Source organism: Ictidomys tridecemlineatus, chromosome 12 (genome assembly GCF_052094955.1).
Source record: "Ictidomys tridecemlineatus isolate mIctTri1 chromosome 12, mIctTri1.hap1, whole genome shotgun sequence".
Lineage (NCBI taxonomy): Eukaryota > Metazoa > Chordata > Mammalia > Rodentia > Sciuridae > Ictidomys > Ictidomys tridecemlineatus.
The window spans coordinates 95,357,409-95,479,304 of record NC_135488.1 but is presented as its reverse complement, the minus strand read 5'-3'; the positions used below and the strand labels follow the sequence as shown (position 1 = coordinate 95,479,304).

Below are 121,896 nucleotides of genomic sequence, written 5' to 3'. Positions count from 1 at the left end.
TTTCCTAGTGTCTCGCCTGTAGTCCCTTTGCACATCAGCCCAACACATGTAAAACCAATAGGCTGGAGAAAGTGCTGCCAAACCTAGACAGCCCAGAGGAGCCACATACCCTCCTTTTGGAATAAGACTAAAGAATTAATTTCTGTAAAGAATTTTCCATCTGTTTTCCTGATAAGACTGATTAGAATCATTCTACCCAGTTTTGCAGATTCTATGAAAGAAGAGATGAACTGCACCATCTGGCCTGGTTAAGTTTAGCTCAGATTTCCTAGAGGATTTCCAGTTCTATTATGCAGGGAAGGACTTCACCTTCAGGTGTCCTAAGGAGAAGAGGAGTTTCGAGGTGCTAGATGTCACCCTACACTGCCCTGAGTGCCTCATTTTAAGTAAGAAATGTGACATCATTTTCAGTGCACACTAGCTGGGCATGTATCAGACATCTCCACATGCACTTCATTTACATTATGCTGAGATTATACCATGGAAACATTTTTCTTACTGCCAATTCTCCATCTCCCAGCCTCTTCTCCTACCCTCTCCTCTCCCCATCAACTCAGTTTCCTTTGTTATTTTTGGTACAAATAACTTTCCTTCAATTAGTTTCAAGGCTTTAGAAAAGCAGTTAAAGGACCAGACTGGGGAGGATCATCTAGTCCTGTTACCTAACACGTACACAGCCCTATACCTGCGGAGCTAACTGGCTGTGGGTTCATCTTTTTATTCATTTAATGATAGGGTTTACATTTCAAAGGTGAATTTAGAAAGTCTCTGCTGTGGTTATGGAGGTATTAATGTTATTTTTGCCTTTGATTATCATTCTTTTTCTTCATTTTATCTCCTTTTCTGCCTTTATTTTTAGAATAATTTTTCAAGTTTTCTTTTTTTCAATTTTTCCTGTTTCATGGTCTGAAAGTTACATAATCTAAACTTCTTTTGTTTTAGTGGTTATGCTTAAAAAACATACTTGGTAAGTCTAATATTAACTTCCTCAGTCTTCTTCCAAATAAGGACCTTAGAAATCTTGAATTCTGGTCTCATTCTCCTACCTTTAATATTTCTACTGTTTAACATTTTAGTTCCATTTGTTTAAAAAGCACCTTATCAAAGTTATAATTGACATAGAAGTTGTACATTTTTAAAGTATACAATTTGATGTCTTAACATATGTATACACCCATGAATCTAGTACCACAATAAAAAATTTAGAAACATTTATTTTTCTTAAAAAATTGATCTAGTTCACTAACAAACATAATTGGTTGCATGTTACAGGGTCTGCTGTTTTCTCCAAACTTGTTTTCCTTAGAGTTCTGTAGCTTCTGCACAGAAATAACTATGATAATTATCATTCATGAAAATCCACTAGGCATTGTGCTAAATGTTTGTGTTTGCTAGTTTTCCTTTGCTATGGCAAATTCTTGAGATAATCAACTTGTGAAGAGAAAAGGTTTATTTAGACTGACAGTTTTAGAGCAGGTCAGCCCATGATCATATGGCCCCATTGCCTTGACACATCATGATGGCAATGCATGGTGGAACAAAACTGCTTAACTCATGGCCAGGGGGTAAAAAAGAGAGAGGAAGCCAGGCGGTGGTAGTGCATGTGTGTAATCTCAGGGAATTGAGAGGCTAGTGCAGGAGAACTGCAAGTTTGAGGCCAGCCTCAGCAAATTAGAAAGGCCCTAAGCAACTTAGGGAGAACTTCTTTTAAAATAAAAATAAAATAAAAAGTAAAAAGCGCTGGGGATGTGGCTTAGTAGTAAAGCACCCCTGGGTTCAATTTTCAGTACCAAAAAACAAAGAGAAAGGGGCTGAGAACTTGAGATCTTGCAATCCACTTGAAAGACACACCCACCAAGACCTAGGCCACCACCTCTTAAAGATTCTATCACCTCCCATTAGTGCCATAGGCTGGAGCTGAGCACTGAACCTTTAACATGTGGACCTTCGAGGGACATTTATTTAAACCATAGCAGTGCTTTTACTTTATTATTCTTAATTTTTAATCATAGAAGCAATACAGGTTTGTTATAAAAGAATGTATTCAAATGTTAAAATGAATCATACAGAAAAGGAAAGACCTGGAATACTCTTTTGTTTCTTAAAAGTGGATATATGTTTATTGGTGCATCCAGACCACCTTTTCCTTTCATCCTTTTCCTGCCTGTCTGGTGTGTACAGCATGGAATACCAGCCTTGTGGTTGTTTTGCTCGATTCATCTTTAGGTTGTTTGTTTCTCCTTTTAGTGTGACACATATCATATTTGATGTGCCTTACATCTATCTTTGTGCACATACTGAATATTTTATAGGATAAAATCCTGAGGTAGAGTGCACAATGTCCTGAATAAGACCTTTGCAGGAAACCTACATCGTTGTACTTTGAGTTGGGTATTATCATTTCCTTTTTACAAATGGGGAATTTTATCCTTAAAGGCTTAAGTCTATGACTTGGAAGTGTCGGAGCAGGGAACGAGAATCCTGGTTTCCTGTTCTGTGGTAGTTAGCCTTCTTACCACTCACCACACTGCCTCTCCTACTAGTTTAGAAAGTGATTAAAAAAAGAAAAAGTTTATTTATGGTGGAATTGTAATGAGGATTTACTGTGAATTTTCAGCTTATAGGACCCTATGGAATTAGAATTCAGGGGACAGATTTCAAGCAATTTATACTTTCACCTGGCCTTTTGACTGAGAGCACTAATGTGAATACTGAGGGTCTATTTATAGCAGATTTCTTTTGAGCACTGGGAGATGTTGTGAAATAGCTGTTAATCACAGGCAGCTAGGGCTTACTTGCCCACTTTTTGTTCTGAAGGAAAGGACACAGACCATCTGGGCCAGTAAGTTGAGTCCAAAATCGGACTTACGTTTATTTTACTTAATGAATGTGCTCTTGAATAGTATGAGTTGAATTTTGGTTGGTTGAGTGCCAATTTTAATGCACCAGGGGTGCACACATTTCTTCTAATCCTTTAACAAGTGAAACTTTATAAAACAGAGAATGCTTTGGTAATGTGAACAAATTTCCCTTAATTTATGTTGAATATAACATAGTTTTTCTTGAAGCTGGGAACCCTGCACTCAGTTGTTTGTGTCTTATAGTGTGTTGGCTGGTGCAACCGTATCAGTTAACAGGAATGTGGAATATATTATTAAAAATACTGGCAAATATGTTCCAACGTCTTCCTCCAACCTCCCGAACCAAACCATATGGTGAAACTTTATCATTCAGAAGAGGTGGCTTTAGATAAAATTCTGTGCCTGGAAGAGTAGAACTGGACAATGGGTGCTCCTCATCCCTGTGTTTATATTGCGGGCCTGTTCCTGCCTCCGATGGCATGTGAGGAGCTGGCCACAGTCAGCAAATAGGACAGAAACTGGTGAGGGAATCACTGCCCCTTTCCCTCAGCAGCACCGCTGCCTGATATGAAAGGGCGGTCATATGTTTTCAGTATGATCTTAATATATTTTTTAAAAATTATTTTTTAGTTGTAGTTGGACACAATATCTTTATTTTATTTATTTTTATGTGGTGCTGAGGATGGAACCCAGAGCCTCGCATGTGCTAGGCAAGTGCTCTACCACTGTTCCACAACTCTAGCCCCCTAATCTTAATATTTTTGTTTTTAGTAGCATATCAGTTCACATTTGCTCCTGAAAACACTTTTTTAAACCAATCGGTAATTGATTCCATGATTTGGAATGATATTTAGAATTCGTAGACATTTTGGCGTACAGAGACAATAGGGGTACAATAGCAGAAGGTAAATAGACTCCAACTTTTAACTTTGTCCATTGAGTTTTAGATGCTCTGAAAAAAATATCATTACTCTTCACGAAGAATAAGCCAACATCTTCAACTTTCAAGGATTCAATAATTGTACATGGTGAGACATAATTCTGAAATGAAGTTTTAGTGATTCTTATATTAATCTTGATCCTCAAAATGAATATTTCTCAGATATGTTTTAAGGCTGTGACCTTTGCATTGCTCAATTTTGGGGAAAGTCACTGAGAATGGTTAGTGTCAAGCCAGACAGACACTTAGTTAAAGTGGTAATGACAGATTTTAATCAGTAATAACTATTGCAAAGGTGAAAAAGGGCAGCATGAACGGAACTCAAATCTGATTTGTACAAAAGTAACCAGGCATTTTAAAGGGAGAAGAGGCAGTAGGGAGAGGGCAAATTGGAGCTCAGCAGTCAGGAAAGTGAAAATTTACAAAGTTTTGGTCAGCATAAAATGAGATTAGGCCAGCTGTGTCTGTGTGCTGGCCTTTATCATTTATTAAAGTTAGCATTCTTTCTCCCACAGAGACTAGAAGACAGAGGCCCTATCCTCAGGTATTGGCTGAGGATAAATTATTTTGGCAATCTTGAATTTTCTCAGGCAGGCTCTTGAAGGAGGATTAGAGTCATCTTATGGATGTGGCCTTGAACTGCCAGAAACTATCTTAGGATTTTTTTTAAGACTTCATAACCCAAGAAGAGAAGAGAACTCAGAGGAACATGGCTAGCTAGCATTTGGTCAAAAAGAGAATCTTGGTCAAGAGCAAATGAATAATTTTTGTGACTTCAATAATCCCAGTTTGGGAAATGTATGCTATGGAAATAAAAGCACCAGGAACTGAAAATATATGTGCAAAGATGTTTAGTATGACACTGTTTATAGAGGCAAAGCCTGGGGACATTTAAATATTCATCCACAGAGTGAATAAATTATAATATAGCTATACGGTAAGTTGGAATACAACTATTAAAAATAGTTAATTAAATCTATATTGCTGATTTTGGAGCCAATATACAGGACCATTATTAAAGAAAAAAATCAATTTAAGAGTAATGGGGGGGGAGAGTAATGGGGCTTTAGAAAATGGAAAAGTAGAAAAAAAATTGTATAATACATTTTTTCTAATCCATAGTGCATTTTGATATAGATAAAATGTGTTTTATCTCAGTAAGATAGAATAGATGGGAAAAACGAGTTATCAAGTTATTAAATTTTTCTTTATGCATATCTCTGTATTGTTCAACTTGCTACAATTGGCATGTATTGCTTTTAAAATTTAAGCATCTTATAAAGTAAGATACACACACACACACACACACACATACACACAACACTCCTGTTTTTCTTGTGAAACAAGGCTGTTGTTCAATGCAATAATGTGTCTGCATTCTGGCCACTGGAAGATATATCTAAAATGAATTTATATGCATTCACATTCCTCTCAAAGCTTCAGGGCTTAGGTTGGTATTTTTCAACTGTAGCCCATGTTCCTCTGTATTTCTTACTAGAATGTGTTTCCACTAGCTGAGACACTTTACCGAGTTTTTTTTTTTTTTTTTTTTTTTTTTTTACTTCCTATGGTCTCTATTAAGGAAAGAACTCCACTCCTTAGTTCTGCTCCCTCATTTTGACAAGTTTTACCCCAGGATAAAAAATCTACTACTTTTTACTAAGAAGAGTGGCAATCACAAAGATGAGCCCAATAACACTCCATTTTTAATTAAAACTTTAGACAAAACTGAACATTTCCAGTTTTCTTTTTTTTAATGTGCTGTTAGATGTGCTTTCTTGGCTTCCCTCCTAGGATCTACAAATAAGAAAATCCTGGTTGCGATAATACCAGATCCTCATTCCTTAGCAGGTTTCTACCCCACTTATGGTTGACTCTGTGTTCTCTCAGGAAGTCCAAAGAAAAGTGTCTTGTCCAAAGATTTTTCTATGCACAAAGGTATAAGGAATACTTGAGATTGTTGCCAAAAGTTCGAGCTTATGCAGTGTAAGTAAGTTGGGACACTGTTAAAGGAAATGTGAGATCAAGGGAGGGATGTTTTAGAAAACAGTATGGAAAGGAGGTCAAAAGCCCAGGCTGCACAGATTTATAACCTAGAGGCTGTGATGGTTGGATTAAAACTTCAGCAAGTGGTTTGGCACTAAGGCTGGAAAATGGGACTTGTAGTTCGCTAGCTGGGTTTGGATAATCTGGTAATTAAAGTGAAGAGCAAAAGCGATTAACTGGAACATTAACATTGCTAAGAATTACGCACAAGTTTGAGCCGAGGGATTTGTTATCAAATTACTATGGCTATTTTGTAATTATGGTTACAGTGTGTAAAACTCCATTCGTTCATTAAGTGGACGCTAAGCATTATCCTCCAGCCAAGGTCAGGGGGCCCTGATGTGAAGCCACAGCAGCTCAGTGGATTCAGAAGGAGGTGTCAGTTGAGAGTGAGGCTGGTGAGGGAAGCAGTGCGGTGGAGGAAGCCTAGAGTTCACCTCTGAAAACAAAGGAATTTCTAATTTCTAGAAAGTTCCCTTGGGTGGGCTTGTTTTTGTTTTTGCAGTGCTGGGGATTGAACCCAGGGTCTTGTGCATGCTAGGCAAGAGCTCTATCACTGAGCCACACCCTCATTCCTTCCTGTGGTTCTTAGGAAGCTGGACCTGCACCCCCATCTCATGCCTTTAGCTACCACACAATTAGAGAAAAATATTTAAATACTTACTTTCCCTCATTTATCCCTGAATAGGTTTTGCCTTTTCTGCTTTGAAGGAGCAACTATGCCGATGCTTGATCAGAAAGGAAATCATCCTTTGTATTATTCTCTGCCTACTAAATGATTCTCAGAAAACTGCAGTCAGCCACTGGATTTTTGCTTGTTTGTTTACTATGAGCAATTCTTTTCAAGAACCAAAAGAATCCCAGAAATAGCAGTGATATTTTAAAATATATAGATTTGGATTAATTTTATCACTAATCTGTGGCTCAAGGGGGAAGGATCTTCAAAGATTAATAAAGAGTTGCTGTCAAATCTGGGTCTTGAAATAAAACTCTTAGGGGAGAAAGTTATTGTGTAAGTAATCAGGCCAGGCAAGTTGCTTTGTGACATGAATGCTAAATTTTCCTTCTTACATTTTATTGAGTCCACTTTCAACCCAGCCTCATTTAAGAAGCTGGTTAGATGAAGGAGGATTTTTAAGAGGAAAAAAAAAAAAAACTACCATAAAGTTAAATTTAAATGAATTTAAATAAGAGTAATCATGCCAAGGGTAATGTTTTTAAAAAGTGAATGTAAGGTACCAAAATGAAGAGAATTAACAGGAAAAAGAAAGAGAACTATAGGAAAAGTCCACAAATTTGGGAGTTTCTCCAGGAATGCTGAAGAAAAGGAAGTACAGAGGCCAGGGTGCAAAATTGCCTTCTGCAGAGTCCTCCTCTGGTGCACACTCCGTTGTTCTTGTTATTTCTATACACCTTATCTCCAATTCACGTATGGATTGTGTTCCAAAGTTTCACATGTAAATTATTGTTTGAAACTCAAAACACATAGAATGCCTTTAACCATAGAAAGAATGCTGCAAATGGCCTTCAAAAAATGAGCCACTCCATAACTGCTTATCTGGTCTCACATTTGCAATGGATAATATTAGCAAGCTACTGTTAAAATGCCAATAAAGAGACCCCAAAATGCAATCCAGTTGATTTTGGCTATTGTACTTGGGGGTAAGCAGGATTAGAAGAGAATGAGCAAGTCCATGGACACTTTTATAGCTACTAAATCACTTGGGGGGGATGGTCAACGCTCAGGGTTTGGAAACAGAGAGGCATGGGTTAGCAACTTTCTGTGTGTGCTGCTTATTAGTTGTGGGCAGGCTGGTTAACCTCACTAAAAGTCATCTGGGGGTAATAATAGCATCTCCCTAGAGCATTGCTATGAGAATTAAAGTACATTTTGCACACATGTTACTTGTTAAACATTATTAATAATATATGAACAATATATTATATATAAGGCCCCATTGCTATTATATGTAATAATCATTAGTACTTATATATGTCTTTCTACACGTTCCTTATTTCTCCCCGAGATATTATTAACTTTGAGAACAGTGGTCTTCCACACACTTTGGAGAATCTTTAAATGCAATGTATACAGAACATAGGCTCTATATTTCTTCATTTATTGACATTGATTTGCTGTGTTCAAAAGCATTATCAATTAAAAACTCTACTCTGATTCTTTTTAAAAGTTTCTTTTTTATTTGTTACAGGCATGTTGCCAGCACAACTCTTATTAACTGAGTGTGACTGGGTATTTTATTTTGACACAACAGAGTTCAAAGAGAAGTAAGAGGGAAGAACAGGAGTGACAGGGAAAATACTGTGATACTTAGACAAATACCGGAACTAAAAAAGAGAAACAGAGAAGGTATCAAATTGCTAAGCCATGCCTCTCTGTTTCCAAATGTATGTGTCTGAGAGACAGAGATTGCACAGGGTAGACTTTACTGAGTTGGAGGAGGAAGGGAGTAATGTTGCCTACTAAGCTGCCTGCTAGGGAAAACTTGGAGGTGCATAAGATGTGTTCGTTAGTGTCTTGAGGTGACCAGCAGGTGGTGTGTCACCAAATTGGAGTGTGGAATTTGGTACCAGGCAGATGGATCTGAGGCTTCAGGAGGCTGCTGCTATTATTGTGTGGGATGGGTACCATTTGGGAATTTCTTCCTAAGGAACAAAAGGCCAAGAGGATGTCTCTGAGAAACTAAATCCAAGGTGCTTAGGCTAGAACACCCTTTCCTCCTCTTCCTGCATCCTTTGAACCTTGTAGTCTGGCCACTTCTAGTAATTTGACTTTTTGCTTTTATGATTGTTATTAAAATATTTTTGATAAAAAGATTTAATCATGAGTAAAATAATTTTAAGATTGTGAAAACAATTACATGAGTTTCTACAAGTTTCTACGTGGTTTTATTTTTACATTTAACTCTTTAGTCTACCAGATATTTACTATGTCTGGCATGAAGTAAAGATTGCATCCTTCTTTTTCCTATTAGCTGAATATTCAGCCTCTATCAAATAATCCATTTCCTTCTCACTGAGCTTAACTAGCATATTTTTCAAATAAATATTTTAACATAATATCTTTATGTGTATTTCTAGGCTTCCAGGGTCCATCTATTGACACCAATACCAAACTTCAAATTTTTAACATTTTTGACCCTTTTAATACCTTGAATCTCCTTCATTCTCTTTTTCACAATTTTTTCTTCATAATTCTCAATTTTTTTATTCTTTTAAATAAGATTCAGAATTTCTTTTTTGAACTATTTGAAAAAATGTTTTTGAGATTTTTTAACCAAAATTCAATCATTCATATATATGTATGTGTATACATACATATATATGAATGATTATAAATGTTATAATTATAAATATGTTATTTATAACCTAATTGTAATTATAGCATATATATATGCATATATATGTATATATACATATATATGCGTATATATATATATATATATATATATATATATATAAATTTGGGGAGACTTGACATCTTTTTTTTTTTTTAAAGAGAGAGTGAGAGAGGAGAGAGAGAGAGAGAGGAGAGAGAATTTTTAATATTTATTTTTTAGTTCTCGGCGGACACAACATCTTTGTTGGTATGTGGTGCTGAGAATCGAACCCTGGCCGCACGCATGCCAGGCGAGCGCGCTACCGCTTGAGTGAGCCACATCCCCAGCCCAACTTGACATCTTTTTAAAAAACATTGTTTTAGATATTAATGAACCTTTATTATTCATTTATATGTGGTGCTGAGAATCGAACCCAGTGACACACACCTGCTAGGCAAGCGCTCTACCACTGAGCCACAACCCCAGGGGAGAATTGACATCTTTATAATATTGCATCTTCTAGTCTAGAAAAGTATATTCTTATTTTTTCAGTAAAATTTTAAAGTTTTGTAAATTTTTTGTTTAGGTTAATCACTTTGTCATTTGTAGAAGTTTTGTTTAACTGTTGCTATTTTATTTCTAATAGTTCTTGGATATTATATGAAATATTTTATGAAATTTGTGTTTTTTTATTTCAATAACTGTTCACTCCTCTATTTAAAACTTCTTAAAAGTTGATTCTATTGAGTAAATTATAATAACATCTTCAAGTTAAGTAATTTTGTCTCCTGTGCTCCCATACTTATTCTTTAATTTCATTTTCTTGCCTGGTTGCCTTGGTTCACTGTCCAGAGCCTGCCAAGTGATGTAGTGATAATGAGCATCCTTCATTTTTGTCTGATTTGAATGCTAATACCCCTTGCACTTCACTATCAGCATAATGCTTATGTTTGTTTGTTTTGAGAGAGAGAATCTTTAATGTGTTAATAATTCTTCTAACTCCATTTTATTAATTAAAAAATTGATATTGAATTCTATCAAATGATTTTTCAAGATCATCTCTTGTGGTAATACAAAAGTTTTATGACTTACTTATTATACTAATGGATACTGTAATATTGACATATTTCTACATTTTGTTCATGCGTGAGGTTAGTTGATGATTTCTTGTATTATGCTTTATCATTTTCTTTTAGGTCAAGGGTATTATGTAGCTTTTTGTTACTTTTATTTATCTGAACATTTTACATTGCCCAAGAGTTATCTGTGGCTTGAAGCTCAGGGAGAACTTAATTGTGTAAGGAACCCTGACTAAAGCTGTTTCTTGGAAACAATTTCTTAACAACTCGTACGTTTTTCTGTGATTGTTGATCTGTTTTTTGAACATCTGAGCTTAGTTTGCCTCTAATCATTACTTTGGCTATGGCTCACAAATTTCATTATTAAAAACTTACAAGCATTCTGTAGTTGTCTTTTGGATTTCTTCTCCAATTAGCTTTTCTTTTCTTTTTTTTTTTAAGCTATCATGTTTTTTGGTAAGTGTTTGGCTCTGGTTTAACTTACAATTTGTAATTTTTTTTTGTGTGTGACCATAGAGCATAATTCCTTTTGCGGGGGAAAATACTCAAGATTTTTTTTTGGTAGCCTAATATAAACATGAGTTTTGCAAACTTTCCTTACGTCTTTTCTTAATAAAATAAGTGGACAGTCCTTCTCTTGAATCATAGTTATACATTGAGCCTTGTTTCAATCAAAACAAACCTTTGCAAAGGTTAGATGGAACTAACCTTATTATAACAGTAAGAAATGCAACGAAGGCAGAATACCTGAAAGAGCGGGCAGCAGAACTTGAGTTCTGCTCAGTTCTGAGAACACAAAGCTTCCTAAGAAATCACCAAGGCCCTTAGAGAGAGGCGTGTTCCATCCCGAAATGTAAGAGATGAGTTGAGGGTAAGATTCAGGGTTTTTTGAGTGAAGACAAGTAATTAAGAAACCAGTATTGTCATCCAGTCATCAATGAGAACACATGAGAGATGTTAGAGAACAGAAAGGGAAGAGGGGACTTTGACATTTAAGGGCCAGATGGAATAAGAGAGGTTTCCATCAGAGGAAGTAGAACTAAAATTTGACAGAAGTCACTGGAGAGCACGTCAAGCAGCCCTTGATCATTTGGGGTCAAATGTGGCCAAAAGGTCAAGTAGAATAAAAAGAGTGTCCATTGCTCTTGGTCTTTGGTAACTTGGGGAGAGCCTTAAGTTGGATGTGGGATGGAGAGACAAATATTTCTCCAAAGACTTAGCTGTGGAGTGAATGACCTAAGGTAGTAACGGAACAAGGGATCAAAAAGAGGGTTGCTAGGATATTGAACAACGTGCACACGTCTGGACGATGACCAGGGTGAGCTGAGAGGGAGAGAAGCCTTGACTGATGTAAAGAGGGTCCAAAGCCCAGGTGGGAGACGGGGTGAGATCCAAAGCCCAGGTAGGAGGAGGCACTGCTTCTTGAGTGAAGGGAAATGACAGGTACATGTGAGTGGCTTCACCAGAAAGGTGGGCTGTCCCTTCTTTGCAAGGCTGGAAGGGTGTCACTGCAGAACCTCAGTCACATTCTTGGACCCTACTAGAAGAGCCCAAGTTCTGGTCTCTTTGTCAATAGTTTGCTTCATTTCTGGATCCATCCTCCCTTGCCGATAGAATTTTCAATCTATTTAATCTGTATGCTGTTTCCTCTGTTGGTCACGAAGAAATTTTCAAAAGACTCTCTTTCTTTAACTATGTGAGATACAATGGGTCGACAGAAAAATTAACCCAGTCAGTTGCAAATAAAAAGATTGATAGATATCATCAGGTAACCATTATTGTAAATACAAAATATAAATAAATCAAAATAATATTTCAAATGATAGTCTTCCTTTTCTGTTTCTGATTGACGATTGTCACATCAACACATGAGCAAAAATGTCTATGAACTTGACTTGTACTTTAGGGCATCATGTTTTGATATCTAAAGTTTTATTCCTATTGCTAACTTTAAACTCTTAGAAAGCAATTTGTTTCAATATTTCCAAAATTTTTCCCTTTACACTTAAGACTCACAAGTTGGTAACAAATTCGTTATGGCAAGACTGAGTTTTTTTTTTTTTTCTCCGATGATTCTAGAAAACACCATTCTCTGTATAAAGGGAAACTTCTAGTTGAATTATAACTGTAAATAATTATGAGATAAAGCGCACTATGAACTATTACCCCCACGTGCTCCTCTATTGAGTAAGATTTCACTTTTTAAAAATCAAAGTTGACAGTTGAACAGGCTAATTCAGAAATCCCCTGGGGGACTTGAACTATCTTTTCTGGATGTTCACTTTGCCAAATAAGCTAACTGTAAGATTCCTATCCTGGAGGGTGAGATCAGATACAGATTTTGGGAAGTGTCCCTTTTATTATACCAAGAAATCAGAAATTGAAATGGGGACACCATCCACAATGGATACTCCAAGAGCTTTTCTTGGAGAGGAGAATGGAGAGGGAAGGGTGGGAAAATCAGCTTGGGCAAGAAGTATGGATCCAATAAGACACCCAGGACAGGTGAGCACCTGTGAGCAGAACTGAAAACTGCAGGTTGGCCAGCCTCCCAGTCAGCCAAGCAGGCAGCAGTACCTCTGTAGAGGGCTTTGTAATCCCCGTAATTCTTTGTTTCCACTCCACCAGGAGGTGGTTCAAACTGCTTGCTGTGCCTGAAAATGTTGGCACAATGCAGCAGATACCTTCATGCAAATGTGATCTCCAGCTACCTGAAATCCTGTTCACAGACTCTGTAGGTAAAGCTGCATTTGATCTTCTTCCTTTGCCCTTCATATTTTTACCCCTCGGTGCCTATGCACACAGCAGCGCTGGCCTCTGAGGTCAAACCTAATCCTTCTGAGATGATGAGTTAGGATCTGCCTCCCTCAGGACCAGTCTGCTTAGGACTGTGGCTCTTCCAACAAACTGGAGCCTGGAATCCTGAGAAAATGAAACCCAGCACACTCACGTGTTTCGGGGCCACCTGACACATAGGACAGCTTCCACCTGCTGCTGTTCCCTGTCCTTGCTTCGTGGTGAGGCCCCAGTGAAAACCTGACTGAGATGGGACTGTCAGGCTCCCCTCCCCCCCTACCACAAACACGATTAACTTTCCACTTGCAGTGACCTGCCCTCCGGTGTGACTTATCAGCTGTTGGGTGTTTGTCACTAAAAAGAAAACAAATTGTGAAATGTACAGCTCTGCTCCGCTCTGCATGCTAATGACAGGGCCCAGCCAACCCAGGGGGTTCTGAGGTTTCCGAAGGAGGAGAATAATGATCTTCAGTTTCTGACCTCCTGGCACCGGGCGGTATTTATCAGGAGGCGCATGTGACTGGTTAAGACACAGAGAGCCCAGGCTTGAAGGAAACAGCTGCTGGCGGCATGCTCCGGCACTTGGCAGCTGGACAGGCAGGGTGCTGAAGTGAGGAATACGGCCACAAAACCACCCAGTAAGTAACTAGAGACTAGAGACTCTGTGTGTGTGTGTGTATGTGTGTGTGTGTGTGTTACAAGCTACCAGCAACTTTTATTTTATTTTGATTTTGGTTTCCCTCTGACGCTATAGGAGGAGGTGATTTTATTTGTACCAGTATCCATGTGTGTTTTTAGTGACTTTTTAAGAACCTGCTATTTTTAGCAACATCGTCTTTTAACTTTGAGGATGAATGGGTGTATTGCTTGATTCCTGTCTGTAAAAGTTGATTTCCAGGTGTCCGGGATTTCTATAGTCTGTCATATTTAGGTTTATAGCCAAAATTCAGGCGACAAGTAGGAGACCTGTGGAAGTGAGTGGATGACTAGTTTTGATTCTATTTTATTGTTGAAAACACAGTGGTTTAAAATAACTTGTGAGCCAGGTGTAGTGGTGTGTGCCCACGGTCCTACTACCTGGGAGGCTGAGGCAGGAGAGTCCCTTGAGTTCAGGACTTGAGACTAGCTTGGGCAACATAGTGAGACCCTATTTAAAAAATTAAAAAGTAAATAGATAAAATAACTTTTGAATTTATTAGATGATTAGCTTGACATTTCTAGTCAATACTGAAGAATATTTATTTAAGAGCCTGAGTATAGAGAAGTGACAAAATGATATGCACAGTTAGATTAGAAATCGTATTCAGATTTCATGCATGCTTTCCAACTCACTAAAGCTATATTTTATAGCTCTTTTCTCCAATAAGCTAATCCATCTCCATTGCTTTAAAGTTGAAGTTTTCAGTTGCCCTGGCCTTCCTTACTTTAGTGTTTTGATATTTTTATGATGCTTAGGCTCTTTCTTCTTATTTTTTTTTTTTAACGTGGATTGTAGAAGTGCTGCCTGAATCTAATTATCACCACAGGAGAGGAGGGGCCTGGCATGCAAAACCCTGCGAGGACCTTTTTTCCCAGGTTAATTCAGCAGTAGTGGAGCTTGCTTTTGAGAGAAGTGGAAAGTGGCACCATCCTGGAACAGAGCTGCTGTTTGGATGTTTGTTCTCTGCTGATCGCCAGACAGAAGGCTTAAGAGAAAAGGAAAAAGGGGAAAAGAGAAAGGGCCAAACCCTGAACAGAGAGATGATGTAACTTCTGGAAATGGCAGGCCTCTGAATCAGAGGCTGCAAGGAGATAACCAAGCTGGTTCCTCTCTTTGGATTGCCTGGATAATATTGAGGGGGAGCAGAGAATGGTTGTTTTCATTTGAAGTCTTGCTAGACAGCGTTTTGCCTGGATGAGCCTAGGACACCGAGTATGTGCAGATTAGCTAGAGCATTGTCGTATGGGCTCAAGTTGGCAGTGTGCTTGCAGCTCTGCCCGGCTCCTAGGGCACACTCCCCTTTTTTCATCCTGGCCACTCCTTGTTGCATGTGGAGATTGGACTGGAAATCATTTCTGCTGCAGAGGTTCCTCCACACAGTTTGTCTCAAGTGCTTTATCTTTGACGTCGGCAGCTTCTGATACCCTGCTGTAGGGGGGAAAAAATGTCTGGCTGGCATTTAGAAGTTCTTCCCCTTCTATTCCCTAAAATTCAGGAGAATCGATAAACTCTAGAATCACCAATGATTTAAAAAAAAAGTTATTCTAACCCCTCTGTTCCTCTTTATGTCATTTGTGTGAGGTCCTTGGGTCGTTGTCCACGTGGCTTGTGACTTCCCTTTCTGGCTGCAGGGGACCTGTGACTTCCCTGTCTAACTGCAGGGGCCCTCTGCCCTGCTGGGCTATTCTTTCTTTCATATATATATATTTTCTACTGCTGAACCATAACCCCAGCCCCCACTGCTGGGCCATTCTTTAGGGAGTTTTGTTTCTGGCGTGACTTCACAGTGGAAAAGAATTCTCCAGTGAAATCATTTCTTTAAAATAGAGCCTCCCACAATAGAATGCAATATCCACTGAGGTCTGAACTCCCTACTTATCCTAAAGAACTTATAACAACTCATAGGACTGGGGGTATAGCTCAGTGGTAGAACATTTGTCTGGTGTACTTGAGGCCCTGGGTTTGATCCCTAGCACAAAAACAAACAAACAAGCAACAACAAAAGTCCTACGAAGTGGAACATCTCAGTGTGGATCAGAGCCTCCTTTGAATCATCCAACTGCTAAATTTTTGAAAACTCACAGATTTGAGAAGGCCAACGGTACTTTGACTTTTCCAAACACCTATTATTCAAAAATAATAAAAATAGCTAGTTTACATGACCTAGCACATCCAAACTGCCAAAGAATTGTGGATTTGGATAGCAATTATAAGATGTTTAGCTGAACACCTCTGTTTTGAAGATGAGGCCATTGTAGTTCATGTGTCTGGGTCACAGTGCTGAGTGAGAAACGAGAGGTACACTGTTCTGCTACAGCTGTAGGATAATATCAATGCTGATAATTAAAAAACATTTATCAGGCAACTTGCCGTGCCAGCTGATGTTCACAAGTGTATCTATTTTCATAGAGTTCTCACAATAACTCCTCTATAACCATCTGCGTAGATGGTCCCTGACTTTTGGTGGTTTAACTTAATGATTTTTCAGCTTCACAATGGTGTGAAAGTGATAGGCATTCGGTGGAAACCGCATTTTTAATTTCGAATTTGGATCTCTTCCTGAGTTAGCAGTACGTTGTATGTTCTTCTGAGATGCCTGACAGCAGCAGTGAACCCCAGCTAGAGGTCAACCACAGTACCACTGCGCCAAACAGCCAATACCCTGCAGCATGCCGTGCTGCTAAGCTGTGATGTTCGGAAGGTTAGGAATATCGAATACGCTCTCACATCATGATATTTTCAACCTTTGGTGAGTTTATTAGGCTATTGCCCCATTTTTAGTTAAGGACCATTTATATTTTATTATTCCAGTTTTATTATATGGGGAAATGAAGGCCCAGAGACCCCTAGGGTGCACGAAAGAGTGACACCTAGGTCTGATTTCAGAATCTGTACACATCAAAAAAAAAAAAAAATCAAAGTGGAATGCACGTGGGAATCCCACACATTTGAACGTAAAACCCCATGAAAATGCAAACAAGAGTATTTCCAGCACAATAAAATTAGATACACAGTGTGTTTTATGGCCCTTCCAAACTTCATGGCAGGAAGGGCTAGGCTTCCCCTGAGACCGTCTAAGCCCGGGCCACACAGCACTGACAGGCAGTGTGCTTTTATCTTTGAAAACAGTTTGCAGTGATGGCCCTTGCATCGGTGAGGGCAGCAACGGAGAACTTTGTTATTAACCTGGAACCTACTGCTGTCTCTGCCCCTCCTGGCCTGTCCCTCCATTTTTCCTGTCAGTTTTTCCTTTTCCTTTGGAGGACAGACACTCCACCCAGGCCCCACCCCAAATAGCTGGCTTAGTGTATGAAACTGTGTGTGATCAGATCTGTTCATTGTGCTCAACCTGGAAGATGGGGTGTCCAAGTAAGTTATTTCTGAATAGAAACAACCCAGTCCTCTGCTCCCAGTTGTGTGTGTGTGTGTGTGTGTGTGTGTGTGTGTGTGTGTGTGTGTCCTGGGCCGGGGGTTCCAGAGCCTGCTGGCTGGGACTGGCTGCAAGTGGAGAGGGAGGAGACATGGGCTTTTCTCAGCTGCCTGCCCCTACCTGAGAAGTGTGCCCTAAGTCACAATTCTCCCCTCGCCTGTTACATATCCCAATGCTGCCCATGAACCTGTGGCTTCTCTGGGTCACCAGATTAAACAGAACCATTATGGAAACCTACTTCTTAAACCTTTTTAAAATTTCCATTTGTTTCTCCACATTCTTCCACTTGGTTAAATGTCAAAATTCTAAAGAGCACAAGAGCCGCAGTAGGGCTGAGGGAGTCCTTGGCTGAAGCTGGGTGGAAATGAAGCCAGTAGGCCGTACATGGATGTCTAGGAGAAAATTGCCAAGGTTTTTTAAGGTCATTGTGATAAGATTACACATTTTGGAGATCAAGTTATTTATAAGAAAAGGAAATTTTTAATCCTAATTTCATCCATCTAATGCCTTTAAAATTAAGCCCAACAATGATGGCCATCAATGGAGTCTAATAAACCAGAGCCACTAGGAATTACTCCAATAGGAATTAGAGTTGTCCCTCAGTATCCTTGGGAGGTCAGTTCCAAGACCCCACAAAGACCACAATCTAAGGATACTCAAGTCCTTTCCATAAAGTGGTGTAAGTTTTGCACATAACCTATGAAACCCTCCCACCTACTTTACATCATCTATAGATTACTTACAACAACGTGTGCCAAATGAGTACTATGTCACTAACTGCTATACTATGTTATTTAAGAATAACGATAAAGAAAAAGGTCTGTGAATGTTCAGTGCAGATGCATGGTTCTTAAAAATGTTTTTGATTCCTAGTTGGTTGAATCCACAGATGTGGAACCCAAGGATCAGAAGGGCCCACTGATAACCTTCCTTGTTGCTGGGAATGGCTTATTTCTAAGGCATAACCCAGTGGGTGTTACAGGGAGATGTGTGCAGTGGACTCGATTTCCACAGAGTCCACAAATTGTACCTCAGAGCTGCTTTGAAGCAAAATAAAATGTTTGATTATTTTCTTGGGACCACTTACAACAAGAAAATTCTGGGCTGCAGAACTTGTTTTTGTTTCTTTGTTTTTGCCAGATGGCGTGTTTCAAAGCCACTCATTCCCAAAGAGTTAACTCCCTCGGAGCCCCCTTTCTCTTTGTACCGATCCCTCATTTACAGTCCTTGGAGTTCACTGTTGGAGTCATGTTCTTATTGCTTTCAGGGATTTGGAGTCTTGGGGGGCTTTTTACTGTTTCAATAGGTCATTATATACTTCCAGAGTCCATGGTGGGTAGAGTCTCTATGCTTTGGTTTTTGATCCCCTCTCTAGTAGCGAGAAGATAAACTCCGGTGTTTATATGGGAATTTGCCAGCATAAGGCACGTTCTTGAACTTTGCCACAATCCCATGAAAGAGGGAGGCCATCATTACTATTGTCTTCAGAGAGGAAACAGAAGGAGAGCCAGTGGTGACTTGTCCTTGATCAGGGAACAAGTAACTGATAGAGCTTAGTCTGCAGTGCACTGACTCCAGGTTCCCAACTTCTCTTCACATCTCCTGTCATCAGAGAAAGACCCATCTCAACTATTTCAAGACCATGCATTTACATGTAAGCTGTGGGATTGCCCTTTGTGAAGAAAAGTGTTGTCACTTGGCTTATCACCTCCCGAATAGGCGAAAGGTATAATGTGTGGTAGTGCATACCTGTAATCCCATTGACTCAGGAGGATGAGTCAGAAGGATCTCAAGTTTGAGGCCAACCTCAGCAACTTACCAAGGCCCTGTCTCAAAAAAAAAAAAAAAAATAATAATAATAATAAAGTAGGCTGGGGATGTAGCTTAGTGGTAAAGTGCCTCTGGGTTCAATCCCTAGTACCAATAATCAAAAACAAAAACAAAAAAGGTATGGTGTGTAGAATGTGAAGTAATGTAAATCTTGATACCTTATTATAAGTGGGGAATTCCACTCACTCTATACATGATTTATGTAGCTGCAGATTTTCCAACATCTTTTAAGCTTCTATTTGATCAAATGGGTAATTTTATTATTTGAAGCCTTCTGTATTTGTCAGATCCTATCCTATATTTTCACTTAATTTAGTATTGGTTTAAGTGGACCTGTCCCTACCTACAAGATGTTTTAAGACTCTTGCATAGATCATTATGCCATTGGTTTGTTTAGTATTATGAATGTATTCAGAGTTTAAACTTTGGACATGTACCTGGAACAATATTTGACAGAGTACTAGTAATGGGGTGAAAGTAACATGTGAGAAAATTAAATCCATATAGAATCTCTGAAATTCATTTTGGTTATTGCTTTTCTGTTGCTTAATTGCTTCAAAGGTCACAGAAGAGTAAGTGCATTTGAGTGTGTAAGTGCTTTGAAGGGCTTCTCCTTTTTCTGTCTGTGGTGCTGAGATGGTCTAGAGCAGAGCTCAGGCAGAGGTCACAAATCTATGATAGAATCAGACTCTAGGTTTTTTAAAAGTGGCTTTTCGGTCCTTTGTTTTGTTTTGGGAAGCCAAACAATCAAAACCCCAACAATTTAAAATGAGCCAAATCAATTTTTCTCGGAGTCTTCTACATACATTAACTTTGGGCAGACACCATGAGGGAGTCCTTCCTAGGAATTTCCACATGCAGGTCAGTTTTACAGAACACTTTACACTTGACATCAAGGAGTCAGGAAGAACAAAGTCCTTTCCTGGTCCTATCATTGATTGAAGTTCTCTGAGGCAAAGGTTTTCCCTCACGGTGACAACTTGTCCTGTGACTCTCAGTTGAATCTTCTTAAGTCTCAAGTTAATATAGATTTCTGAAGTTCATGAATTACTTGAGAATTTTGAACAGCTTTAAATTGAAGAACTGAGTGTCATCTCCATATTTGGTTCTGGAAAACCCACACTATGAGTTCAGTTTGACTGAATATTGGAATCTGTTCCACTTTCAGTTCTGTTTTTTTCAAAATAGAAAGTATTTCATTTATGCTTGGAATGCCTGCTGTTCAAAATCATGTGAGTTGACAGGATGTTTCAGAGATCATTACTTTTTCATGGCAAGGACAGAGCCGAATCAGAAGGGCGATGCTAGAGATTTCTCTGCAGCCTCTTTCTGGCCCCGTCACTCTTGACTCTGAGAGTTATCTGCCTCTTTCTGTTTTCATTCTGTAGTAGGCATTTAAACTGTTGTGCTATTGGGGGAGGGAATGAAATAACATTTATTTTGACTTCCCACAGACGTTGACATTATTGCGGGCGCTCTTATGGGAGAGAAAAATTTCAAAGAGGTCAAGAACATTGCACCATGAAAGGTCATAAGCCAATGAATGGGATTCCAGTCCTGGTCTTCCTGGAAACAAAGAACATGCATTTTCTATTTAACCATGCTGTCTTTCACTATCTCTATGTTAAAAACTAATGCTTTCTATGAAAAGTACAGCCATTCCGTGGAGTCGGGAATAGGCTGGGATTGTCATGTAACTGACATTGTGTCATTCCCAGTACATGCCTCTTTCCATTAGTAGGAGGCTGTAAGACAAAGAAAATTCCTGAGACTGTGGACTGTATGTACTCTGGAGTCTCTTTTTAGCTCCTACCCAGAACACACTCATTCTGTTCTCATTATTCAAGTGTTCTCTTGACTGTGGTGCTTTGCACCTTGTGGTCCTGCAAAGCTGAGCCTCTGGCAACACTCAAAAATCATTATACTATTGCAGATGATGACAGGTATAAAAAGGATCATGACTGCCCAGCTAGCTGATTAACAAGCAATGACAGTTTGTTTTAAATTAAATTTGGTTTTTACAAGAAGTGATATAACATTGGTACCAAGAGGGGCAATCATACACACTCTCATAAATGGTTTTGGGGGCCATGATTACTGATAGCTAGAAGGGCCAAGAACAGCTTAAAGCAGGAACAGTATATATCTTATGCTATCTTGATTTTTTTTATGTTTTAGAATAGCTAGAAGGGCCAAGAACAGCTTAAAGCAGGAACAGTATATATCTTATGCTATCTTGATTTTTTTTTTATGTTTTAGAAGAATTACTGTTTTCAGCCTTTCTTTGGAAATTGCAAATACTTTGACCTAGGCTAGTGCTGTGGTATTAAGATGTAAGAATTGAGAAATTATCTTGTTCAGCTATAAGGATTACATATGTGTCATGCATAAAATTCTGCAACTTATCTGGAATATGATTGCACATTAAACTGTGGAATAAGAACTAACATGTTTAGAAAATTGTCTTAATTCCGAGATTTGCAAATCTTACTGAACGAAAAACATTTAAATCCTCAATAAGTATAGTCTGGTTCATGGGCCCCTTCTGCAGAAGCCAGGATTTACATCTAGGTAACAAAAGTAATATTTAAAAATCTAAAATATGTTTTCATACAAGATGGTTCATTTAGAAATTTTAAACACGGTTTTTGCACTATATATTGCACAAATATAAAAAATGAGGCTTTACCCTATATTACCACCTGATTAAGCAGATTTATATTTTTGAGAATATTATAACAATAATCTTACAATATACAAATAAATGTTCTATAAAAATCTATGGTGCTGGGGATATAACTCAGTTGGTAGAGTGCTTGCCTCACATGTACAAGGCCCTGGGGTCAATCCCCAGCACCATCGAAAAACAAAAAAATAAATAAATAAATAAAAAAAACCTATGGTAATCCTGGGAAAGGAGATAGCTATATCAGGATGAGTCAGGAAAAATTCCTGAGTCTTTTGAGTTGGATACAAAATGATAAGCATCATTGTTCAAGAAAGAAAAAAATTGATTTTTCAAAATAGTCCATCCTAGGAATAACATGTAAGGTGCTATATCATAGGGTACATATTAGAATCATAGGGTACACATTAGAAGAAGGAGTGCAGAAAGGGCTCAAAGACAAGGTAGCTCTACTGGCTGGGCATGGTGGTACATGCTTATGATCCCAGTTATTTAGGAGGCTTAGCCAGGAGGGTTGCAAGTTCAAGGCCAGAATATTTAAGAAGTAAAAATGATAGTGAGTAAAACTTAGTGAGGTCTTAAGCAATTTAGCAAGACCCTTTGTTAGAATAAAAAATATAAAAAGGGTTGAGATGTCTCTTAGTGATTAAGGCCCCTGGGTTCAATATCCAGTACCAAAAAAAAAAAAAAAAAAAAAAAAAAAACCAAGATAAAACAATAACAACAACAACAAAAAAACTTTTTTTATCATGGAAAATTTCAAATATATGCAAAATAGAGAAAATCCCCATGTATTCGTTACTCAACTTTAACAATTTTTCAATTCATGGTTGATCTTGGTTCATTTATATCTCTACCAATGTTCTTTCCTTCAGATATTAGTTCTGAAGCAAATCTCAGGTATTTCCTTATTCCATCTGTAAATATTTTAGTATGAATTTCTAGAAGGTAAGTTCTCTTAAAAAGTCCACATTGTCATCAATATATCTAAAAACATTGCTAATTATTTCTAATTTATTACCGTAGTTCAAGGAGAGGGATGATACGAACATATTTACATTCTGAAAAGAAAACTCTGGAGACAATAAGGAAGAGAGGTTAGAGAGAAAAAAAAAATACCACAGACCGAAAGAAGACTCAGAGAGAGGTCTGGACAAAGGCAGTGATATTCAAGAAGATGGAAGAAATTTCAGAATATTTGAAAAGTAAAAATGATAGTATGGGGGGCGGCGTGTGAGAGAGGAGGGAATTGAGGAAGATTTGGAGGTTCTAATTTGGGTAATCAGCCTGCGAATACACCATTAGCTGCAATAGTGTGGAAATTCTTGGAAAAGCAATTTGTCTCTCTACAGAGACTATTAGAAACAAATCCAAAAATAACTTCCTACTTACCCTCAAACAAAACTTTGAGAGAGCATTTGGAGTAATTTTGATGGCTCTACCTTAAGAAAGACATTAACAAAATTTGGAAAACATGCAGAGAATAGCATCTAAAGGGCTCAAGGGAATAGAGGAAACTCTTGGACAGACTGAAAACTGAGATCTCAGTTTACATATGATTAATAGTCATAAAAGTCATAAAGGCTAACGAACGTGACTTTTCACCAAACCCCAAACCACCAGAGACTTGAAAGAGGCGAATTTAAAATAACCAAAGGAATTTCCCCTCCCAATTTATGGTGAATATGTTCAAACAAAGAAAAAGTTGAAAGAACTGGACGGTGAATACCCACACACTGCCAATTCAAATCTACAATTAACAATTTACCTTATTTTTCTTTTTAACGCATCTATCCATTTATCCATTCTTCAGTGAGACCATTGGTCTTTTCTTTTCAAAATAAATTGCAGACAGCAATACACCATACTCCTAAACAACCCAATGTGCATATTGCTAACAAGAATCTGATTTTTGTTTATGAAGAATTTTTATTTTACACAAGAAAGATTAAACTTTTACTACATCTATTTTGTCAAAAGGAAGAATGAACACAATTTATGGCTGCTTCCTACCGGGTTATTATGAAAACAAGAAACCAAGAACCTCTTGAACTTTAAAAACTGCCACACAGAGGAGCCACACTCTACTACAAAATAGCCTTTGAGGCACTGTCAAGTTTTGGCTTGGCAAAGCCATGTTCATCACCATCGATATTAATTGAATTTGAATTTGAAGAAACAGATACTCAGAAATGCAAAAGTTTTGTCTGACAGATGGGTACTAGAAACTATTAGAGTTTCCCATTGAGCATCCTTCCTACTGCTCTGACTGCTCTGCAGAGTAATAATTTAGTATAGTAGATGGTTTATAATAAACAGGCCAAGGAATGGGGATATAGCTCATTTGGTAGAGTGCTTGTCTTGCCTGCTCAAAGCCCTGGGTTTGATCCCCAGCACCAATAAATAAATAAATAAATAAATAAATAAATAAATAGGCCATGATCCCACTCCATACAAAGTCATCAGGAGATTGCTCAATGGGAGTGGTTGAGCAACAGGGAGAGGAGATAAAGTGTTCTCAGAAAAAAGAACTCATTATTCACATATAGAAAAAATGACTCTGCTCATATTTATCCTCTGACTTCCTTCAAAATGGATTAAAACAGCATGTGAAAAACAACAAAAATTAGGTAAAATAAAATTAAAAATAAGAATAAAACAAGCGCCAAACTATGCCAGTTAGTAGAGTGGAGAACACGTCTGGAATTGGAAAGCTTTTTAAATGTTCTCAACTATTTCAAATTTTGACATGTTAAATCCTGCTGATTGGTTCAAGAGTTAAAAAATCAGACTAGGGGTCTAGATGTGTGGTGTAGCTCAGAGGTAGAGTATATGCTTAGTATGCACAGAGCCCCAAGTTCACTTTCTGTGCATGCGCGCGCGCACCCCCCCCCACACACAATATCAGGCTGAGAGGGTCTTCAAAAGATGTGTTCATCCAATGTTTGTTGTTGATGAAGACATCTAGTATTCATTTGAAAACTGAAAAACTCAGTCAAATAGCTAGGTATTTGTCTATACAAAAACCAGACATTCTGATACTAGAAAATATTTTAGGTGTTTTGTGGAGTTTTCGGTTCCTTTTGATGTCATGATGTCAGTCTGTATTAGTGGTCCTCGAGTGGCAGTGATTCTGCCCTGTAAGGGAGAGTTAGTCACTTGGTGGTCTGGTCCCGACTAGGAGTGGTGTGCAGTTCTATTGTCATCTGGTGGGTAGAGGCGAGGGTGCGGCTCCATATCTCACAAGGCACAGGTTTGCTTCTACAACAAAAAATTATCCAGCCCCGAATGTCGATGGTGCTAGGTTGAGAAACCCTAGTCTATACCAGTCAATTAAAAATCTCACTGTAATACGCCTTGAAACACTTCAGAGGGGTGACATCCAGCATTTTATCTTGAAACCACAGTCAGTGGGAACGACCTGTCCCACTTAATGAATCACTGCTGTATCCGCACTGCAAGAAGATGAGATGTAAGATGACCAGTTCATTGGAATAAGGTCCGTGAAAGGCTGAGTTGAGCTGACAGGTTGCCAGGACTCCTTGGTGCCCCAAAGATCCAATGTTGGCAGGCAAGAGATACTGATCCTTAGTTGGCAGAAAAATGTTCAAAGCAATAAGGGCCATACTATTGACCAGAGTAAAGGATCATTAGGTCCCAAGTCATAGAACAGTTAACTCGGGGACCTGGGAAGCTCATTTTTCTGCTTGTCTCTTTCCTCTTCTTCAAAAACTCAGGAAGGAGAAAAGTGGTGTCAGATGGAAGCCATTGTCATCTACTCTTGCTGCCACACTGATAACTATATATCTCTGGTTTATGATATTCTCAAATTCTTATTGCAAATTATATTTCACAATATCCAAATAGGACTATTTGGATATTGAGCCCAAAACAGACACTATTACTGTTTGTAACCTTGCTCTCCTTCACTCATATCACAACTTTACCTGTCCCCTTACCTTTATCACCTCTTCTTTCTGAGTTTCAGCTTTTTCCTCTTTGTTACAGCATCCCCATCAGTGCAGAGGGGTGCTTCATTAAGTCTCATCTTATATAATAACATCTTTTGCTCCCCCTATCCTCTGCCAATTTCTCTTCACTCCAATCCTAGAGCAACCTGTTAGGCTTGATGCACACTGTCTTTATTTCTTTGTCTCTCATTTATTCTTCAAATACTATCAACCTTGCTTCTGCCCAAAACTCCAATCAAAGTCCTCCTGTGAATATCATCAATGACCTTTTGGTAGCAACTTTTTGAAAAATGGATAGTTTCCCATTTTTTCTTATTTGACTTCTCAATAGCATTCAACACAGTTGATTGTTTCAACTTCTATGAGCACATTTCTCTGTGGCATTGAGGCATATTTTTAAGTTTCCCCTTTCTCTGTCTCTCTCTCTCTCTCTGACAGCAACTTCTCAGGATAATTTGCTGCTTCTCCCCCTTTCTCTGACCTCTATGTGTTAGAAAGCCCAAGCCTTATAGGTGGGACTTCTTGTCCTCTCTTTATACTTTTCTTTCTGAGTGATCAGAACCATGCCTGTGTTACTCAGCTTTCTGTCACTGTGACAAAATACTTGAGAAAGTCAACTTAGAGGAGGAAAGATTTATTGGCTCACCATTTCAGAGTTTTCAGTTCATGGTTGCTTTTCCCCTTTTGCTAAAGGACCATAGTGAGGCAGAACATCATGGTGGGGGAGTGGGTGGTAGGGCAGAGATGCTTATAGCTGGGAAGCAAAGACATAAGAGAGTGAGAAAAGGGCTGAGATAAGATCTGTTCTCTGAGGGCATGCCTTTTATGGCTTACTGGCTCCAACTAGTTCATCACCTCCCAATAATGCCATCAGCGATGAGCCCGTCACTGGGAGAAATCACTGAGGGGGCCTGAGCCCTCATGATCCAATCACTTCCCTAAATCCCTATGAACACTGCTATACTGTGTGACAAGCTTTTAACGCAAGAGTTTGTGGGATATTCGAAATACAAATCATAACAGTGCCTATAACTTCAAACATTGTTCATTTGGGGATTACTCTCAGTTTTTAAGTTCTATCCAAGATCTTTCCTTGAGGCTTTAGATTTATGTAAATAATGGCCACTCAGACCCACCCACGGAAGTTTAACAGGCACATCAGTTTTAACACAACTTAGATTTCTTCCCACCTTCCCCTCCATCCTACAGCTGTCTCCAGTTCTCAGTAAATGGAATTATGGTCCAGCTGGGTTTTCAGGCTTTTTGTTCCCTTACATCCTAAACTGAATCAGTCTCCACATTTCAGCTCCTGGCTTCGGTATCACCTGTTCCAAGAGATGTTTCCTGAACTATCAGCTAAAATGCTCAGTTTTACCATTCTCTGTCTTACACCCTCCACGTGGGTTTTCATTCATAGCTCTCATCATAGTTGTAATTATTTACCATTTTGTCTGTCTACGTGTTGCATGTTGGTTTCCCTCATTAAACAGTACATGCCATCGGTAAGGAACCTGGTCCCATCTGTTCACCTCTAGATACCCAGTCCTGGTAGTGTCTGGAAGGCGGGGACATTTGTGTTGAGTCAGTAAAGGACTATTTGGATACTGAGCCCAAAACAGACACTATTTTAATTTTGTCCTGCAAAACTCATACTTTTTTTTTTTGTATCAGGGATTGAACTCTGGGCATTTAGCCACTGAGCCCCATCCCCAGCCCTATTTTGTGTTTTATTTAGAGACAGAGTCTCCTCTAAGTTGCTTAGCACCTCACTTTTGCTGAGACTGGCTTGGAACTCCCAATCCTCTTGCCTCAGCCTCCAGAGCCACTGGGTGTATGCCACCATGCCCAGCAAGTCACACTTTTATTTAGACTAAAAGAAAACATTTAAAACATCACCAGAAGAGAAAACTAAGATAATATTTAACAGTTGGCTGTTGGTTGATTGATTAACCAATTGGAAATTTACTTACTTCTTTATATTCCAATCTATTTGTTCATGATTTAAAAATAATGCCATTAACTATTTGTTTGAATTATTTTATAAGACAAAGTTAGATAATTGCTGTCTTCTTTGGAGAAAGACATTAAACACAGAGCCACACTTGAGATGGCACAAAAGGTACTATTGATTTCTTTAGTCTGAGGACCATACTACACCAATGCCTGAACTCTTGTAGTTTTTAAGTCAATAAAATGCCACTGGTCTTCATTGTTATGTCTTATTTGAAAAGGTGTTAGTGTCAACTTTCTGTTACTGTAACAAATATCTGAGATAATCAACATAAGAAGAGAAAAGGCCCACAATTTTGGAGGTTTCAGACCCATGATCAGGTGGCACCAATGTTTTGGGCTGTGGCAGCACATCATGACTATGGGCAGAGCAAAATCTGCTTACCTCTTGGCCAGAAAGGAAGGAAAAAAGAGCCCAGAGTCCCACAATCCCCTTCAACAGCAGGCCCGCAGTGACTCCAAAACTTTCCACTGGGCTTCGCCACTTAAAGTTGCCACCACCTTCCGGTAGTATCAAGTTGGGGACAAGACTTTTAATACATGGGCCTTTGAATGACATTCCAGATCCAAATACTAGCAAAAAAAAAAAAAAAAAAAAAAGCCATTGGACAGTGCTTTTGTGAAGCAATTGGAACAATGTGATTGTGCAGCCTTGGAGCCACGCCTCAGCTGGCCTGCTCTGTGGGAGGCACCACCTGAGGCTGATGGACCTCACAGCACAGCAGTCCCTGGTTGATGCCCAGGACAGAGCACGTCAGATGGTGGAAACTCAGGCAATATTGATTTCTCTTTGTCTTCTTTTGAGATTTTTGTGGGCCAATCAACCCTTGTGTGTTTGAGTTGTGGTTACTACAATTTATTACAGACCCCTTTAGGACCTTGAGGAAGGCTATGAATCGCCACCCTTGGAAAAAAAAGCCCATGCATGAAAACACAAAAATTCCACATAGGATATCATGGGCCTTAAGAACTTTGCTATGGACTGAAATTTATTCCCCCCAAGTTCATATGTTGAAGCCTTAACCCCAGTTGACTGTGTTTAGGAGACACAACTGAAGATCATTAAGGTTAAAGGAAGTCCTAAGATTGGGCTCTGATCTGCCAGGGCTGTTATCCTTATGAGAAGAGTTTTCTCTCTCCTGCTCTCTCTTTCTCTCTCTCCTGCTCTCTCCTCCCTCCCTCTCTCTCTCTCTCTCTCTCTCATGTGAGAGTGCAGAGAAGGTGGACATTTGCAAGCCAGGAAGAAGACCCTCACCAGGAACCAAACTGGCCAACACCTTGTGCCCTACTTTTTGGTCTCCAGAATCATGAGAAATAAATTTCTGTGTTTAAGCCATCCAGTCTACGACATTCTGTTATAGCAGCCTAAAAAGATAAACCCCTACCCTAAAAACTTCTTTGGCCTCTAAGGTAGTTGCACTCAAGGCTACTGATTCATGGAGCAGTCAGGAAAAGGGGCAGGGAAACTCTATTGAACATGTTCTGGGGGATCCATGAGGCCCAATTCTCTCTGCCTTAGGCTTTATGAATCCACAATGACCAAATAAATATGTTGACCACGCAGAAGGCTGCTGTGCCCTTGTTCTGAGCATCATCTGCAGTATTCATTTCACTAGGCAGGGTGTCTATCTGAACCTAGGAGCCATTCCTATTTTTCTTTCATGTGTTTGGTCGGAAGCAGGTATCCGCCTAGACGAAATAGTTCCATTTTGTAAGATAGGGAAGTATAACTCCACAATTAAGCTTTAAACAAACCACGGGAACATGGGAAATATCTACTCCTGAAAAATCCATTTACCTTACCCTTATTCCTCTTGATGAAGCTGCTGCTTTCTGATACGGTTGGAATTTGGTAACAAGGACAAAAGGAACTTGAATTTTTAGACTAGCCAATCCAAATACTGGTACAGAAGGGGCAGAGTCCTGAAGCCTTCTTAAACATTTCCATCAGCTCACCTCCACTCATTTCACAAATACCCAGAATTGCTTCAGGTGCCCAGCATGCATCTGGCAGAGAGTGTAGCGTTCTTCTAAAATCCCCACTATTATTTTTGATCCCTTAATAGAAAAATGTTATTTTGACAATGTAAGAAAATGAGGTTGGAATAATCTTTATAAAAATCAAAGAGCTAAATTCCCTTGCAATCAGACGGACGTGGAGCAGAAATCTCTGCTCTGATAGCACATAGCTGTGTCATTCCTCCTTATCTAAATGGCAAAAGCATGGCTTCAGGTCTGAAAGCTGATCTTTTCAAGCAGGTGCCTTACTTGAAGACCAGTCTTCCACCACACGTACCTTTTACGTCTCAGAGACCCCACAGGACTCTGGATTCTATGGAAGCTCACTGCAGTAGAACATTTTCTTTCATCCACTAACACACTGTTTAAACTTGGGAAAATCATGTTATAATTTTGGCCTTGAGGCTCTCCTTTTAGAATGAAATAGCTGTTAACAACAACAACAACAACAACAACAAAAATCACCTTGAAAAGTGGAAATGTTCTCTGTATCTCCCAACTACCACAATCTCTTTCTTTAGTAGTGCGGAAGTTTCTTCTGAGCAGACCAAAAACACTATCAAAAGACTTCAATGAGCAAGAGGATGAAACCAGTTCTGCAGCTGTGCTGACCAGTAAATAACCCTTCTGAGGTTTCTGGTTTCTCTTTTTAGAGTAATAAACAACAACAAAAGAGTAATACAGCCTAATGTACATAGCCACCAACTGTGCACATGACTCCTTTTGTCTAAGCTGGGAATTATCCACAGGAAATTATCTTGAAAAGTCCATAGGGATGAGTACCTGTGATTTACATGAGTCTGACTTGGAGAAGTAAGCGCTGTGCTTGTTGTAGTCAACACATTCGGAGCAGTTTGGGGAGGAAGTGAGAGAGAGTGAAACTATATACTCTAGTCTATAGAATCTGAAAATGTTTGCCTCTAAGCATGAGTAGGTCCATATTTTTTTAAGTAGCTCATGCACATTTTATTTTCTCTTAACCTTTCAAATCTACAAAGTAAAGTGTTGAGGGGGCTTTGGGACCAAGTCCCAGGTTCTTTGGGAATCATTAATTAGAGCACCTGTTTTGTGGATGACAAGAACTTTCTATACAAGAAAAACAGAGATCTGAGGAAATTGCAAAATCTAGACATTTAAGGATATTATAAATGGAGAAAAATAACAATTTGTCAGTCCAACCAAGTTTGAGAAGTGCTATAGAAATCCCCAAATTTACCTCCTTATTCAGGCAAAAGATGAATTTGCTTCTTCTTTTTTTTTTTTTGTATTCTGATATTTTTATTGTCTCAATTAAGAAGTTCTCTGGTGGAATTCAGAGGAGATTATAGGATGATCTGATGCTCATGAAAAAAATTAGAATGATATCACATGCATGAAAGATGAGATGGTGCTGATACCTCCGATTATTGGTGACGAGTCCTGCTTCCTCACATGTTGAAGCATAACATTAGAGAAGCATGCTGCCGAGTCAAGCATATAAAGCAGGGTTTATTTTAAAAGGGGTAACATAGACTTCTCCCTGGAGGGAGAAGAGGGCCATGGCAAATGGATCCTTTTCTAAAATAAACCATATACTATGCCACAAAGCAACTCTTGGCAAATATAAAAAAAGTAGAGATACTACCCTGCATTCTATCAGATCATAATGGAATGAAATTAGAAATCAATGATAAAATAAGAAATTAAAAACCACTCCAATAAAATAAAATTCACTGGGAGACTAAATAATATGCTACTGAATGAACAATGGGTTGCGGAAGATATCAAGGAGAAAGTTTTAAAAATTTTAGATGTGAATGAGAACACAGACACAACATATCGAAATCTCTGGAACACTATGAGAGCAGTTCTAAGAGGAAAATTCATTGCATGGAGTTCATTCCATAAAAGAAGAAAAAGTCAACAAATAAATGACTTAATATTACATCTCAAAGTCCTAGAAAAAGAACAAATCAACACCAAAAGCAGCAGAAGATAAAATATAATTAAAATTAGAAATTTGCCATTTGAACCTAACTTTTTCTTTTTTGGTACCAGGATTGAGCCCAGGGGTGCTTATCCACTGAGCCATATCTCCAACATTTTTTATATTTTATTTAGAGAAAGGGTCTCACTGAGTTGTTTAGGGCCTCACTAAGTTGCTGAGGCTGGCTTTTGTACTCTCAATCCTCCTGCCTCAGCTTCCCAAGCTGTTGGAATTACAGGCATGCACCACTGCATCCCTGCTAAACCTAACTTTTGAATGAGCATATGCTAGAAGGCTTAAATAAGCACAATGACTTCCTTTTTATTCTCCTTTATCCAGTGTACAAATAGTAACATTCTGAGGATTGCACATTGAAGGATCCTTCTTAGCTTTTTGCACCTGTGTTGTCAGTGGGCCACCCAGTGAGTCTGTAGTAGGGACTTAGAAACTCAAATGACTACAAGACAAGAAGATACCATAATGGCATAATGACTAAAGTGGATTGGAGACAAGAAAAATTCTGTCTCTGTTGGGACAAGTAATCATTCATTTTCCTCTTAAACTTAGTAATGGAGAAAATATACATAATGAGATGATAAATGGTAACGGCTAAAACTCAAAGATCAGATTTTTCTACAAGGATTTATTTATTTATTTATTTAAAATCTTTAATATTTATTTATTTATTTATTGTTAGTTTTCGGAGGACACAACATCTTTGTATGTGGTGCTGAGGATCGAACCGGGCCGCATGCATGCCAGGCCAGTGCGCTACCGCTTGAGCCACATCCCCAGCCCTCTACAAGGATTTAGACAACTGGATTTTTTAAATGTGAAAGTCTGGATTCGTACATTTTGGCAACTAATGAAAAACTTTAAAACTTTGTTAAAGCAAACCAACAAAATAATGGCTATGGGCTATTTTCTGTCCAATTCTATAATCTGTGGAAGCTGGGGGAGTTTGAATTTATAAGCACCTTCTTCAATTTGAAGAAGAAAGTAAGAATGTGGTTTATTATTTGTAAGTAATTAAATAGGCTTTCTCATACAAGGAGACAAATGTAAAAAAGAAAAAGACCTTTGAGAGCACTGATTATAATGTCTTAACAGGCACAGTGCTTTTATATTTAATCGCAGTTGCATCAGAGCCTGAGTTCTGCGAGAACATGATGTGTTTTAGGGTCCACAATCACAGTGAGATACTGCTCATGGTATTTGTACAATCGTCTTGCTAAGAATATAGTCTTTGATAAAACACTTATTGGAATGATTCAGATAGGAACTATATTATAACAGAGATACAGAGGTTCAGATATATCTAAATGACATAAGGTATTTTCTAGATTAAAAAAATTAAAATGTTTGGTATTCATAGATAGGATATTATTGAAGTAAAGACTGTATTATCCAAAAGTAAATTTAGATTTGGAGAAACTATACCCGAAAGAGACAATATTTGAAAACAACATCATAATGACGACACATTTTACAAAACCTGGACTTCTTACACAGTGATTTATTTAGATGCAGGAAGGTAACACATTTTGGGTTGTGAGAATTTCTGAATTTTTCATATGTAGATACAGCTTTAGATAATTCAGTATTTTTTCCTAGTTATTGACTTTTTTCATGATGGCTTTTTGTCTTTTGCTCTCAAAAAATGTATATACTAACAAGTTACTGAGAGATTTAAACGTTTTTCTTTGCATTTTTATTTTTTGACAACATAGATATAAGGGTTTTGTATTGCATTTAGTCGTGAGGAGGTATCTTTTGACCTAAATGCTTTGTGAATACTCTTCAGTTTTTGTGTGATTAATACTCGACTACTAAGATAATTCAATAAAAAAATATGCTCTGTTTCCTGGGCCTGAAGTTAAAAGCAAATATTGAAAAGAAGCCACTGGAAATGAGATATTGTGGTGAGATGCAGGCTGGCGAGGGTCTAAAATTGTGGAAACCTGCAGACTTGTAAAATCCCCGAAGATTACCACAGAAGCTGGTGTGGTTCTCCTTCTAATTTTAGTGCTCATCTTGGTTTCACTTACTATTTCAGTTCTTCAACGACCTTATTGTGACTAGTAGATCCATTAGAAAAACTTTTATGGAAATGTCTTATGTAATATTCACTTCCCAATGTGGTGTTATTTCCATTCCACAGAAAGACTACCATGTTGAGTCTTGGATCCCATTCAAGACTCATTGGTGCCCATGAGATATTACTGCTATTTCTATCAGTAACTACTGAACTCTTTTGGTCTGTAACCTTTTTAGAATCAGATATGTGTCTTTGCATTCCCTTAATATTTATCTTATGTATTCATGAATACTCTAAACATTAGATTGTAACTCATCAATAACAACATCATTGAATGGGTTGAGTTGCATGTCTACAGAAAGCTAGTTTTAACCTGCCAATGTAATGAATACTACAGAGTAAGATGCAGATTATAGATTTTTATTTCAGAAAATGTGGGACTAAGTTATAGTAAAAATGGAATTTACACTAGTTCATGACTCAAATTTCTAGCCTATGCTACATTTCCCCCGCTTTTTGCCTTCCTTACTTCACTTTCTTTGTAAAATGTATGTATGTGCAGGTAAAATACATGTGGCTTATGAATTTGAAAAAAAACTTATATAAATAGGAAATATTTCATCCCTTGGATAGAGTCCTTTGGTTATTTTCTAGGAAAATATTAACCCATTGAAAAATGTACTGCTGGGCATATTGGCACATGCCTATAATCCCAGCAGCTTGTGAAACTGAGGAAAGAGGATCCATAGTTCAAAGCCAACCTTGTAACTTCATGAGGACCTAAGTAATTTAGTAAGGCTGGGGATGTGGCTCAATGGTTAAGCATCCCTGGGTTCAATCCCTGGTACCAAAAAAAAAAAAAAAAGTACTATGTGACAGTTAATAAGCACTTTATCTGTTATTAACTTATTTAATTGTCATAACACCACTACCACATCGATGCTGTTACTACCCTATTATTTAGATAAAGACACAGAGACAGGACAGATTGAATAACTTGCCCAAGCCCACAAGCCAGAAAGAATGAGCTCTAGAGTCCGTGTTCTAACCATTGAGTTTTACTCAGAAAAGAGCTCATTATCGATGTGGGGGATGTAAAGCCTACACAGACCCACAGAGAAGGGCTCCATTGGGTTCTATCACATGGACTTTCACAGGTTTGTTCTGATGCTCTCTGTAGTCCCTCTCTCTACTCCAAAATGCTTTTGCATGGAAAAGTTAACAAATATATACTTTACTCCTGGTTTTAAGACCTCACCATCCTCTGAGTATTCCTGCTCCTCCATGCCTTTCTCCTTTTCAAGGTCATTTCTCTGTAGGTACTACTTTCCTTCCTATCTGTGCTCAGTGTAACTCATGCTTCAAGTCACAGCTTAGCCTGGTGAGTGTCCTGACTTTTAATGGATCATAACTTCTATTCACGGTGTCCCCCTCTCTAAATCTAAGTGCTCTCGGATCACAGTCCGAACCTGATACATACTTAGATTTCCACTGTGGTGTTAATCACTGTGTCTGGCATAGAAATACATGTGTATTAAATGTGAGAAAATGACTGGAAGAAGAATTCAGTCTATTTTTATTCTATGTAACACTAAAAATTTGGAAGCATGTCTTGAAATTCCATTATGGGTATGTTACTATGAAAAGAATAAATTAACTCAACAAGCAAAAGTAAAAGTTCAAGACAAGAATAAGATTAGAAAAGACAATTAGAGAAGACACCAATTTAAAGTTTAAAGATCATGCTGGAAGAATAAGATGGCAGAGAAAGGTAACCATTGAAAGATACCAGAGACACTTCCGAATTGGGCATGGGCCTTCGAAAAACACAGTTTTGTTCTTAAGATCTACTGTGGAGACACAACCATTCTGTATCAGAAATCATGCAAAGAATGAAGGAAGTCAGTACACTGATATAAAGTCTGTGGAAGAGTTCAGGAGGAAGACTTCTTAAAAGTGAGCTTGTGTGGCCAAGCAGACACGTTGTGGGGGGAACATTAACAAAAAAGTTTTTAAAAAAATTACAAAGCAAGAGGACTATGAACAAGAAGTTATTTTTCACAGCAATATAAAACATAGTGGAGTAAAGAGGATGAGGGTTGGGTAGTCATGAAATGAGCAGCCATTGATGAAAGACTTTGTACGCCATAGAATATTGAGATTCATAGAAGATGATGGGGAACTGTGCAAAAATTTTGAATAGGGAAGTTTGGTGGGCAATCTGACCATGTGGAAAAGATTGATCTGGCTTCAGAGAGGAGAGACAAAGGGGAGGTGAGAGTCCATCTAGAAGCCTGATACATACACCATTGCTGCAGGCAGGGGAAAAGCAAGACCTGCTTCGTTTGTCTTCCTCTGCTCACACTTTAGAAAATTACAACTCAACCAGTTCTTTTGCTTCTTATGTAACCTCCACACAAAATCCTTGTTCTCACTTCTGGGTCACGTCTAACTCTTTGACAGCTAGTTCATGAAAAGCTGTCTTCCTCTCCCTTTCTCCCTTTCTCCTTCTCTGTCTCTCTAAATCAAAAACACCCACCAGATTCTAGCCTATAGGAGTTGCACAATTTCTGAAGGCTAATTTGGAATGCTAAGGAACCAGTGGTTACTGACCTCTAACATTTTTGAGATTCCCAAAGTTCTTTGCAGCATGTTGACAGATCTCTACAGACTTCCTTGTTTCCCCGCATGTAAATATGCTAATAATATGTTTATAATATTGCTCTAATGGGGATATAAAATCTAAATTCCAAATAACTACTTTACAAAGTTAGTTTGGAACATGTCACAATTTTAGGACTTCCTTTTTCTCTTCTCATTATGATTTATGCTCTTTAAGCCTTTTTTCAAATGAATGATTTTGTTCCAATGAGGAAGGCAAGTAACTTGATTTATCTCATGTTAGAGATGATATTAGTGAGCCTGATAGAAGTTAAATGGGATTAGACAAAGGGAAATGAAAGGAAGGGAGGGAGGGAGAGGAAACAGGAAAGACAGTGGAATGAATCTGATTTAACTTTACTACGAACATATATAAATACAACACAGCGAATCTCCACATCTTGTACAACCACAAGACTGGGATCCTAATTAGAATAAGATGTTCTCCATGTTTGTATAAATATGTCAAAATATACTCTATTGCCATGTAAAACTAAAAAGAACAAATTTTTAAAATCCTAAAAAAAAAAAGAAGAAGTAGTTAAATGGGAACTGAGATGCTACAGAATGATCACATCTTCTTTTGTGTAGGTATGTGCTGTGATTTCTTTTTAGGCAATTAGTTAATGTCTTAGATGTGAGGGCGAGAGACATCACTGCCTCCTGGGTAAAGGAAGAAACATTTGCTATATAAGAAACATCTGGAATAAAAAAAGAGAATGACAAAGTCATTAAGTGGAGCCTTCTAATTATGGGCTTCAAGCTGTGTAAATTTAATTGGGAGCACAGAAATAATCTTAAAAACACATTTTTTTTTGGTTCCTATACTTTACTTTTAATTGGTTCCAATAAAAAGTCTAGTTCCAAATCCCTGATTCAGAAGTAATTTTAAACTGAGACTTTACCATTCCATAAAAGAATAGTATAAACACATGGATTTCTAAATAAGAATGAAGTGTTTTCACTTAGATGAAAACAGCGTATGGTGTCAATTGGAAAAGAGAAATTCATATTACATCTTCAGGTGGGTGTGTTTCTATGAATACAAAGTCGGTGTCAAAGTAATGCCAGTTTATCTTTTACTGGGCATGGCGGTACATGCTTGTAATCCCAGCTTCTGGGGAGGTTGAGACAGAAGGATGGCAAGTTTGAGGCAACTGAGTGAGATCCTGTCTTAAAATAAAAAAATAAAAAGGGATAAGGATGTAACTCAGTGGTTAACCCTAGGTTCAATCCTGGTACCCCCCTCCACCATACCCACACACGTAAGAAGAGAAGAAGGGAAGAACTTTACCTTTTAAACTTATCACTGTCAATAGTGAAACAATTGACAATAAAATTAATAATAATAGTAAGGCACTGTGCACCCCTATGTTTTTGTAATGCTTTCACTTATCTGTGCCCTGCTTTAAATTTAAAGAGAGTTCAGAACTCACTGCATCCCTACCTGACACCAGTTCTTTTACTCTGTCATCAGCTTTTGTTTTTAAAAATCTTATGTATGGTTGTCTTATATGTGTTCTTATTCCTTTTTTATATGATGATAATAATTTTGGGGAGGAGGGGTTGAACCCAGGGGTACTTCATGGCTGAGCCACATCCCCAGCCTTTTTTAAAATTATTTTTTAATTTTGAGACAGATCTCGCTAAGTTGCTTAGGGCCTTGCTAAACTGCTGGGGGCTGGCTTTGAACTTGCAATCCTCTTGCCTCGCCTCCAAGCCTCCAGGATTACAGGTGTGTACCACTGCATCTGGCTAATGATAAATTTCTTGACAGCAGGTTGCTCATATCTGTTTTATCTTCAATTTTGAAATCATGCTCAGATATTTCCAACCACCTTGCTGCCTGATACCATTGGACTTAGCCTGTATTTTCTATTGTAGTTTCATGATCCATAAAACTTGATGCCTTGGAAGTCTTCCTAGCTTTGTAGCAACCTATTTGCTCCCATTTCGGTGTTACCATGGCTTCCTGAGTATCTATTTCTGTCACTGGACTGGGCTCATTGGTTTATGAGAGCTGGTTTATAATCTTTCTTTTGCTCAAGGTTGTGGGCTCCTGAGAATGGACTTTTTACATATCCAACCACAGCACAGTGCTTAATGATTAATAAGAAATGTTGGCATTTTTGTTAATTAAACTAATGCCTCTCTCTGAAGAGGGCATTTTATTATGTAAATGCCCCTTGATGCTTACTAGGTAGCAACTTAGAACTCAGGTTTTAAAATTCTTTCCTGGTGTTTTCAGAGACAGGCAGCTATACGCCAACATGGGGTGATGGCAGGTTAGACAGACATTTTGTGCTCTAGGCTGTTCCTTCTGTCCATGTCCTCCAGATTTTTACAGACTTTCTGTGTGATGTCTTTATTCTCTTGGGGCCTCCTTCATGTGACTTCTATCCTCAGAGATTATCATCTGGCCCCAGTGGGAGGATCCAAAAGCACTTTACATAGTCATGAAAGTATGTAAAACATCTTCTTGTTCATGGTGGGTACATTAAGGCAGAGCAAGTGAGTACTAGTGTCAAGTACTGAACAGAAGTCAATAACCAGTGCAAAATTCATCTCAAAAGTCTTTGTTGCATTTTTTGGAAACATTTAAGTACCAAGATTTTGCTCTATTTTGTTTGTTACTGGTTGATGGGGTGGGGTGTGGCCTCCCCCAAATTCTTTGGGTAAAAAACTCAACATAGTGACTGGCACAGAGATCACTCAAAAAGACTCTAGCCTCCTCCTTCTCCTCCTCCTTCTCCTCCTCCGCCTCCTCCTCCTTCATCATCATCATCAAATTCACTCTGTAATAAACAAATCAAGGGAATAAGGGAATGTGACTTTATTTCTGGGGACTTGCGACCAGAGTTTTCCAGAGCATCAGGGCCACAGAGAGTTTTCTTGTGAACACAATATTGGCATCTTCAGAAAAGGAAAATACTGATTTTTTTCAATTTTTAAAAAATTTTTCTAATTAGAGAAAACACTGATTTTTAAGAAGATATTTTTCCAGAGTCTAAAATCTTAATTTCTGAGGGGGAAAAAAAAGCCTAGTTCTTGGTCTTCTTCGAGGATATTATTTGCTGTTTGAACATTGAGTTGTCATAGTGAGTCGTAACCCTTCACTGTGGTTGAATGTGTCCATCTGGAAGCCATCTGACTGCAAGTGTCTCGAATGTGTATATATTGCTTCTCTCCCATGCTCAGTTCCAGCCAAATGCTGGGAAAATACTCCCATGATTGGACTTCAGAATTTGACAGTATTTATTGCTAGAGCTTCTTTAAGATGCTCATTCCTCATTCAACTTATGTCAGGTGGCTGTAAATAAGTTAGTTTGTTTGCCAATGTTAAATGCCAGTGACCAAGAAAAAATAAAGTACCCCCTAAATCTTGCTATTTGATTGCTACCAAAATGCAAAGCAGCCTTGTGGGATGAGCTCTGAGCTGCTTACTGACTTCCAGTCAGTAAGAAGGCCCTGAATTGCTAAGCTTGCTGTGATAATGAAGGTTATTCATTTTCAGACAATAGGGCCAGTAATCGAATGCTTAGGAGCAATGTGCAGGGAATAGCAAACATGTATTCTAGACAATGCCTAGGAACTGATCTAAGAAACAAGCTTTAACAACAACTAAAATTGTTCTGGGTAGCAGAAAAGATATAAAATTTTGGAGTCAGAATTGGCTTTGCAACTTAACTAGAAACATGCTATTAGACAAATAATTCAATCTCTGTAGGTCTCAATTTCCTTATCTGTGAAGTGAGAATAATAATACTTAGCTTTCAGGGTGTTATAGGATTAAACATTGTATGGGCAATTTCCCCAACATTGTGTCTTTCCCTTTACATTGCCAACAATACTTGATATTTTTATATGCTATTAGTATTTTATTTTCTAAAGCCCAGAACTGCATTGATTATTAGTACCCCATTAATTTAGTAAAAGCTCTTTTCAGAGAAAAACAAGTAAACAAATAACAAAAATTTAGGACCCAGGAAAATCTCATTATCACAATAAATAAGCCCATTAGAGGCAAGAATGGGGGGGTACTTTCAGAGTTGAAAAATACAGCATTGTCCATAGTTTCTCTCTACTGTCATTATTAAATAAACTTTGGAGGGCGGGGGATATAGTTCAGTTGGTAGAGTGCTTGCCTCGAATACACAAGGCCCTGGGTTCAATCCCCAGCACCACAAAAAACCAACCAAACAAAAAAAACTTTTGGAGATATTGATCCACTATCCATAAGTGGGTATAGAAATATGTATTCTACTCTTTGTGTCATCAGTCCTGTTCCATTTACAACGATTTAACCTTGCTGTAAGCACTGGCCCATTTTCTGTGTCATACTATTCCAGTAGGTTTGTGACAGAAACCACTTTGACAGCAATGTGAACAAGGCTTTGATGGAGCCCACTGGGAAGAGCAGCTGATCAGAGGAAACAGTAGAAATGGAAATTCAAAGAACCAAGGAGTGAAGTTGAAACAATTGACAATGAAAGTTAAAATAAAGACCAACCAATGCAGAAATAACCTAAAACTACCAAATGTGAAGAGTGAACTGGGAAAAAACCAGTAATGATTTGAGTAACTTACAAACTTTTACACATAACAGTAATGAGGTCATTGGAGAGTTTGAGTGGCAGGTGGTAGGCAATTAAGGTAGCTAAGGTTAGAGTTGCCAGAATGAAATATCCTGCATCAAGTCAAAATGTAGAGAGAAATAATTTCCTTGTTTTTGCATTTCCAGTAGTTTCTTAACTTTCTCTTCACCGTATCAGGCAAAGGTAGGTCAAATATGTTACGTTATGTTAGCTGAGATCTACTGAGACACTACCTTGCAGATGCCAGTCCTGCTTTGATTCTAAGGCTCCCTTATAGAGAGCATGACCAAGACCATAGCCACAGGAACCCAGAAAAGACCTGCCATACAAGTTGTTCCAGAAGATCTATCCAGCATAATTTTAGAACCATGACACAAGTGGGTGATACAATAACCCAAAGAATAAGGAACACTGAACTTCCTCTCAAAATAAACTCCAGAAGAGAAACATCAGCCTTCTGTTCTTGTGGAAATCATCTCAGTACTTCTGTTTTTTTTTTTCTTTCCTTCCGTCCTTCTTCACAATGTCTCTTGAAAATTTTCTCCTGTTGATAAACCTCAGACCTGTATCTATTGTATTTTCCAATAAGATGACCTTATTTATTTTCTAGTATAAATAGAAGTCACCAGACAAGATCTTCCTTGACTTTTTGTCACCAGGATGACAAAGCTACCTATGTTCCATTTTTTTTCCCTTTTCTGCTATTTGCATTCAAAGAGATGGCCTCTCCTTTATTCAATTGCATGAGTCCATCGCTCCTTTCCTCACGGGAACAAATTATATGTATCAGCTTCTCATCGTCATGTCCTTGCAGTGTGCCTTTCTGTTAACTCTTAGCACTTAAACATACTCAAGTCTCAACTGCAAAGTCTCTAATGGGTATCCAGAAGTTAACTCAGTGCTCCCCTGGATGTCTCAGACAGTCTCTAACTCAACAAGGCTCCTCCCAGGAACTTGCTTTCCTCCCCTCTTACAGACATGGAGAAGCAGTAAGCCACGCTTGGAAAAGAGAACTCCAACTTTATTTTACTCCCGCAGGCCCAGAGCAGAACAAAAGCTCCAAATTCTGAGTCCTGATCCACAGTTTCTCACAATATTTATAGGTGATTTGACATCATCTTAGATTCATCCTATTACTGGGGCCTTTTTCTCTTTTTAAAAAAAATTCCTAATCTATAGCTGAAGGCCTTGTGCAAAGTCTCTAACATGAAGTAGCTCGCAGAAACAGGTAAGAAGAAACTCTTTCTCCAGACATCTCTTACATTTCAAAAAGGAGTAGTCAGGTTCTTAGGGCAGTTATTTACAATCCAAAAGGTAGGGACCCATGGATAATTAGGCTTTTTAGAAAAAGGCTGAGAGACGGGAGCAGAACTGACCCCTTCCCCAGGCATTGGTTTCTTACCATACGTTTTTGTAATTTCATTTCACCAGCAGGTCTGGTTTTGCCATCACACCTCAATCTCAAGGGAATGGCACCAGAATCCATCTAGCTAGAAAGTTTGGAATTCTCCTTCATTCTTCCCATTTCCAATAGTCTTTGAATTGGCAAACCTCATTGGATCTATCTTCAAAATACATTCTGTAACAACCCACTTTTCTTCATCTCCATTGCTACGTGGTGATACAATCATCATTTCTGGCTTGGATGGTTGTAACTGACCACTAACTAGTTCCAAGTCTTCAGTGTAGGATTTTTATTTTTATTTCTTGTTTTTGTTTTATACTACAATCTCTTCTCTGTGCCTCAGCTGAAGGAATCCTTAGAAACAAACAAACAAAAAATCCAGAATGGATTCTGCCCCTTTCCTAAGGAACTAACCTCTAAATCAATGGTTTCCCATTGCCCCTCAGATAAAGCCAGGGCTCCTCCATAGCCTATCCTACTGTTCATAACTACTGTCTCTTCCTGGGTCACATCCAACCCTTCAGTCATCTGTCTTTCAATTGGTCTTCATTGCCATCTTTGCCTAGTTAAAACTCCTCTGGCTTCTGGGATAAATGAGTGCCCCTCCAGACTTGCTCTGTGTTTCATAGGATATTTTATTGTAGTTATTTCTCTAATTCTTTGCTATAGTATAAAAGCAACAACTGTGTCTGTCTTGGTCAACTACCTGTCCTCCCCTACACCTGACCCACAACACCTTCTAGCAGCCAATCTAGTACCTCCTTAGCATCTGGTGTCTAATACACCCCCAGTAAATATTTGTCAGATAAATTAATTATCATTTAAAGTTTAATATCCTTCCTATTACTGAATTCAAAACATAAAGGCTTATAATAATTACTTGTTTTCACAAAGGCATTTAGAGTAACTTCTTCGTCTCCATATGAAGGTCACATGAAATGTGACATAAATGTGGTTGTGTATACATAAAGATGATATCTGCTGTGGGGAGAGAAGCATCTTCAAGGGTTTCTGTTTTTGTGTTTTGTTTTGTTTCTGGGAGTAAAGATAAAATACTAGAGACAAAACAATCCTAAATCCTAATATGGTCAGCATCATTCTGAGACTTCTTGATACTTATTAGACATAATATTTTACCCTTTAAACCCTACAGTCCTAGAACCAGTCTGTTGGCCTGGTTTTAGGCACCATCTGAGAGGTTAACCTCCACCCTCTCTGATAGTATTTACTCAACTTTGGCTCGAGAACTTTCAGGAATGGGAGTCCCTTGTTGATGAGGGACTACAAAATGCTCTAGTGCCACAGTTTCTTTCTTCTTCAATTTTCTTTCCTTTCTTTAAATGAACGTCTCTCTTCCTGCCCCTTCTATAATCGGTTCTTTATTTCAACTTAAGTCCTCAACTTGAAGGGCTTTAAATATTTAAAGGGAGGATGGAGACAGGCAAGGGGAGACACCTTCCTGGACCACCTGTATTTTGCAGGCCCCGTGGTGGGTGCCCTTTCTATTACCTTACTAACCCTTTAAACAGTCTCATGAAGCAAGCTCCATTGATGGCAGTTTACTCAGCTTTGAGTAAAACTTTCTCCTTGTGGTTATCTAATGTTGAAACCTCGTTTTGTTTGTTTGTTTGCTTGTTTTTAATTGAAAGGTTCTTGGTCAAGAGCCTGGGTGCCAATTTATAGCTGTTAATGAATTAGGTGCAAGGAATTGGCTGATCCCTTTTATTATTTCCAAATTTGGGAGCATGGTTCTCATTGTCCTGTAACCTTAGGAGAATTTTTTTTTTTTATGATAGAGAGTTCACAAGTCATATTAATGAAAGTCTTTTTGCTACATGAACATATCATGGCCTTTGAATAATAGCCAGCAAAGCCCCATGGCCCCTTTAAAGTGAGAACTTTTCCCTTAGAAATAATTCAAACTATCCACACTAGAGCAAGTCCTAAACCATTGGGAGACTAAACAACCTGAACTAAAATAACATTGACATTTACGTTGAGACGATCAGGAGTGATTTAGGGTCAGAGTTTGATGATTCTCACAACAAACTGCTCTAAGTATTTGCTAACATTCCAAAGTCAATGTTTGGAAATCCTTAATTGAGTAATCCACTGAGATAAGCATATTTCAACTACAATAGCATTTTATACTATATGAACAAAACTTAGTTTTGCCATATTTATGGGTTTTAAAAGACTGAATTAAAAAATTTATTTTTAAAAATCCCATTGCCAAATAACTGTTGAATATTTTTGGTTTTATTGGTTTTATGAGTGAAGTTTAAACAAAATCTTCAATATCACATATATCTTAAGGAGTACTTTGGGTAATGTTTTAACACAATGAAGATACTTTTACGTTTCCTTTATTTATTTATTTATTTATTTTTCTCTTTTTTTCAGGTTTTCCCAAGTACTTAAAATTCAAATTGAACAAACCAGTTGTGCCAACGGCCTCCTTAATGCACTTCCCAACCATGACAGCTCTCCTTAAACATCCTTTTAGACCTGGAAATCTACCTGTGTGAAAACAGCAGGTCAGTATTTTTTAAAAACCTATTTTAAAGTACATAAGAAATACCCCCCCAAAATAAATTCATATGCTTAGAAAAAAATGTGCTGTAATGTTAACAAAGAGTTATTTTTGGATGTTGAGATTATAGGTAAATATCTCCTTTCCTTTTTCCTCATTGTCCTGTTTTAAATAATAAATGTACATTGCTTTGACAATAAAGAAGCTTTATCCCTGAAAGGCAGTTGTAGACACAATAATGTCCACAGGTAAGAAATGTGATCTCAGGTAAATGTGCGACGACAGAATACTGAGCAGAGACACAGATGCACCCCATGCCAGATGCACCTACTGATGCCAGAAGCAGATTGTAACCAGATAGCCAGGTCCACCTGGCTCTCCACGCACATTGGCTTCATTGCGGATCACAAATAGAACTCCAGAGTGACAGGTTTTTGGTACCAGGTTCTCTAACTCCTTGTGGGCAGGTCAACACCTTCCCAAACAGCTCAGAGGAATCATTTTAGTTTTGACCCTAAAAACCAGTGTGGTTAATCCAGGCTATTTGGTTTCAAGTAATGCATTTACTCCTCAGTGCATAAAAGGATAAAAAAAAAATGTCTGTACTTAGGAGCTAATCACACTTGTTAATTGTTTGATCTTGAATTTTAAGCATATGGATGGAGCTTATGTTTGGGAAATCAGGGAACTGCTATCCAAAATGTCCTGGAAGAAGTATTAAGTTCTTATTATGACTATAGACAGATCCTAGTAAACCTAAAAAGTGGGTAGGATTTTCTGTCCTAATGATATTTACTTAAAGCTGATTTAAATAAGTGAATTAAACTAAAATCTATGGCACCTCTAGTATCACACAAATATACCTGTATTAAAAGATGAATTTTGGGGCAATTTTTATTTTATGCATTTCTTTATCCATGAATTCAATCATTCATTAATTTAGCAAATACTTCTTAGAAATCATGTATGTGAGAGACACAGTCTTAGGCATTCAGGAGAGCAACAGAGGACAAATGCACTAATTCCTATGGTCACAGAGCTTATGTTCATAGTACTAGGAGATTGAAAAAATAAACAAGTAAAATATATAGTATGTCAGATAATGATAAGTATTATGTAGAAAAATAAATCCAGGAAGGGAGGTAGGGCATGCCAACTGGGAGGTGGGCATGGGGAGAGGGGTGGTGGTATTTAAATAGGGTAGTCAGGAAAAGCCTTACTGATAAGATAACTTTGTCAAGGGAGGTAAAAAGAATTCATTTACTTTAATAAATTCCTTTTACAAATCATTTGACCAGCAAAAGTAGGAGAGTATTGATTCAGTAGTCTTATTTTTTTGCACCCTTGAAATAATCCCTTCTTTTATCCACTACGAGTGATAACCTTCTGCACAAAAATGTGGTTCTTAACAGACCGAATCGAAGGAAAACATTTTTACTCCAGAGTTCTATGTCTGGTGAACAGGCTCACTCAAATCTCACTGTTCAGTGGTCCAACTGAACCAATACGCTCATGCATATGAACATTAATTGTCTTCTCTTTCTGAGATGGTATGAAAAAGTGGTGGTCTTCACACTAGATTGGGGGCAAAATTATCACAGTTCATGATATCCACATTGAGGGACCTCATAATACAGAAAAAGAGAAACCAGAAGTTTTATTTTATAATGGAATCTGCTTCTAGGCCACAATGATTATGTGGTTTGTATAAATTTCCAAATCTCTGTGAACCTCACGAACTCATCTGCAAATTGGGAATAATAATTACTACCTCAGAGCATTGAAGTTCAAGTTGAATGATATACTTCAAACATTTGTTATAGTGTCTAATGCCAAATATGGTAGTTCAATAGACTATTGTGAATTTTTTTGCTATTACTATTAATAAGTTTACTATTACTAAATTTAGACAAACAGAATTTTTGTTTATAAATGTTGAAAATTTATATAGTCACTGAGATGAACACTTATAAATATATTTCCATATAAAAATGTATTTCCCTATATATGCTTTTAAGCCAAATAACATAATATACCTGATTGTTGTGTTACTTGAGAATATGAAGGGCTGGGATGGTGGCTCAGGGAGAGTGCTTGCCTAGCATGCATGAGGCACTGGGTTTGATCCCCAGCACCACATAAAAAAACTAAATAAACAAAATAAGATTTGTGTCCATCTACAACTAAAAATATCTTTAAAAAAGAATATGAAGAAAGTGTAAGGTATTGTTTCAAAAACATTTCAGCTGTGAAGTGGAATGATCTTTAATAGGGAACATCTATGGTCTCAAAGCACCACACAAGCTAAGGAACAGTTTTGCAGGCATTTTGCCCTCCTGGTGATTGGCATAATCTCAACCATTTTGATACTTTTTGTGTAGAAAAATATACAGTTGATGGAAGTCATATTTTTTTTCATGTGGGAAAAATAGTGCTTTAGTGGGGACTGAACTCTAGTGCAAAATTTTCTCTTCTAAGGGTTTTCTTGAAGTACAACTAAGAACGGAGGCCATCACTAGGCACTGAGATCACTGATGGGCATGATTATGGACATGGTCCACCTGGTGCTGGAAATGTCTCCTAGTTTTTGACAAGAGCTAAATAACCATGGGGTCCAGCGGTCTTGGGAAAGCAGCAACATTAGATGAACTGCTGAGCACCTGCATAGAGATGTTTGGTAAGAGCCTCTTCTCCTTCTATCCTGTTTGTAGTTTGACACTGCCACTTCTCTCGATTCAGGTGCAACTTCTGTACCTTGGTATTTAAGGCCTTATGGATCCACTCCAATCTGTTTCTCCAGTTCCACTACCTTCTGCATTTCTTTCTCTTTTCTGTGCAAAGGTCATACTCTAGCCAAACTGTCCACTTAATGTTTCTGGAACATTCCTTGCACCCCTTTCTATTTATGTGCCTTTATTCTATTCCTTTCCTTGAAATTCTGCTTCAAGGCTCACCTCGTGGTCACTGAGATGTCCATCATGCCATTTCTGACCATTCCTGTAAGAGATGCTACTTGCTTCTTCCACTCTCCCATGCCCAGGGTAGCTTTCTTATGGACATGTGATATACTGCTGGGATCCTTGCTTGGTGTGGGTTGCACAATCTATTGCACTCTATTTCTACTCATCTTACATCTCTTACTAAATTATACACTTTAAAGTTATATGCTTTTTATGCTGTTTTTGTTGCATCCACCCCAGCATTGGATTTTAAATAAATGGACAAATAAAATTACTCAAGAGTTGTTTTTTTTTTAATGGGTTACAATGTAAGAGTTGGAGTTAAGCCAGAGCAGAGTTGCTAAAGTGCAGGATAATCAGTAAATTTTAATTTCAGATAGACAACCTTTTTAACATTTTTAATTTTTAAGTCCTAAAATCATGCCTGGAACATACTTATCTGGAAAAAAATTAATCCTTGTTTACCTTAAATTCAAATTTACCTGGGTGGCCTGTAGTTTTATTTACTAAATCTGTCAACTGTACTCAGACTAAGGATGAGACCCAGCCACCTTAACTTGCAAAGAAACACCAGCAAAAGTAAGTAGGAAAATATAATTTGTTCTGTGGGAAATTTTGACACTATTGTTTCTCTAGTGATATTAGAAAAAAAAAAAAAGAGAAGAGTAGCACCGTTATTTCCTCACGCCTTATTTTGTTTTATTTTTTACAGATGACAATGGAGAGCTGAATAATAGTTATTTGCCAAGAATAGTTCTACTGATGCACCGATGGTATTTATCTTCCACTGAATTGGCAGAAAGACTTCTCTGCATATATCTTTTCAACTACTGTGTAATTTTTACAGTCATAAATCAAGCTCTGTATTTAGATAGAGTGTCTATCCAAAGCCTGTAAATTAAGGTGAATAAACAGTCTTCAGTCAGTTATCCAGCTGTTTGGAGAATATATAGATGTCTAGACAAAACATCTGGAAGATGGACCAAATAGTTGACCATCCATCTGGATGTTTTGGCTCTATTAAATAATCACTAAGATGTAAAATGAAACAGGAGCCACAGGCTGAGTGTTTCTAAATTGTCTTAAACATTTTGACTGTTAGTGCAATGAAAGGATATTCAGCACTGATTCAAGACCTAATTTATTCTTTCTACAATGGGAAAATGGTGGGCATAGAGGACATAGCTGAGACATATAGAGATGCTAGCCGAAATAATGGGCTCTGGTTCAGGCTCAAACATCAACTTGGTTTTCACATCTTCCCTTGAACATTCTAGCAGATTCATTGTAATGTGTCAATTGATTATAATTTTGGATTTTCTTTCACATAAAAATAAAAATAACCAAATAGGGCTGGGATTTTGCTCAATGGTGGAGAGTGCTTGCTTAGCATGCTCAAAGCCCTAGGTTTGATCTGCAGCACTGAAAAACAAAAACAAACAAAAATTCCCATAGTTGGAAGTCCCATTCTGTAATGCAAGCTTTTAGCGGCCCACCACTTTTGTAGGTAATGCAGTCCTGAAACATGATTGAAAAACCAAATGACTGATAATACAGAGTCTCACATTTAGGAGGAGGTTTTGTTCCCTGAGATCTAACGCTTATTATATGGTTTATAATGCTGGTTCCTGCAGTCTCTCCTTCTTCAAGCCCAGGAGACCCTGCAGGTAGAAACCCTACTGGGCATGGGAAGTCTGAGGGGGAGAGGATCCTCTGAGTGTTATTGGGGTTGCCAAGGCTGTAAGGGCCCAGTGGGGTGCCTTCTGCTCAGCTCAAGTCTCTCCGCCTTCTATTCATTCTCTACACCCTCCCACAACCTCAGAGCAGAAGGGGATATTAGAGAGGATAAGGAGATTTACATGAACCATGGTCCTTGGAAGTGAGCAAGATCCTAATCTCCAATGGTCCAAGGGTTCCATGTGGCCCCTTGTTGAAGAGTAAGAAACAGGGAAAGATGAAGGGAATTGACTTCACCCAGGCCCACCCTCCTCATGATGCCAATATTGTCCAAAGAACATGCTCACAAAAAACATTTGTACCCTTAGTATGGCCACTACAATATAAAACTCAAATAAAAAGGGAGTAAGTAACTCAGGGGACTGAGGCAGGAGGATCACAAGTTCAAGGCCAGCCTGGGCAACTGAGACTTTGTCTCAAAATGAGAAATAAAAGGGTTGGGGATGTAGCTCAGTGGAAGAGCACTCCTGAGTTCAATCCCCAGTACCAGGAAAAGAAAAAGGAGAAGAAGAAAAAAAAAGAAAGAAAGATATTTTAGCTTATTAAAAATCTAATATGGGGAAATTCACACTGAATAAAAGTTGAATCACGGGCAGTGTTCAACATTTCTTTAAATTTTCCTTCCATTAAATTCCTTGCTACTCCATATCCATTGTGCCTTTCATACAATAGGAGCTTAATAAATATATTTTTTAAAAGAGTACCAAGTTTGGTGTGGTATACATGCTGTAATCCAGCGACTTGAGAGACCAATGCAGGAGGATTACAAGTTTGAGGCCAGCCTCAGAAACTTAGCAAGAACCTGTCTCAAAATAAAAAATAAAGAAGGGCTTGGGGTAAAGTTCAGTGGTAGAGTGCCCCTTGGTTCAATCCCTAGTAATAAAAAAAAAGAGTATCAATAAATAGACTTAAGAATAAATAACACAATTTGCATACTATCACACCTGAAAACTACGTTTTCAAACATTAAAGAAAGTAGAATGCTTATGTAAGGCACTAAATCAAATAAAAAAATCTTTTTGAAAAGATAAAGCTTCTATGTACTACCAATTTTAATTATGTATACTGGCAGTGCACTTGTAATAATAGTTGGCAGTTATTAATTGGTAAATCCTTAGGCAGGTAAAAGTAATTTTATAAGTGATTTCCCCTCCAGACCAAAAAATTATTCCCCAGAGCATTAACAAATCAAGTTTTAATAATTCAGTGTTGAAGTGGTCACAGCCTGTTTCTTTCCTCATTTGAGCGTCTATATACAAGTTGAGTATCATTTATCCAAAATGCTTATGACAAGAATGCTTCACGTTTTGGATTTTTACAATATTTGCATACACGTAATGAGATGTCTTAAGGATGGGACCCAAGTTAAGACTCAAAATTCATATGTGCTTCTTATACTCCTTATGCACATAACCTGAAAATAATTTTATGTGAAAAATTTAATAAACCTGCATTTTGACTGTGACCCATCACATAAGGTCAAGTGTGGCATTTTATACTTGTAGCATTGTCAGTGCTCAAAGAGTTTCAGAATTTGGACTATTTTAGTTTTCAAACTTTTGGATTAGGGATGCCAAACCTGTAACCCAAGTGTCCCCCTTCTTGTTATGTGCTTTCATGTTTTGTTTCGTTTTGGGTACCAGGGATTGAACCTAGCGATACTTAACCACTGAGTCACATCCTCGACCCTTTTTTATATTTTATTTTGAGACAGGCAAGGTTCACTGAGTTGCTTAGGGCCTTGCTAAGTTGCTGAGGTGGCTTTGAACTTGTGATCCTCCTGCCTCAGCCTCCTGAGCTGCTGGGATTACAGGTATATGCCACAGCCAGCTCTCCTTCTTGTTATGAATTCATATCAACTGATGAAACGACTGTAAGTGTATGCAAAGAAATCAAGGTGCGAGGACTTTTTCTTTAACTAGCTTACGTATCGTCAAGCCAGTGGAGAAAGCTGCGACGAGTTTCGATTAAAGATCTGCTACTTCATGAGGTAAAGATGCTTACAAATTTAATTTCTTGTAATTGTTAACAATTTCCTTTTCTCTAAGCATTAAAGACCCAGGGTGACAATAGAATGTACTCAGGTCTCCCTTGGACTGACATTGTTAGAAGTGGCCTTTCTCTGTTCTGGGGGGTAGAATTGATCTCGTGGACTAGTGCTTAGTAATAGTAAATAGAGTTAGGAAATAAAACCAGTCTTGGAGCGAATGCAATTTTTTCTACTCACTCAGGCACACCTATTTCACCTGCTTGCTGTGAAGCAGGGGAAGGGTTTCCCTTCAGTTGTGGTTTCATAGTCAGAAAAAGGCTCAGGGTTAGCATGGAAGACCTTGGTTCTTGATTGAAGGAGGGTGCAGAAAGACTCAGCATGATGACTGGGGATAGATGGTTAAGTGGGAGTATGGTCCTGGATTCTGTTGGAAGCATAGGAAAATGGTACAATAACTTCCATAGAGGCCCAATTTGAAATCTTCTAGCTAGAAAAATAATTTTTTTTGCCTTTCAGGTACTGGATTCTGAAGTTTCCTGCAGAGTTTAATTTGGATCTTGGTTTGATTCGTATGACTGAAGAGTTCCGAGAAGTAGCCAGTCAACTAGGATATGAAAAACACATCAGCCTCATCGACATATCCAGCATGTAAGAACAGCTGGAGCATCTTTCATCCTTGCTAAATCCACCACTTTGGGCAGGGAGTAGTGATCAAGTCCACTGGATCTGAATCCATATGGTCCCAGAATTAAGGTTTGCTTTTGTGAGGACAGCCTTACTGTGGTGAACACAGATGTACTGGACACAACTCATTTCTCTAAGTTGAAATTTATTTGTAAAATGGGGTAGTATCTTTTTTTGTGGGATTATTATAAGCATCCAAAAAGTAGATGAGATAGTGTGTGAAAGCATTTGGCACAAAATAGATGTTTAGTACTTAGTTACCGAATTTGAATCTAGTAAATGTCTTTGGTGTCTTGGCTATTCAAAAGTGCCTCCTTCAGATCAGCAGTATCAGTATTGCCTGGGAGCTTATGAGAAACACAGAATCTTGGGCCCCGTCCTAAAACTGCTGAATTGGAATCTGCTAAGATCCCCAGTGACTCATACGCACATTCAAATTGGAGAAGCTCTATACCACACTGATTCTGAGGTTGGCCTGAGGTTATATCAATGTCGATCATAGTTGTGCCATGAACTGCTTGGGTCAATTATTAGGAACTTGCTGCTAACTAGGCTTGTTTCATATTGACCAGCTAACTTTGCCCAGGGAAAGCTAGTTGATGATCCCTAAGTATCTTGCAAATGCATGCTACTGTGTCTTAGGCATTCAGACTATATTCTCCATTACCTGGAATACTCCTTAAAGAGAGTGAATGATCCAGGAATCATGAGGGATATTTGTTTAAAATGCATATTATTCAGGCTCATTCCTAGTAAGTTAGACTATCTGGCAGTGAGGTCCAGGCCTCTATCTTTGTAACAAGTTTTTCAGATAATTTATATTATACCAAAATGTGAGAACCATGGCTTCTGGTAGTTTCCATGTGTCTTGAATCACCATCTATCTATATGCTGATAAACTTCCAAATGTATAGACCTCTCGTTTATGACTCAGATTTTGCTTGGTCACAAGGAAAACCGAGTAAGAGATTCTGGATGGATCAGTGCAAACTTAGGCTGTCTGGAAAAACAACTCAAAGTTTATGTTCTATTGGCAAGGGGTCAGTGGTTTTCTCTTTAAATAAGAGGGACAGGGTGTATATTTTGCATAAGCTCCTGGGCGCAGGCCAAGAGTTACAGTCAGTAGGTTAATAACTTCCATTGAGTGAAGCAGGTTTTCAGCACGTTGACCAGGCTTGCTCTTCTTTTATAGTCCTTCCTATGACTGGATGAGAAGAGTCACACAGAGGAAAAAAGTATCCAAGAAGGGAAAAGCCTGTCTGCTGTTTGACCATCTGGAGCCCGTTGAATTGGCCGAGCACCTCACTTTCCTGGAGCATAAATCTTTTAGAAGGATCTCAGTAAGGAACTTGACATTTATTCTTCCAAGGATAATAACCACCATGCCAACTTTCCCAAGAGCTGAATTTTCATATTCTAAAGTGTTGGCAGCTTCTGTCACTGTGCTGTGCTGGAAAAGTGCCCTTAATTCACAGGAACAATCCCTTTTAGCCGAAGATAAATATTATCCTGTCTTTATTTTATGGCTCAGGAGCTGTATTTCTGTCGCTATTTTCAATGTCTCCTTTCACAGGATTAAAGTGTGATTTTTCTAAATACTGTGGCGATTTAACCATTTGAGGTCTATTTAGCGCCCCTGACTTCTCTCAAGGATTTGCATTTTGTTAGGATTGTCATTTTTTTTGGGGGGGGGCGAATATTTAGGTTGGGATTTTTATGAATGCCTAATTAAGGGTATAGAGTAAAAACAGGATTTGTAGGTTTTGAAGAGAATCTCAATATCAACCTGCTCCTTTCCCAGAGTTGGAGATTCTTAATTACACTTTTCTTTCCTATGCATCTTGTTAGGGCTTCCTTTCTCCTCTTTTCTTCCTCCTTTCTTTCTGTGCTCTCTTCTTCTCTGCCTCCTCCATGCTGTCTATGATAATATTTCCACACGGGTTCACAGTCAGCCAGCTGCTTTGCTGATAGAGCATCGGGTTCTGGGGAAGCCACCCCTCCTCCTTTTCCAAGGACCCAGGGAGTGAATGACATTATTTCTTGCAAGAAGACCATCTTGATTGTAAACATCCATTTCCAAAAGACTCATTTTTTTTTTTTCACCAAGTAATCCAGAGAGAAATATGATTCCCCGCAGGCAGGTCATGGGAGGAGATCCTTTGCACTGTTTTTATGGTAGAAGGCTCCTACATATTTGATGACATCCATGCTAACCTTCCGGGTATATGTCTATTTTTGCTAACAAGCTGCCTTATTTCAATTGATATGTTTTCTTTTTCTTGAAACAACTTTACAAAATGATTCTGATATATTTATGACCATTTCCTGTTCTTTTCTGTATATGATTGGATCTTAAACTTGCTTGATCACTGGACTTATTGGTAGTGTGTTAAAAAATGGAGATTCTTCATTTCTTCCTGTAGAGATACTGATCATTTATGTCTTGGGTGTTCCCAGGAACCAGTCTATTGGCAAATGACCCAGGTTAGATCTTATGATTTAGTAAATAGGGACTTTCTGGAATATGATTTTGAATCGTGTGTGTCCCTTTCTTTGCCCTACCCCACAAGCATGTGATATGTAGTAATGTGTTTGTGTGTGTATGGGAATGGAGTTTGAAATGCAGCTAAATAACCTGTTAAAGGTACAGATATATTCAAACTTATAGGATGCCATTCTAAATGTGAAATGAAAGAAACCATTATGTTGTTATGGAAAAAATATCTTAGACCTTCTTTGCAATATTCTAATGTCCAATTTTGCAAAAGCTTCTTTATACTTCAAAATTTTAGTACTTCAAAATCTCCGAATCTTCCTTTATTATAGTTCACTGATTACCAAAGTTATGTCATCCATGGCTGCCTGGAGAATAATCCAACCTTGGAGAGATCTATTGCTTTATTTAATGGAATATCTAAGTGGGTCCAGTTGATGGTTCTTAGCAAACCAACCCCCCAGCAAAGAGCAGAAGTCATCACAAAGTTTATCAATGTTGCAAAGGTATGTCCAATAATCCTGCTGGAGTACTTCGATTCTAGATGATTGTTCACTCTATTGAGAAAGTCATTGAGGAAATTCAGTGTTCATATTATAAGGGCATTGAACAATTAAGCTACTCAGAGATGTCTGATGGAAGAAAGCATACTTCTCTCATGTAAGAACATTTTTTTAAAAAGCAATACTGGGTTGGGGCTGTGTCTCAGAGGTAGAGCACTTGCTTGACACATGCATGAAGTTTGATCCTCAGCACCACATAAAAATAAAATGAAGGTATTGTGTCCACCTACAATTTTTTTTAAAAAAGCAATACTAGTTGGGCACAGTGGCACACACCTGCAATCCCACTCAGAAGACTGAGGCAGGAGGATCAAAAGTTTGAAGTCAGACTGGTCAACTTAGTGAGAATCCACTTCAAAATGGAAATTAAAAAGGGTTGGGTATATAGCTCAGTGGTAGAGCTTCCCAGGGTTCAATCCCCAGTATGAAAGAAACAAAAACAAAAGAAAAAGTAATACTTAGAAGCAATTTATGGAGCTAGGGGTTTTTTTTTTGTGTGTGTGTGTGTGTGTGTGTGTGTGTGTGAAATGATTGACATTTTTCTAAAGGATTCTATTTGTGTTTTGTTTTAAATAGATGTTATTATTTCCTAGGTTTTTATTGTTAAAATTGTGTATGCACTCACCAGTAGTTCAGAAAGTTCAGAATAATTTAAAAATCCTTACAAAAGTATTAATGATTGATTTTTTTTTAATTGCAGAAGCTTCTTCAGCTCAAAAACTTCAACACTTTGATGGCGGTGGTGGGAGGTCTCAGTCATAGTTCCATTTCACGCCTCAAAGAGACCCATTCTCATCTCTCTTCAGAAGTTACAAAGGTATGGTGAATTCTGATCTGAATTCCAAGTGAAACGTGCGAGTTGTTTAGGTACAGTACACTGCTATCAAAGGTCACTCAGAATGGAAAATCTTCCTCTTCAACCAATGGTAGGTTACACATAGGGGACAAGTGAAAAGGCATAGCCACACCTGTGACTCCATGTAGAAAAACAGGTTGGAGGTGGTGGTGTTCCAATAAGAGTTCTTTGAGATGTGATTAATATAGTTGTCAATATTAAACAAATATTTCTTCGGTGCTTTCTCCGTGATAAGCATTGTGATATACATAGTGGGTACTAGATGAAATGAGACAGAAATAGTTGCTATCCCGCCATCCGGAAATAAAATCACTGAACACCTGCTCTATTTATAATCCTGTGTTCAGCACAGTGGAAGAGAAAAAGGAAGGGGAAGACAAATGCCTGGTACAGAAATACTCAGATTTACAACTGAGTTGTCAGGAACAAAATATATCCTTGGAAGAAACACTTCCCAAACTGAATTTTCCTGCCATGTTTATTTCTAGACCATATTAATAGCTTTTTTTTTAATGAGCAAAAAGAATCATTTTATTCTTAAAAGAACAATTTCATCTATAAATGTAAATAGAAAAGGAAAACTATGCATTGATTAAATAATAAGACACGGGCTGGGGATGTGGCTCAGCGGTAGAGCATTCACCTCGCATGTGTAAAAATAAATAAATTAAATAAAGGTATTGTGTCTGTCTACAACTAAAAATATATTTAAAAAATAATAATAGGACAAACAATGGGTAAAGCAGACTTTGGGTATGGTCTGATCAAGACCTGGTTTTGTTCTTCTGCCTGCCTCTGAGTGTCAGGGTTTTGTAAGTTTAAAAAATTTTTTTGTTTGCCTATTGAACTGGCTTTCCTCCTGAATGGGTTGTATGTAGCAACAGGAAAATTATACTCTCTAGTTCATAAAAGTTACAGATAGACAAGATTTCTCCAACTCTGCCCCCAAGAGATTCAAAGACCTCTTTTTTGACAGATTGGTCCATCTCAAATCATATGTGTACATTGGCTCAGTAACTGTTGCCAGAGATTGGCTTAATCCCATGTTCCTGAACCAATCACAAACCAGAGGAAGGAATTATTATGATGTTAAATCAGAACCCGCTATTGGTCCTGGGGGTGGAAACAGCTCTGTGTTGAAGCACATGGACTGCTTTGGGAAAGAGAAGTCTGATCAAAATTGGGATCTATTAGGAAGGTCTGGTTGATTTATTCATATAAACAAGAGGAAGCAAGCCACAGAAGTACCACTGTTTGACCTCAAACTCTATACTTATTCCAAGCATAATGGAACTACTTATATATTTTATTGTCTTTTAGCTTTGTACTAAATTTTGAATAAAAAACAAAAGAAATTTTAAATGTTTTAAACAATAAGAATTTGATAGACTCATAGAAGCTTTAAATTACCAGCTTGATTTTGAAAGTTATTTATTTGAACTCCTTTTCCTTACAAAAATGGAAACTAAGACATCTCACCCCCCCAAAAAAGTGAAGTGACTTGTTTGAGATCACCCTTCTATTTAGTGCAGAGTCTGAAACCACAGCTGTCTTACGTTGTAGTGTGACTTTTCCTGCCCCATACTGTCCCAGATTAACCTTCAAGTTACCTGGAATGTAACTTTCTTGGAACAACTAGGAAATTTTTAATATGCTGCAAGCTTGGATATTTGGACTGTAATATCACAAATCACAAAATACTAAGTATACTTCATGCCATTTAACATCCCACCATCCCAAGTCGATAAGCAGACATACAAGCTATTGGAATATCTGTCCAATTCATGGCAGGCTTAGGACGTTTTTCTAGCTTTCTTTTTCCTGGTTAATATTTCCCTGCATCAATATTGGTGCAACTGAGGAATTTCCCAGCCACCATTGCAGGGCCTGGAGGTGGGCCGAAGAGGAGGATGTTTGACAATTCTGCTTTTCCATTTGTTTTCAGAATTGGAATGAAATGACAGAGTTGGTCTCCTCCAACGGCAATTACTGCAATTACCGCAAGGCCTTTGCAGACTGTGATGGCTTCAAAATCCCCATCCTTGGAGTACACTTGAAAGACTTGATAGCGGTCCATGTCATTTTCCCAGACTGGATGGAGGAGAACAAAGTGAATATTGTGAAAATGCACCAGCTGTCCGTTACCCTGAGTGAACTGGTCTCCCTGCAGAATGCCTCTCACCACTTAGAACCCAACATGGATTTGATCAACTTGCTCACCGTGAGTGCCCGGGTTGGGAGGTGGTTGAGTGTGTGCTAAATAACCCTTCTGCCCTTTACTTTCCAGGGAACATAGGAAGATGTTTGCTAGAAATCCATTTTGGAGGAAAATGGATTTGAGGGTTAATAGATGAGAAAAAATCTCAAAGGATGGAGGAAAAAGGAACCCCATATGCACAACTTGAGTCTATAATCTTGGGGCAAATAAACTTCCTTTGTCGGGAGGGGCTCAGTCCCTTCCCATAGGGAAATGGGAGTTCCTAGAGAGCTGCCTCCAGAGGCATCTCAGCCCCTCACTCTCCTAGGGCATACTTGTTCACTATCCACTTCCATCTATGCAACCTCAAATCCTCAGCTTCTCCTTACTGGCTGCACTGCTTAGTTGGAGCCTGAGGTGCAAAATCCTCCTCTGTGATCCCAGAACCTCCCTTATTCACCATCCCCAGACTGCCAGGATGTAGTCCCCAGCCTGGCCATCAGTGCGACCTGTGCATCGTCACCCTCTCCCCCACACACCAGCCTTTGAGAAACATTGAACTCGTACTTTCATGAAATGCCACCTTCTGCTTCCTGGCCTTTTGTGCATTCTTGGGAAATCTTTTCCCTCTCCAGCCACATGACTAGTTCAACTTCAAACCTCCATCTTTCTAGATTATTCTCTGCTTCCCTCCAAAGCAGAGAGGCATCCGTCACATGTATTGCTTTGCACTTTTACATTCTCCTTATCTATGGAAGGTATTGCTTTGCATTATATTTTTTTTTCTGTTTACGTGTCTTATGTCACATCCCCAGCATCTTTCATAGTACCTGGAGCATTTAGGAATTCAATCAATGAAGTAAATGCCTCAGGAGTAATGAGAGTCAGATAAAAGGATTTCATCTACCAGTCATGTCTTTTGGCAGTTGTGGCATGCTTATTTAGCTGGTCCCAGCTCCTGGAACTTTTGGATACAATCAATGTGTACAAAAGAACATTTTCCATTGGCTCTTCTTTGTGGGGAGGAGAAGCATAACGAAATTCTCTTACCCTTGCAGGGTAAGGTGCAACTTCCCTGTTTGGGCTTATCACACTATAGCATTCAAAATTTAGCTGCAATACTGAATTAAATGTATTCCTTTTATGGCTGTGGAAAATGAAACCAATAACTCCTCTCATGCTTTGACCACCTAAATCCCCTAGTTCTGCTGCACTGGAAAGGAATGTAGTTCCTACACTTCTCGCAAAGTGTTCCTAGAGCATGTAATTGTTTACAGGCTCCTGATTGTAGGTGATAATATTAGCTGCACCCTTGCCAGCACAGAGAAACACCAATCTATTGGGGCTGAGTTTGTGTGATAAATAATAAACCCGTGGTCATTCTCTACTGGGGAGAAAGAACCCAACCCACAATAATCCAAGCACCTGCATTTATTAATCATTTGCCATGTAAATCTGTTTCCACGAATGAGTGACCAGAGTTTCAACCCCAACCAGACTGCAAACCCACAGGCACAGGTGATGTCTGAAGACCAGACCCAGTGTGTGGCTTCGGTTTCAAGTGTGTGTCCAAGCTGTATCCTTGATGTCGAGTGTAACTTCACAGAGCAGGTGCCTGCACTTGGGCATCCCAATCAAAGGCTGTGAGAGTAGGGAAGTTCATTTGAGTTATAAATACATCAAGCAACAAAATTTAAAAAAACAGAGATATTTAGAGAAATATTGAAGACTTTTGAATGAAATTTCAGTGGCAAAAATTAGAAAACCTGAATTCCAGAAATAAAAACTACAAAGTAATTCCTTTTGGGGAAAACAGCAAAAAATAAAAGGTTCCAGAGCCTCACGTCCCACCCTTAGGGGCACTGAAGGAAGGTTTAGAAGCCACTAAGTGCCACTTTTATTAAGATGCAATGTTGCATAGTATACGTATCTGCAAAATCCCAGATGGGAGGTCTTGCTTTTCCTCCTGCCTCTGCAGTTCCTTAGCTTTAGCTCCTTGCTAACTGGCCCTGACTTTGGCTTTTTCATAAGGATTTTATGCTCATTGGTGAGGTTTCTTCTGGTTCTAAATTTCTCAATGTAAGGAACAGTGGAGCCCTGAAAATAAGGAACACTTTCTGCTCTACTGGCCCCATGGCTCCCCAGGATTCCACAGTCCTACATACAAGTGGTGAAGAATCAAGCCAGTTTCTGCCTAAAGCTAGGATCCTTCCCCTCTGCCCCCAACAAAGGAGAAAGCTCAATGCACAGGAATAGATGCTCAGCCTTTTTCACCCCTGAGAAGTCAAGTTCCTCAAATGAGGACCAAGAGATTCATCATGTATTCCCTAGAGCCCGATGGCCATTTTATAAAACAACATATATATATGCAGATTAGAGCCAGATCAGATTAGAGTCAGTCACTGCAGCTTGTTAGGTGCACGTGAGCATGTTTCTAGCACAACATGGAAAGGGCTGATGAATTTTCCACCAAGACTCCAAGTCAAGTTTCTGTCTGAAGAGATTTTGCCTAAGCATGGCCTCAGGGGAGGGAACCAATATATGATCGAAAATCCTGGAGGATAGAAAATGAGAACTCTTAGGTTCATCAGCAATTAATTGTTAAATGCCTCCTCTGAACAGTCATCCATCAATGGTTGGACTTTCTGTAATAACTGATTTTGACATATTTCCATGGTAAAATTTTTTTCTTTTTTAAAATTTTTAAAATTTGTTTTAATTAGTTACACATGACAGTACAATGATCTTGACATATCATACATCTATCTGATCCATGGTAAATTTTTACAAGCACCCTGTGATGCAAATGGCAGGGCAGTAAGTGTACTGCCAATCCCACCACCCTGCCTTTCTTATAAATGAAGAAACAGATGCATAAAAGGCTTACAATGGCAAACTTCTGCATCCTAGCTTTGCCTCAGGTGGACATGTGTTCTCTGATGTGGGCATATGGCAACATCTAATTTTCCTTATTTCATATCTGTAAAAAGCTACATAGTACCTTTCTCTGTCCGTCTTCATGAATGTATAATAAAAGAGTTAGAGAAAATGTATGAGGGCAGGGATTATATCATTTTTTTTTATCATTGTGTCCTTGGCCCCTTAAATAGCATGGAGTATGTGAAGAAGGAGAACCATACCCCTGAACCATTGGGATTTGGAGATTTCCTGCTCTCGGGGGAGATCTAGAGAAGATGCTTCCCCTTGGGATCCTGATTCATGTGATCAGGAGCTTTGAAAACCAATGCTTCTGTTTCATAATTTATGAAACAGCCTAATTCTTTTCATAGTATTTTTAGCCATATCAGTTACTTTTACCCTTCTGGGTACATGCAAATAACTGGAAAGCCCCAATATTTTTACAGTCTCATTTGAAAAAAAAAAAGAGCTGTAAAAATAATGAGTGGGGCTGGGGTTGTGGCTCAGTGGCAGAGCACTTGCCTCGCATATGTGAGGCACTGGTTCGATCCTCAGCACCACATAAAAATAAATAAGCAAAATAAAGATATTGTGTCCATGTATAACTAAGAAAAATTTTTTAAAAAATGAGTGGAGGTAGTTTGATAACCCAGTTTATTCTCTTGTACAATAAACATTCAAGCCAGTGTAGAGCTTAACATTAACACTGAATAAGCAACCATCTTTGCTGAAAGGATGGGCTGAAAGGCAAATGCAGCAACCAGAGACAGGATCAGAACATTTGTCAGAAACAACTAGATTCTCATGGTTAGACTACAGTAAATATTCTTGAAACCCTATTGACAAACTTCCCACATTATTAAAAGGTGTATAGGAGTTGGGGATGTAGCTCCAAGGTAGAAAGCTTGCCTGACATGTATGAGGCCCTGGATTAAATCTCCAGCTCTGTGATAAATAAATAATCTCCAGCTCTGGAAAGTAGAATAGACCATTCTTTGGGTAGGTCCTTGAAGCCCAGAGGAGATCTAAAAGAGGAAGTAGGAAGCTAAGCACCATGGCATTTGGCTGCTTCATTGATTGGAATCCAAATCTACTTGTAAGCAAGCCCTCCTGGACACATTTGTTCATTTAATCTTCAGCACAGTGCTGAGAGGGAGCTATTATTTATGATTTTCTAAATCAGGAGGCCAAAACTCAAGAAGGTTAATTACTCGCTCAGTTTCATATCACGAACAAGTAGAAAACAAACACTGGAGAAGACCGAAGCCTTTCCACCCCTGGGTGTTGTCTGTCCATCTGACCTAGGAAAACACCCGAGGAGGTTCTGTTTCTTTTGCAAGAGCCTCACCTCAATTTAGTATGTGGCTTACTTGGATTTCTGATTGGATGTCCCGGGAGTGCTGTCACCTCATCAGCAGGTGCTGGTGCCAGCCATGCCAGGACTCGGAGGAGAAGTTGGGAGGAAAGGAATGTGCTCCAGTCAAGATCAACCCCTGAGAGCCAGGAATGCAGAAGGAAGGCATCTCTTGGTTTTCTGTCTTTATTTATGGGAATGTCACAGTGTGAGCTTGCGAGCTGGGGCAGGGGGTGCTGAGGTGCAGAGACAGAGGTGCTGCCCACTTCCACGAAGCCTGGAGCCCCTCAGAGCTGTCTGTTCCAGGAATTTGCAACGTGCTGGTCAGGTGCCCACAGCAGATGGATTTTATTTGACTCGTGGAATTATAAAAATTATTTGTTGTTAGTTGCTGTGTTTAACTGTTTCATATAAAACTGCAGATTTTTTGCTTCTCTTGACAAATAAGAAGATCTGGCAAATCTATCAAATTTCAGGATGACAGGTTGTCACAGCTGAATAGAAGCTGCTCTCTAATGATCACAGACCACATCATCACTCCCCATATGTCCCTAACAGAGACCTCATTACTGTGTGTGTGTGTGAGTGAGTGTGTGTGTGTGTGTGTGTGTGTGTGTGTGTGTGTGTGTCTGTATTTTAAACTGTGAAGCTAAGAGGAAAGATCCCGGAGTTAATTGTCTCGACACACTCTTTTTTTTCCAACCAAGACACCACTGTGTTACTAATGTCTCTATCAAAATGTCCTTTCTGTGCATCACACTTTCCTCTTTTATATCATGCACTGGCTTCTAAAGCCAGTATTTGGACCCAGATCCACCTGACTACAAAACCTCTTATATATTTACTGTGCTGCCACTGTGAGTCCAGTAGCACTATGGGCCACTTATTTCACATTTAACATGCACTGGTATGAGCATGTCTTTTTGCTTTCAGGTCCTGTTTATTAAAATAAACCATCAGGCTTTTGAGGGAAGGAGATGATTTTATCCCTTTTTGTATCACCAGGACTTAGCACAATGCTCTAAAATAATAGGGACCTGGTTGATTTTTCCCTTGTTTCCATGGTTCTTTAATCAAAGCTCTAAAGCAGCATTAATTACATCTCCAGGTCTCATCCTATGCACCTGTCCCTGCCGCTAGCCTGTAAACCTCAAGTACGGTATCCCTCAAGTCTAGCCCAGTGCTTAGCACTTCCGAGATGCTCAATCAAAATTGCAGTGGAATTTGGTCAATTTTTTTTTTTTTTTTGTACCAGGGATTGAACTCAGGAGCACTCCACCGCTGAGCCACATCCCCAGCCCTATTTTGTATTTTATTTAGAGACAGGGGTCTCACTGAGTTGCTTAATGCCTTGCTTTTTGCTGAGGCTGGCTTTGAACTTGCAATCAGCCTCATGGGCTGTTGGGATTACAGGTGTGCACACCGCGCTCAGTTGGTCAATGGTTTTGGTTGGTGCTAATAACCACACCAGGACCAACTTCTTTTCTATGAAATTTTATTTCCAACTTCTGCATGCTATCTTTTTATTGTTCTACATTAATTCAGATTATTGGACATTGGACTTAAACATTCAATTTGAAAAAATATTTCAGCAGTGTAAATAAAGAAATGTGACCCAACATAACTAATTATTTTCCTTGGAATTTTCTCGTAGCTCTCTTTGGACCTCTATCACACAGAAGATGATATTTACAAACTGTCGCTGGTGCTGGAGCCTAGAAACTCGAAATCGGTAGGTGTTGTCTCCTCTAAAGATATTTGCTAAATGCCACTGTTTTTCATTTACAGTAATGGACTGTTACAATGGTGTTTTGTATTTTAAATACTAAAGAACCCAGAAATTCTTTATTATTCCCCCTTTGCCAATAGGATGACTTACACTTGACAGTTTGAGAATTATTCAGAGACTAATAAAAAGAAAGAATATTATCCCACCACTGTTTTATTATTATCTTCTACTTCTCATATCCATTCTGAGAAATCACCTACAAGTAGGATGAAAAAGAAAAAGAACCCATCTTAATGTTCACAATCACTCATACCTTTCCAAACTTACCCAAAACTCCATTCAACATAAAATTAGATTTAATAAATTTTAAATATCCTGATCCTAGTTCACAAATTTCTCTATTATAATTGACTCAACTTAGAATTTCAGGTTAGACACCGAGTAGATTTATAAGGAGATTGAGGAAATTGCTTTACTGAATGTATACTGCTATATTTTAGATGTTTTGTACTAACAAGAAATCTTCTGAATCGGCTGGGCGTGTGACTCGGTGGCAGAGTGTTTGTGTAGCATAAGTTCAATTCCCAGCTGCAAGAAAGAAAAAGAAAAAAAAAAGCCAGGATGAATTTAAAACAATGAGGATATGAGGATTACTTGTTGAAAGAAAAAATGTCGGTGTTTGCTTCTTATGCTCATATCTCAAGATCTGTTTTTTGGTCTAATTAGTTATACATAACAGCAGAATGCATTTTGATTCATTGTACACAAATGGAGCACATTTTTTCATTTCTCTGGTTGTACATGATGTAGAATCCTACCATGTGTAGTCACACGTGTACCTAAGGGTAGTGATGTCCATCTCATTCCACCATCTTTCCTGTCTCTATGCCCCCTCCCCTTTGCCCAAAGTTCTTTCATTCTCTCCCCACTCCCCTTTAATGGATCAGCATTCACTTATCAGAGAGAACATTCTGCCTTTGGTTTTTGGGATTGGCTTATTTTGCTTAGTATGATATTCTCCAACTCCATCCATTTACCTGAAAATGCCATAATTTTATTCTCTTTTAATGCTGAGTAATATTCCATTGTGTATAGTTTCTTTATTCATTCATCTATTGAAGGGCATCTAGGTTGTTTCCACAGCTTAGCTATTGTGAATTGAGCTGCTCAGAACATTGATGGGGCTTCGTCCCTACAGGATGCTGATTTTAAATCTTTTGGGATAGCTGGGTCAAATGGTGGTTCCATGCCACGTTTTCTAAGGTATCAAAATCTGTTTTCTTACAAAGGTCTCACACACTGCCTCTTTACAGTTGAGTTCTGCAGCATATGAGCAGCATAGCCCTTAAGTCTATTAATACCCTCTGTGATTCTGAACCATGGACTGAAAGGGACAGAATGACTGTGATAGCTCTTCTCCAGCCCCAGCAGGGCAGGCACTTGAGCCTGTCAGTTGAACTAGTAGCACCTGCTCTAAACACAGTGTGGGGGGTGGTTCCTTTAGCACATTCTTCCTCTGCCAGTTCCCGGAGGCCAGCGCCTGGGAAGATACAGCTCAGGCAAAGGGAGGAGTGGGGAGGTGGACTCTGAGAGAGCTAGACAGAAAGAAAAAGTTATCTGAAAAAAGAAATGATGAAGCTCCTCTCTCATTCTGCGGGTTTGGTGCAATATCCCTGGCTGTGGTGTGTTGAGCCACTTATACCTGCAAACACAGGTTTTCCACCTCCTGACCCCTTCCTTTACCTTAACCAGACACCATTGCTCTTATCAGGTGCCGGACTCCTGGAGGGCATCACACACTTGTTATCTCATGAATTCCATGAAGAAAACCAGGCCTGATGAATGTAGGTGTCTCACTTAGGTGTCTCACAGCTAGTGAGTTGGAGAATGGGGATTAGGTCCCAGGCCTGGCTGTCTTCAATGCCTGTGCTTTTTCTACCAACTATCATGTCAGGAACAGAGTAGGAAGGGCCATTTTGGCATATTTGTCTCCCTTTGTCCCTTTAGATTTACTTTAGTTTATTTTCAGGCAAAATCTGGTCTATTTTAGGAGATATTTCCCTCAAACACAGGAAAATCGTTTCATTTGTTGTAGGGAGTAAAAGCTTTCAAAGCCTCTTCCAAGTGCTAAAATCTTGTGGGTCTGTGAAAACATGTTTCCCAAGCTCTATTCTGTTCTTTAAGTAGAGCGTCATCCTATTTGACATGTGGTGATAACTAGGGAATAATCTCCAGATGGGAGGTTTCTGTTACTAGAATTCTGTTAATTTTCATGTGCTCACAGTTGGTGCTGGCGGACCTAACCTAAACAGTCCGTCTTAGAAGTTTTCCAGCTTTTTCTATTCATGTGTCTCTCCGGTCATTTGCATTTTACTTAGTGTCTCAGCAATAGTTTCAAGACATCCTAGATCAAAAGAATTACTCAACATTTCCACTCATAGAATTGTTAGTTTCAAACAACTCAATATTTCTCTTCTACCAACTCAACACCAACTTGGAAAAAAAATAATACACTTACATTGAAAGACAATGAGCATTTTTATTTCATTCTTAAATAACCACAGTTACTTAACTAATGGATGTCTGTGCCTATTGGACACTGCACATTTTATTGACTCTTGGACTCGGACTAGATGCTACCATTCTTATTTCTTGTTCCACACTGATTTTTTCTTCACAAAGATACATGTCATCAAAAGATATTTAGTACGATCTCATGGGTAACCTTTAAGGTGGTTGTTTTTATGGTGTTTGAGAATATAAAATATTGAGAATAGTTACATTTCACTTTGAAGTTTCAAATATCTTTTGATGCCCTCTGAATTTGTCACAGTGCTCTTGGACACTTTGCTGTACACTTGGGGAACTCAGGTATATTCTTTACCAAATCAATAAATATGATAAAAATATTGAAAATATTGACTTTTACCAGATCAATAAGATGAAAATATTGATTTAAAAAAAAGAGCATGGTGTGTGTGTAGGGGAGTGTACCTGTGTGTGTGTGTGTGTGTGTGTGTGTGTGTGTGTGTGTGGTGTGTGTATGTGCAGGCATGTGTAATCATGTGTATGGGTGAATGTATGTAGATAACTTTTGGTCTTGTGGGCAGCTCACAGAATACCAATAACATTCACCTCATAACATTGTTAGGGTCTTAAATACGTCTAGTAACTCCTCAATTCTTGCAAAAGTGTTTATCCCCAGTTTGTTATCAAATAATGAACCTGCTAATAAAGTTTTGCATGTGTGTGCCAGCAAATGCATTGACCCTGTATGAAGGTCACGGAGTGAGTATACAAACTGCACAGTGGTCTTAAGTGGTCTCCTGATAGAATGGTGTACTGAATGTGGGTTGTGCGTTACACTGTTAAGTAAAAATGTGCTGCGAGATGGACAAATCTGAGAATGCAAGTGCACCAGGCATGGGCAGAGAGACCTAATGGTTCACAGAATAGTTGGAAGTGATTGAGTGCATTGACTGAAGGACATGAACTTGACCATGTGCTGGTGCCCGCTTATTATATGCACCTGTTAATGCAAATTTATCATTCATACCAAGTATTAAAGAACTATATACCTGGTTTTTGTATATCTCATATGAAAATCCATGATGGATTATTAGTATTTAAGGATGATTTAGTGATACTTAGAGAACTCAAGAGGGATGAACTGGAAGTGCATTATTTTTCCCCATTTGAAAATAGTAGAACTTGGGCTGCTAGTAAGCCCAATGCACTCTCTAAACATGTATTTAGGCACATATTAGATTTATTAGCAAAGATTTTATAAACATGCAACGTGAACGTTAAGTTTTTACTGGTATTATTATTATATAACACTGCCTTTCTTATTGTCCCTTGTCCTAGCTGCTCAAGGTCCAGTTAACGTTGAATAATGTGCATGCTTCCCTTTCAGCAGCCTGCCTCCCCCACAACGCCCACCAAGCCCGTGGTGCCCCTGGAGTGGGCATCTGGGGTGATGCCAAAGCCAGACCCCACGGTGATCAACAAGCACATAAGGAAATTAGTTGAGGTAAGTGGTCGAGGGCAAATTCAGAATGCACTAGAAGCCCCCTCCTTTTCTTGCTGGAATATTCTGTGATTGCATTGGGATCAGAGAGTGGTCCACGAAAACAGCGCTTCAGGTAGGATCAATTTAGCCTACACTTAGCTCTGCCTGGCACTGGTCTCTGGAAAGAATCAACCAGAAAGGTCCTCTTCCCCCTTTTGACAATGTATTCTCACCAAGCACTCCCAGTCACTTCCTACTCCTCTCTTTCTTAGGCGTTTGCTACTTTTGTCATTGCCACCAATTTGAGGGTCTTTGGGGGATTAGAATCACCCATGAAAAAGCCACATGGGTCACAATGCCAGATCAGTTGGTGACTCAAGGGGAGGAAAATACCCTATAAGTTGGATTGTTTCACCTGCTGTATGGTTTGGGGGTTCTGTGACACAGCAGCACAGTGCCACTGAGGTCAGAAAAAATTAGCCGAGTCAGGACCAAGCTCTGTCAGAGTTTTCCATACAGAAAGAAGAGTAGAAATGCCCATGTGGAGGAAATGGAAACACTTCAGGCACAGGAGATGGTGATCCCTGACTAAAGCCCTACTTCAGTGGCTGGGAATATCCTCTTTTACCATGGGTTTGAGTCTGTGGCGTATAATGTGCTTTTTGCTGGGAAAGGATGTTTAAAGAAAAAAATGAAAGAATGTTCTACTGTGTGGATAACTCAGGGAACTGTGAGGCACTGAAAGAAAAATTTTATGGAGTATGTGAGGCAGGAAGAAAAAGATTAGAGAGGGTGTACAGAAAGGAATTTTTTTTTTCCTGAGGGAAAGTGCTAGAAGATGGTACTAAGGTCCAGAGGAGGCCTTGAGATGTGGTGGTGGGGACAGACCCAACTTGCAGCTGGGGAGGTGAAGGAAAGGATCCAGGGGCCTCAGGGAGCACATGGATACCCTCAGGAAAGTGAAGCCAGGAAATGGGAGGCAGAACCATTCCCACTTCATTCTGTAGGCTGCTTCCTCTGTTCTGATGGGGAGTCTCAGCTTTTTTCTCCCTCCTTGCCCTCTCCTTCTTACCATCTTTTTCTATTCCCATCTTCCAAGTCTAGTTTCATGGGGAAGTTTGGCCCAGTTTGAGCAAAATCGCCTACCATCGATTTAATCAAATGAAAGACTGGATTTCATTGTGAATGTTCATACTAAATTTTATTCCACAAAAAATCTTGTATTTTCATTACAAATAAATACAGTGTTAGATTATAACTGGCAGGTACTCCAAAATATTATCAGTTTTGATTATGGATTAAGTATTGATACATGCACTTGCAAAAAGTGTTATGTGATTTTGCACAATTCAGTTATCTATGGATAAATTTGCAAGGGGTGCTATAGGCCTATTCTAGTCATATTTTAAATTAAATCATTAATATATGACTTCCCTACTTCCCAAAATACTCATAAAGTGGGTTGCAAAATAGGATGGTATACATAAGGAGAATAGATAGAAACCATCAGAAAAAAAGAAAAAAGTATGACTGAAATCCAGGTTAAATGTGTATATTTGCATACATGCTGTTTTAGGCAGCTTTTTCCACTGCTGTGATCAAAAGACCTGATGAGAACAAGTAGAATGGGAACATTTTATTCAGGGGCTCAGTTTCAGAGGTCTCAGAACACAGCATATCAGAAAGAACATCTGGCCTCTGGTTTCTTGGGATTGGTTTCTTTCATTCAACATGATAGCCTCCAATTCCATCTGTTTACTGGCAAATTCCATAATTTCATTCTTCTTTATGGTGGAGTAATATTCCACTGTGTATATGTGCCACATTTTCTTTATCCATTCATCTATTGAAGTGCACCTGGGTTGGTTCCACAACTTAGCTATTGTGAATTAAGCTGCTATGAAAATTGATGTGGCTGCATCACTATAGTATGCTGATTTTAAGTCATTTGTATATATGCTGAGGAATGGGATAACTAGATCAAATGGTGGTTCCATTCCAAGTTTTCTGAGGAATCTCCATATTGTTAAAGCTTTATTTTCTATTGTCATGGTGTTGTAATTCACCAAGCCTAACTCCTATTTAACTCTGGGGTCTCAGTGTACACTTTGCTTTCTTCAGAAAATCTTTCTTAACCTACACCTCCACCATCATATCACTCTGTTTTTATCCCCTGCAAAACCACTTATCTTTTTATCCTATAAAGTCTTCTTGATTGAGTCATCTTCATCTAGATTCTAAGCTCCTTGATAGAAAGGATAATCTGCTGTCATTGCTTTCACGATAAAAGTTCAGAGTCGGATGCACAAATTGTCATTCAGTAAACACTTGTCTTTCCTTTGCAGTCTGTGTTTAGAAACTATGACCATGACCATGACGGGTACATCTCACAAGAAGACTTTGAAAGTATAGCTGCCAATTTTCCCTTCCTGGATTCCTTCTGTGTGCTGGACAAAGATCAGTAAGCTTTAATTTTATAATACTTTCATGCAACTATCTTAAAGCTTAAAATTATCAGAGGTGAACAGGGAAATGTACAGTTTCCATCTTGACAAGCTTCAGCTTTAGTGCTTTGATAAGTGTAACTTTTTACTGATATTTTTTCTTGGTGTCCATAAACATGAACTGTTGGGTAGAATAGCAAAATGCCCATTTGGAAAATTAGCCAGGTTCTCCATTTCTTTCATTACTTCTACTGCTTAGCTATCAACTTCAAAAAAACCTCCACTGAAACAGTAAGAAAAAAAATAATAATTAGATATAGTTTGGGGAAGACTTCAGTATTAATGGACCTGGGGGTAATCATAAAACTCCTTGAATAGATTTTTTATATGGTACTTATTTCATGAAAAAGCAGATGGTGCCTGTAGATAGTCGACAAGCATCCATAATTTTTTTCTTTGATTGTTCAAAAGTTGCTTTGCTATACAAAGAAAAAAATGTATTTCCTAAATTCAAATGGTTCCTGAAAAATTTAATGGCTTTAAATGCTAAAAACCAACTCATTTAAAAAATGCTGAGAAAGCCTGACATTAATAAGTTAATGAATTTTTAACTGTGTGAGATTAGTTCCTAATTTAAAAATTATCTGTAATAAAATACTGGATTTTCATATCAGTGAAATTTTGAAATTAAGTCACTGGGTTGTATGACTCAGTAATTCTAACTGTGCCTATAGCTACATCTATTTCTATATCTAAAGTCACCTTTAACCTCCTAGTCTATGTATCTTCTTCCCCAAGAATGTACTCCAACAAATCAGGCTCCTTATGTGTGTTTGTTTAGAGACCACAGGATAATTAACTCTTCATGAGATGGGCCAGACACCAGATGGCTCTTATTTTTATAAATTTAATTAATAAAATTTGATTAACAATAAATTTTAGTAAATATTATTCAAGTTATTTTGAATATGGATAAAAAGGGATCTCAAATTCTTAAGTATGGGAAAAAATTATGGCACTGCTCATAACTGGGAAGCCTGGGGCATGGTGTTCTGAAAAGAAAGATATGGATTTGGGCTTGGATATGTTGATCTTGAAAGGAGAGTGGACCATGCCAGAAGAGAGATCTACCAAGTGTTGAAGATGTGGCACAAAATTCAGGAGAACTGTTAGGGCTAGAGATACTGATTAAGTATTGGGCCACCATGTTAGCTGGAATCTGGGGTGTGCATGGAAATTGTGATGGGAAATTTAGGGGAAGATGAGCTCAGGGCCTGAGGAAAGATCCTGCAGGGGCTTCCTTCTCCACATTGAGGAGCTGAAAACAGTAGGGAGGCAGAGAAGAAGGAAAAAGAGGGAGAATACCAGGGGTACGCGGAATTACGGGGCCCACAGAGGGCAGAATGTCAAGAAGGAAACAAGTCCCATGTTTCAGGCTGCTAAGAAGTCAGCAACTTCAGAAAAAGGCCACTGAGAACATACTAGGCATACAGTTCTAATAGAATATTAGGGTTAGGTCCTGATTGTATGGAGTAAAGAGAAGTAAGTGGTAAGAGTCTGATGGACTTTGGGAGCAAGAGGAAGAAGTGAGAGAAGAACAGTGTTGGAGATGGCAGCAGAATTGAGGGAAGAACTTTTTTTTTAGGCAGGAAAATCCTGAGCATTTTTGTAAACACAGAAAGAAATGTGACGAGATTGAGCTGAGCCTGGAAGGAGCAGAGTTCTATGGAAGCTGGAAAGTTGGGGGTGAAAGCATCCCTTCCCATGCTGTAGGAGGACCCCAGAAAGGAGAGAGGAACTGGAAGGAATTCTGATATGACAAGGAAGGGTGTGACCCCCGACACCTGCCTGTGTGGAGAGAAGGCAGTATGGAACTCAACCTAGGTCAAGTCAAGTTGGTCTTTTTTTGATAAACACGAAGTCAGGGTTTGTGGTGAGCTGGGGTTGGGGGTGGAACTGGAGTCTTGCTCTGTATGAGAAGGTCTGGAAGAATTGCTCTATGAATGGGCTATAAGCTAGTGAGATATGAATGAGATGATCACTGAGGAAACACCTCAGATGGCATCATGGGCCCAGTTAGTACAGTTTCCCTACCTTGCCCCAGCAGCCTATTTCCTGCAACCCAACTGTAAGCAAGAGCTAGAAAGAAGGTACCTTTCAGTAGTGAAGGAGACTTTCTGAGCCCTACACAGCCCATGTGTTCACACACTTGGTTCTTCACATACACACATATGCACACATCATCTTCTGCTTACTGGGAAAGACCTTGAACTCCTGATGCTGTCCTTTGAAGTCCTTCCCTCCTTTCAGATATAACAGAGAAGCGAACATTCCTCCTTTTGGCCACAAAGGTTTGCCAAGTGAGTGCTGCATCTTTGACAAGTACTTGGAGCTATGGTATTGAAAGTTCCCTCCCTTCTTTGATTTTCCTAACAGGGATGGCCTAATTAGTAAAGATGAAATGATGGCTTACTTCCTGAGAGCGAAATCCCAGCTGCACTGTAAAATGGGACCAGGATTTATCCACAACTTTCAGGAGATGACCTATCTCAAGCCAACTTTCTGCGAGCACTGTGCAGGATTTGTAAGTCTGCTTTCCATTGTTTTATCTGTAGCTATTTTTGCAGCCTCCTGAAAAGGCAGAAAAATGATACACTCAGTGGAGTGCTTTGGATGGGGAGTAAACCATGATGGCTCCCTGAAAGATTAAATAAAAGCAAAAGCTGTATCTATATGTTTAGCTCTACTCTAGGAATGCAGGGCTGGCGAAGACAGGGGGCGCTGGTGAGGCCTGTTCACTCAAGAGAGTGGTTTGTCTACTCACCCCTGCCAGGAAAAGGTGTTAGCCCAATGAGCCTGGCATTCCTCACGAATATTCATAAGTGGCTGCAATTAAGGGGATCATATATCTTAGCCAGATCCTTCTAGTGCTTGTTTAATAAGGCATTAGTCACTAGAAATCCATCAAGGCATAGCTCAATGATTTTCAATTCCAAAAGAAAAAAAAAATCTTTTGCAGAAGATGGTTATAATAATAAATAATAACCACTTAGCAATTGAGAGTAACAAAGTACTTCTGTGAACATTAGTTCAATTAATCTTCACAACAAGCCCTCGAGGTAGGCATTTTATTCTCCCCATTTTGCTTATGAATATAAGGAGATGCAGAGAGGCTAATCCGGGTTCCTCTGGATTGTACTTAGTAGGTATCAGAATTTGGTGTTCTGGCTCTAAGTCCTGCACTCCACCTACAACAACACATGAAGATCTTACATTTTGTTGCCCCACACTTGATAATTCTTTGGAAAGTGAGGTCAGCTGCTGATCCTGACCTTAATAGAGACTGTTCTTCTCTGATTGTCATCTGGTTGATACCCATGTTAAGTAGAATGGTGGTGTTGCAGGTGAGAACCACCCAGTACTCATGTAAGTAAGATGGTTGCTTTTTTCCCCCTAGGGCCAGAGCTTAGCTTCAGCTTTATTCAGCAATCATGTCCCAGTGTTAACCATTAAATCTGTTGCTGATGTGATCTACTGTCACCAAAATTACATTTTTCCTATTCCATGCTTGAAGAACTGGGTCTGGGGAGTCCAAGGGCAGGAGTTTGTGAAAGAGAATAGATAAACAGAAAAAAAGCTGTTACATCAAAGATGGCCCCTGATGGTCATTGCAGCTCATGGGGTCAAGGGGAAAGGCCAACCTAACCAGCACTCTTTACCCAATTCTGGGAATAAGAATTCCTCTTCCATTAGTATCTGTACTGGGAGCGCATCACCAGACCACTCTATTGTAAAACAAATGCAATTCCTTTTTCATATGTCTCTAGTTTCTCTATTCTGATGGGAATTTTTAGAAGCATCTTGATTTGAAAGTGCTGAAGCAGGACAGGGTCCCCTTTTTTAACACTCTTGTGAAAAGTGGGACCTAGGGAAGGTCAGGGATGTTAAGACTGTGGCATGGCTCAGTCAAAAGTCAGGATGAATCAGGCGTGATGACACACACCCGTAATCCCAGCAGATTGGGAGGCGACATAGGAGAATTGCAAGTTCAAGATCAGCCTGGGCAACTTAGTGAGACCCTTCCTGTCTCAAAATTAAAAAAGAATAAAATAAAAAGGGTTGAGGATGTAGCTCAGTGTTAGAGTGCCCCTGGGTTCAATTATTGGTAGTTAAAAAAAAAAAATCAGAATGATTCATCTGTCCTCTGGTGGGGTGGGAGGGTCAGAGGCTCTTATCAAGGCCTTAGCTCTGCTGCCCAGTCCTGTCCTTTCTTTCTCTTCTCTGAGGCTCTAGTTCTGTAGAAGTAGCGAGGTCGTCTTCCCTGGGAGTACCGCATACCTGTCCCTGACTCCCCCCAGCAGAGGTGGAGCAGCTGGGATGATATAGAAAGCACCTGAGCAAACGCGCTCTCACAAAGCCCCTTTGATTTTCAAAGAAATTTGCAAATATAACTTCCAAGATCTGTCATTGAATAGCATTGTAAAAAAATACAAGGAACTATTTTCCTTGTGCGCAGAACTAAGTGGGCAGACTCTGCTTTTCAGTTAAGTTCCATTTTAATGGTAAGGAAGACAAATACTCACTACTTGCTCGGCAGTACATTTATTTCAGAATTAGGATTCCAGAACTGAAACAGTGCTGGTAATCCCCGCGTTTTGTAGATAAAGAAACAGAGATCTGAAGTGCAGTGACTTCCCCCAAGGTCGTAGGGATCACTTTGCAGCAGCACCATGGATCCCAGCCAGGTCTCTTGACTCTCAACCAGGGCTCCTTTCACCACACAGAATTACTCCACATATTCCAGCTGCCCATGTTGTCAAGTCTAAATCCTGTGGGAAATACTCCTGCTCACCCATCTACATGGGTCACCTTCTACTGTGCGTGGCTGCCAGTCTGACCCAGGGCCTCTTCTTGGCGAGTTTCTTCTCCTTGTTATTAAGTAAGCTTTAGCAAACCATGTCCTGACTTCCCCTCCTGAGAGGACTTTAGCTTTTTCAACTTTCCTGCAGCTATGCTAATTTCATACCATTTCTGGATATTGTGATATTCCATCTTGAACCTTATCCTTTCTGTTCCTACCTCAGTTGCTTTGATCACACACAAAACACCCGGGAGCAACGGCGTCCTGTGTTTCCCATAGGTAGGGCATTCTTCTTTCCAGCTGTGAGACCATGCCAAGAATCCTCACTCCTCTGTAGGTCACTCATCTGTTAAAATGAGGAGATTACTATTATCTACCCCATAAGGATCATTATCATTACTATTATTAAAAAGGACTCCATGAAGAAAGAATTTATCACTACAAAGTTTTCCAGGTTGTGGGGCCTTAAAAATTATTTAATTTCCTGGACATTTACCTTTTACAATGGAGAAACAAGAAAGATTACCTTAAAGTCCTCGTAAACTCTTGACGGGATATGACTACCCTGAATACACACTTCCTTTTTCTGTGCCCATCTCTCTTTCAGTCATTCTCTGTCCCTGAGCCTGGCTGCTAGTTGGCAGATAATCTTTCCTGTCCCCAAAGCAGAATGTTGATCTGTCTCAGGAGGCATCTGCAATTTTTTGGGGGGTATGGGGATTGAACCCAGGGGCACTTAACCACTCAGCCACATCCCCAGCCCTGTGTGTGTGTGTGTGTGTGTGTGTGTGTGTGTGTGTGTGTAGCTGTTATTTCTCATTTCTCCTGGTTTCTGGGAAGGTCAGATAAACAGTTTAGTTTCAGCTTAATGATGTGGAACTTTACCATGGGTAACTCCATTTGTATCTGTAACTCCACTGGTCTGTTGGGACCCAGTGTAGCAGCTTAGTTCAAAACAGTGGCCTCCAATAACACTTATTAAACAATCACTTCCTACTTATTAACCACTCAGAAGTCACTAACTCCTTGTCTGGCAGAATCTGAGCTATATCTCCCACAATCCCAATACAGGCCAAACATAGAGCAATTGTGGAGAATGAATTCGTGAATAAATAAGACCTTTTCCTCATCTGTATTCTTTAGGGTACAGATATTACTCAGAAAATAACCTAGCAGAATTCAAGATTGGCAAGTGCACTTCCTAGATTGCTTTACTTCCTGTAGAGGGCGCCAAGAGCAGCCAGTGCCATTAGAAAGAAGACAGAGGGAGCTAGGCGCTCCCACAGGCCAAGTGGTTTGCTGAGAGACCATTGTCAAGAGTCCAACAAATGCACCAACTTCAGTTTCCCATCCCAGCTTCCATTTGGCTTTGAGGAAGAAAAGGGAAGTACAACTTGTGTTATCACCGCAGCTGGAGTGGGCTGGGAGAGGGTTCTCTCTGACAGGAAGGGTGTTAGAGCAGCTACATCCTGTTTGTGCTGCACCAGCCACGAAGCTTCCCAGGATTTCCTTCTCTTCCCTGTTGCCTTGTTTTCCTTCCAGATTTCTGTGCAGATTCCCTGACATTTCTTTGTCTTTTGTTATACAGCTCTGGGGCATAATCAAGCAAGGATACAAATGCAAAGGTAAATAAGTGTTATTTTGTCAAAAACATTTTTTTAAAAAAATTGATATTGGGGATAGGAATCAAATTTGTCTAGTCAAACCACAGTAGCTCTTGGCATTATTGAGACCTTGAGTTCTCCTGGGCCATGGCAACCGAAGAGTTAACGTATTCAGGAAAGAGTTTCTGGGAGAAGCAAAATTAGAATTTTATCGCTTTTTAGAAGAGGATGGCAAACTACCTTTAATCAACCAACACTGCATAAATCTAGCCCCTCATCTCTAAGTTCCCATGTAAACTATCAGCATCTAGTTTTTGGTGGGAAATGGAAGAATTTTGCCAGCGAGACAGACGTGACTAAAATATTGTATATAAGAAATTTTTCCTTCAAGAGAAAAAACTCACATACCCATTTCTGTAATATATGGGCATTTTTTCCCACCCTCACATAGTATAGCTATTTCTTTCTTTACTGAACCACATAGATGATGATTTAAAAAAAAAAAAAAAAAGAGGACAAATCTTAAAACTTACTTTGTCCTTTTTTTTTCCCCTTAAATTTTTTTGGTTGCAGATGGACACAATACCTTTATTTTATTTACTTTTATTTTTATGTAGTGCTGAGGTTCAAATCCAGTGCCTCATATGTACAGGCAAGTACTCCACCACTGAGCTACAACCCCAGATCTATTTTGACCTTTTCAATGAATTCATTCTTATATTTCTCTCACTTAACTGAGATTTATAAATATCTAAATAAATATTTGACAAATGCAGTATGCACGCTTAATAAGCACTTAGGAATGTGTCGCTATTCGTATATGCATGATTATTACACATTATTGGTGTTTAAGAAGTTGCTGAGTACTTTATACACACTGTTAATACTAGTTCTTTTAAGAATCTGATAATTCAGCAGCTTGGGAGGCTGAGACAAGAGGATCATGAGTTCAAAGCCAGCCTTAGCAACGGTGAGGTGCTAAGCAACTCAGTGAGACCCTGTCTCTAAATAAAATACAAAATGGGCTGGGGATGTGGCTCAGTAGTTGAGTGTCCCTGAGTTCAATCCCCAGTACCATTAAAGAAAAAAAAAAGAATCTGATAATGTTTTTGAAAAACATAACAAAGTTAGCCAGGCATGATGACACACATCTGTAGTCCCAGCTACTCAGGAGGCTGAGATGGGAGGATCAGGAGTTGGAGGCCAGCCTGAGCAACACAATGAGACCCCGCCTCAAAAACCAAACCAACAAACAAATAACTCCCCCCACAAACCTAACAAACAAACAAAAACCAACAACAGCAACAAAACCTAAAGGAAACAACTTGATTGCAGGTGGATGCTTAATTCAGATGAATGTTCTCTGCCTGTGGTGCCTTTTTCTGCAGCCATCTGTCGGCATTTTGTCCTCATTTTTTATAAACAGAAAAGCTTCCCTGAACTTCCCTGGGAGCCCTGTGCTCAGAAGGAGGTCCATCCAAGTGCTTCCCTCTAGTGCCTCGGTTCAACTTAGACTTTTTACTTCCAACGGCAATATCTTATTTCTCAGCAGTAATCATCAGTTTTATTCTGTTTTCTATCCTGCATCCCCTAAAAGACAGAGAGGGACACACATGCACATACACACACACCCCACTGTCATTTTATAAAAATGAAATTAAACCCTTGGATTCTATTTGTACATTCAGTATTTTTTCTCTTATTGGCACACAGAATGAAACAAAAATGTATTAAAATAGAGTAAACAAGTCACTGAGACAATATGTGAAGCAAGACCTTTGGGGGGAAATAGGTATTGAAAATAGAAAGGTCCTTTTTGATGAAACCAGAGAAATGGACTCTTTGAAATGATCGTATCTGATCATTTCTGATTCTAAATGAAGTGTAGGGCCCTCATCCTATGAAATAATTGTGGACTATCTTCCAAAGTGGCCAAATTTTTCTACCCCAAGTAGTAATTAATATTCTACTTCCAAATCCAAAGCATCGTATGGGAAATCTCACACCATTTCCAAGCTGTAGTCAAACACGGAACATGCTTATTGACAATATGTCCGCCTTGTCTGAACTTTCATATTGTGGAAGGGTGATACAATCACTAGCCCTGGAAAAGATTTTGGGAAACAAAGAAAAACAATTTGGACAAGCACAGAATGGAGGACACCTCACCTGAAATGATCAGAGACAGCAGCTGTTCCCAGAGACACTAGAAGCTGAGGCTTCTCACCATCATTCTGGTCAGGAACTCCTTGGTGGGGATTCCATCTCTGTCCGAGAAAGAACTCCAGCCCCACATGATTTGCATTTAGTTTTGGGCAAAGACAACTAACCTCTTGAGCTAGACTCTGCTTGTTTGCCCTGTAGGCACGTTGATGACTTGTGTGGAGGGACAAGTTGAGCAAATGTATCAGAACTTTAGAAGCCTCAAGAATCAAGAGAGGCCCCATGCCCTTTCCCAGTCCCTACATCCCCTCTGTGGGCCTGAGGTTCAACCCAGAAACCGGAGTTGGGGAGGGGAGGGCTGGCAGTGCACTGGCACCAGACACACAGCTTTGTGCTCATCCTTTGTGACACGTCTGGGATTTTTCAGACTGTGGAGCCAATTGTCACAAACAATGCAAAGACCTCCTGGTTCTGGCCTGCAGGAGATTTGCCCGGGCACCCTCCTTGGGCAGTAGTCATGGATCACTGCCTGGAAGCCCCTCGCTGCCCCCAGGTAATGCCTCTGCTTTATTCCTTGCCACGGTGTCTCTCCACCCACCTCCTGACCTCTGCATCTGGTTTGGGTTCTGGGTCTAAACCCAGTCAGTGTCAGTATAAATTCAAAGGCCTTTCTTAGGGCAATCTGCGGTGGCTAATTCCCTTGGCTTCACTCTGCTTTCTGGTCTCACTAACAGGCCACTTGCCTGCAGCTAATTTAGTTCTGTCCCTCGTCTTTTCCTCTAGACCCTTGCATGGCAGACTCTTGCTATTTGTTAACTCACTTTGGTAGACACAAGTCAAATTTTAATTATCATCCTCTTTCTCCTTCCAGTGCAGGATGAGGTGTTTGATTTTCCTGGGGTTACTGCTGGACACCGGGACTTGGACAGCAGAGCCATCACCCTGGTGACAGGCTCTTCTCGCAAGATCTCTGTGAGGCTACAGCGGGCCACCACCAGCCAGGCCACTCAGACTGAACCCGTCTGGTCAGAGGCTGGCTGGGGGGACTCAGGATCCCACACCTTCCCCAAAATGAAATCCAAGTTCCATGACAAAACAGCAAAGGACAAAGGCTTTGCCAAGTGGGAAAACGAGAAGCCCAGGGTGCAAGCTGGCGTGGATGTTGTAGACCGAGGCACTGAGTTCGAATCTGACCAGGATGAAAGTCAGGGTGAGACCAAACAGGATGGTGAGGTCAGTACTGGGTCAAACCACACATACCATCAGAAGAAGGCTGACAGTGCTGAGATTAGTATTTTTGTGGGTCTAGAAGATAGCCTGATAATTCTGAAAGCAGTCTGGTTGGGAATGAAGACATATTTAGTGTTGCTGTTGGCTTGTTACATGACCCTGGAAAAATTGTGTTTTTTTCCCCCCCTCTTTGGACTCCAGTATCATCATATATATAACTGAACTGGAGTGAGTTCTGAAACTTTGCAAAGGTTGTCATGTGTGTGTACTGATATGCTACCCCAGAGACCCATAACTCTTGCATGTATCCAAAAGACCAGGGTACTTTACAGATCAACTTTGTTTTTCAAGCTAGAACCAGGGCTCAAACTCGAGAGACAGTGAAAATAAAAGACTAGTCAATAGAGGAGGAGAACTGGAAACTCTTTCCCCTACTAAAAAAGTCTTTTGACAGCATCATAGGGAAAAAGGGTGATGAGATCAGAGATATGGAGACCTCAAGGTTCTATAAAACAGGCTCTGCCTCCACACAAGAATTACGTTCTGATAATCCAAAATAAATTGGGATGCATATGGAATTTGTTAGAACATGCTATAAATATAAATTGATTCAACATGGAGTTAGATAAGTTCATTAGTCAATAGTCCATAGTGTATTTTTTAAAAAAAAGGATTTGAGGGAAATTGGTGTCATACTCCTCTAACTTTTAAGGAAATGTCATGGAGGGCAGCCATCCTCTCCCTGTTGAATCATTCTCATAAGGGGAGTAGTGGATTAGCAGTGATTCTATGGAATCAACTCAGTGCTCTTTATTCTTATGGGTGGTCCTCCATATTCCACTCTTTAGGAGACCTAAGTACACAGTCTCCATAGTTTCCCACAATGAGGAATAGTTTAATGGCCTTTAACCAAAATTTCTCTAGCTCCTTCCTCATTGATGACAATCAGGAGGTCACGTACTACCTCCAGCCATGTGAAGTTGGTTATAGGTTCTTTAAAAAAATTTTTTTTTTTTTTTTTTTTTTTTAGTTTTTGATGGTCCTTTATTTTTTTATTTATTCATTATATACGGTGCTGAGAATTGAACCCAGTGCCTCAGGCATGCTAGGCAAGCCCTCAACCACTGAGCTACAACCCCAGGTCTGCTTATAGGTTCTTGTTGAGCCATTTTTCTTTTCTTATAAAACTGTATTAGATAGCTTTCTGTCACTATAACAAATACCTGAAACAATCTGCTTATAGTGAAATAAGGTTTATTTTGGCTCATAGTTTTGGAGGTTTTAGTCCATGGCCGGGTAAGCATATTGCTTTGGGGCCTCTGGTGAGGCAATACATCATGGAGGGCAGCAGGGGAAACAGGGTCACATGGTGGAGTGAGCTGTTCACCTCATGACAAGCATGCAAAAAGAGACTGAAAAAGATTGGCATCCTACAATTCTTTCAAGGGTACACCTAAAATCTCTCACTAGGCTCTACCTGCTGAAGGTTTCCACCACCTTTTAATGGAGCCAAGCTGAGGACCAAGCTTTTAACTTATGGGTCTGTGGGGACATTTATTCAAACCATAGCAATTAATTTATTTATTAATTAATTTATTCCTTCCTTCCTTCCTTCCTTCCTTCCTTCCTTCCTTCCTTCCTTCCTTCCTTCCTTCCTTTCCCTCCCCTCCTTTCTTTTTTTTTTTCCAGAGCTGGGGATAGAACACAGACTCTCATATATGCTAAATAGTAAAAGAAAATAAAAATAAAAATTTCCTTATTGGAATATTATTCATCTGCAATGAAATTCACCAATGTAAAGTGTTGTTTAGTATATTCACAGCATTGAGACCATCATGGCAATCTAATTTAAAACATTTTCATCATTCCAAAAAGAAACCCTTAGCTGTCACTCTCTTCCATCTTTCCTTGGCCATAAGTAGCCAACTAATTTACTTTCTGTCTCTATAGATTCACAATGCTGACTTAACATTTCTCCTACTGATCATCTTGGCACATGTATCAATCCTCTCCTTCCACTTATACTGGCCTAGCATAGTCCAAATTGGTAATATAAAGGTGAATAAGAAAAAGTTTATGATTTGGCACCAGAGAAAGATATTCTAGGGCAAGTTCTCTTTTAACCTGAGGTCTAAAAAAAATTGGTTTCAAAGGAGTTCATGAAAGTGCTTTGTATTTTATATGAAATAATAGATGGATATACTCATTTTGGGGCAGCAGAGGAGTTCATAGCATTGAATATATTCAATGTGATTAAAAAAAAAAAAAGCAAAGAATCATTGCACAAGATTCTCTGGATGCTGTCTGAAATTGTTAGTCGTCCCAGGCACTAACTCAGCCTACAGAGGTTGCTTCCATGAGCACCACAGTGCCACTGAAATCTCAGAAAAAAGAGTTTCTTTGGGTGGACTTGTAGGACACCCACCTGGAGCATAGAATGGTGTCTATTTTTGGAAATCTTTAAACCCAGGGGAGCACTTGCTTCTTGCTTTTTTTTTTTTTTTTAGAGAGAGAGAGAATTTTTAAAAATATTTATTTTTCAGTTTTCGGTGGCACAACATCTTTATTTTTTTTTAAAGAGAAAAAGAGAGAGGGAGGATTTTTAATATTTATTTTTAAGTTTTCAGTGGACACAACATCTTTATTTTATTTTTATGTGGTGCTGAGGATTGAACCCAGTGTCTGGCGCATGCCAGGCGAGTGCATTACCGCTTGAGCCACATCCCCAGCCTGAGCACTTGCTTTTTAACAACAGTGAAATTGATCATGCACTCACTTCCCCTGACCTATCATAATCCAAGTACTTAAACCATGCTCCTGAGATAGGAGAAATTCACAATCTGTTAGGTGTAGAACAGTCACTTACATAGGTAAGGTTTCCTGACTTCAGTTCTACCCCATGCTCTTGGACTTATGTTTCCTGATCAATAATCACTATTAGTAAATATAGACAAAAATCCTAGTTTTTGAGAATTTAATTTTGTTCTTTAGAAATTAAGCCTTTATATTCAAATGTACTCTTAGGCCTTCAATTTTCTCCTCTCATTAATCATAGGGTTGGTTCACTGACCACTAGTATTTAATTTCATTTTTGCTAATTAATAAAATAGTATGCGCTTACGTAAAATATATATATGTGGTATATGTCTCACTCCAATCCAAATCAGTAACAAATGAGAAGACAATTAATTCAACTTGTTCAGGGAAAAAGCAAAAAAGAACAAACAAACAAAAAGGGACAAAATTATACACAAGAGTTGAATAAGTAGACAAAGGAGTTTTCAAATTCAAGAATTTTTCTGCCAGACAAGATCAATAAATGGTATTAGAAGACATGATCTGTGCATTAAATATTATATATCAAGTGATAGTTACCAGTCCTATAATTAAAAATGATAAAGTTAGATGCATCAGTCCATATTCTTATGCTCTAACTGATTATCATAGACTGGGTAATTTACAAAGAATAAAGGTTTATTAACTCACAGTTCCGGAGCTGCTGGCATCTGGTTAAGTTTGTACTGCTGCATCATAACAGGGCAGAGGGTAGCATCACATGGTGAGACAGAACAAGCAGGCTATCGCAGGTCCTTCTTATCATAAAGCCACTAATGCTAACATGGAGGCCCCACCCTCATGACCTCCTCCAATCCTAATCACCTCCCAGAGGCCCCACCATTGACATCTGAATTAGGGAACCATTTCTCAACACATGGCGAATAGATTCAAAATGGAGCAACAGGAAAAAATAGCTGTGTTTTAATCTGTGTAATGCCTTCAATGGAGTTCCAGAATTTATAGTCATTTTAAAGTATAAAGGTACATAAATGATTTCTGTATCAGTGGATATCATCACACAGTGACCACTAAGCCTCTAGATTATAGGGCAGGTGAAGATTACTCTCTTGGCAGAACTAATATGTGTATTTCCTATGTAATTTTCCTTATCTGTGCTAAATTATATCTAGCCAACAGGGCTGGTAGTTTAGCTCAGCAGAGTACCTGCCTGGCATATAAAAGGCTCTGGGTTTGATTCTCAGCATCACAAAAACTAATTAATCTAGCAAACAAATATTTAGCCTAGAAGGACTGGGAAATACTGGAATAAACAAATTTCAATGTTTATAAATTATATATGACATATACATACAGTCATACATACATACATATATATGTATGTAAATTTTTTGTCATATACAAATTTATATTGTGGATTACAAAGAGAGAAGCCTTTAACAAGGCACCTCTGAGAGATGGTTTTGTAGGGTATTCTTTAAGAAACACAGCTGGACTCTACATGGGAGTCTTTGAGATTCTATGTGCTGGGTGGGCTACATGATCTTTTCAGTCCCTCTAAATCCTGAGATTACAAGGTACTGATCATTTGAGATGTTCCCTTAAATTCAACTAAAAAGCCACTTTCTAGGAACACCTCTGTTTTGTGAAATGAGACCCATTTACCAACAGGGTTCTGATTTGTTTTGAAGGATGGCTGACTTCAGGCTGAGGAAAGTGGCGGCAATCAAGTTGGCTTTGGAAAGGATCAAGACGAGAAACTCTGAACAACTCTCCAATCTCAGGGAGTTATCTGGAAGAATCTCTGGGTGTTTACTGCCTCCTGAGGTCATTGGATCGCCCTGACTGGGCTATGGGACAGAGGATTTGCCCTCACTACGAACTATTTATTCTCTCCTCCACTGTCCCTGGCTAGGTGCCATAAAAAACCTATGTAGTCAGTAGTTTTCTCATGCATCTTTCTCTAGAGCCGTTTATATACGGGTTAAATGGAAACTTTTGCGCATGTACTTGATACTCATTCTCTAAACTCAGACTTTGCTGTTTTTGTGAGAACATTATTTCAGTGTTTTTATAGACCTCGTGTGTGTATGTGTATGTGTGCGCGTGCGCGTATGATTTGTAGGGGTGTGTGATGAGGAATTATTTAGAGGTCCTTTTGTGTGCTTTTTGGATGGGACCGGGTCTTATCCTTTCCTTAGGGATGAGAAAGCTCTTCAGATCCTGGAGGGCAGTGGCTTTTCTGATGATCAGCTCCAAGGAGAAGCTGTTTACATTGCTTCTACCACATGTGTGGCTGCTGTGATGTGTAATAAGTTACACATGTGTAGATCACCAAAGTCTTAACCAATTCTGCATCACTAAGGGGCCATGACATAGCCAGGAAAGCTCTCCTAATATTCAAATAGCCATGGGGGAAAATGAACTCTACCTGTCCCATCTGACTGAGCTCATGCATCTTTTTGAAGACTTCCAAAATAGGAATAATTAATTCAAGGTTTGGGTGACAAAATTTAACACTAACCAAGCCACCAGGGAAAATGCAAAACAACCCCCAATTTTTAAAAGCCCAAAGTGATTTTAAGATCCTTGTTTGTTTTTAAAGAAAACTTTGGTTCTGAAAGATAACTCTGTACTCTTCCTAATAAATTCTCATCCATAATTGAAGAATATTCATAGAAAGAAAATTATAATAATTGCCTTTGATGTTTTATTTGAACTTTAAAAATATTTTAATATTTTAACAGATTAATACTTTAAATATCTTCTTGTGACCCAAAATAACTAGATGTGGGTCTATTTCTTAAATGATTAGAGAATAGATACCCTAATGCAAGATTGTTCAAAAGTCCAGATGGGATTGAGCCTGAGGGTGAAGGAAATGATCTGTATCCCCAGTCAAAAACTGTATTCCACAGAGGTACCACTGGTCCACATTGGAGGCTGAAGCGTATCTAGTGTATGTCAAGCTGACAGTGCTTCTGTGTGGGGCAGTCACTTCAGTAAAGGCTTTGTTCTCTCTCTCCTTCATTGAGGAGAGTTGAGAAAGGTTTTGCAAGCAAACATGTTGAGCACCTGTTTGGGGCAGGGCCTGTGCTAGATGCACAGAGTCAAGACTTGGTCTTGGCCCTGGGGAACTGAGAGTCCGTGGATGTGAGGGCAAAATAGCTCCAGTGATTTAAAAGATGGTTCCAAATTTGCTAGAACTGACTTGTGCCAAACGGGGTCAGAGACTGGACTGAAATGAAAGTATTAGTTTTGAGGGAGCTGTGATTAAGTTAGAAAATAAGAGAACTGGAACTTCAGAGGGCAAACAGCCATCTCCAGGTGTTGGTTCCATGTAAATAGGCTATCTCTTCCTATTCAAAAATGCAATGAAATACATGTTAACAGCAACAGAAAATGACAATTTAAGTACAGGAAACCTTCTTGTGTTAAAAAAAAAAAAAACTCAAGAAAATTCATGAAGAAACTTGTTAATAAATGTTGGACTGTTCTTTTTCTGCTCAAAGGCATTATTTAACTTGATACTTTCAGTTGGGATATTTATGAGTTTCGTATATAGGAAATGTTTTATATTGTCAACCTTCCTGTAACAAAGATACTAAATGTACCTGAGTAAAAAATAAAGACAAAAACAAATGTTTCTATGTGTATAAGCTATGTGTACATACTATGTGTAGACCCACAAACACATGACTATTATTAGTTTGCTAATGAGGAATTTGAATCCATAATGAAGATGCTTTATAATTTTAATTGTGTAATGTGATCATAAGTGAATGGTGACTCTGATGCTTCCAATCTATCAACTTTCCATAATGAGTAAAATAAACAAAATAGGCAATGCCACAATGGACCAAAAAGAGTGGTTACAATTTTTCCTCCAGACCTTTGTTTTGTAAGTTTGATGATCATGGTCACCTTAAAAGTCAAAACCAAAACTAAAACCAAACTCTTACCCGGGAATATTAGGTAGTACAGGGCAGGATTTACTAGACGTTTCCACTGAGTCTTCATTGAAGGTTGTGCAGATTAGACTGATGCTTTAGATCTGCCCAAACTGAAGCAGCTGTTACCGGCATTTGAATCCTCTGAGTTGAATGGCTGCCTCCTGAGCAACACTGTCCTCAGATTACCTGGTCGCAGCCCCACCAATGGTCTGAGGGGGTGGCTGTTTAAAAATGAAGGCAGGACTCTTAGGAAAGGGGACACCAAACTGTTACTGATGGTAGAAGTTTAAGTATCCCTAGGGTAAAAGCATCACTTCTGCCAAAATGAATGACTACAGAACTCTAGAATGATTCAGGAAGTAAGTTCAATCAAGTCATATACTTTCAAATAGTCCAGTTAAAAAAAAAAATTCAATGTGTTTACAGAGATAAAACAATAGAACAAAATATTAAAATATTGACTCTAGTAAAGGGTTCATGGATATGGATGTTCATTGTACTATTTTAAAAGCTTTTCTGGAGGTTTCTAGTTTTGTTTTTTTTGTTTTTTTTTTTAAGTTTCAGGAAAAAGATTCATTCTCTTACTGTAAATCATTTAAAAAATAACAATGAGAAGAAAAACAAAAAACAAGTTTCACTTGCACAGAAACCAGGAAAGTTTTGAAAACCTGGGCTCAATAGAGAAGGGCATCAGAGGCTAATCAGAGAGGATTAAGGAGGGCAGAGATAGAAATTGCTATGGTAGAGAGGGACTCAATAGGTCTGATATCTCACAAACCAACCAACAACAATCAAAAACAGGCAGCAACAAATATCCATCAGAGAAGGGGCACACTCTGATGAGTAATAGAGGGGACAGGGATATATAACTAACAGGTACCTAGAGTTTTCTGGGCCTGATTTGGTTCTGAGAATAAAATCAGGGGCATACCAGGCAAACAATATTGGCCAGAAACACTTTTTATGACAGTAGAGGGCTAATCTTGAAGATTAAAAAAAAAAATGCCACAGTTACAAGTCCCTACAAGGCTTATTGAACTCACACTCAAAATTTGAGATCACAAGAAAAATTTCACCTGCCCCAAACACTATCCTGGCTCCTTCCCTATCTGAGCTTCTCACACATTTTGACATAGTATATATACACGGAGTATAACGTATTCTAATTAGGATCCCAATCTTGTGGTTGTACATGATATTCTCACACATTTTGAATAAAGGCTGAAAATTAAGTGGGCTAAATTCTTCTATTAAAAACAAGGCAAATTGGGCATAGCATTTGGGATCACTTGAGCCTAGACCCAGAAGTTAGAGACCAGCCTGGGTAACACAGCAAAACCTCATCTCAAAATAAATAAATAAATAAAATAAAAATTACAACTCATAACAAAGAAAATCCAACATCCAACTCTATGTAGGCAAGAGGTAAGAAAGCTATAATAAAATGATTCAGTTGGCTAAAAAATTTAAGATATGGGAAAAGATATACCAGGCAAATGAAGCAAAGAGAAAACATCAGTCATAAATATAGTATGACATAATATTCAAGGTACAAAGACAAAGTCACACATTTTTAAGGCTAAAGTTTATAGTTTGCAATAAAAATAAAATAATTATAAATGTTTTGATATCAAATTCATAGGATCACTATTTACAGAAGAAAAAGCAGAGGAGATTCAAAGATAAATACACAGAAATATGTTAATGGTAGAAGATATTCATTTTCACCTCACTCAGCTCATGATTAGCCCAGTACCAAGTACTTACAAGGCATGGGACCTGTGCCATCCTGTAGGGCAGCCACTAGCTACCGTGGCTATTGAATACTTGAAACATAGCTAATCCAGACAATGCTAAGCGAAGTTAGCCAATCCCCAAAACCCAAATGCCAAATGTTTTCTCTGATATAAGAAGGCTGATTCATAGTGGGATAGGGAGGGGGAGTGTGAGAGGAATAGATGAACTCTCGACAGAGCAGAGGGGTCGAGGGGAAGAAAGGGGATATGGGGTTAGAAATGATGGTGGAATGTGATGGGTATTATTATCCAAATACATGTATAAAGACACGAATTGGCATGAATATACTTTATATACAAACAGATATGAAAAATCGTGCTCTTTATGTGTAGTAAGAATTGTAATGCATTCTGCTGTCATATGTAAATAAAAAAATTGTTATAAGTTCAGAACATGCCAGATTTCAAAGAATTAGTACAAAAATCAAGAAGATAAGCATGTCATTGATAATTTTTGTATTGACTACATGTTATAATGCTAACACTTTTGACACAATAGGTTAAATAAAATTTACACATTTTTTATGCTTTCTTAACATGGATAGTTTAGAAATAAAATGCATATCTGGCTAATATTATATTTTAATTGAAAAGTAGTGTTATTCTAGAATAATTAAATAACCATAACAGCTAACATATATAGTGTATTCATTTCATTCCAGATGCCATTCTAAATGTTTTGTACTTATTAATACATTTAATCCTTAAAACAATCTTAAAGGGTGGATGCCATTATTTTAGACATTTTCAGGTGAAGAAACTGAGGCATAAGAAATTAAGTACTTTGTAAAAAATTATAGTAGTGCATTTGGGATTCCCATTAGTCTGGCTCCAGAGTTTGTACTCTAAATCACAATGCTACAATTGATAAATATGCATACTGAGCTCTGTCCTCTGAAACAGAGATTTATCTTCTGTTCCAACTTCAGGGAAACATTCACAAAAATTAACTGTACATTAGGCCTCAAGAAAAAAAATCACTAAATTTCAAAGATTGGAAAAATACAGTTAAATTTATATCATAATGTCATAAAATTGAGCTTCATAACAAAACCAGAAAAAAAATCAAGTATCTGAAATTCAGAACTTAAAATAAAACAAAACCCTACCTCTTTCAAACTTTTCAAACAACTCTTGAATCATGGAGAAAAGTGAAAACACTGCATACACTGTCCGTGGGATACAGCATAAGCACTACTCAAGAGGAAAAACTAGTCTTAAACACATTAACGGACAAAAAAAAAAAAAAAAAAGTACTAAATAAGTGCTACTTTGCTCAAATCTACACAAAGAAAAAAAAGGTCTAGTTAAAATGTATAATTGTCTAGAAAAATATAATCTATAAAACTGACCTAAATATAAAGTGTTATTTGAAGAGCTTCTATCAAAATGAAGCTCAAATGATTTCACTAGAAAATTTTATCAAAGTATAGATAATGTCAGTGTAATTGTTCTGGAACACAAAAATCTTCCAGAATTTTTCAAATGAAGCAAACTGAATATTGATATTGATACCAAAACCCAGTAAGAATTGTTCAAAATAAGAGAACTACAATAATTTCATTTTTTAAAAGAAAAGCAATCTGAAATTTAAATGCAATAAAAATCTGAAATATACCAGGAATTCAAGAATGGATCAGTATTCATATATTCATAAATATAATTGTGTGAATATCTAAATAAATAATGTAATTGTTTGATCATTTTAATAAATGCTAAATAAACATTTGACAAAATTAAACATACATTTTGATTTTAAAATTACCAAAAGTGCTGGGTATGGTGGCACATGCCTCTAATTCCAGGAGTTTGGGAGGCCAAGGCAGGAGGATACAAGTAGAAGGCCAGCTTCAACCATCCAGTGAGGTCCTGAACAACTTATTGAGAGATGCTGTATCAAAACAAAGAGCTGGGGATGTGGCTCAATGGTAAAGCACCCTTGGTTCAGTCCTTGTAATAACAACAACAACAAATCCCAAAAGTAAGAATAGGTGAAATTTTCTGGATACGTTTAAAATATACATATCTGTTTTAATTCCCAAACCAGCATAATCCTTAAAAAGAAACAGTGCAAGCATTTCCACTGACTGTAGAAATCTATTTTGTCTACAAAGTTCTCACTATTTTACCTAAGATTGCCTTGTAGAAATTGTTATACAAATAGATAAGAAAATACAGTTATACATACTTAAAAGTACATCAAATTATAACTATGATATGATCCTATATTTAGAAACCCAAGAGAATCACCTGAAAATTTACTACAAACAATAAGAACAATCAATAAAGTAGCTTGGCTTTACATTCATAGTTTTTCATAAATCCTCACAGCAATCAAAAGACAAAAGACTCCACAAATCAGTGACAAGAATAGGTAAAATGTCTATGAATAAATGTAACAAGAAACAAGCAAAGTATACAAAGATAACTTTAAAATTCAAGAAATGCAAAGGAAGGCCAAAACCAAGGGTGAGGCACCAATTCTTGGGTGAGAAGAAAACATTATGAAAATTTGGGCTCTCTTTCAGTTTACCTTTGAGTGTGATCTTGTGATTCCATCAAAACACTTAAAGGAGCTTTCTTTTTCTGCTAGTAAATTGATTTTAAAGTTCTTGGAGGTGGAGGATGACAAACATAAATACTAGGAAATACCTGAAAAAGACTAATGAGTGAGTAGTAATTAGCCCTATTAGATATGTTAACAGTGTATTACAAGTGCATGTGTAGATATGAATTAGATTAGCAAGTCCACAAACTGAAAAAATATGACAATTAAATATATGATAAAGTAGGCATCTTGTATCATTTAAAAATATTATTCATTAACTGATTTGAGGTAACTATGTAGTAATCCTAAATTTGGATTGATACTTCAAAACTTACACCCTGATAATATTCCAGTGAATGAAAGATTTAAATGGAAAAGAATAAAATCATAAAATAAATCACATGGAAATTAATATCTTAGAGAAGCATGTCTAAGTGTGACATAGCACCTACAAGTTATAAGAGAATAATTTTTTTAACAAATCATCTGTTTAAAAATATATAAATAAAAGGTTCATGTGGCTCATCCCACCAAGAGCTAAGTGAAATGACTGATAAAAAATTTGAGAATATTTGCAAATCCTATTATGAACACAGAGCTAATTTACTTAACAAATGAAGCATTATGACTTTAAAAGGAATTCAACATCCTGGTTTGAAATAAAATGGGCAAAAAATTGGGGGAGGGGGTGATAACTCACACCAAAAGAAATCCATTAGAAAATTATGAAAATTATGAAACCAAGCTACCCATTAATTAAGGGAAATATAGGGGCTGGGGATGAAACTCAGTGGAAGGACACTTGCCACCACACAAGGACCTCGGTTCAATCCCTAGCCTCAAACACACACACTCCTCAACTTAAAATTACACTGTGATAACAGTGTCACATACAAGACTCAAAAAAATTGAATAATCTTTTGGCACAAGTGTGAGAAACTGCTATATTCTATACACATATCACTTTCATGAATATAAATTTGCATAACCTTGATGAAGATGATTCCAGCAATACTTGTCAAAATTACAGGTGTACTTTTTTTTAACCTACTAATTCCATATCTGAAAATTTATCTTAAAGATAATGAGAATGACAGTCATATTAGAAGACCAGCAGTAACTGCTAGTTCCAGTGTTTACTATGGCAGGTACTGTTCTAAGTGGTTGAAATAGGGTGGTTCACAGAGAAGTTAAACCACAGGTTCCCAGTCACACATACAGTAAGTGATGAAGCCAAGGATCTGTGTCCAGAGTCCTTGCTCTTACTTGTGACCTCTCAAGCTACATTTGGATATAAAAGAAGTAAAAGGTTTTTCACAAGTGTTGTTTGGGAAAGGAGATGATCAGAAATAACCCTAAATCTATCAATAAAACCCTGGTTAAATACATGGTTACGGGGCTGGGGTTGTGGCTCAGTGGTAGAGCACTTGCCTAGTGTGCATGAGGCACTGGGTTTGATCCCCAGGGCCACAATAAAAAACTAAATAAACAAAATAAAGGTACTGTGTTAATCTACAACTAAAAATTTTTTAAAATGGTTATAGCCATACAATGTAATACCATTCAGATACTTTTTACAACAGAGGAAATTCTGTATCAATTAGTATGGAAAAGTTTCCAAGATAATATTATTACCTTATTACTTTATTTATTTTTGCAGTGCTGGGGATTGGACCCACGGCCTCACACATGCTAGGCACATGCTCTACCAGAGGTACAACCCCAGCCCAAAGATAAATTTTAAATATAAACCAGGGTGCAAATATATACTGTATGATAACATACAGAATGAATGAGAATGTAAAAAGAGTGAACATATTCTCTTTGCATGTTTAAAGCACCTCTGAAAAAGTTAAAAACACACATCTAATAGATATCTATGAGATGGAAAATGTGGCTCAGTGGCAAAGGTTGGGGAGACTTCCTTGGGTAACTTTTTTTTTCATTTTGAATTTCAACTATGTATCATCTATTCAAAATTAAATAATAATAATAACAGCAACAGAATGAAATCGTTCCTCCTTGTTAGACCTATGTTACAAAGGGACACATGCAGGGGAAGTGCCAAGGAGACACATGTAAGGATTGATTCCAGAAGAATGCATACTCTTTTACTAATCTCTTAATGAAACAGAAAAATCACAGAGCTAGTTGTTAGCTGAACTGAGACAGAAACTCCATTTTTCAAAAACATCTATCATTCTTGTTTTTTCTGTATCCAAAATGACTTCAAGGTGGGTTTTTGTGGCACAAGCGGTAGAGGCTGTATTCCCAAGAAGGGGCTTAGCATGCTAAACAATATGCAGAGTCTATTATAATCTGCCTGTCTATAGGTAGTACATTAGTAATTAAGTATTCCACAGATAATGCATATGGACATTTGTCAGACTAGGAGTCTTCAAGCCATTCTGTCCATCTGCACATTTTTTTAAAATATTTTTTTTAGTTGTTGATAGACCTTTATTTTATTTATTCATACATGGTGCTGAGAATCGAACCCAGTGCCTCACAAGTACCAGGCAAGTGCGCTACCGCTGAGTCTCAGCCTCAGCTCCCAATTGCACATTTTTGAATTTATAATATCTCAACATAAATTTAAATAATTTTATTTCTATAAGTTGAAATGAGCATTAATCATGATTAGAATATATATTTCATAACATGGTCTAACAACATAAAGATTTTAACTGATTTCTTGCATTAAGACCTCTTTTGAGTGTAAAAGAAATTGTTTAGCAGTTTGTGTGTGAGTTTTATCCAGTATCACAACAGATTTGTTTTTCATTAAACATTCTAGTTATGTTTAAAACAACCCGCATACCTAAACACCCTGTTTTGATTACTTTGGACTCAGAATATCCCAAACAGGCCAAAGGAAATAGGTATAAAAGGCTAGAATGCTTTGAAAAGATGAGAGGCTACCCTAAAACCAATTATTTTGATTTTGATTGTTTCCTTGGTACTTGGATGGTTTTATACTTTGAGGCAGAATTCATAAGAGGAAGATGTGGGATACATCTGGGCCTTTTGTAAAATGGGAAAAGTTGTTTTCTGCAAGTTTTGGGAGAGGGTACTGGTGGAACACAAGGATCTGGAAACTGATTCCATTGCTTTAGGTAATCCATACAAGCAGCATATCCCTTGCTATGGCTTTTCATAAGCAGCAAAGCTAAATTATTGGTATAATTCTACCTTCTTCCTGTACTTTTTTCAAGTGCTGGGGATGGAACCCAGGGCCTTGAAGGTGCTAACAAGTACTGTCCCAGTGATTTATATCCTTAGCCCTATTCTATTTCAGATGACAAACAAATCGCAAACAAAACAAAAAAGGTGCCCAGCTAGAGGGAATGTTCTAAAGAGATAAAAAAATTCTGTAACATGGGTCAATAAGCAATAACTCCCTCAACCTTCAACTTACTCCCTTTGTTCTTGACAATGCAGTTACAAAACTACTTATTCTACAAGTTGCAAATTCAATACTATGGGAAAAGATTTTAAAACATCTAGAAAAAGCATAAGAATGCATAACATATTGCCCACCATAAATTCTGTATGTGGGCTGTTTTGAAGTTGTAAGAAGGGGAACTGAGTGCTCTGTGTGTTGGAATATTTGTTCCAAACTTGAACCAGGAGAGGTAATGAGGTAATCTCCCTAAGATTCTGTCTAGGGAATTCCTGAGTACTGATACTTCTGTACTGATGATAATGGCTCAGCAGTGAGTGCATATTCTGTGGTGGGAATGTTAACATTAATTATCACACTTAATTCTCAAAGAGCCTCTAAGAATTTTACAGATTGGAAGATTAAGGTTTAGCTAGGTTAAATAGCATGCTCAAGGTCACATAGCTAGTGCACCAGAGTTCTGGATTCAGGTCAATTGCCTGAATGCATTAATTGAAGGGCTAGACAAATACTTGATGCATATATGCACTGTTCTCAAATTTTACTAAGGGTTTACATTTCATTGCCCTAGTTTGTTACAGAGTAAGTGCCAATAGAGAAAACGTGCATTCTATTACTCTCCCTTCTGTACTAAGTACTTAAAAAACTCAGTAACCAGTAAATTATCAGAGAGAGGCACCAAAAACTTTGAACTATCATATTTCACCATCCTGTAAAAACAAATTATAAGGTAGCCCTCACTCATCCTTTTAGGTTGAAATTTTACATTCTGCTTGCTTCACTAAATTTTTTTCCCATTAATTTCTGATAATCGAGAATCAGAATGAAGCAAGTGTCTCTGCAGTATATAGTTTTGTTATCAGTCATCTTCCACATACCACATGAACTGGTTTCTAGTAAGAAACAATTGTGAAGCAGAAAAACATGAGACATTAGAGGTGATGTTGGCTAAGGGCTCGATAAGTGCCAGAAACTATGTATAACAGAATAAACCTATCATGTTCTGAGTAGTACCTTTCATACATTTCTCAAAGAAAATCTGACTTCAACGTGTTTGTAAATGCCCTGTAAAGAATAGCTGGAGACCATAATTTTGAGTGAAATGAGTCAGACTCAGAGAAGTGTCATAGGGAGACTCATATATGGAAGATAGAGGAGGGGAAAAAGGGTCAAGGGAAGGACACCATGAGACCAGAAGGGAGATCTTAGGGAAGAGGAAAGAAATCCACAGGAGGGAGAAGGGAAGGAGTGGAGGTACTGGGAAATGAAATTATTTTTAAGTATATACAAATATGCCACAATGAAACCCATACTATTCTATATTTTTAATATGAACCAATAAAATTTTTTAAAAAAGACAATGAGCGCTAAGCACATTTCCTTTGAATTTCCTAAAAATTCTGCAATAAACACTTTTGGGTTCTTAAAGATCTTCAATTACATTTCCTAGAAAATTCCCCTGGTGTTCCGTGATCTTTCCGAGTATATCACTTCATTCCATTAAATTTTACGCTGTTATTTTACTGTCTTTCCCTTTTTGGTGACACTTTGGATCTATTCTCAAGTTTACTCTCTTTGTTCTCATTCTTTCCCTAGCCTCCTGTCCTGTCTTTATTCTAAAACTGCTTGTGAAAAGGTCACAGGCTGTAATGGCTACCTTTCAGCTCTAGCTTGTTGAATTTCTGGGTAGCACCTGGAATTGTTCCTTACTGAACTCTGGAGCGTGACGGCACTCGGTTTCAATCTGACTCCCCTGCTTAAAAGCTATATGGATGTGGGCTAGTCTACTCAACCATCCTGGCTGTGTCCTCTTTACATGTGAAATGGATGTTAAGAGTAGTGTTCATGCTGCTCTTGTTAAAAAGAAAAGCTTTTAACAGTTTACTTGAACAAGGCTTCTAGAACAGGCGCCCTCCCGGCTTCACAATTTCCAGGTACATCTACAGCCAGATAAATGGCAAAAAGAAACAACAATACAACAGTCACTAATATGCCATTATGTAAAAATGTGAGTATGTAACAGAAGTGAGTCTGTATTATGTATTTGGGGAGTTCAAAACCCAATTGAGTCGAATGTATGAAAGATGATATGTCTTGAGCTCTGTAATGTTTTGAACAATCAATAAAAAAAAAAAAAAAGAGGACACTTGCCTGTGACTTGATGACAAGGGTATACTTTTAGGTTGCAATTTGTTTATACAATCAGCCAGGGTGTGTCCCTTATGTTGAGGGGGATGCTTTGGGTCAAACTTTATCACCCCAAGTACAAAGACTGGTTTAGGCCAAACTTAACACTTTTAATAAATAACTACTTTTACTATTAAACCAAGCCTCCCATAGTTTTCCTCTTACTCTGTACCTTAAATGACTATTTCCCAAGACTCCATCCTTGATCCTCTGCTTTTCCCCACACTTGGGTGATTAAATAAGGAATTACGGTTTTGCTTAAATGTTCCAAGGCAAAAATCCTTGGATTTCTGTTTGGGTAAGTTCCAAACCTCTATGTCTAGGCATTTTATGGTAATTTCAAACGGAAAATACCACCCCCATCCCTTTCTCCCGTTTCCTAATTTTGATTAAAATTAATGGCATTCTCCATTCAATTACAAAACAATAAAAAACAGGTGTCATATTAAATTTCTTGTTCTCACTTACCAAATTGCAAAATTTCCACTCTAGCTTGACAAATCTGCCTTTTCCCCATCTCTATTACTTTCTTAGTTAAGCTTCATTATTTATTATCCCAATTTTGGGCCTCCTCTCCATGAATTTATTCTGCATTCTAGCTTATAATTTATATGGGCTCCAAATCTGAACGTCCCATCCTTTTTGTTGTTGGTGTGTATGCTACTGTACATAAAATAAATCCAAGTACTAAGGAAGGCACGTAGAGCCCTCTATTACTGGACCCAACTTTTGTCAATTTCTACCCCAAATGAGTGGCCTTAAACACTATGCTATTCTGCATCCTGGCCTTTCACTGTTCATTATGCTGAAATTATCTGTTTCTGGCTGTCATTAGACATTTCATAGGGCAGGGACTTTCTAACTTATCTTTGTACCTCAGTCTAACACAGTGCTGAAGTATGGCAGGCACTCATATTGGTTTTTTATTTTTAAAACCTTTTGCAGTGCTGGAGATGGAACTCAGAGCCTTATGCACACTAAACAGGTGCTTTACTCAGCACTCATGTTTAACTGAACTGTAGGCCTTTTTTTCTTCTTGAAGAAATTATGTCAATTTAACAAATACTGATCATTTAAAGATTTTCCTTATTCAAGATTTCTCCCCAAATTCCTAGAAAACATGTTATTTTTTTCCCCTGATTTTCCCCACCATCATTTACATTTGGTGGGCAGTCAGTGATTTATCATGGGAGTTCTCACACCATAGGTTATGTTTAAAAATCAACGTCTTTACTAAGAACAAAATGTGCAGATGATTGAAAAGTACGCAAGGTGAAAAGCAGTTCTAACCCTGACATGCATACCTGTTTCAATCAGTGATTTGCATTCTAGGTACACATGAATGTATACAAATCTACAAATGCAGCAGTGAACAACAGAAAGAACAGTTCTAGTTACAATCATGCAAGTGAGCAACGAAAGAAATAAAAGCAGGCAAACAGAAGTCTTATCCATCACTGTATACCCAATGATGGATGTATTTTTCTGATTAGGTGAAGTCAACAGCCCTCTGTTCAAAACAAAACAAAAAATAATGAATCACATACCATAACTATCATCCAAATTACTTAAGAAGAGATGATTAATAAAACCTATTTCTAAAAAGGATGTAATACAAGTACAGAAAGTATCCAGAAATATACAATGGGTACTACCTAAAACAATTCCAAGTATAAGCATACAGGAGATTTGGACACTGGTAATCAGTTAAGTGTACTCAGAAATGATTGCAAGTGCTTTTCTTCAGCAAGAATTTATTTAATTCTATTCTGTGTATGGCACAGTTGGACACTAGGTTAGTTTGGATCTAGAACAAGAAATGAAAATAAGTCAAACAACTGTAAAAAATCTCAAGAAAATACCGACATTCTGTTCTGATTTCTAGTAGCAGGAGGAAACAAAAGCATTAACAAAAAGTATTGTTTAAGACATATTTTAAGATTTGTGTGAAATATTCCCTCCTAAAATTTTTCCTAATTCTCCAAGAAATTCCCATATGCCCCACTCTAATAAATCACTATTTACTAGAAGTTTAAGAATGTAAGATTAAAGATATCTTCCATACAAAACCTAAGAACTGTACCATAATCAGACTAATTGGTGATATATAATATCCCATTTCTAGAGAAGTTAAATCTATGATGAAAAGGAGAAACTCAATTCTTGTATGATTTTTAAGGTAGAGATAAATGTCTAGTTTGAAGTAGAAAATGAGGATTTAAATATCAGAGCCAACATGGAGAAATCTATCATTTGTTTTTATACATGCTCATGTTTGAAAAAGCAATCTAGTAATTATTACATTTGTCAAAAGAATGAGTACAATGTGTATATTGTGGAGTCAGGCTATAAAAACTGATTAAAGCAAATGCAAACCTACATGTGAACAGATTCTAAAGTATAATTTCAAGATATGAAACCAGTCAACTTTATTTCTAATAGGAAATTCCTGTATGTACAAAACATTTATTTAACATCAGGAGACCAACTCTTACAATGTTTAAAACAGAACTTAGAACTTTAATGATGAAACATTTTGAACATTTTAGAATGGCATCTGTTAGCTGAAAAACAGGCAGGTGAAATTAACAAAAGGATCAATGAGGTCTTTCAAAGATGGTTTTAGTTATTAGACGTTCTTAGCAGTTAAGTAGAACATTTTCAATGGTAAGACATGATTTTTCTAAAAGTTGGTTTTTCATTTAATAAATGTATTTTCAATCCACTTCCTTTTAAGACACCCCCCCCACCCTTTTTAGGAAGAATGGAGAAACAAAACTCCCAAGATTAGAGACATTGATTTATCTTAGGTGTGGCAACAGCTACACCTAGTGGCTGGAGTTGAGTAATGCATATTTCTAGCCCTATTGTTATAAAAGTAAATTCAGAAATGATCATTTTTCAACTTATTTAGGGTTTTAGGATAAGTGTGACCTTTTACTTAACTACGTTTTAAGTAAACTCAAGAATCTTTGGGAACAAAGCCTTGGCTCATAAGCTTGACCCAAGTATCCAGAATTTTTAGTATTCAAAAGTAGCTAAAATAAAACTCAAACCAAAGAGAGAACATACAGATACTTTATTGCTCACCTTTCACACAAAGCACACCTCCAGCCATTTTCTTTCACAGCTTGATAATGTTTACGTATACAAAAACCCAGCAAGAAGCATCATGGCGTGTAGATTTCAGTAAAGGAGAATGTAAAACATCAACTCAGCCAGGCTTTTGTTTTCTGCAGCAATAATAAAGGGCCTCCTGCACTAAGCAAAATCTACCTTACTTTGTAGTGCATTTCTTCCATTACAAAAAGTCTCCTGCCCAAAGCAAACTAACTTGTATTTGCTGAGCCAGTGGTATTAACTCGTGCATAAAACAAATTTCGGTTTGCTATTTCTTCTAGCAGACTTCAAGTAAAAACACGGTTGAACGAAGAACTTGTTTTGGATGGATGCAGGTCAGTTTGAGTTGCTATACTTAACTAAATGCCTAAATGTACTATAGGTTCACAACTTAGTTTGCTTTTATAGTCTTTATGGAATTTGGCCGTGTTCAAGGTTTTCAGAGTTGAGCATATGGTACAGTATTCCATCAACTGAATAAGGCTACTGAATGTGCTATCTGCAGAAGAGCTCATTTAATAGGAACTGGCCTAATGGGTCTATCATGAAGCAAATGTGGCACAACCTCTCTGAATAAAATGCCAATTGGGGCAGAATTGTGCTCGGAAAATAGGCATTACAATATTTTACACAAAACACATATAAATGGATTGTTAATATGAGGACGATTTCCTAGTAGTAAATCTAAAAAAGTCTAGGTGAATCCTCATTTTCAAAACTGCATATTGAAAACTACTTTATTCAAGTAATTTCTTAAAAAAAAAGTATGCATGTTCTGACTGTGGAATTAGTCTACTGGTCAATTAAAGGCAACTTTAATTACCTTTTAAAAACTTTTTTTCATAGAAAGGAGAGATGTTGTATGTTTTTCTCAAATAAACAGCATTATGTAAGTCCATTAAAAACAACAACAATAACAAAAAAAAAAAACAAAAAAAAAAAACCAGAATCAAAGGAAGACCTACAATGTTTATGCCAAGCAGGAATCTGCCTGCCACCACCTGTGGTCTCACGTTAATTCAAAATAGATGCTGGACTCAGGATTCTGAAACTAAGTTTCTATTATTTGAGCTCTAGCAAAATGTAAGGTTCTGTAGCCTCAACTAGTATAATGTCTTCCCTGTCCAAATCCAGAATGATTATACTGATAGCCTCCATGCTGGAAGTGTTGTTCAAATTGACCCCCTTGGTGGTAAGTCTGGCTTCCCCTTCCTCCCCACCCACCTCCCTGGCCTCCACGACCACCCCGGCCTCCTCGACCACCTCTCCCACCACGACCACCACCACGATCACTGTGGTGCCCACCATCTTGGTATCTATTGTCCTGCTGGTATCCACCACCCTGGTATCCACTTCCTGTGTATGAAGATGTTTGGAAACCACTATAACCACCGCCTTGATAACTACTACTGTGGCCACCATGATAGCCACCTGGCTGGAAACCTGAATCTCGATAACCACCATCTTGGTAGCCACCTCCTCCTCCTCCTCCTCCTCCTCCTCCTCCACTCCCACCATCTGTCCAGCCTCCTTGATGCTTATTTCCTCTTCCTCCCCCTCGGCCACCATGGTCATAGCCACCACGTCCACCTCTCCCTCCTCCTTGTTCATGACCTCCACGTCCACCGTATGAGGAATGTTCATAACCACCTCTCCCTCCTCCTCGACCTCCTGCTTGCTGCTGGGGGCCATCTTGCCTTTTCTGCCATGGTGGCATCTCTGGGGGTGGAGGTTCAATTTCATTGGGTCTACCACCTCTGTCAGGTACCCTGCCCATCAACACCTATGGAATAAGAAAGATATTTTTAAACTATCTCACTTTATCAATAAAGCTAAATATATTAGCTTAAAATTAAAATTAAAAAATTAAAGGTACTCTAATCACCTTATTGATGGCACAGGCAGTCTTTTCTCTTATGGAACCACTGCTTGTCCTTAAAATCTTTGACAAGTCTTGCCTTGCAGCCAAAAGATGAGCAACAGAAATAGTGCTTTTAGGAGATAAGACTGAACGCTTCGGCTGATAAACCTTGGCTAATTTTTCTGTCTGACTCTGTGGAAAGAAAAGTGTTCAAAGAAAAATATCAATTTTCAGAACAACTTAACACTCATATAAAGCAAGTTAAAGATCTGAATTCCCGATGGTAGGAAAAGTTACATACTCACCACTGCTCCTACCTAGTCAAGACTTATCTGTGTAAGTATAGCTGCCAGACTTGCTGATACAGTAGGAGTAAAAGTGCAGCTAGGGGTGGGGTAGGGTCCTTTCCTTTAGATGTTTAGGGATCATGTCTATAAATACTATACTTTTAAATTATTTAATAGGTACCTTAGCTCTGTCAGACCAGCCAAAGGACTGAACAGTGACATCCAAACGTTTTATTAGCAGCTTTCTCCGAACTTCATATTCATTAGCTATGGCTTGGTTAATTGCTTCTATCTTTTCCTGAAGTAAAATTAAAAAGACCAGTTAGAATTTAAAGCACTTGACCATGTGGTTCCTAAAGAAGAGACACTGTATTTTATCTGTTTCCCTTAAACTGCAATCCCTAGTAATTAATTAATTCCACTTGGTAATAGATTAATAGTTACTGAAATACTAGGCAAAAAGTATGTTAAGCCTGAAAACATAATAAAGATTGTGTAAAGTACACAATTCTTGTTTAGCTTCTCACAATTCACTGTGTGAAACTCTGCCCAATGACGTTTCTGGCTTGAATCCATTTGGTGATTAGAAATAAGCATTATACTGAACTTCAATTTATTTTATTCAGCTTGTGAAAATTTTAAAAGTTATGAGATAAGTACTTCTAATCTTACACAGAATTATTCTGCATAAATATTGAGACTCACAAAAATGATTCTAAGGCTGTTCATCTAGAAAACCATGTATTATGAAACACAACTTAAAAAGCACAAAATATAAGTGCTCACACAAAAGTCATGGAACAGATAATTCCTTACAGTTTACCCGAGGATCTCTACTTACCCAGTGGGCTGGTCCCATTGGCTTCTTCAGTAAAGGCTTTCCCACATGATTAGGTGGAACTTTTGCTAATGTTTCCTTTAACTGACACAAAAACATAAATAAATGAACAAAAAATCTGAAAGTAAAACATATCCTCATCTTCCCAAATCCCATCATATCTTGTCATCAAAAGAAGATTCCTGACAGAGGCAAAGGTGGAGGATGTTTTGAAACGAAAATGTAAAGACCCATGAGAAACACTCACTTGTCCCACTCCTCACGAGCCTACAGAAGCTTGAATTCTTCACTGGACCTAGAACAGTGCCTGACAACAGTGCCCTCAATGAGCGCTTGCTGAATGAATGAATGAACACAGAAAAATATGGACTAGATACACTGCTGCACCCCTGTAGCATTCAGCCAAATCTGTGCATCATGGTGTCGATCTACTCCACTCTGCAAATGTACCAATTCTCAGAGTCCAGCAGATATGCATATAAGGAAAAATTCTGCTACAACAAATACCATCCTCTTTTACTCATTTTTTTTTTGTTGTTGTTAAAATTGCTTGTTCCTAATCAATTACATCAAAAATAACTATTGCCAAGACGTGGTATGAAAACAATTCCAATTCATTTTCACATACTAGATTAAATTAGCAGTCAATAAATCTAGTTTGCTAATTACATTGTCTGTGGCTGCGTCCTGCTGCAACAGCAGAGTTGCATCATTTTCAGAGACAGTGCATGGGTTGAAAAGCCAAAAATATTTACTACCTGGACCTTTAAGAAAAATCTGGCCAACCCAAATATATAAGACCCAGAGTGACTGGATTAGACAAATATTAACATCCTTTTCAGTCCAGTCAATGGGATAGGGTGATATCATTTAATGATAAAGACCTTAAAAATTAATTGTGTAAAAGTTCAATGACAAATTTTAAAAAGGACTTATATCTTAATTATTTTTACATTAGCTTATGTCAGCTCATAAACCAAGGAGTCAAGTTTCCTTTTTGAAAAAGAAACATGCTAATATGTTTTGTAAAATGTTAAAACACTAATTTCTCTTTAAGGCATCTAGGATTTAAAACCCAAAACTCATTTAGTAACAATTACTTAAGAATATGAACATCAGGTTCCCATTAAGAGAAATAAACTTAATGTTTCATTTCAAACAAATGTAGGACTATGCCTTTAATACACTACAATCTGGTACTAAAGGTCTTACTTTTTTTTCAATCCCGCTGAAGAATTGGAACATAGTTATATTGGCTGGAGGTTTGGACATTCCTAGAGCAATACATATGCCTTTCAACTCTTGAAAGACCTCACTACCGCCTCCTTCTTGAGCTTTTTTTGGAGGAGCATTCACACAGAGCATTCTGGCAGCTTCTAGTTCTGAGATGAGGTATGCTGAAGTAAACAAAATAAGATTTCAAATGAGATACAGCTATAGTTAATAGTCATAAGTCTGGAGTCACAACTCTATAGACCTAATGATATGTAACTTTTAAAGCTGCAAGAATGGATAAAAACATGAAAGAAAAAACATTTTTACCTGTAAATGACATAACATAGATACTGGTTATGTAATTCAGGTATTTCACCAATATATAATGCTTAAAAGTCAATTTAAAAATAAGCAATTCTTCTTTGGAACCAAAGGATCAAGGGAGATCACATCTACAGATTTGGATTCTTGCATTCTACCATTAAGGAACCTCCAGAACAAGGGTTGGCATCTGTTAAACAATTTGTAGAAAGTGATTGGTGGCCAATTTTTAGTGACGGTTAAAAAGTGCACACACACACACACACATATGTATGTATGTAACATATACGTGAGTGTGTATTTTAACTTCTCCCCACTTGTGAGCACCAGTGATCTATCTATCATGCTCTCTTGTCTCCCAATAATAAGGTAGCCTGTTAAGCCAACCGTTTAACTTGCGGGAGAAGTGGAAAGGTACCAACTCCCCAAAGTTCCTTTCCATGTTTCCAGCATCCTCATGCTACTGTCTGGCTGGTGAAGAAAGCCCTCCTCAGGGTGCCCTTCCCCCTACTTTTCTTACCTCATTCCCCACAAACAACAAAACTTCACATCACTTTTTGGCAGAATCTTCTTTGTGTCAATATCATGCCCTTGAGTGCTGATTTTTAGCCATGTATAGTGAGGGCCACAGTCCGTTTCAGGCAATTCAATTGAAGGTCCAAATATTAAATTCCATTCCCTTAAACTTCCCAAGGACATTTCAATTTTTATAAAATGACAGTTAAGAATCATTTGAATCTTAAGACTTTCAGGTTATGTGGCAAAGGGAAATAATTCTAAGAAGGTAGTTTTAGACAAAGACATTTTGTAGGCCCTTAAGTCCTATGGGAAGTACAAAACACTGATCAGTTTGAATATCTCATTTACTACCCTCAAGGTGTAAGGTTAGGAGCACAGGGGGACCATAATTGGGCAAATCATTTCTGAAAAGCTGCCAAGTTCTGTTCTAAAACAATAAATACAGCTAAATTTCTGCAAAGGCCATTCTAAGTAGATTTGATAAAATCTTAATGTGTTCCATATAGCAACCTGCACTTATGTGTTAAAACATCTAAACAGTAAAACCCAGAGTTATGAAAATAAACACTTGTTGTTATGGGTTTTACTAGCAGATTGCCACACTCATTGTCTGTGGCTGCTTTCCTGCTCCAACAGCAGAGTTGCATAGTTTTTACAGAGACAGTGCATGGGTTGCACAGCCAGAAATACTTACTATCTGGCTCTTTAAGAAAAAGTTTGCCAACCCTTGTTCTAGAAAATCACACACAAAATGATTTAATAAAAAGATTCTCTAAATTTGGGACAACATAGTTCATGTATTAACAAAATTAGTTCACCAATATAATTACCATGAAAAAAAGCTTTAAATGTGACTGATGTTTTCAAAAGGAAAGGCATTAGAGATATTACAAAAAATAAACCAGAGAGTATCTCTACTTATGATCTGAGAATAAAGACATAGTTTCACCCCAAAAAAGATGACTAACTCTTCATCTACTAGAAACTGTGATCTGACTTAACTTACCCACAGGAAACAATCTGAGGACCACAAAAGGCCGAAGAATAGCCAAAGCAGAGTCCTTATTCTGACACATGAGTGATTTTTTCTACCTCTCCAAGACTATTCTATTTCATAACAGTTCTCATGAAGTTTATTTGTTCTTCCCCTCAAAATATAATATGCTAAAGGACTCAATTTGGGAGGCAAGGGTGCTGGAAGTAGAATTATAGCATCACGATGTGACAACCGATGTGTGGGGAAAGATGAGAAATAGTTACACAGAGCAGCAATGAGTATGTATCAAAAATGCTGGAATGAAAGACAGGTTACAAACTGAGAACACTTTAGAAAGGGGAAACAGTGGAGGCAAAAGCAAAGAGGGAAACAGAGTGCATGTATGAAAAATTAAAAGTCAAGTAACCTTTGGCTGATTTAGTCATTTAATTGAGGAGCAAACAGTTGGATAGTCTTGAAAAGCTTTTGAGGTGATAGCACATTAAAAATAAAGCCTATTATTATGACCCTGAGTCCAAAATAATTTCAGTGCAATCTGATTAAGAAATGGGGAAGATATAAAAACGTTTTATGAAGATTTACATTTAAAGTGGGTTTTATAAGTATCAAGGCTAAAAAGCTAAACTCTGAGCAATTCAGGGTCATTACTAGTTATTCTATACAGCTGTTACCTTCCTGCATATTAACATATTCTCAGTGTCAAATACTATTGGTGAGGGTAAACAATGTACAGAGGGAGTCAGCTGAATACAACGCTTTTGAGCTAGTTATGGAATTATACAACTGAATGAAAATCTAAGAGCCATATGCAGCAACATCAATACCTAAAGCAATACCTACCCTTATGTGCATACTCCCCCTCCTCCAGCAGCAATCACTTGACCAAGGGGAAGTTAAGAAAGGGATTTTGGAATAACTTAGTGCCCAAGTATAATGAGTATGAGGAACTTTTTAAAAAACTTAAATCTTCAGAACTGCAATATGAAGTATAATTTTTCAGAGACACTTTAAAAATCCTTTGAATAGTGTTTATCATAACAAAAACTTAATAATCAATTAACCAAAGCTTAGTTTAAATGTGTTTTAGAATGATATAACAATTCTGAGTTAAGATTACTGGTTGCGTTTATTATAAAGTTTACACAAGGCAATAAAATTTGTGAGTCTATTTACTATTTTTCATGGTGAAAAGGCAAACAATTGTTAGTATATAAAAAATATGGAAGGAAAAAACTTTTTATAAAATCTTACTTCCTGGAATGATCAGTAAGTATAGGAACTATCCAAATGTTATTACAGAATGTTTACAAATAAATCAAAACCCTTCAAATAATTCAAACCACAAACACATATAAATAAGATAAATTACTTTAATAATTACATTAACTCTATCTAGTAAATGCTTACTCTTCTCAAAGAATTAATAAGTGAAGCCTTTGTTATTTCCACACTGTCTTCCCAGTCTACTTAAAAATGTGCTTCTGGTCTAGAATGCAAAGGTTTAACAATCACACACTCTTTTAACATTCCAGCATACCATTGGTCACAGCAGATGAAGCAAAACAGCCTGAGAACCACCAAAGGTGAAATAATAAAGGAGCCTCAATCATAAAGTCAACAATGCTACCAGTGCATTTGCCCACAATCTGCTCCTAAATCGGAAATTTAAGAACATTTTGTTTAAAATAGTAGTAGAATTACATTCGTAACAAAATTAAAAAATCAGTTTATTAGTCATGAAAAACATAAATAGAAAAAATAACTACATTCTAATAGCCATGAACTTACTGAGCAAAAGAAGGCAGTTCTTCTGTACGAGAAGGCGCTTGGTCACATCCCCAGAGGTCAGTGAAAGATATGGGCAGTTCATCTCCCCTAGTAGCCCACTCACCTCAAGCTGGAATTCTTCAGCCTCACTTGGACCTTTTCAAGAATTAAAATAATCTTATTCAATAATACTGTTGTTTTTCCATTAGCATAACAATTACATATTAAAAACTGAAATTTTAATAGGCCTTTCCAAACTTGAGTTCCTTTCCCTTCTAATTTATTTTTTCTTATATCACTGAAAATTTCTTTCTTACACTGCACATTAGGTTATTCCTTTATAAGACAATCTTTAATGGCTCCTAATGTATACCTCATGTAATTAATTTTTTCAGTTTGCCTTTAATGAATCTTCACAGCTACTCATGTTTGCCCTTCCCTGCTCATTCGATTATCATCATCTACTTACCATTTCCTCAAACAATCCCTCTATTGGTGCCAGTCATCTTCTCTTTAAGCCCTCATTTATTTCCTGTCACTGATAAGCCTACTGCTCTCTTCTCCTCCAGCAAATCCCACTTATCCAAAAACCCAGCGGTCTTGCTCCTTGACAAACTTTCTCTAGGTACTATTGCTCTGCCTGTGAACCACATAGGGAAGCATTTAATTACTGTACTAATCTCCAGTTATTTCATTTGTACCTAATATTCCCAGTTAGACTAAGTTTGAAGGCAGCTAATATAACTTATAGTTCATATTTCCATAATTTGAAAAAAGGTAAACAGTAAACAGGCTTTGGGTAAGCCAAAGATGGGGTTGCTTTCTTCTGTATCATTTTGATGGTTCCATATTCCGTATCAAAGATGGGTAAAAATTAAACTTTAATTTATCTGACCCCAGTCCAAGGATTGTATTATCAATGTTCTGCAAACTGATATATAAACATTGGGTTCCACAGTGCTCCTTTAGAGGCACCTAGGGAAGTGAGGTAGTAACAAAGGAAGACTGTATTATCAGTGTTTTCTCAGCTGTCATCTATGCAGCCTGGAGTTCCATAGAGGTCCTTCACAGGCAGCTAGGGAGGACCAGGAGAAAATATCTGTGCTAAAAGTACCCCCCTCTCCAAATCAAGCAGATCAGCTATACTTCTCACCTGTTTTATGTGTTGGGTTCCATATAATACGCCACTTAAATAAAGGGGCTGCAAGTTTAAATCTTACAATTTCTTGACATGTTAGGTCAAGAGGTACTGTAGCTAAGAACAGGGTCTCTGAACTTGACTGCTGAGGTTGAGTCCTAGTTTTGCCTCCAATGGGTTATGTGACAAAACTTCTTTAAGCCTCTTTGTTAAAATGCATGAGAGTAATCAAACATGCCCCATAGGGTTGCCCTGAGTTAAGATATGTAAAGTGCTTAGAACTTGTAAATACAATGATCCTAAGCCCTGCTATTGTTACACCTGACTTTCCTTAATAATTAGAATTGGGGAAAAGCTCAGTGGTAAAGTGCCTGCTTACCAAGCCCAAGGCCTTGTGCTCAATCCCCAGAAAACACATATTCACAGACAAGAAGTGGATGCAACTAACATGTCTACATTAAACACTAACATGCAAGTGAGTAAACTCTTCAAAATGGGATTATGTGGGGGGGGGAGGGGATTATGGGTATTGTTTTTCCTAAGGGTGGGGTTAACAGATGGGCATTTTTGTTTGTCTCCTATTATAGGTTTACTTATGGCAACAAGGAACCAGATGGTGGAGTGTCAGGTTCCAAGTTTTTGTCTCTTTTGCAGAGTTGACAAACTAATGCTCAAGAGATGACAAAATTGACAATATAAAGCAGCTCTCAGCCCTATAAATCTGATGGTGCTGGATCTGGTCTTGATGTATTTAATGATATACGATAAGGTTTCTTGATTAAGCAGTTTCTTTCCTCCATAGCACAGCAGAATTATAATACATTTGCTTTACATGATATAATGTGCTTCTGGAATCTAGTAGTCCTAAGAGGAAAAATTTCTAGTTCTAGCCACCAATTCAGGATCTCATGATACATATTATGCAAAAAATGGAAAGTTCATATATTCCATATGCTATCTGTTTTTCTGTATTACAGTAACAGGGTCTTTTCAGTCTCCACAATTTTTTTTAAAGTTACATGACTACATTCTGTTTTTTAAACTTCTGAATCACCTTATCTCTAAAAAACTATGGAGGAAAAAAAGTATATTGGTTTTTTAACAAAATATTCTTTACATTTACAAAAAAACATGAAATTTAAGCTTTAGTTATCAATAATGTTAACTGACAATACAATTTTATGTTTATACTTTACACCTCTAAATAAATGTTTACTTACTGTTAGTTGCTTGAACATTTTCCTCTAGTTTACAGAGCACTCTTAATTCAGATACCAGCCAAGCACAGAGTTTAGTAAACTCAGGGGAACTGGCTCCAGCAGAGACTGCTTGAGACAGTGCGCCATCATCCAACAATGGGCCCTTGTAACTGGTGAAAAAGGAATTACACTTCAGAAGAATATAAAGCCCCCCTAGGAGACTACAGGTAAAATAGTCTATGTATTATTTATATAATTAAGCAATAATTTAAAAGGGTAAATTATGATGACCAATTTCTAAACTTGCAAATGTAAACAAAACAGAACTTGCTGAACCATTTTAAAAATAAGCCAAAAGGTAACTGTACTTACATTCTTCAGAATATATGTGAATATTTAACAGAACCACATCTAATATTAAATTGTCAACTTTTGTACATTTACTGAAAGCTCTTATTTTAGGTTTATTTCCTTACTGTTATGAAATATTAAAACCAATTAACAAGTGATAGCTAATTATACTGGCACTATTTCAGAAATAAAGCTTTTAAGTTATCTATGCTAGATTTTTTCCAGAAATCAATTAGGTTAGGTTTTTAGTGACTTCTTTCAACTCCCCTTCCCCCCAAAAAAACTTTCTAATTAGACATTTACTTTGTTTTTCTACACTTAATGGCGGTTAAAGTTAGTAAGACAGCCAGGTTAGGTGGCATATGCCTGTAATTCCAGCTATTTGGAATCTAAGGCAGGATGTTTGCAGGTTTGCAGGAACTTAATGATACTGTCTTAAAAAATAAAATGGGCTAGTGATGTAGCTTAGTGGTAGAGCATCCCTAGGTTTAATCTCTATCACCATAAAAATGAATAAATTATAAGTGAGGCCCTAAGCAACTTAGAAAGAGACCCTGTCTCAAAATAAAAAATAAAAAGGACTGAGGATGTGGCTTAGGGTAAAGCAATGTTGGGGTTCAATCTTTTGTCCAAAAAAAGAAAAAAAAAAAGTAAAACATATTAGTAGTACCAGAAAAATATCAAGATTACTTTAATAACTGTTGGTCAGTTGAATCAGTACGTATGAATCCTAATCTTTTGTAAATAATCCCAAAGCAATCATAAAAATTTATAAAATGTTCAAACATTCATGACAATAATAAACACCCACTACCTTATTCTAGAATTTAAGGTTTTGCTATTCAAAATAATATTAAATACATATGTTCAGATTGTTTTATATTTATTTAAATGAAATACTGATTAAAACACTATTATTAAAGATGACATTATATATGCTTAACATAATGTGAGATTTAGCGGTATTGATATGTTAAAGAAATTAAACTTCTTGATCCCTTTAAAATATGATTACATTTACAAAAGAAATAGAATGGGAAGCAGAATGTGGTGGCACATGCCTGTAATCCCAACCACCAGGGAGGCTGAGGCAGGAGGATGGCAAGTTTGAGTCCAATAGGGACAACTTAAAGAAACTCTGTGTCAAAATAAAAAATAATTTTTAAAAAGTGGGGGAGGGTATAGCTCAGTGGTAGTAGTTTCTTCACCTGTGCAAGGCTCTGGATTTGATCCCCAGTGTTCACAAAAAATGCAAGCAAAGCAAACATGCAAGCTTAACATAAAATTGAGATTATAGCCAGGAATGTTGGCATATGCCTGTAATCCCAGCTATTGGAGCGGCTCAGGCAGGAGGAATATATATAAGAGACTAGCATGGGAACTCAGGGAGACTCTGTCTCAAAATAAAATTTTAAAAAGAGATCTAGGGGTATAGCTCAGAGATAGCGTACTCCTGGGTTCAATTCCCAGTACTGTTAAAAAAAAGGGGGGCAGGGAGTCCTGGGGATGTAGATCAGTGATGTATCCCTGGGTTTAATGCTTAGTACAAAAAAAAGATAAAAAAAAAAAAAAAGATTATTGGGGCTAAGGCAGTAGCTCATTGGCAGAGTGCTTACCTAGCACATGTGAGGCACTGGATTCAATCTTAGCACCACCCAAAAAAAAAAAAAAAAAAAAAAAAAAAGGCATTCTGTCTGTCCATCTACAACTACAAAAAAAAAAAATTAAAAAAAATAAAAAGACTATTGAAATTATACATAGTCTAGAATGTAAACAGAAAAAAAATCACATGTTAATAGATACTGGAAAGAAGAGACTGGGCCTAGAAATTCCTTCTTGTGTTTCATATTTAGACTTTATTAACTTATTCAACAAGTAGTTACTGAATTCCTACTGTGTGCCAAGTTGAGAAAAAGATAGTCATTCACCTCTAACACTTTTCACTGAATAAAAGGATGTGTCAATCAATTAAGCATGTATTTTAACATTTGAGTCACCAAATTACGTTAAAATTTATAAAAATTCCTTGATTTATATTACAACCTAATGATTTACTTGACTACAATTATTATAGTAATAATTACTTTCATAGTACCCAAGAGGAAAACAAAACAGTTTAAAAAAACACAGGTAAAAGAACAATAAGGAGAAGAAACTGCATCCATGGCCAACTGTGAAGTGACCTTTTATTCATATGGAAGGATTACATTTAAAGAAGGCCAATCTGACTCTTCTCATTCCACTCCTTCAACACCTAAACCTGAAGTGTCATTTATGCCCTAATGAAAGAAATAAGCCCCTAAAGCCTGGAACATTCATGAACATTTAGATCAAGTTTCAAAGAAAAGAACAATGGTAATTCACTTTGACAAAGAAAGATAAGTACCACTGCTGCCTTTCCTAAAGATTTCTACTAAAACAGCAAACACACCCTTAAGGGTGTTTTCCTAAAGAAAGGTTTCTCTTAAGGGTTTCCATGTCCTGGAAACGTCATAAGGAATGTTGTGACAAAGGACTAGTTACTTATAAACACAACTAGCTAAATCTGTACTTTTTTATTTTCTTCTTCTTCTTCTTCTTTTTTTTTTTTTTTGATATAGTACCAGTAAGCAAATACTGAATCATACTATTTGTTTCTGGAACCATATTTAGCCCAAGAGGTTCCAAGTTCTCAAATTTAATAGAGTAAATTGATCTGGGTGACCCAGTGTGATAAGAAGCCCTACTTCCAAGCTCCGAGATATGATGAATTATGATTGGGTAACTGTTAAGAGAGGGAGAGAGAAAATGCAAACAAATATGCCGGTTCTTGGTGGCTGAAGATTGATCCTAGTCTAAAGGGGCTCAAGACGGCAGTGTCAGAGTCAGAGAAAACTGTCAGTTGTTCCCAGAGAGGTGGTGATAGGTTAGGTGCACAGCTGAGCAGGCTAGAGGGACGCATGCAGCGCCCAACATGTGCCTTAGCGAAGCCAAGGTGCATGCAGAGGATGACTGGGCAAAGGAGATTTTTTTTTTTTTTTTTGAGAAGTGGGGTGTGGTAGAAACAGAGGCTCAAAGCAGGGGCAGGAAATTTGGAGGACAAGTAGGAAAACAATCAACTTTGGCAACCTCTAGAGTGGGGGTAGTGCAGAAAGATGGGAGCAAGCAGAGAAGCTCGGGGAATGGGGGTGGCGAGAACCAAAGCCCAGACAATGACACGCATGACTGACAAACGCTGCGGGCAACTCGGCTACGGGGAGCTCCGGGCAAGACTAGGGGCGTTGGGGCTGGAGGGCCCGAGCCCGCAGGGAAGGCAGTGGACGTGGCTTTGGGGGTCCCGGGGCCACAGGAAAGCGACAGCAGGAGCCACGGGGTGAGGCGTGGAGAGGCAGGTGTCTCCGACTGGGGCGCAGAAGGAGTTCTCGGGGCGTCAGCAGTGTGGGGTTTGACAGACCCGTGCCCTGGCAGTCTTACCCTAGGTCTTCCAACGACTCCAAGATGTCAGTCTCCATGAGGTCACACTCCATGCTACTGTGGTATTCAAATTTCCGAGTCGTCAGGCTCCCCTCTTCGCCGGCAACGCGTACACTCGCGCATGCGCTCTCTCCCCGGAACTTCCAAATCGACAGCTGGCGCCTCAGCCTCTGCACTGCGCATGTCCCGAGCGTGCGCAGGCGGCTGGGACCGGCCTGCCGCCCCACCCCCACTCACTAAAGACTTGCTGGGCTGCACGGGTCTGCACATGCGTACTACTAAATGGTGAAGTCGGCCGCCCCAAGATGGGCAGGAGGGACTGGCTGCGTGGCAGATGGGCCTGGGGACCTGGCCAGGGGGAACGCTCTAAATCTTCCTTGTACGCATGTGCATATCTCGGGCGAGGCGGGAGGGGGCGGGGCTTGAAGGTGGGGCTTGTCGGGGGTGGAGCTTGTCGGGGGGTGGATCTCAGAACTCGGTGGGGTGTTGGCAGTGGATCCCAGTCTGCAAACCCGGGAGTAAAACCTAGTAGAGCTCTGCAGCATGCTGGCATGTTCCAGTTTTAACTGTGGGCCAGAGAAAAAGAGAAAACTTGTGCATTCTCGACTGATTGCCCAGGACAGTGGCAGACGGGCCAAGTACCGACATGGACAGAATATATGCTATTTGATTTCCTTGTCTGCAGTGGGTGAATTCCAGGGTTAGAGAGAAGCCAGCTTTCCTCTCACAGAATGTCATCAGAAAGTTGTATCCTCCTGTGCATTCTCTACCTGTCTTCTTGAGCCTTTTCCAAACACTAAGCATCCTATTATAAGGGGGCAAAGGAGATAAGCTCCATATTAAATAGAATAAAATATATTTAACAACATGCAATTTAGGCAGGGAATGAACTTTTTAGCTGCAATGTCATGGCTTTTGACATTGTTTTGCCGGAGTGTAACGATTTTTTTTTAAATGTACTTCAAGTTATTGAAAAATGAGAAAAAATGTTTTCAAAGTAACGACATATGTAGAAAATTACATTTAACGATACAGTGGCACACCATTATATTGTGTAGCCTTTTAAAGAGTTTCCAAATTGTACCAGATTTTATTTTGTAGTTCTCAAAATATCTTAACGTTGAAGTAGTATATCTTTAGTAGCATATTTTTTGTTCCTTATTTTGCATCATCTGAAGTAGTAGAAGGTTATTATGTACCGACTGTGTGCTTAACTTATTTACTCCCTTGACCCACACGATGCAGTCCTCACAAGGCTGTTAACTTACATTTTGTAAATGAGGCTTAATTGTCTGTCAAAAATCTTAAGGCCTGTAAGTAGGAACTGGATTTTGAGACTAAGACATATCTGAATCCTTATTTCTTATTTGACTATTAAAAACAGGATTGGATTAGGAATGGAGCTCAAGTGGTAGAGTGCTTGCCTAGTATGTGCAAGGTCTTGGATTCAATCCCCAGTCCCTCAAAAAACAAAATAATAAAATCAAGTAAGGATCTAGAAGCAAGAAGTAAAAAGATAGGAAAATTTAAGTTTGTATATAATGTACATATATATTGTTTATAATTACAATAAAAATAGAAATAGAATTTCCACAAAAAATAGATATTCTTATTGTAGAGTTGTTAAAAATGCTAAACAAAAAGTACAGCTTAATAAAATATCAATTTTGAGAAAAAAGTTTTATTCTTGACTTTTTTTTTTTAGACAAGAGTTCTTGCTATGCTGCCCACACTGGCCTCAAACTCACAGTTGTTCTCTCTCAGCCTCCCAGGTAGCTGATAGTACAGGTGAGCCACTGTGCTTGGCTTAACTTAAAAAATAATTTTTTTTCAGTATTGGTGGTGGAACCCAGGAGCCCTGTACCACTGAGTAACATAGTCAAGCCCTTCTTATTTTGAGAAGGGAGGTCTCACTAAATTTCTAAAGCTGGCCTCAAACTTACAATCCTCCTGCCTCAGCCTCCCAAATCACTGGGATTGCCAGACTTGAGCCACTGTGAGAGGTTGTTGACTCACTTTTTGATGTAAGCTGTAACACAATATTAGTGAAGAAAAAACTGATGACTTTCTTCAATTTTTTAGTCTTCTCTTTCTAGTTCAAACTGTAAGCTGAAATAGAAAGTTGCTGAAATGAGATTTTTATAGATATTATTTAAATAATTCTATAAAGGCCTTTTGTGCAATTAAAAAAAAAGCCTTTAAATACTACTTTTTCAAAATTGTCACCATTTCCATAGAACTGCTAGGAATCTTTTGCATTTTATTGAAAGTTGGTTGAACAGACATCTAAAATTTAAAAATTTTCTTTCTTAAACACTATTTGGAAGAATAGCCACTTCCATTTTTAGTGGGTTTGCTTTAGAGTGATCTTCCAAGATGGAGAAAATAAGATCATAGAATAAAATTTCCAAACTTGATTGACTTCTTGTTCTCCCAGCAAGGCTTCAGCCTAGTTTTTATGTTTTGCCAACCTGTGAATCAGGCACAAAACAAACCAAATAAGACACTGGTTTAATTTGCAGGTAATAAAAATTTATTCATCTTTATCAAGATAGACTAGCATTCATTCAGACCAAGAGTTGTATTTTGTTTGGTTCAACTAATAATGTAAATAATTTTGAGTCAACATTTGAAAGTTTGGAGATTTTTTTTCTAAAAAAAATCTGGATTTCTAGCCTTTTATTTTGTTTTTAAATTTATATAACTTGGTACCACTAGGTCCTTGCTGCTATAAAGGCAAAGATTAACTTTTGTTGAGTAGGTGGACCTTTCCAGATATAACGTGAATCTACCAGTTCCTTTTGGCTTCTAGATCCTACCACACACAATATAGCCCATGTATGTACACCCAGCAATGTACTTCACATTCTGTGCATTTGAGATCTCCAGTCCCTTTTAATCTTTTACTTAACTATGCCGATCACTTCTCCTACCCTCTCATAGGCATCTCCTCCTTTCTCCTCTGCCTTTTCTAGTGACATTCATTTAGCCCACCAATATACCTTGTTCTTTCATGCCTCTATATTTACCCCCTTTAAAATAATTCATTTTACATCTACTATACCACATAGCATGTTTTAAACACTGACGTGTAACTACCTAATAAAATAAAGCAAAGACAAAATTATCTTATTAGAAACAAGATACACACCCTCACTTACAGACTTCAAACATTACTGCTCTTTTGTAATTTGAAAAAGTATTCATGAAACAATCTGCAGTGTAATTTTAATAGATAAAACCTTTACACAAACATAACTATCCTAAACTGTTTATTAGGTATGAATTTTACAAACATGTTAATGGTAACAATGGTGCTTGAGACTATCAAATCTTTTCCAAACAGTGCAGCAAGGACTTACAGGGCAGAGTCCTGCCGTGAAACTGAGGCTGCATGGGGACCCCCTTTTCAAATCCTGATTCTTACAATTTATGCCAGAAAGAATTCAAACCATGTCGTGCAGAGTGTCAGGCATAATTTTATTAGAAGAGATAGGAAATGGGAAAAGGGAGTATTCTCAAAGGAAGAGAGGGGGTTCTCTTATAGGGGAGTAGGATGCTGTGGCCCTGCTGCTCACCGGTTTTATTGGGGGTTCCAGGGAAGTTTCCAGAGAGTCCCACACAAGTCCTCCTCTTGACTTTGGGCTGACAGCAGGATGACATCAAACTTTCAAGTCCCCACCATGCATGACAGCTCTGGGTTACTTTGACCTATGCTAAGAGGTTCTCATTGGAACCTGTTTTTACAGATTTTATGGTTAGGGGGAGAAACCCTCATCTCCCCGAGTTCCGGGATCTGGTCTGTGTAAGGATCACAGAAGTTTCCCCCTTCAGGATAACTTGTTTTTCTCAGCATTGGACCTGAATTTCTCCTGCAGATAAGAGGTTATTTACTGAGAAATATAACACATCCTATCAACTTAAGCCAGGCTGAGCTACAGGTTAATTGCTTTTTTAAAAAAGAAAGTGTGCAGGGTTTAGTACAGTGGTTCCAATCATGGAATTATTTCCATAACCTTATGTTCCCACTGCTCATATCTGTCTGTTCCCTATCAGAACCATCAATGTTAGCCCACACATCTTCCTGTGTTTATGAAATGCTTTGGTGGTCCACTGGGTATCAGAATTGCTGATAGCTCTATGGAAAGGCTAAATGAGTATAACCTCAGAAAATTCATACTTGAAATCTTCAACAACCGTGTAAGAATTTAGGACCGCCAGAGGCCCAGAGTGGTACCCAGCTCACTCCTTGGCAGCAGACTGAAGGCTTCAAGCAAATTTCATCCAGTTAACACCATGATTATCAGGCGTGGTGTAGGTTGCACCCTTAGTAACTGGGTGTTTGTAGCCCGCACATTGCACACAGACCCTATTTAAGACAGCCTTGTGTCTCAGGCTGTGTGATGACTGAGACATTATACAGCACGCCTGCCACAGAAAGCTGATGATCTGCCAACAGCAGACCTCAGAAGAAAGCACACTTCTTAGGCTGCTTCTTCCTGCACAGCTCTTAGATGTCTTGTATGCACCCATCTTGGCTTACCTGATGGCTGCGGCCAGACTACCTCCATACTCTGCATAAATTGTTTTCTCTGCCTGGAATCCCCTTTCTTGCACTCTCTTCCTGGCAGACTCCTCTACCCAATCTTTAAGCTTCAGCTTGGAAGAAGCCTCCTCTAATTGACTTGAGCCCTCATCTTATACCTCCCATAGCCTCTTTGACACTTTGGCATAGGCAACTCTAATGTACAGTTCCACCATCTGCTCTCTCTGCTGCTTTGCTCACCTGCCTCCCCGTCCCAGCTCAGATGCACCAGGTCTACAAGGAGATGTTCTGTGATTACACAGCTTAAGGTTAAATTTCTCTTCTGGATTTCCAAGGTACTGGTGCCAAAACTCAACTGCTTATTTTAATCATCTGGTGGACTTAATACAGATTCCTGGGCTCTGACACTGATGAGCCTGTCGGCATTTCTGGGGGTGAGTTTAAGAATCTCTGTTTCTTAAAACCACTTCACATCATGTCATAATTTGCCCTTCATTATTTTCCACTTAGGGCTTTTTTTTTTTTAATGTTGCTTACATCATGTGTTCTGATCCCCTCTCCCATCATAAAAACATGCCCATCCTACATGTTGCCCAGTACATTGATGTGTACACAATAGGCATGAAAACATTGATTAGTTGATTGACAAGAAAATATTCCCTTTCTCCTGAATTTTGCTTTCGTCTGAAAGAATGAAGTGATTCTTTGCAGAGAATAAATAAGGATACAACAATGTATTATGCTCAAAGCTCTTGGATCATCCTGGAATTCAGTCAATGTCTATTTAAAGCTTGGCTATTCTTGTAGGATGGTATGTTCTTTGCCAACTTAGATTGTTATTAGCAACTTTGTCTTTCATACTAGTGAAGCTTATGGCATGTATGGAGTGTGGGAGTTAGAATCCTCAAGGAGAATTTTTGAGCTCTCTACCCTCATGAAAGTCATAGCATTAAGATAGTGTTATGGAAAGCTCTGTCCTTGTCCCCAATCCAATTTAATAAGAAGGTGTTGCGAGCATTGCTAGTAATAATTACTCAAAGATGGATTGCCTTTAAATGCAAGCATATATTTGATCACACCAATCATCAAATATAAACAATGAATGCAAAAAGTGTTGGGTGTGCTGGAGCACTCCAACTAGCATTCAATGCATACTAATAAAACACTATAAGCGAGTCACACAATCCTAGGGCAACCAGGAGCCTCAAAATACCTCCGACACCATGAGACTTCTCTTAGCCAAACAGCAGATGTTATCCTTGTCTGGTGGTTCTCTCTAGCCGATGGCTGGATGTTAGGGAATGGTGGAGTCAGTCAAGAGATGGACAACAAGGTGGTCAGTCTCACTGATGTCCTTGGAGCAAAACTCTTCAATGTGGCAGGACAAGCAATTTAAATACAGTTCCAAGTTGATGGTATACATTGGTGATTGGTTACACTCAATGAAAGTCAATGTCCATTGGTTATGTCCAGTCAACTAGGCATGTTCTTTGCACATGTCTATGGAGCTGTGCTCCCTATCAATTGTAACCAGTCATTGCTAAGCATGCCCATGGCTAATGCTCCTTACAGCTCTTCATCAGTTGCAAGCAGACATGACTAAACAGTTTAATGGCGTTGTTCCTTATAGCCAGCAACTTAGTTGAGTCCCAGCATGTCCCAGCATGTCTATGGCAGATACTCCTTACAGAAGGACATGGTTTTGAGAAGAAGGAATAAGTTTATTGCTCTACAGCAAAGGAGAAGCACAGGGGACTCCTGTCCTAGAGGCTGTGATTCTGCTCCTCCAGGAGAACAGAGCATTTTTAAAGAAGCTCTTTAAAGGCTGCATTTCATTTGAGCCCTGATTGTGTGTAGAAATTCACTTGTTAATTTGGGAGATAGTCACTTCCTAGATCTTGACATCTCCTTCCCTTGGTGGGTGGGTGCTCAAGGACAGACAGTAGCCTAGGATGGGACAAGGTACCAAGCCCTCAGGTTGGGGAGAAGGAGGAAGAGAAGAGGAAAAGAAAAACATGTTTCTTAAAATAAGCAGCAAAGCCACAAGGGCTATATTCAAAAGGTGAAGTGGGTCACTGTTACAATGGGAGACATTACTCATTAATATTGTACTGTGAACAAAAGAGGATTAAAGCTGAATAAAGGCTGTAAATCGTTGTCCTATGGAGAATTTGTTAATATGACCGGGATAATTAGATAAATGAACTAAAGATAAATTCTGAATACTCTCAGCAAATCTTAGTTTCCAGTTTTTAGTCACAATTACAGATTTAATTTTTCTTCATTATCATAATAGGATCATTGTTTGCAAACACAATAGAGGTAAGAAGAAAAAAATATTTTTAAGCAGAAACAATTATATTAAAATTCCTATGTTAGACTGATTATGTTTCAAAAAACTTGAGTAAAGTCACCAAAATTTACCTCTGAAGAGAAACTTGGGAGATTATTCTGGGCTAATCCTTCCCTTTGACTTCTGAGACAGAATTAAGCCTCTGGCCCTAAGGTTTCCATTCTTTCCTCTGCCATTTAGAAGGCCAGCTATCTTCTTGGAAGAAATAGCGAGTCTGGAAGAAATAGCGAGTCTCTGATCTTTTTCTGCAGGGCTCAAATCTCTGCCATGATTGAGAAAGGCTAAATTATAGTCCAGTGGTTTTCAAACTTTTGTGTGTTTCTGAACTACCTTGAGGTTTTAAAAACAGAGTGCCAGCTCCATTCCCCTCACCCCTGTTTCTGATTCAGTAGGTGGTGTATGGCCAAGAATCAGCATTTCTAATAGTGCCCAGGTTTTGCTACCGAGTAGCTCCTGACACTGATCTAGGAACTATAATTTGCAAACCACTGATCTAGACCAACTCTTATATTGTTTTAGAAAACTTTTGTTAATCTGTAAGAAATTG

At 38.3% G+C, this 121,896-nt stretch overlaps 2 protein-coding genes across 4 annotated transcripts; one reads left to right on the top strand and one right to left on the bottom strand.

Moving 5' to 3' along the window:
- Positions 1-13,184: 13,184 nt before the first annotated feature.
- Positions 13,185-87,143, top strand: Rasgrp3 (RAS guanyl releasing protein 3). 2 transcript variants are annotated; one of them, XM_005322460.5, is made up of 18 exons: positions 13,185-13,698; positions 44,775-44,908; positions 47,383-47,581; positions 48,577-48,679; positions 51,529-51,591; positions 52,108-52,239; positions 53,468-53,615; positions 55,102-55,275; positions 56,033-56,149; positions 58,134-58,409; positions 64,313-64,390; positions 68,304-68,420; positions 70,745-70,860; positions 73,280-73,427; positions 77,293-77,329; positions 79,899-80,024; positions 80,343-80,704; positions 85,189-87,143. In XM_005322460.5, exons 3-18 carry the CDS (start codon positions 47,512-47,514, stop codon positions 85,195-85,197), a joined length of 2,076 nt encoding a protein of 691 aa, XP_005322517.1. In that variant the 5' UTR covers positions 13,185-13,698; positions 44,775-44,908; positions 47,383-47,511; the 3' UTR covers positions 85,198-87,143. The 2 variants fall into 2 exon arrangements, with proteins under 2 accessions (XP_005322517.1, XP_077885521.1); XM_078029395.1 differs by lacking the exons at positions 13,185-13,698; positions 44,775-44,908; positions 47,383-47,581; positions 48,577-48,679; positions 79,899-80,024 and having other exon boundaries at positions 51,511-51,591.
- Positions 87,144-100,448: 13,305 nt separating this feature from the next.
- On the bottom strand, positions 100,449-114,616 carry Fam98a (family with sequence similarity 98 member A). Of its 2 annotated transcripts, XM_005322459.5 has the most exons (8): positions 114,451-114,616; positions 110,668-110,816; positions 108,331-108,465; positions 104,703-104,887; positions 103,494-103,574; positions 102,834-102,950; positions 102,390-102,557; positions 100,449-102,287 (listed from the first exon to the last, which is right to left on the bottom strand). In XM_005322459.5, exons 1-8 carry the CDS (start codon positions 114,501-114,503, stop codon positions 101,604-101,606), a joined length of 1,572 nt encoding a protein of 523 aa, XP_005322516.1. In that variant the 5' UTR covers positions 114,504-114,616; the 3' UTR covers positions 100,449-101,603. The 2 variants fall into 2 exon arrangements, with proteins under 2 accessions (XP_005322516.1, XP_077885522.1); XM_078029396.1 differs by lacking the exons at positions 104,703-104,887; positions 110,668-110,816; positions 114,451-114,616.
- Between the last annotated feature and the right edge of the window lie 7,280 nt (positions 114,617-121,896).

What these genes read in the sequence shown, in the direction of transcription:
- Rasgrp3 (XM_005322460.5), top strand. Translation starts at nt 47,512, where the DNA reads ATGGGGTCCAGCGGTCTTGGGAAAGCAGCAACATTAGATGAACTGCTG. An exon ending in CACCTGCATAGAGATGTTTG is followed by an intron (nt 47,582 to 48,576) that starts GTAAGAGCCTCT and finishes TATTTTTTACAG; the next exon opens with ATGACAATGGAGAGCTGAAT. An exon ending in GCAGAAAGACTTCTCTGCAT is followed by an intron (nt 48,680 to 51,528) that starts ATATCTTTTCAA and finishes TAACTAGCTTAC; the next exon opens with GTATCGTCAAGCCAGTGGAG.
- Fam98a (XM_005322459.5), bottom strand. Translation starts at nt 114,503, where the DNA reads ATGGAGTGTGACCTCATGGAGACTGACATCTTGGAGTCGTTGGAAGAC. An exon ending in GAGTCGTTGGAAGACCTAGG is followed by an intron (nt 110,817 to 114,450) that starts GTAAGACTGCCA and finishes CTTTTTCACCAG; the next exon opens with TTACAAGGGCCCATTGTTGG. An exon ending in CAATGGGACCAGCCCACTGG is followed by an intron (nt 102,951 to 103,493) that starts GTAAGTAGAGAT and finishes ATTTTACTTCAG; the next exon opens with GAAAAGATAGAAGCAATTAA.